At 37.5% G+C, this 124,162-nt stretch overlaps 8 protein-coding genes and 1 long non-coding RNA gene across 11 annotated transcripts; 3 read left to right on the top strand and 6 right to left on the bottom strand.

The window, feature by feature from the left end:
- Positions 1-7,398: 7,398 nt before the first annotated feature.
- On the bottom strand, positions 7,399-32,116 carry LOC134755783 (pancreatic lipase-related protein 2-like). Its single transcript, XM_063692382.1, has 7 exons — positions 31,757-32,116; positions 29,999-30,164; positions 28,503-28,651; positions 26,309-26,554; positions 12,041-12,229; positions 8,155-8,320; positions 7,399-7,552 (listed from the first exon to the last, which is right to left on the bottom strand). Exons 1-7 carry the CDS (start codon positions 31,782-31,784, stop codon positions 7,486-7,488), a joined length of 1,011 nt encoding a protein of 336 aa, XP_063548452.1. The 5' UTR covers positions 31,785-32,116; the 3' UTR covers positions 7,399-7,485.
- A 9,323-nt stretch (positions 32,117-41,439) lies between these two features.
- On the top strand, positions 41,440-45,029 carry LOC134755727 (5'-deoxynucleotidase HDDC2). Its single transcript, XM_063692271.1, has 4 exons — positions 41,440-41,593; positions 41,677-41,824; positions 43,404-43,558; positions 44,789-45,029. Exons 1-4 carry the CDS (start codon positions 41,531-41,533, stop codon positions 45,023-45,025), a joined length of 603 nt encoding a protein of 200 aa, XP_063548341.1. The 5' UTR covers positions 41,440-41,530; the 3' UTR covers positions 45,026-45,029.
- Positions 45,030-46,636: 1,607 nt separating this feature from the next.
- LOC134755728 (uncharacterized) lies at positions 46,637-52,510 on the bottom strand. Its single transcript, XM_063692273.1, has 4 exons — positions 52,352-52,510; positions 50,749-50,938; positions 49,293-49,397; positions 46,637-48,764 (listed from the first exon to the last, which is right to left on the bottom strand). The coding sequence occupies exons 1-4, from the start codon at positions 52,425-52,427 to the stop codon at positions 48,653-48,655; spliced, it is 483 nt and encodes a 160-aa protein (XP_063548343.1). The 5' UTR covers positions 52,428-52,510; the 3' UTR covers positions 46,637-48,652.
- A 5,604-nt stretch (positions 52,511-58,114) lies between these two features.
- LOC134755726 (putative SERF-like protein) lies at positions 58,115-60,426 on the bottom strand. Its single transcript, XM_063692270.1, has 3 exons — positions 60,160-60,426; positions 59,616-59,730; positions 58,115-58,537 (listed from the first exon to the last, which is right to left on the bottom strand). The coding sequence occupies exons 1-3, from the start codon at positions 60,164-60,166 to the stop codon at positions 58,459-58,461; spliced, it is 201 nt and encodes a 66-aa protein (XP_063548340.1). The 5' UTR covers positions 60,167-60,426; the 3' UTR covers positions 58,115-58,458.
- Positions 60,427-60,888: 462 nt separating this feature from the next.
- LOC134755794 (protein N-terminal glutamine amidohydrolase) lies at positions 60,889-66,155 on the top strand. Its single transcript, XM_063692400.1, has 5 exons — positions 60,889-61,082; positions 61,166-61,319; positions 61,468-61,616; positions 61,862-61,986; positions 62,622-66,155. Exons 1-5 carry the CDS (start codon positions 60,967-60,969, stop codon positions 62,729-62,731), a joined length of 654 nt encoding a protein of 217 aa, XP_063548470.1. The 5' UTR covers positions 60,889-60,966; the 3' UTR covers positions 62,732-66,155.
- Positions 66,154-78,355, bottom strand: LOC134755787 (methionine aminopeptidase 1D, mitochondrial). 2 transcript variants are annotated; one of them, XM_063692390.1, is made up of 6 exons: positions 78,151-78,355; positions 77,314-77,530; positions 76,315-76,506; positions 75,707-75,814; positions 68,252-68,405; positions 66,154-67,124 (listed from the first exon to the last, which is right to left on the bottom strand). In XM_063692390.1, exons 1-6 carry the CDS (start codon positions 78,204-78,206, stop codon positions 66,934-66,936), a joined length of 918 nt encoding a protein of 305 aa, XP_063548460.1. In that variant the 5' UTR covers positions 78,207-78,355; the 3' UTR covers positions 66,154-66,933. The 2 variants fall into 2 exon arrangements, with proteins under 2 accessions (XP_063548460.1, XP_063548461.1); XM_063692391.1 differs by having other exon boundaries at positions 77,918-78,342.
- Positions 78,356-80,353: 1,998 nt separating this feature from the next.
- Positions 80,354-91,920, bottom strand: LOC134755811 (uncharacterized). The gene is made up of 7 exons (XR_010129081.1): positions 91,312-91,920; positions 90,980-91,186; positions 89,555-89,689; positions 87,949-88,038; positions 85,660-85,740; positions 82,542-82,670; positions 80,354-81,748 (listed from the first exon to the last, which is right to left on the bottom strand). It is a non-coding gene; the product is annotated as an uncharacterized LOC134755811 (long non-coding RNA).
- A 285-nt stretch (positions 91,921-92,205) lies between these two features.
- LOC134755776 (cyclin-dependent kinase 10) lies at positions 92,206-97,952 on the top strand. 2 transcript variants are annotated; one of them, XM_063692373.1, is made up of 8 exons: positions 92,206-92,349; positions 92,455-92,543; positions 92,640-92,712; positions 93,015-93,189; positions 94,035-94,237; positions 94,467-94,694; positions 96,206-96,424; positions 97,669-97,952. In XM_063692373.1, exons 1-8 carry the CDS (start codon positions 92,340-92,342, stop codon positions 97,854-97,856), a joined length of 1,185 nt encoding a protein of 394 aa, XP_063548443.1. In that variant the 5' UTR covers positions 92,206-92,339; the 3' UTR covers positions 97,857-97,952. The 2 variants fall into 2 exon arrangements, with proteins under 2 accessions (XP_063548443.1, XP_063548442.1); XM_063692372.1 differs by having other exon boundaries at positions 92,428-92,543.
- On the bottom strand, positions 97,913-102,780 carry LOC134755771 (zinc finger protein weckle-like). Its single transcript, XM_063692362.1, has 5 exons — positions 102,520-102,780; positions 101,076-101,818; positions 99,083-99,274; positions 98,352-98,460; positions 97,913-98,131 (listed from the first exon to the last, which is right to left on the bottom strand). The coding sequence occupies exons 1-5, from the start codon at positions 102,655-102,657 to the stop codon at positions 98,024-98,026; spliced, it is 1,290 nt and encodes a 429-aa protein (XP_063548432.1). The 5' UTR covers positions 102,658-102,780; the 3' UTR covers positions 97,913-98,023.
- Positions 102,781-124,162: the final 21,382 nt, after the last annotated feature.

Here is a 124,162-nt window from a genome sequence, read left to right as displayed (position 1 = left end):
TGAGAAACTTTTAAAATTAAATGAGATTGCAGACTAAAAGCAAAGTATAAGTTACATGAGCGCTTCTATTAAACTAAGTAAAAATACAGAACGTACTTATAAGACTAAAACCGCGCGTAATTATCCCCAGAGAAAGGGTAATATAAAGTTAGTGGCTTTTAACATGTTCAAGCATTAAGCAAACTGCGGCTCGCTGGAACTTCAAATGTAAACTCCGCGTTAGAGTTATCGCACGCGAAACGAAGATAATTTGAATAATTTTCAACAGAAATTTAATTTATCTTAATAATTTATCTTATAAAACTTAAATTCACGAATCAAGCACAAACCAAACAAAAATATTTACTTATACTACAATTTTACAAGAAGAACGGATTCTGAATTGAATAATTTATTAGAGCGTAGGAGGTTTTGTTTAGATACGCTGGTAGGTAGCTAGAAATTCGAAATCTTTCTGCGAAAGGCTTATCCGATGAACACTGTTTATTTCCGTCAATATTAAACATTGTATTTTAGTAAAGCTTTCTAATATAGTGAAACCTATCTATGGACCATTCCATTTATCGAATCAAATTTTAACTACACATTTATTTTATAGGTGTAGGTGTTTCAGCTACAATGTCTGGGATCCACTAAGATTCGAGAAAGTGATTTTTAACGTGACTAACATTATAATCATTATTTGTAGGTAGGTAGTAAGTAGAAAATATCGCGACTTGGACAGTGAAAAAAGTAAACTAATTAGCCTGTTAGCATTTGACATGTATCTAAATATGTATTTGGAAAAGTTAATTTATACCAGTGTAAAAAAAAAACAAAGAATATACCTACATACATAGCAGAAATAGTGTATTAATTATTGATTGGGCCATGATCGTTGTTAACCCTTATCTTGGCATCGTAACACCCGTGATACATGGTACATTAAAAAATCTAGCAGGTTCACTTTATTACCTTACAAAAAAATTATGCTATAAATATTTCGATCAACCCTCCTTTATCATAGCAATAAATAATGCACACAACACACAAGTGTCATTGTAAATTAATTAGTAATTATCAAATTGGTGCCACGGAAACACCAGTTTTCATTTCGTACTGTAAGTTTTGCACTTATTTCTTAGATTAGTATATATTTTTGCATAATTTGCATTTTAATGCACTTACTATCTGTTAGTGTATCAGGATTTGCATAGTGGTCGTATTAAAAAACATTAACACACAGAATATTAACATGAAACTGTTATGTATCATATTTGATACATTGCCAAAGACTCATAAAAGTACATGTATTACATTTAACACATTGCCAATTGGCCACCTGTCTCCATCATCAGATCAGGTCGATGGTACCATAATATTGCATTGTCACCCGACTTACATATGTAAGCAAATTTTCAGCTTCATTGGAAGTCGGGAAGTGGGTCAAATATAACTTACAAGATTGGAACCGTACATACATAGGTGCATTGCAATTGCAAGTTAAATAAAAGCTTGTAAAAATATTTATAGAAGCACTCAGTAAATTATAACGAATAGAAATTCCGCATGTTCATAACTTTACGTCTAGCAAGACATTCTGCCACATGCTCTTTGTAGGAACTCTCAAAAGCAGCGCAATTTATTTAATGGACCGGATAGTTTGTTTCTCCACAATTTTCACGACCACGACAACATACGAGGTGTTGCGGTATTCTATACTTAGCGGCTGTAGCTGTTTTTTAACAAAATATTGTATTGCCCACGTAGTAAGTTGAATGGTATATAGGTACTTTGAAAGTTGCTCTAGTGATTTATGGCGTTATTCATAACCACGCTACTAGCCTGAATTAGCTATGAATCGTAGTAGTAGTAGTAGTAGTAGTAGTAGTAGTAGTAGTAGTAGTAGTAGTAGTAGTAGTAGTCGTAGTAGTAGTAGTAGTAGTAGTAGTAGTAGTAGTAGTAGTAGTAGTCGTAGTAGTAGTAGTAGTAGTAGTAGTAGTAGTAGTAGTAGTAGTAGTAGTAGTAGTAGTAGTAGTAGTAGTAGTAGTAGTAGTAGTAGTAGTAGTAGTAGTAGTAGTGGCAGTAGTAGTAGTAGTAGTAGTAGTGGTAGTAGTAGTAGTAGTAAAACTCTTTATTGTACTCGTTTGTTTTGTTTGTAATCGTTTGTTCGTTATCTGTCATTTTTACTTGTTTATTTGTAAGAAAGGGATAAAACATTATTTAACTAAATCAGGCCCGTTAAAATTTATGAATAATAAAGGGGGATAATAGTTAATTGTGCAACAAGAGAGTACAATTCGTTTTTACTGTGAGTGCTGATTTAAAGCCCCGAGGTAGCGAAAGATTCTATAAGAATATAATCTTGAGCATAGCGAGTGACTCTAATGCACGAGGTGCAATAAAACTGCTCTTGTGTGGCACATACAACTTTTCACCTCAGCAGTGAAAACATATTAGAGAGTAAATACATTTATAAATTATGCATATAATAATCAGTCCCATTCCCATTCATATCCGTTCTTGTTTTCATCCCCGTTATTGTTTCTTATTTTGGTTCCCAGTTCCCACGGCGACTGGACTGCAACTGCGGTTGGACTGCATCTGGAATGTGTGATAGTGATTGCAGTGATTACCGAAGTGATTGCGACAGGTCTGCGACTGCAACTGGATTGCGACTGCGACTAGTGGTCGCTACGACTGGACTGTGACCGCTCCTGGGCTGCGAGTGCAACTGAAGTGTAAAGGGGTCATCTATTTATTACATCACACGTTTAGGGGGAGGGAGGGGAAGCCACAAACTTTGTGACGTCACTTTATAACTTGTTTCCAAACATTGTTTGGATTTTTTTGTTTTCGCTGTACAGTTAAATAATAGGGTTTTACAATTACTAATATTGCTTTTATTAAAAATATACCGGTCGGTCCGTACTTATGAGTCCCCGGCAAGCTCGGCCGAATTTCACCTTTCCATAGTTACAAACGAGTTTCGTTCTCATTTTAAAACTACGTGTTGGATTGTAATGAAACTTTCCACATACAATGACATGAGGTATATCTAGGTTATTAGTTTATATAGCTCCAGTTTATAAAACAAACGAAATAGAGCATAAACAAACTTTGTATGAAAAACTTATATTCGCTGTATTTTTTAACTATGGTATCTGAAGCTACATAAACTAATTAGATATACCTTATCCTATTGTAAGTACAAAGTGTCAGAGCAAACTAGCTACTCGTTTTAAAATGAGAGCCTAACAACGTTTGTATGGAGAACCGAGCTTGCCGGGAACCCTTTTGCTATGGGGGTTTTAAATAAATTAAAATATACATACGTGGTAAATCGAAATCCAGCGACTAGGTTTACTTGAGTTGAGTGTTGCATTTATTGCGAATATAGATCGTCAATACATTTATGTTTGCAAAAGCTACCCTAGAAATGAAGAAAACCCTTATAAGGGGAATATCGCTGGTGTCTGAAAGATGTAGCTATACATCAAGCGCATCATGTCAACCGTGCATCTTGCATGCACGTTCTGCCGCGGGCGGTTTATTCGACATTATTTCTCCCGGTGCGCGGTTAATATTCCGGACCAGTCTCCAGAACATCCCAACGGGGAATACAAATTCATACAATTCCACACTAAGAGTATGAAATGGTTTGGCAAACGTCGCGAATGCAGTACACGAAAGGTGCAGTTGAGCAAGAGTTGAGCTAAAGACTTAAGTTATGTGTTCGGTTCTATTCAGAAGTTTATCCGTACTCGTACTTATATTTAGTTTAACAGAGTTCTGAACTGTTCGTAAAACAGAGGGAGCGTCTTTCTTTCAAGCTGTGAGTAGGCAAAAGGATGGAGTCTGTCTTTCGAATTAATCAACTAGGAATTATGAAGTACACATAGTCATAAATAGTTATTATCATTAGTATACAATAAAAAGCACAACACGCAGGCAAAGTTATTTTTAACCGTACGTGCTAATATTGATACCCGAGCAAGCGAAAGATTACAAAATTGACGAAAATTATACGAAAAGTGGAATCTTGAGCGTTGCGAGGATTTCAAGGCACGAATTAAACAAATATTGGCACCGAGTGAAACACAAAATTTTTCACCATACCGACGCGAGGAAAATACTAACTGTAAAACTTCAAACAAAATCAAACCAAATCAAATGCAAATTAATGTTACAAAAATTATTTATCATTCAAAATTATCATCTGGCAACGTTTTCGTAGCGCTACGCTCGTTGCCGGTCTGCGGGTTCCCGGCACTCAATGTGTTAACTTCACAATTTCTTTTGTTCCAATAAATATCGCATTGGTATCAAAAAATATGTAGACTAAAACTAATTCAGTTTGCAACCCCAAGGCTGATGGCACCTTTAAACGCTCTACATACCCCATATTCACGTCCCGCGTTGCTTGCTCGAACCCTGCGGCCGCGGTGTCAACGAGCAAACGTGATGTTTGATGTAAAAAATGTAAATAAGGACGAAATTCAATCACGCACAAATACGCCCTGAGATTTAACGTTTCTTCAAAATTAGGCGAGGTTAATTCTGGCATAAAGAGAGCGAAAGCGGGAAAAAATAAAAGTCACAATCCATGCTGTTTAATTATTTTTAATTTACATTTTTACAAATAAATATGTATAATTCTAACATGTTTAGAATGAGCAAGTATCAGTATAGTAAAATGTGAGTTTTAGACGCTATCGATGTTTTTGTGGATCATACAATTTTTCAAATTCTCATTCCTGTAGGCAAAATGTGTGGCCTGTAATAGGAGCAAAAAATTTAACTGTTGGCTGTACTCCTCATACCCACCAACATTTGTTCAGCGACTTTTAAAAAAAACTTGTGTTTTGATTTTTAATACACTTTAAAGTTTTTTCCAAGACGCAATGTATTGCGATTTTTGTTATGTTTAAGGTGTGACAGGCAACGTCAATCACAATGATAATGGCGTACATTGAAGATAATATTTATTTTGTATGAAAAATACGAAGTCTAAAGTCTTCATTATTTTTAAAAGTCGCTGAACAAATGTTGGTCTGTTTGAGAAGTATAGCCTACAGTTAAATTTTTTGCTCCTATTACAGGCCACACATTGTATAGGATAGAGGAGTACTGTCATATTTAGTAAATTTTGTTGCCACAGTAAATTCACTGCCATCTATCGACATTGTATTATCGACGATTAAAATTAAAAATGAAGATGTATAAAAATACCATAAAACGTATTTAATTATGGATAAATGATTTTTTTTATTTGCATATATTAGTTTTATATGGTTTTGACCCATGTTCTTTCACTGATATGCGTTAAAATGGTTAAATAGCAAACGAAACCGTCAACGTCATCTAGTCGAGAATAGGTCAAAGGTGGTAAAAATTGGTGGCGCCATCTACTCGAGAATAAAATTTTCGTGATTTCCGAGTCACGTATCCATCTTATACGAAGATACATAGTATTTGCTGTAGGCATTTGTTAACAGTGTGCATATATGTGATCATTTTATCACATATAATTATTGCAAATAAGGATCCAAGCAGAGAAATAAATTTTACAGCCCTTAACTTTGACTATGTCCACAAACGTAACTAAATGCTGTGTATAAGGCATGTAGGTACAGTCAAGGGCATAAATATACATATATACATTCCCAAAGTTTCAAAAATATGTGTAAGCTCTTACACCTTAGACAATAAAGTCGTGTTCACATGTTTTTGAGCCATTTGTCTGGATCGATATTTTTGCCTTCGACTGTACCTATGTATAAAGTAAATAAGCTTGTTGTCTTGTTTTACCTACATAACAGCACACAAGTCAAATTTACTTTGGAAAGAGATAAAGTACATATTTGTAATTGTCACCTGATATTTATAGTAGGTATATTATTTAACCAATCAGCTAAGACTTTACTAACTAACTCCGCTGGCTCAGCGACCCGAAGTGAGTCTTGGCCTCCGACTTTACTAGATAACTAGATAATAAAAAAACAATAACAAAGGAACTGCTATCTTATTTTATTCTAGCTTGGTACGAATGATATCATCTAAATATGATAATTTGTTACAATCATAGATCCCAAATTCTAGCAAGGTCTAAAACGCTTCACAGACCTTAACTTAGAAGAGAGTTGCAAATATCTGTACCGTGTCTAGCATATAGGTGCCTCCCTGTCGTCAGTCACTGAACTAACAGGCCAATTCGAGTTTTAGTTCTAAGATCAGGTTTCCAATATGATACTGATATGATACTGATTTCTCAGTGTCAAAAGTGACGCTTTTGGTTGAAGAAATGTCACTTTTGACACTGACAGATCAGTATCATATTTGTAACAGATCTAATAACTAAAACTCGAATTGGCCTTCAAGTAAGGTGTGTGAAACGCATAAGATCCAAAATTCAGGTGTCACACTTGTCACAGGCACCAGTGCTCACTCCATACATTAATAAAACCACATTTATAACAAGTCTTAAGCAAGCTTTTCGAAACTTAAGTAATAATAAGATTTAAGTGTGATAATGATAACTATTTTATTTTATTTAACAAGTTTTTACATACCTTATTATTAATAAGTTGGGATAGCCATCTATGGACTGAGCACTCTAAGCTTACTTGTTTTTCTACCAAGCAAATAAAATCATAATGGATGAGGAGATATATGCACACACAAAACATTGTGTAGAACTCAGAGCACCACACAACATCATTGTTTGAGCTGCTACAGAGAATAACTTATTTGTCGATACTATCTAGTTTCAGGATACAGCGTGGCTTATCCTTCCTCTATTGCTTATCCCCAAATGAATATACATTTACTTGCAGACAGCCTTAGTGTTCTCGTATGGATAGGGCGTAAAAATACTCTATTTCGCTAAGTTTAAAAAAAAAAACAAAACAATAAATATTATGCTAGGTAGTTAGGTAGGTACTTTTTTTTTTAATATATTTGTTTTTACAGGCGTTATTTATAACTTCAAACTAAATGTAGTTTATAAATATTTCCTAATTCTAGTAGTCACATTGGCTGAGGGTGGGAGTTGAGTGAATAAGTTAGTTAGATCGGATCTAACTTGTAATAACATAACATATTAAACAAAAATGCATTTCTAAGTAGGATTTTCACTCTCATGTTACCTTGAGATAAAAACAAGATAACTGAAAATTACGTTTGTGTAAAAATATCAGTACACGTATATCTGATTTTGCATTACGAGTATATGTAAATCCATCCCAGTCTTGATAACTTTGATAAGGGAGTGTCATCGTCGTCTTTGAGCAACTGCAAGCCGCTGCATACGAACTTAAAGTTTCCTGGTCCTCTCCTGGTAGAAATCACATAACATGTACCTTTTTGTTCGGGCACACTGGGCACCTTGACATCCCGGCTCCTGTCGCTAACAAATTATGTTAAGCGGCACCTCGCAATAATTCTCAAGAAAATTTAATTTATAGGCGAAGTTGGCAATGCAAAGAATTCATATTTTATCGCATTTCACGTCGGTTCCCCGAGAGCGTAGGGTTTTTCTGCGTTGGTCTTGAGGTAGTAAATTCCATCCTTCCTGGAACGAAACAATGGACCTTGATCTCCAAGATTTAAACTGATACTGTTACTGTTTTACAAACGAGTGTTCTTTGTTAATTTAAACGAAAGTTACCACCGTTCATGAATACTTATAATTACTTCTTTTGTTGTCAACGGCTTTTAAGTAAAAACGGATGATATTTATGGAGGGACGCGTGGTGTTGTTCCTGATTAAACCATAAATTATGCAAGTTTGGAAAGCTTTTATAGGATAATTGTTTCAGGTTACCATACTCATTATTAGGGTTGTGATGGTATGAGAAGTAGGAACGTTCACATAAAGTTAAAGATTTTCTCTCTTCATTCATATGGAACAATTACCACTGTAGTATAATGCATATTAATGAATTAAGGTACATTGGCAATTATTTGTCTCGGCAAACAAAATAGGTCAAGTTATCGTTAAATCAAAGTAATAATTTGGTTAAGTAGTTCCTGGTGACCTAGCACAAACCGTTGTAGTACATCTCGTCGTAGTCGCGGCACCGGACCGCCGTGAATGGCACGTTGGATATGATGGACTCGAATTAGTCACTTGATAAATCGAAGTTATCCGGCATGTAGTGGATCCTAACTCACCCGTAGTGTATATCGAAGCCTCCCATGATGAGAGTCTCGCCGGTGCCCTCGCACGAGGCGTTGTAGTACAGCTCGTCGTATTCGCGGCACCGGACCGCCGTGAATGGTACTTCCGATATGATGGACTCCGCGAAAAACATGTGCGCCCGGTTGTGGGCACATAGACCTTACAAAAAGATAATATTTATAAACAGTCCGTGGTGTACACTTAATACTTAATACGGCAAATGATGAGGATGGAATTTCCTTTTGCAGTTGGTCCTTTGGACTCACAGATTGTTTCAGGAATAAAAATAATGACGCAAGGCGGCGTGCCTCCCAAAAATTTTCAAAATAAGTTTTGCTAAGGAGTGCTGTAACTGCATTAAATTTCTGCAAAAGGAATCATTTGCCGTATATCGCACTTTTTTTTTCGTGTATATACATAGATAATGTACACGACGATAGTAAATGTAGATAAATATACACGTGTATATTGATTAAATGTAAGATGTAACATAACAGTAGAAAAACCAAAACGTATGTAACGTTCAGGACTAACTAAACTAACTAACTTAAATACTTAGCTGTATTTGACTTGGCAAAGTTAGCCTGGCTTGTAATAAGGATGGCTCCGTATAAACCTGCATAGCGTCAGTCATGTCCGATATGCTGGCCTCCGCAAAGTACCTAATCTAGGTACCTACATGTTGCACCCGGCATTTCAAACTAAGTACACTCAGCGTCCAGCGTCAAATACTTTGTAGCAACCAAAGTAGTCAAATAGTTCAGTACACCATATATTTAGTATGGTGTACGGAACTATTTGGCCACTTTGACTGCTACCGAGTATTTGACGCTGAGTGTACATTTGCAATAAAAAAAATCCCTTTTTCAAAATTTTCTACGAAATAAAAGGTAATGGACCGATTGAAAACATGAAGGTTTCTTAGATATTATTGATCTGACTATACTTAATGACATAGGGGTTCTATTAAGTAAGGATATAATTATTGTACCTATTAGGTAAGGATAATATTGATTAATATTTAACGTATTCGTATACTACTTTCAAATGATCAGCCGCAAATGCTTAAAGTATCTGCCTACCCAATCTACCCATAGATATAGTATATATGTTGAAGTTTTGAAAGTAAATATGTTCTTAGACATAATTTCTGACAGTGGGGTCAAACGTACAGTGCATCTTTGTAGTCAGCGTAACACTGCCAAAAGGGTTAACGACAAGAACGGGTTATGCCCGCTTTGTAGAACAATCTTAATAGGACAAACCTCTAAATCTCTGTAACGGTCCTGAAATTTGGTATGTATCTTAATTAAAGGCCCTTTTTTCGTGTCCATGCCATTTGACATTAGGGGACCTTGAGGAACTGCCGCCAATCGCCTTGGAGAAATTCACGTTTTACTCAGAATTAACGTTCGCTATGAAAATATGGATGTATGGTTATTAAATTCCACACGAAACAGTCATATATACTTTTGCGGAAAAATACATCTTATTATAGAAAACACTTGCTGAATCCAGATTTAGCGTTTATACCACCCTTCCAGGGGACATTCTCTTCATATGTAACTTTGAAGAACAGGAAATACACTTTTGTCTATACATTTTTTACATGGTCTACCCCAATATCAACATTTAACTCGACCTGACTTAACCAGAAAGAAGGGTAATGGGGCTTAAGTTCTGATGATTCCATACACCCTGTAGCCTTGGATTCTGGATGGATTTCTTCAAGTGACATATCGATAGATTCCTCTTGACTTTCGCAGCCTGTTTACTCTTGTTTTATTAAAGAAAAAACAATACGGCCGCATTACCCTTCATTCTGATGAAGTCGCCGTCGAGTAAAATGTTGATATTGGGGTAGATCAAGTACAAATGTATAGACAAAAGTGTATTTCCTATTTTTCCAAGTTTCTAAGTAATATAAACGCTAAATCTGGATTCAGCAAGTGTTTTCTATAACAAGATGTATTTTTTCCGCAAAGATATATAGGACGTTTTGTGTGGAATTTAAATAGTGGAATTTCCTCCCGCGGACGTTCCGGCTGTGGAATGAGCTCCCTTCCGAGGTTTTCCCGAGGGTCTACAGTATGGGGTTCTTCAATATAGGAGTGTACGGGTTTTTAATAGGTCGGCAACGCGCATGTAATACCTCTGGTGTTGCAGGCGTCCATAGGCTACGGTGACTGTTTACCATCCGACAGGCCGTATGCTTGTTTGCCACCGATGTGGTATAAAAATATAAAGATATGGGGCGATTCTTCGAGGTCCCCAAATGTCAAATGGTGTGGACATGAAAAAGGGGCCTATAATTAACATACATTTCAAATTTCAGGACTGTTCCAGAGATTTCGAGGTTTGTCCTATTACGATTGTGCTATTGTGTCTCCACACAATTGACCGTCATTTACGTAGAATTATTATGCACTATGCACGTACATGAATTAGAGTTAAATGCCAAAAAAAATTTACATTATACCTGTGACGACATCGGCAACTTTCGGCAAGTACCTATACGCTAAGAGTTAATAATTATTGACGTTTAAAAGTAAAATTTAACATTTAAGTGTCATATCGGCACATTCATATGTCAAAATGAAAGACTGAATATGTTACGTGATTATCTTGACATGTTGACCTATGTAGGATTTTATTATTTCAGATCCAGCATTAAACATGAGTAGTTAAGTATCTGTGACAATGACAACGGTCGGACAGGATATGAATTGTTTACTTTCTGAACCTCGTATCCTTACATTACATACTTGCAGAAGCAAACATGTCTATTACAGGACAGAGTCCATTTTCTGAAAAAGATGATTCAGTGATAAGATTGTTAATATACCTACTTGTTCGATATTACGAGGGTTCACTCGTACATTCTACATGAACTCAGGTCTAATTTAACGAGTACTTCGGTTTTCTTGACTTGTAAAATACTCATCTCGATATAAATAGAAGCAAAGCAGTATGCGAACCGGAACGTTGATGAAATATCTATTTTTTGTGATAGTGGAACATGTCTACATCAAAACATCAGTGCATCAAAGGTTTTTTCACTGGCTTGTCCTTGCATTTTGCACGGATGGAATTAGTTGGGATATGAAGTGAAATTACAACTTCCTAATTTTTTCCGATATTTTGTACCTACTTTTGTATTTAAAATTACAACCTTTAAAATTAGTATTTGATATGCGATGTACAAAATTTATTTGCACACGCAATGATCCCACCTATCTTGTAGAATACAAATACGAAAGTATCCTATGCATAGCGTTAGCGTGATCATAAATGGACAGGTTAAAATCTAAGGTTCCAGTAGCCGCAGTAATAGACAAGGCGGTTTCTTTTAACCCTTAAATGCATGTTTTTTTTTTATTATTGCCTGAAATTAATATATTAAGTATGTCTTACATAATTGTTTACTGATTCTGGGAAAAAAAATAAAACATCGATTTTCACTGCTAAACCTATTTACAATTTACATAGTAAATCCTAATTTATGTAATTTTATACAATTATTGGTAAAAGATATAAAAACCCTTACTACCATTAGAAATTTATACTATTTGTAATATACCTACCTATAATAAAGATTTTAAATATAAAAAATTTAAAACAAAAAACTGCCTAAATTACATACTAAAAATCATCATATTTTAAAGTTTTCCCAATTTTCCGCCATTTCGTCTTAAAAGACATATGATTTTTTTAAACTTAAATACTGCGCAAGTTTAAATAAAACAACGGAAAGTATTAATTTACGATCAAAACATAATTATTTTATAATTACAGGACCAAATAGATTTTATCTAATTATGCATAAAATTATATGTTTTTTGTTGTGTACATACATACATAACTATGCATTTAACATACCTCTATAATCATATCCGCAGCCCGGCTGGCGCGTGCCGCCGTTCGGGTAAAAGTCGATGTGCCCCAAGGGGTCGGAAAATCCCAAATAATCGCCGCAAGTGTGGATGACCTCAACGTGTCGCGCGTCGTGCTTGTCCAGGCGCGCATCCTTGTTGCTCAACGAGAACAGCGGCTTTGCAGGATCCAGACCTGAAGCAGTAAAGGATAAGGGGAAAACGGGACACAATTACTAAGACTCCACTGTCCGTCTGTTTGTCACCAGGCTGTATCTCATGAACCGTGATAGCTAGACAGTTGACATTTTCACAGATGATGTATTTCTGTTGCCGCTATAACAAAAAATACTAAAAAATAAATTTGTATGGTAGGCGAGTCCGACTCGCACTTGTCCGGTTTTTTTTAAGTACAGCATTTAGGGTCGGCAGTGAAATACCTATTTTAATGTCAGACAAATGTCCACGTAGCCGCATGGCAGATGTACCTAAACCCTTTTCATTGCGTATTTAGGTAATTACATTTTTACACATTCCCTACGTTATCTCAGTGACTGTGTCTCTGATATTTTTGTTTGGTTCATGGGCCTGTTAGCATAGACACGTCCGTTTAGATAGTCCCTTTAGCAGTGAAATCCGGGGATCTTGAATAAAGACGTTCCTTTCAATGTTTTGATTGCGACTCGTGCCGCGTGACACGTAAAAAATTTATTTAAAATACATTTCACATCACCTATTCGAAAAAGGGCATTTTCTTCCCCGCTAGGAGGAATCAAAGTAGCACTTTTCTTCCCTGCTAGGAGGGATCAAAGTGGCCCTTTCTGTTTAAGGACACGATTTTATTTCTTTTTTACATACTATTTTTTAGGTTAAATAATATTTTGGAACCATTTTGGAACATAATAATTTCCTCATAGGAATGTGAAAAGCAGTATGTGTCACATGGTAGCAAACTTATTTCCGCTCAGGATTCTATTTTAGAATCCCTCGCTACGCTCAGGACTCAATTATAGAATCTTTCGCTTCGTTCAATGTATGCCCTCGCTGTAAATATGTCATTTTGCTCCCTTGTGACACAATCTACTATTTCCCCTCACTAGCTCGGAAAGTTGTCGTTTATCCTTCAATACAAGCGGGGAAAAACGCGTTTTATCCACTAGTGGGGAAAGTAATTTGACCTTGGATGGAGCGTGTTTAAGTAGCTTGACAGATAACAAAACGTAAAACGCTCATGATAATGGTTCGTTCGATATTAATTATCATTAAATAAATGGTTTGAGAATCTAATAAAAATACCAAATTTAGCTTTATTTAATGATTTTAAGTCATAAACCTTAAAATTCCATAAGAAACGTTTGTTTTTTTATAATGATGTTAAATATAATTCTGAACACACAAGTTGAGTCGATGCAATTTCAAAACGCATCGTTGACATTTCATACATCAGAAATATGAACATTGTCAACAATTTTTTATTTAAAACCTTTTCTCACCGACTCGCGTAAAAATACACAACTTCCAGAGTTTTCTGTTAGAATATCGTAAAGAAATGGGTGATTACAGTGATGAAGATGATCTAACGCCTGTGGATGTTGCACTTTCCTCGCTATAGTGAGGTGAAAAGTTTTGTGTTACACACGGGCGCAAATGTATTTTACTTCTCGTGTGTTGAAACACTCGCGGGTAAAATACAACTTTGCACCCTTGTATAACAAATAACTATTTTCCCCTCACAAGCTCCGAAAGCCGTCTTTTATCCTTTAAAAAATACATCATCTGTGAAAATTTCAACTGTCTAGCTATCACGGTTCATGAAATACAGCCTGGTGACAGACGGACGGACAGTTAGACAGACAGACAGACCGACAGACAGACAGCGGAATCTTAGTAATAGTGTCCCGTTTTTACCCTTAAACTTAAATTCGCTGTATTTTATTTAACTATGGTATCTAAACTCTGAAGCTACATAAACTAATTACAGACATGGATAATATACCATACCCTATTGTAAGTACAAAGTTTCAGAGCAAACTAGTTACTCGATTTAAAATGAGAGCGTAACTACGTTTATATGGGTACGTACTGTTAAATTTGTATTGTTGTTTGAGTGTGGCGTATCTGTTTGTAGTAAAATGTGCTTTAATCAGTACTTTACCCTACAAAGTGTTCGTAGAGTTTCGTTTTAAACTACTATGGATAAAGTAAGTTTAGGTATATCACACAGTTTTCTCTTTTCACATGAGGTGTCTTAGGTTGTCGTGTAAACTTCCAAACTTTATCACGCGATTTTTCCAGTACAATATTTCAGTCTATTTTTATCTTAAGCTTCCTTATTCTTCGTCCTTACTAAAAAAATCCCAAAAAAATCGCAAACTGAAAGTTTTAAAGACTTAAGTTCCGATACCTCTTACAAGTACTGTTTATAAAACAATATCACAAAATAAAGTAGAAGTGCTGCCTTCTAGTTAGTTTTAAAGGTACAGTACCTATACTTACCAACTATTGGAAATTTGTTACATAATACATAAAATATGTTCAGAATTTCACGAGTCATTTAAACCGTTTACAGCTGCTGCTTTAGTTATGTTCTAAAATAGTTTCTGAATGTTGTTTCTAAATCTTTAGTAGATACTTAGATACCATGTTTATGTTTTCCAAACTGTTAAAATAACAATCAATGCAACAATAATGCATGCATATAAGTAGTGCACTGATTTTTCATCACCTCAAACTGCTAAACCTATTGCACGCTGCCGATAATGGTTTTATACAAAAGCAGTAGGAACCGGGAACTGCCGTCTCTCTCCAATCTCGCAGTGCGAATTCTAGTCTTTTACGAGTACTAGAGAAGTCATCTCGGTAATTGTCATCCAAAACTTTTTAAGTACCTACCTAACGAATACCTGTACAAAACTAAGATCGCTAACATTTATCTCAGTCCAGGTTTAATATAGATAATTTTAAGGTTTAAAGAGTAATATTAACTTTATTTCTAAGTTATGGCTGTCAACTAATACCTACTATTGTCGTACTGTGTACTGTGTGTGTGTACTGTGTGTCGTATTGGCCATTTAAATGAGTTGGCAAGTCACCACCTGTCGTTCACAATTCTGAGACTGATTGTCACGGCAGGTGTCCGCTAGTCTCCTCCCATAGCCCATTATCCATCCCATCCAACATTCAAATCAATAACCCATGACCTTAGTTCCCATCGCAGCACAAAAGTGCTGCACTGCAATAGTCTTTGTATCTCCGGATGTACCACATTGTGCTTTCGGGAATGGTATCCGTCACGTGTATCCCTTGCTTTTAGATTAAATTGTCTTAAAGGGCCTCTGCGCTGTTGGCTTCGGCCCCACGACGCCTCCCAAAGGTCCGGAACCCCATGGTCCCGCGATGTGGAAAAGACATACTAATAATAATAATAATTCAGCCTATATACGTCCTACTGCTGGGCACAGGCCTCCTCTCATGCGCGAGAGGGCTTGGGCTATAGTCCCCACGCTAGCCCAATGCGGATTGGGGACTTCACATACACCTTTGAATTTCTTCGCAGATGTATGCAGGTGTCCTCACGATGTTTTCCTTCACCGAAAAGCTAGTGGTAAATATCATTTAATATTTACCACTAGATCCCAGGATTTGAACTCGCGACCTCCGGATTGCAATTCGGACGTCATATGCACTCGGCCACCACCGCTTCACTTCCGCTTTCGCTTCGTTCGTTTCGCTTCCGCTGTGGATTCTATAATAATTTCATAAAAATTTTATACGTTTTAAGAACAGATCTAGTAATAGGTAATAGTATCAACATAATTCCATTATGGCTCGTTTAAGAACAGGTAGGATGGCATATTATAATATAAATAAAGGTAGGTATTAATTACTGCAAAAAAAAGGAACTGCTGATTTAACGCCTTACTATTATTGAAGTTATTGTGTTATGTGAATCACACTAATTTTAATTGGATTCAGTTAAGCGTGAAACAGCATACTCGGAATTCTATTAAAATTTTGTCAAATACCCGAGTGCTCGTGGTTGCAGAAAATAAGTTCAGTGTTGAATAAATAAATACTATGGAGTAATTATTTATTTAGTTTGAATCACATTTTGCTAGCCATTCTGTTTGCAAGAAAGCTGAACTACACCTCCGCGGATGCTGGCAGCTCATATATACATAAAGAAGTTGATGTATCTCTTTTAGTTTTTATTGCTATGTCACTTCAATTTTCAATAAGAAAGATTAAAACACATATTTTTACACATGGAGTTATTTCTAATATAAACCCATCAGACCCGTAAACATGGTCCTTCGAACCGGATGTAAATAAAGGAACCAGTATATTTATTGAAGAACCAGAAGGGAAATACCTATAAAATACCAGTTGAACACTGCGAGGATATTACGACTGCCGAGGCTGTGATGAAGAAATTCACCAGGACATCGGAATCCGCCAGTGTTGAGTGTGTTAGGATTTATAATTAGGACCAGCACTCGTAAGGAAGTAAATAGGTAGGGTTTATAGTGAACTCCAGGTTGGTGAACATTTTATTGTAAAGTGTACCTATTTAGTAGTTACATGGGGTCAGATTCATTTGTAATTTAGTTCGTTGAAATTATTTAGAATTTGATTTTGTCAACGCAACCTCTGACCCATAATTTGCGATAATTTTGTGTATTGTGGATTAATTATACCTGTATTCATTTTAAACAGGATTTATATATATTTCTAGGGATTTTAAAATAATAATTGGATTATAAATTGTTTACATTCAAGGTTTACGTACACCAGCTTCCCAAAAATGGTTGAGGAAAAGGATTTAGTTCGCAAGAGAGGCAGTTACAAAGGTCAACTCACCTTATTTACCACATACCTAGGCAAAGTTAATGAAACGTCACTAACTCAAGCGGAAGCCAGTCAATTGCAGTTGCGTACAGGTAAGATTGAAGCATTGTATGCACTTTATGACGATGTACAGACACAGTTGGAGTGCAGCAGTGATAATTTAGATGCACACATTACGGACCGAGATGAGTTTCAGAATAACTACTTCTCTGTACTCTCGCGGGCACAGGATATACTCAACAATTTTAATAAAAAACGTGACGAATTTGAGTCATGCAGTAATCGTGGGTCGCGAAGTGGTGCAAACCATCGTAAGCTGGTTAAGCTGCCAACTATTCAGCTACCGAAATTTCAAGGCTCATACGAAAATTGGCTAGGTTTCCGACACACTTTCACAAGTCTTATTCATTCTAATGATGACATCGATAACATAAATAAATTTCATTATTTAAGAGCATCGTTGGAAGGATCTGCGGCCTTAGTTATTAATTCTATTGAGTTTTCTGACAGCAATTACGAGGTAGCATGGACACTCCTGTGTGAGCGGTATGATAACAAAAGGTTACTACTGCAAAATCATGTATCAGCGCTGTTTAACGTTGAGCCGATCACGAAGGAGTCGTCCGTTCATTTAAAACGGCTTATGGATCAAGTAAACAAAAATCTTAGATGCCTAGAATCCCTAGGCGAGCCTGTCAAGCAGTGGGACACGCTCCTTATTCACATAATTAGCAAAAAATTAGACGCTACGACATTTCGTGAGTGGGAGGAACACAAAGGAAGCTTAGATAAAAGTGTACCTATTTCTTTTGATAATTTTATCACCTTCATGCGTAATCGTGCAGACTTAATTGAAACTTTGGAGTTATCGAGCGCCTCAGGCGCCGGTCAATCGAGTCAGCCGGCTAAAATCGCGTCGAAACATAGGACTTTGCTTTCTACACAACCCACCGAACACTGTGTCACCTCGTCGTCTTCTAAACCTTGTCCGAAGTGTAATGGTGAACACAATTTAAATAACTGCGCACAGTTTCTTGCCTTAAGTAATGCCGAGCGGCTCAACTTATTGCCGACTTATAAAATATGTTACAACTGTTTCCGGGGCGGTCACTATGCAAACCAGTGCAAGAAGGCAGGGTGTAAGTTATGTAAGCGCAAACATAACTCGCTTGTTCATGCCGCAGAGCGTAACCTAAAAACAGGATCAAGTTCGTGCGAGCGGCCCAGAGCGCAGGCAAGTACTACACCGGCACAAGTGGCGCCGCCGGTGGCGGGGAGCGCAACCGTTCCTACGCTATCAGCTAGCATGAGCACGGCAACATCTCAATCGTGCGCAGCTGAGCAAGAGGTCGTGCTACTAGCAACTGCACTAATTAAGGTCTATGGGCATGATAATCGTGAATTTATAGTAAAAGCAGTGTTAGATAATTGCAGCGCGACATCTATTATGACTGAGAAGATGTGTCGTCAATTAAATTTACACACTGATCAAGTAGATAAATCGATTGTAGGGGTAAATAAGTTGAAGACGCCCGTAGGTAAAATATGTCAAGTGCCAATAAAGTCGTTGGATGATACATATTCCACTCGTCTAATATGCTCTGTGCTACCATCTATAACTGAGCCCACACCTTATCATCAGATTAACTCTCACGATATATCGCGGTTAAATATCCCGTCTGATTTGTGCTTAGCTGATCCTAACTTTCACACCCCATCTGAAATTGATATTTTGATTGGAGGTGATCTATTTTGGGAGTTGTTGGGGTCACACAAAATTGAGTTAGGAGATAGGCGAACGGTGCTATGTGAGACTAAATTGGGGTACATAGTTGCAGGGCCGTTAATCAGCGGTCACGCATTGACTTCGTCGCACGCCATTCAATGTAATTTTGCGAATGTCATTTCTAACTCGAGTGCCGACTTGATTAATGATGAGGTTCAAGCTCAACTTACACGATTTTGGCAGCTTGAAGAGGTCTGTCCTAAAAATTCTCATTATTCTCCTGAGGAGAAGTCGTGTGAAAAACACTTCACTGAAACTGTCACTAGGCTCGGAAATGGGCAACTCTGCGTAAGGTTGCCGTTGAAGGAGGATCCTAGTGTTCTAGGGAATTCGTTTAATCGAGCTAAGCAGTGTTTTTTATCACTAGAGCGTAGAATCGATTTACGTCCAAATTTCAGAGACATGTATAAGGAATTTATGGCAGAATACGAGTCACTGAATCACATGACTGAGTGCAAAGAGTCTAAATTAGAGCAGAAGGCATACTACATACCTCATCATGGAATTTTAAGGGAGAGTACGACTACACGATTGAGAGTAGTTTTCAATGCTAGCGCTCCCACTAGCTCTGGGGTATCCCTGAATAATATTCAGATGGTAGGGCCTACTGTACAGGACGACCTTTTGTCTATACTGCTTCGATTCAGGCAACACAAGTACATTATTTCAGGGGATGTAGAGAAAATGTATAGGCAAATAGTAGTTCATCCTGATGACAGGTATTTGCAGCGGATTCTGTGGCGGGATGATCCATCTAGACCTTTGAAGATCTTTGAGTTGAACACGGTTACATACGGGACTGCCAGTGCACCCTTTTTGGCAACACGGTGTTTGAAACAGCTAGGTCTTGAGTGTGAGGATGAGGTCGTTCGCGAGATCATCATTCACGACTTTTACGTCGATGATCTGCTCACTGGCGGGGATGATTTGCAACAAGTGCTTTCCATTAAAACTAAGGTTACTTCTACTCTAGCATCAGCGGGTATGAATTTGAGAAAGTGGAAATCAAATGAACCCCAACTTATAGTTGACTCCGATTCGTCTCAATTAAATTTAAATATTGGCACCGAACCCAGTAAAACCTTGGGACTCAGCTGGCAGCCAGGGTCTGATGAATTGTGCTTCCCAGTTGGTAAATGCTCGCTTGTCGGCGACACTAAACGGGATTTGCTATCAGCAGTGGCGCAAATATTCGACCCCACTGGTATGCTGGCTCCTTGTGTCATTCTCATGAAGATGTTGTTGCAAAATTTATGGCTACAGAAACTTTCATGGGATCAAAAGTTAACTCCTGAGATCAGCAAGCTTTGGGAGGATATTGCCCACGACTTACCTTGTCTCAATGATATTCGCGTTCCACGGTTAGTGTTATGTGAGTCATACGAGGAAGTCGAATGTCATATTTTCACAGATGCATCCGAGCGGGCGTATGGCGCTTGCTTATATTTGCGGAGCATCAATGAGAAAGGGGACGTATTGGTTAGGCTATTATTAGCCAAGAGCCGCGTGGCTCCCATTAAACCCACGACAATCCCGAGGCTTGAACTTTCCGGTGCGCTAGCTGGAGTTAGATTATATGAAAAGGTAGTAGACTCGCTAAGAATTAGTTTCAAGAGTATTACGTTTTGGACAGATTCCACAATTGTGCTAGGATGGTTGCGGATGTTACCTAGTAAGTTACAACCTTTTGTCCGCAACCGTGTAGCGGAGATATTAGAAAAGACGGGGAACTGTACATGGCGACATGTGCCGACACATAAAAAACCCTGCTGACCACATTTCTCGTGGGGTTCCTGCCAGTCTTCTTAGGTCTCTAGATATGTGGTGGTCTGGTCCTACCTTTTTGAAACAGGACAAGGCGCAATGGCCGGTAAGTCCAGTAGTAGTGGAAGTATTACCTGAAACTCGGTCTGAAGTTGTACTTCACGCGAATGTTACGAACAATCGGGGAGCAGAAAACGGTGACGCTTTCATTGATTTTTCCCGGTTCTCTAATCTATCACGGCTTATTCGAACAGTCGCTTATATTGTGCGCTTTGCGAGTCTGTGTAGAAAGCAAATTGTTTCAACAATTTATCTAACTGATAACGAGCTGAGAACCGCATTAAATATAGTCATTAGGGTCTCTCAAGCGGAATCATTCTCAGAATATAATTTGTTGTTGAGCAGTCACTGCATTCCAAAAAAAAGCCCTTTGCTTAAACTTAACGTATTCTTGGATGAGAATAAAATGATGCGCGTAGGAGGTCGAATTGATAACTCTAATTTTCCATTTGAGAAAAAGCATCCGATTGTGATTCATGCTAAACACCGATTCACAAAATTATTGTTTGAATCTGAGCACAAGCGGTTAATGCACGCCGGTCCGCAATTATTATTATCCTCTGTTAAAGATGAATACTGGCCCATCGGTGGGACTAACTTAGCTAAAGCATGTTTCCAAAAATGCCTTAAATGTGTTCGTATGAAAGGCCAGATTGTAGCGCCATTGATGGGAAACTTACCAGCGTCACGTCTTGTCCCAGATATGCCTTTTAAGAGTGTTGGTGTCGATTATGCGGGCCCTCTGACTTCTGCCAGTCGTCAGGGTCGTGGGTGTAGACTTGTAAAGGTGTACATAGCCATTTTCGTATGTTTCACCACCAAAGCAATTCATCTAGAGTTAGTTGGTGACTTAACGAGTAACAGTTACTTGTCAGCATTGCGTCGTTTTGTGTCACGTAGGGGTTTGCCAACCGACATTTATTCTGATAACGGCACATCATTTGTAGGTGCATACAATGAGCTATCAAAATTCTTAAAAAGCAATTGCAATTCACTGGCTGAGGCCGCAGCTAACGAAAAAATCAACTTTCATTTCATTCCGGCATATTCTCCACATTCAGGAGGGCTTTGGGAAGCTGGAGTAAAGTCGACCAAATTTCATTTAAAAAGAGTGCTGGGAGAATGTAATTTAACGTATGAGTTACTTAACACTGTGCTGGTCCAGATTGAAGGGATTTTGAACTCTCGGCCGATTACTCCCATGTCGTCGGACCCGCAAGACCTGCTACCGCTCACTCCGGGGCATTTCCTTATTGGGCGTCCTCTAACCTCATTGCCGGTCAAGGACATCAGAGAGCGTGAATTCAATCACCTCAGCCGTTACCAACGCATTGAGCAGTTGCGCCAGCATTTCTGGAGCAGATGGAGCAAAGAATACGTCTCGGAGCTCCAAGTCAGGACAAAATGGCGCACGAACAGTGAGGTGCTACGGTTGGACACCTTGGTACTCATCAAGGAGGACAATTTACCACCCTTGAAGTGGAAATTGGGCCGCGTCGTCGCTGTTCATCCTGGAAGCGACAGAATTACCAGAGTGGCAGATATAAGGACTGCGGGAGGACTAGTTCGCAGGTCCTTCAGTAAAATTTGTCCACTCCCGGTGACAACAAGCAAGTCTGGTTGAAAGGCTAGCTTCCAACGCCCGGGGGCATGTTTGCAAGAAAGCTGAACTACACCTCCGCGGATGCTGGCAGCTCATATATACATAAAGAAGTTGATGTATCTCTTTTAGTTTTTATTGCTATGTCACTTCAATTTTCAATAAGAAAGATTAAAACACATATTTTTACACATGGAGTTATTTCTAATATAAACCCATCAGACCCGTAAACACATTCAGTTGGAAAACTGTGATTCAAAATACACCTCGGTATTTTTAAAACGAGTCATCAGATCAACCCACTTTGTCTGATAAAATTGGGAGTATTTTTCTGAACGGTTTTTATTAACCAACGAAAACGGGACCGGAAAGTGGAGCTGAGAGTGCATGTGTTTGTACTAATGTCAGAATGGACCCTCGGATTCCGTTACGATTTTTGCCTAATCTTTGTTAAAGCACAGAATAAGTAATAGTACCACCGTACAGAAAGGACAGTTCCTACAAACCCGAAGTTTGACAGCGATTCAGGGTCGAATCATGCTGTTCCTTTCTAATGTATGGCACTATCCCTTTCAGCTATTTAGGGTTGTCAAGATTCAAGTCATTATCTTATATGTGGTCGTGCACGCAAAGGGACGTTAAATTGTGCCAACCCTAATAATAGCTCGGAGCAATGCTGAGCCGAATGGAGCCGTTTGCAAGGAGGAGTGTCCCCCCACTGGTTAAAGTGATATTAAAATGGTACCTGCGGCAGCGTTAAGTAGTTGTAGTAACATTACTGCTGTACTTGCCGCAGCCAATAACATCAAACATATTAGCTGCGCAGTGCGCACCCTTGTATTTACAAATTTCTACGCTGAGTTATGCAGCAAAGAGTTACACACATTTCTTTTGAGTTCCTGAGGGTCTAATACAACCGCCTGCGTGACTTCCTGTCCCGTAGAGAAAAGATCTTATTTCTTTCTAATTATCATCGGAGGTAAGTACAGTCGCCATCAGATATATAGGAGCGGCCGAGGCTCTCATAAATATCTGAGCACGCCTCTATTGTCAAGGCGTTAGAGTGCGTGTTCAGATATTTTTGAGCACCTTGGCCGCTCCGATATATCGAATGGCGACTGTACGTCAGCCAAACATCTATTCGCAGACATGAAGATACTCACCTCAAAATTTATATTCAACATAGCTAAATACGTACACACTACACACACTTAAAACACACTTTTGTTACCAACAAACTCACACGCACCCGTTTAGGAAGCAAGGAACATCTACTATCAGCACCCTACAGACTAAGCAAGTTTTCAAAGACCATGCATGGCATATCTTGGGTCCTAAGATTTATAATGCGCTGCCTAGACTGCCTAGAGAGTAGATACTGCGACAGTACTCGCAACATCGATGTGAGTCGTCAGATATGTAAGCCCGACAGGTTATTTGCTTGAGCACAGCTTGTTCCAAGACCTTTACTATTTCTCACGCCTTCCGAATTGAGGTGTACATGTTATATAGATAGACAGCAACTTTACGTATAGGATTTCACTAGGTTACTTTATATGTACAAAGCCGACGTTAATTAAAAGCTAACAAATTACTGAAACCGGCACTGGTTCACACACTAACAAACTAACTAAGTAATTAATACCTACAAACCGAATTGTTTGTTTTTGGAACTAAAAATGATTCCCAAAATTCCTGCGCGCAGTAATGCTAGATAACTTTTTGAATGTTTGGGAATTTAGATTCACGGTGCGGTGACGAAATTCACATGTTGATTTTAGGAACGCTTATTATGTAGGTTAGATAGATAAGTAGTACCTTTTGACAATAGAAATTAATACTCGTATAATTAAAACATTTTAACATTTTACAAACTCATTTTTTAAACATCTAAGAAAATCAAATTAAATTATAATATTACAAAATTAAAGTTAAACCTAGAGAATAGTGTAATGAGAGTGAATTTCGTAAATATTTATGCGTTGATGGTTTCGGACCGCGGATGCGTAAATACCCATCCTGTTATAGTTAGTGGATTCTTCCTCGCGCACAGTTCCGTTATCTCGTTCAGATTTGGTGGTGGCTAATTAACAATAATAATAAAGTTTCATCTTATTTAGCCTGCCTGAACGTTCGACTCGCGCACTCAGTAAGACCTTTGATCTGCTATTATATGGTGCTTGAACCATTAAAACCATTATTATTATTATTATTTGGAGCCTTACGTGTCCCACTGCTGGGCAAAGGCCTCCCCCAAATTCTCCACAGATCTCTGTCCAGTGATGTGTCTGGCCACTCCTTCAAAAAGGAGTCTAGTTCATCCCGCCATCGCCGGCGGGGTCCGCCATGTCCCCGATTTAAGTTTTCGGGCTCCCACTCTGTGGCGATTTTGCCCCACAACTCATTTGGCATTCGGCAGACGTGACCAGCCCAGTCCCATTTTAGCTTGGCCGCCTTCCGAGCTACATCGACGATTTGGGTTTTGGAGCGCAGCGTGGTGTTCCGGACTCGATCCACCAATTTGACACCTAATATGCTACGCTCCATTTGGTTGGCAAACCCCGAGTTTGGACTTCTGAATCTGCGGTTCGCAGACGACATCGTGGTTTTGTCCTTAACTGCTTCCGAGCTACAACAAATGCTTTAAGAACTAAGCACCGCAAGCCTCGAGATTGGACTGAAGATGAATATGTCAAAGACCAAGCTTATGAGCAACAGCACATGCACCACGTAGGATAGAAATAAATGGAGAACATGTTGCATATGTCCATGAGTACATTTATTTGAGCCAATTAGTCTCCTTCCAGGCGCGTCAGGAAAAAAAGGTCGAAAGACGGATTAAAAACGCCTGGAGGAGCTATTGGTCCATGAAACACCTGATGAAAGGTAATCTTCCGATTAAAACCATATTGTAAATAAATATTGCTGACTTCTAATACAATGTGTAGAAGATATTGGAACAATATCCAACACACGCTCGTCGCGACAGCGACGCGACATATCCTGAAAACTTACCTTTTTAAATTCATCCGGGTCCTCTTTCTGTTCACTGCCTCAGTTATAAAACCTAGCCTTTTACTGCCCTATAAAACTAGGTGCAATAAAAATGTTATCTAGAACATTCCGTTCATGATAGGTAGTCGTTATGGATAATCGTATAACTAAGTGGTCGTATTAAATTGCATACTCGTAGTACCTATATTCCACAAGTACACTTGCATGGGTACGATATAGGGAATAAGTATTACGCGAAACTCTATTACGTAGGGGGCGCAATTACCACAATCTGACGAGGGTCTATCGCGAAACAAGAAAATCGAAATTTCGTTATCTAACATCTCTGTCACTCTTGCATATTCGAGCGGTAAAGAAATGCATCAATGTCATATTTTATTATCTCTGAAAACATGTCAAAAACCTTACTCTATGGTTTACTAAAAAGGCTAGTGTTGCACTCTGGTGGCAGAACATTGCAGTAATATCCCCTATTAGTCTAATACATATTAAGCTTAGAAATAAATTAAAAGTGGAAAAATTCACTGTCTTGGGTGGGACGTGAACCCACGACCAATCACTAGTACAGTGCTCTACCATCTGAGCCACCAAGACCGTACCCAATGCAGCGAATTTTGGTAGCTCAGATGGTAGAGCACTGTACTAGTGATCCAGTGGTCAGTCCAGGTCCAGGGGGTTCAAGTCCCACCCGAGACAGTAAATTTTTCCACTTTTAATTTATTTCTAAGCTTAATAGTGTCGTTCGCAGACGTTCCTGCTTGATATAAAATTAATTTAGTCTAATATTATTGGTGTATTGTCATGGCAACCCATACGATTTGACAGTTCGTGGGCTAATAATATTAGTCAAATGCCGTTTAAGAAATGGGCCCATGGTTTAACTTTATACACCACACACACACTCTTTAGAACACCACAGAATGTGTTACAAAGGAGGTTTCTTCTAATAAGAATAAACCTAGTTAGAGAAATTATGAGGTTTTGATGATAATTATTTCTTATTAGGGGAAATAACATTTTACATGTGGTGGAGGTTTCAAGACGAGAATTAAATGATAATATTAGTACTACTGTTTGAACACGAATTTAACATTCGCGACATTATACCCCGCATCCTTTACATTCCATTATACTTCCTCAGGCCCCGAACCTGTAGTTTTTGTATTCGAACTATATGTACATACTTTATTTTATGTAAATACCTGTAATTGTATCTACAGGTCCATATTTGACGTGATCGCCCGCAATGCCAACAATATGAGCACCGAGGCTGTGCCCGATGAGATGCACGTTGTCCATGGACACCCCCTCCACGATGAGGAAGTTCAGGAAGTCGGTCAGCAGGCGTCCCACCATGGCGACGTTGTAGCTGGCCAGGACGTAATTCACGTTGGCCGCGTTGCCCCAATCTACCACTATAATGTTCAAGTCGCTTATGTTGAGGTATGCTGAAAAAATGTAAAGTTGATAGGTATTTATTGACTAATTAATTCATTTAAACTTTCACGATTTTTACTCATTATTATTTACAACGACGGGACTTAATCGCGTAAAATAAGTTAAGCGAAAACAAATATCGAAAGTTGAAAACTCGAATATTGTGAGTGTTGTATGTCGACCCGGTGACATCCCTAGTGCGCAAAACGTTCAAGTTAATAAACAAGACCAAGTGCGGGTAGTTCGAAAAACTCGCGCGCCTAGAAGATGTTGATGTCAACTTTAGCCACTCCGAGACCACGGGGACAACGCCGTCCTCGAAACGTCGGAGGTAAATTTAAAACTTATTTTACGCGATTAAGTCCCGTCGTTGTAAATATTATTACGAGCCTATTGTGTCCCACTGCTGGGCAAAGGCCTCCCCCCTCTTCTTCCACTCCTCCCGGTTTTGAGCTACATCTGGCCAGTCGCTCAAAAAGGAGTCAAGTTATCCCGCCATTGCCGACGAGGTCTGCCGGATCCCCGGTTTGACTCATGGGGCACCCACTCTGTGGTTATTTTGGCCCACAAGTCATTCATGACATAAAAATGTACATCTGGTCTCCCGCGATACAGGCCTAGCCTAGTGCGGGGACTCCTGGAACCTCCGAATGTCAATTCAGTTATGCACCAACTCTTTTCTGTAATTTGTGATATGTACTTACTATGTACTACAATTGTATTCGTTCTGTGCAATAAAAACATTTTTTATCTTTTTTTTTTTTCTTTATCTATTCGGCATTTCGTCGTTGTAAATAATAATAATTAATTAATTTTTAGGGTTCCGTACCCGAAGTAAAAACGGGATCCTATTACTAAATGAAATGAAATATATAACCCAAGACTCCGCTGTCCGTCCGTCTGTCTGTCCGTCTGTCACCAGGCTGTATCTCATGAACCGTGATGGCTAAACAGTTGAAATTTTCACAGATGATGTATTTCTGTTGCCGCTATAAGTAACAACAAATACTAAAAACAGAATAAAATAAATATTTCGTACAAACGTGATTTTTTTGCCGTTTTTTGCGTAATGGTAGGGAACCCTTCGTGCGCGAGTCCGACTCGCACTTGGCCGGTTTTTTCTGTTCATGACAATTAAAAAATATTGGTGAAACAAATATCTACTTTCAATGTTGATACAAGCCAAAACTACGTCAGGAGCAATCTTGCTCGAAATAAGTCACAACCAATAAAGGCTCCAGCATTGCATTGTTAAATTTAGGGACCTAAGATATTTCCAAACCAGAGGTCTTAAATTCTAATATTGGGTTTTAATTGTGAGAATAATTAAACAAAATTTGTTTCATAATTAAAGGTGAGTTAGTCATGATTAGACCTTTGTATTTGTACTCGCTGTCGCTTGATGCTAATTTGTATTTTGCTTTCGCGCTTATGTTCTTTGTTATTTGTGCTTGCTAAAAAACTGTGCTTTTGTATAACTGTGCCTATGTATACCTGCTACCTTCTTAGACTTCGTTTCATTTGTTCTTTCATGTGGGCTTGCTGTGTTGTATTTGTGAATTATATATATACTCAGGACTGAGACAAGTGGCGTACTAGAAGAGAGCCTATGCTCAGCAGTAGGCGATAAAGGGCTGATATGATGATGATGATGATTTGTGAATTATAAAAACTGTCAAAGCAAAAAAAAGTGCACATACTGTGCACACACCTTTTTTTTTTTTTTGATGACCCAGGGGGAATCCTTTATGGATCCCACTGGCCCGGGAGAAGCCTAGTGGGTATGTCCGACTCCCACGGACTAAACCCCCTGGGGTGTTCCGCCGCGCGCTTTGTAGACGGGGTTTCGGGAACTCGGTTGTAGACCACACACCAGTTTAACTAAAATACTACAGTTTACTAACAATATACTTATTAAACTTAAGAAACTAAAGTCAACATTAAGATAGACTTCCTTACCTTCTTTAATCGATTCTGGCATAGGACCATCGGCGTTGTTAAGCCATCCGTGGGCGAGAACTTTAACTTTGTTATTAAAGTCGAAATTAGAGTCCCGTAAAGATAATGAATCGTTAGTCTTCAGAACTTGGAACTCGTACGGGTTGCGTCTGAAAACGAGTTAGGATATTAATGCCTACGGAATCATTACGTTCGTGTACTTACCTACAGTGGGAACCATCTGCAAGAATCTACAGTGTGGGAATCCTAAACGCATAGAAACTTATACTAGAGCGGTACTGTCATAGTAAATTTTGTAACCCCAGTAAATTCACTGCCATCTGTCGACACAATTTAAAACTAAAAATAAATATTTATAAAAATACGATAAAATGTATTTAAATATGGATAAATGATTTTTTTTATTTGCATTAATTATTTTTATGATTTTGATCCATGTTCTTTCACTGATATGCGTTAAAATTGTTAAATAACAAACGAAACCGTCAACGCCATCTATACGACAGTAAGCCAAAGCTAGTAGCGCCCTCTGAACGAGAATAAAATTTTCTTGATTTTCGAGGCACGTTTTTTCCTTAGACTGTATACATCTATTACGGAGTTATATCCATCTTTGCTAAACGTTTTTGAAGGTCTCTATTGTTTGAAATAATTATTGAAAGTCATAATGTAACGATTGCCATATTATCATTAGTCATAATTCCGAATTATGAGTAATGATAATATGGCAATCGTTACATTATGACTTTCAATAATTATGTCAAACAAAGGGACCCCCGTTTTTGACCCAAGCCGAGTTTAGGTTCATTTATTATCTTTTCTGCCCCTGAAATTTAAAAAGCATTGGTCAGATTAATGCCCATTATTTTAATAGGGGCTACGTTGAGACCAGTTTAGTGCGATATAAATCACCTGTCTGGCCTAGTGGGTAGTGAAGACACCCTGCATATGAATCGAGGTTCCCGGGTTCAAATCCCGGTAAGGGTATTTATTTTTGTGATGAGCAGTTGAGCACGGATATTTGTTCCTGAGTTGTGGGTATTTTCTATGTTTATGTATGTATTTATCTATTTTAAGTATATATATCGTCACCTAATACCCATACACAAGCTTTGCTTAGTTTGGGGCTAAGTCAATCTATGTAAGATTGTCCCCAAATATTTATAAAGATACTTTATTTGTCAAACATGAGTAAAGTAATATGGAGATGTTATTTATACAGTAGTCCTTCATGCTTTGCCTCTCAGCGTACAAAATATAGTTTACCTAATAAATACCTATCTATAAACAGTCTAACCTGTGGACATGCCTTAAAATTAAAATACAAATATAACAATAATTAATTAATTAATTATTGTAATATATTTATTACATTAGTTAATTATTGTTATATTTGTATTTTAATTGAAAAAGTGAAAAAAACTATCCGTCGATCACAAACTAGATCAACTAGATGTGACCGAAATGTAGATAGGTAGCTATTATAGATACCTCACCTAGTAAAGAGCTTGAACTGCACATCTTCTTCCTTAAACCAGCTCCAACTCCATCCCCAAAACCAGAACCTGGTCTCATTTAGGGAGGGTACGGGGCCAAATTGTTCCACGCTGGCCAGCCACACAGGGTCGTAGGGCCACGGCGCGTCCCAATGAATCGCCGACACTAGAAAAAAATGCGTGCAGTATTGATAGCATTCACATTCAACTATCACCTATTCTAACTTGCTGATGGCTCGCCGTGAGGCCGTGACCCGCAAATCATGAGCCTATAGAGTCAGACCAAGCTAAGTTGGCAGCGATTTTGATAGCACAGACTGTGCAAGGGTTAAGTAAACGTCATAATTTCATAGAAGATTGACGTTTAAAATAGTCTGTGCTATCAAAATTGCTGCCAACTTAGCTTGGTCTGACTCTACATATACCTAACGTGACGGTACACAGCACAAAAATGCGTACTATCTTCCGTCTGTATGTCAATTTAAGTGGAATGGTTTTCTTCATAAGTACGAGTAGGTACTCTTCGTTGTGTATTATGTGCTTTAAGTGCATAGTAAAGCATTTTTGTCATTACCAGGCCACTTCTAGACATTTTAACACATTATCCGTCCTTTGTTTTGTTTGTACGATTTTTTATTTTGTTTTGTAATGCTATAGATGGTTTCCCTTTACTTAACTAATTAACATTGTCTCTAACCCTACTACTTCCTTTCTTGACTATACACACAAAGATGTTGAGTCAAATTGCTTGCAACTGTTTCGTGGCCTTCCAGTGATTACCGGACATGTTCCATAAACTTTTAAAGTTAATTTCAACGAAAGCTTATACTCCAGAACTCGCCTGGACGTGCACTAACACGGTAAAGAAGTTAGAACTAGAAATTCCAGACAACACAGCTCCTGACCGGCTTGCTCATCAGCGGTTGCGGACTCGAGGTGAATTAGTTGCCGTTATTTAAACTAAGGCAACTTTTATCAGCGAAATTGTAAAACTAGTTGAAGCTTATTCAGTTACTTGCAAACCTACGTCAATACTCGGCTAGAGAAAGTACTACAGCGTACATTCAGCGAATCACGCTTACATATTTAAATAAGTAATTGCGCGCTGCGGACCTTATTTTGGAGTTACTTTACACTCGAGATACTTATCTTATGTAAGTCCGACTTGATTTATAGCAAGAGATGTTCTTTTCAGATACAAGACTAGAAATTTTTACAAAGCTCTAGGTATATTCTTTTAGCATTTCTACACTATTTGTAGGTACATTTACTTTGTTCCTTTTAAAATAGTTTTCCACGGCACTCGCGAAGCTCAAATAGTACCTTAAGAAATATCAAGTGAAAGTAATCGCAGATATTCGTAACTTTTAAAATAAAGATTTCGTCCTAATACAAATGTAAGCCTTTAAGTCACTAACACAAAAAAATTCCTGGTGAAATTACATGTAAAACAAAAGCTGACGAGAACCACAAAAGTTTCTACCCTACTGAGTAGTTATAAGTATAATTTGAATCTTCTCAAATGATTTTTACGCCAAAGACCCTAATCTGTTAAACAAAAGCCATTGGTTATTTTATGTGAGCGCGTGGCCATTGTGTCTCAGCGCGTGGCACGCGCCGGCACAATGGCCACATTGGCCACGCGCTCGCAGAAAAGAAAGAATAACTTTTGTTTAACAGATTAGGGTCTTTGGCGTAAAAATAATTTGAGAAGATTCAAACTATAAAATTATTCAAATTATAATTGGTATCACAAACCTGCACAAAAGAGCAACAACAGAATCATTCCCGCAACGCTCACACGCCTGAATTTACCGGGCAAACTATTTTCCACATGCCGAGCAAAACTTCACTAAACTCCAGAGTTAGAGCGCTCATTTTCCGGTTAGGCTAGTACTAATCGGTGAACCGTCAACGAGTACTCACACATTTTCACTGACCGCTGGCGGTCGAGATTGAATTTAAATTTGTATAGCGGTACTACACATTGCAATTCACGGGGCGCCGTGGCTCGCCCATCGATCATATTAATTAAACACGAGTAAAAACTATTCGTTTGATGCCTGCGTGTATGACGCGTATTTGTGCTAGAAAGACTGAATGTATCCTGTTGAATAAATGCGGATCTTTGATTACAGATATGCTGGTTAGGCAGGCGGCAAGCTGTTTGTGTTGCGTCGTTCCTTTTAAACTATGGTTCTGTATTCCCCTAAGAGCTCAGCCAAGCATGCGACTGAACCATTCTAACTGATGTCGATAACCTTAACGAATACATACTCAATCGGAGATCTGAATTATACTGGTTTTTCCCATCGCCTATTTGCGTAAATAAATCCTATGATTTTATGGTTCCTTTCACTGTGCTGATAATATTCATGATGTTGTGCTATACTTATCCCCGGCACTGGCCTTCGTAAGTTGCAAATAATTTAATGACTTAATGACTGAAAGTACCTACCTTGATTAATATTTCTGTCGTTTTCAAGCAAAAGGTACCACATTGTCGCTTGCCATAAGGACGCTGTGACAGGTTATTCGTATAAGGATACAAGCATATTTCGTCCTTATAGTAAGTGAAATGTAGTAGTGGCACCTTTTGCTTGAAAACGTCACATTTAGTATCTTAGTTAGCATGAATCTAAAATGACTTCATACAATTTGCATCAAAAAGGAAAGTATGTGCGCACTAGGCTGGTACTAGGCAAATACTGTTTCTATACACACGTTTAGTCAAATGCTTATAAAATAATAAACCGGCCAAGCGAGTCGGACTCGCGCACGAAGGGTTTCGTACCATTACGAAAAAAAAAACAGCAAAAAAATCACGTTTGTTGTATGGGAGCCCCATTTAAATATTTATATTATTATGTTTTTAGTATTTGTTGTTATAGCGGCAACAGAAATACATCATCTGTGAAAATTTCAACTGTCTAGCTATCACGGTTCATGAGATACAGCCTGGTGACAGACAGGCAGACTGACAGACAGACAGACAGACGGACAGACGGACAGACGGACAGACGGACGGACAGACGGACAGCGGAGTCTTAGTAATAGGGTCCCGTTTTTACCCTTTGGGTACGCAACCCTAAAAATGAGCTAAAAAATCATTCTTGCTGGGCGCAGCCGCAGCAGCTGGGCCTCCTCCCGAGCACGCAAAGGATTGGGTTGTACTCGTTGTAGTAGACACGCTGCCACAAAGCGGGTTGGAGACTTCACATACATCTTCTGAGTCATGGGTGTATTCTATGCAAATATATAATAAAATCCCTGCTACCATTAAAAGTAGCAAGACACGCTTAGGTTTAAACTAAAATCACTCCTGCTACAAAAGGCCACTATTCCGTTTCTGAAATTCTATCAGAATTAAGTTAAAAATAACATTAATATGTGTAATTGTGTTGTGTCCCTTAGTGCAGAATTTATTAGTTTTTAAATACTAATCTTGAGTTTTTAATTGTAAATACCTTTATTGACCTAAATTATTTTTATATGAGTTTTTATGGTTTTTTTGTATGATTTATATGACTATGTACATATTAGCATATTACTACCTACTGTTTTTTTTAAATTGACAATGTATAATTAATACTGAATAAAAGAATATGAATATATAAGTATGTAATTATCTATATCTATACATATAATAAAGCGGAAGAGGGTCGAAAGTCTGTACATGGAAGATATTCGAAAAAAAATTGGCTGGGGATACTTAGAATCGATAACAGAACACGTTCCAACAGTTTTTAGAATTTTTGTCTGTTTATCTGTTTGTCTGTTTATTTGACCGCGCATTAAATGAAAACGGCCAAACGGATTTTGATGCAATCTTTACTAATCTGTCAAAAAAATCCACGGCAAGGTTATGAGGCTATAAAAATTTGAGAAATTTCACCCCTAAGGGGGTTAAAAAGGGGATGAAAGTTTGTATGGGGTTCAAGATTTATTTTAAGGTAGCAATTTGAAACTTCGTAAAAAGATATACTATTGAAATACAAGAAAACTTATTTCAGCGTTTTTGAAAATTCATCCCCTAAGGAGGTGAAAAAGAGGTTGAAAGTTTTATGGATATCAAATTTTTTTTCGAGTGCGTTACTTGAAACTTTGTATATGGGCATATTATTATAATACAGGAAAAGTGATTTCAGCGTTTTCAAGAATTCGTCCCCTAACGGGGTTAAAAGGGGGTTGAAAGTTTGAATCCATTACGAATGTTTTGAAACTTCTTAGAAAGGCATAATAGACGATTACAAAAAAAGTAACTTCGACGTTTTTTGAAATTTAACCCCTCAGGGGGTTGAAAAGGGGATGAAAGTTTGTCTTGGGTGCAAATTTTATTTTAAGCTAGGAACTTGAAACTGCAAAAAGGTATTATATTAAAAAGCAACAAAATTACTTTCACCGTTTTAAAAAAAAATCATCCCCCAACGTGGTGAAAAAGGGGTAAAAAACTTTATCTTGATAGCTACTTATCATTTAAGCTACTAGGCCAAGTTAGGTATCGTTTTTGTATAAATCGGGTATGCCGAATTCATTAATGATATCAAAATGACACCATTCCGGAAAACAAAAAATATGAAGAAAAAAAAACATAATGATAGAGGAAAATGGATGGAGACTGCGTTTGTATGGAGAAGCGGCCGTGCCCTTTCCTCTTAATAATGGCCACGAAGGTGGGTACTTTAAAAAACAAAAAAACATTTTTCTATGTCGTTTGCGGAGTAAATGTCAAACGACTTGGGACTTATACGCGTCCCCACGGGGAACACCCAAATATTCCGAAATACGTTTTTCCGATTTTTATAACCACGATTTTCAAAATCCCGATTTTTTTGAAGTCTGAAATATCAAAATTACGATTTTTAAAAACACGATGGAATAAAATCACGATTGTGCTATTTCCGAAAACTCAAAATCCGATTGTCACTTGACCGAAAGCTTTAAGTTCCGATTTTACACTTCCGAAAATATTTTTTTCCGAATTCCTAAATTCCGAAAAGTCATTGTCCGATCAGAAATTAAATAATTCGGTATTCAAAAATTCGGTCTTTTGGAAGGTCGGAAAAATGAAATTCGTGATATTCAAATAAAGACTCAAGTTTTACTTTAGTAATTCGGTATTCAGAAATTCCGTTTTTTGTAAGGTCGGAAAAATGAAATCCGTGATATTCAAATGAAGACTCACGTTTTAGTAATTATTACGGGTGCCTGTCGTGCCGTATCATGTTAAATTTGGCATAAAATATTTTTGGCATAAAAATTCGGCATAAATAAATTAGGCAGAACTGCGAACTTGCGAACCCGAACTGTTGCTAGAAGTGGGTTAGGTTAGGTTACAACTGCGACCCCCAAGAAAACGAACTATTGCCAAAAGTGGGTTAGGTTAGGCTAGAACTGCGGTCCCCAAGAACACGAACTTTAACAATATATTCGGAATATCGTTATTCGGAAATTTAAAACTTGGGATATTTAAAATAGGAATCACATCAATTCGGAATAAGGGCAATTCAGAATTCGTGATTTTGAAAATCGTAAGTGTTAAATTCGGCGTTTGTCACTGTCGGAATTGTTTATAATCGGAATTATGTGGTTCGAAATTTAAAATTTCGGAATAATGGCAATTCGGAATTCGTGATTTCAAAAATCGTAATTGTTAAATTCGGTTTTTGCCACCATCGGAATTGTTATAATCGGAATTATGTAGTTCGGAATTTTCAAAATTCAGCTTTTTGGGTTTTCGGAAATATAAATCTTCGTGATTTTTATCATTCGTAATTACGACAGTCGGAATTTTGATGGATCGAGCATTTAAAAATCGAATTGATAAAATTCGACTTTCTAAAATTCGGAATAAACATTATCGGAATTATGTAGTGTACCCGTTACCATGCCTTCCCGAAAAAAATAGAATCTTACGCGAAAGTCTCGCAACGCATTGAGGCTACAAGGGGCACGGTCTTAGGAGTCTGAGAAAGACCACGGTGAGACTCAGTGGCGCTCTAGCCAGGCAGGTCGCTTCGCTTTCGACTGAAACGGCATGCCAGCGCGAGTCTCGATTGTGATCCCAAAGAAATCGTACGCAATACATATGTAGGCGCAGATCCTGACGGAGTGTGGCGCCGGATACGCCGTGTTCATCCCGGGCATCCCCCTCATCCCGAGCAACTTCCCGTTCCGCTTCAAGCGCCTACAGGTCCCCGTGAGCGTCTGCTTCGCCATGACCATCAACAAGTCGTAGGGGCAGACGCTGCGCGCCGCCGGCGTCATGCTTAGACTGATTTGACTGGAGGACCGATTTGGATGATATTTGCCATGGGCATGATTTGGATAGGTACAGTCAAGGACGTAAAACTACAAAAATGGTACTGTATATATCGTTCGATAATATACAGCTACTTCTCTATGTCGTTTAAATCACGACAAAAATTTGAATAAGGGCAAAAAAAATATTGATTTTGGAGTGTAGTTTTATTTAGTGGTACTTAATTGTAAAATATTTTAACCGTACTACAGTACTCTAGCGTATCCATCTGTCAAATTTACTTCAAGTTCCGCCTCCAGGGGAGAAGGAGATAAATTAGGGGTCCATTAGCCGCTTACTGACACAGACCGAATTCCACGCAGGCGAAGCCGCGGGCACAGCTAGTAACTTATAAGTATGTATACCTAACGTCGCCTAGCACCCATAGTATAAGTTTGGGGCTAGGTTAATCTATGTAAGATGTCCCCAAATATTGATTTATTTATGATGCACCTTTGAATTTCCTCGCAAACACGATGTTTTTCTTCACCGGAAAGCAACTGTTAAACATCAAATGATATTTCGTACATAAGTTCCGAGAAATTAATTGGGACGAGGACGCGAAGTTCGAATTCGAACCCGTGGCGAATTTCAATTCAATTTTCGTGCTACCTGCATAACACTCGCTTCAAATTCTTACACAAATAAATCCTGAAACTTAAACCCTTCCCGATTTCCGAAATATTTTAAAATGCTCCAAGTCTCCCAAGCAGGTCTCGCGGACTCCTCCTACTGTGCACCTTGTAAATAAGTACCTACACTCCATCCATCCACTACACAAAATGTTATCTCTCAACTCTGTCTATCTGTCCCTCTTCTCTCTTAAACCACTGAACCGATTTTTTTTAATTAGCCTATGTGTGTGTCCCACTGCTGGGCAATGGCCTCCCCTCTCCCTTTCCAATCCTCCCTGTGCTGAGCAAGATTCCGCCAATCCCGCCCGCCAATCCCGCTGGAATCCTGGAATCCCGTCTGCCACGACTACACTGGGGATGCCAGCTAGTGGCTATTTTGGCCCAACTGTCATCATGCATCCGGCAGACATGTCCAGCCCAGTCCCACTTTAGCCTGGCGGTCTTCACCCCAACATCGACGACTCGGGTTTTGGAGCTAATCTTTGTGTTCCTCACCCTGTCAGATCTTCGGACACCCAGGATACTTCGCTCCATTGCCCTCTGGCAAACCTTGAGCCGGGATTTCTGCGCCTCAGTTAGTGGCCAGGTTTGGGCACCTTAGGTGAGGATGGGCAAGATGCACAGGTCGACGAGCTTGCGCTTCAATGCAATTGGGAGTTTACCCTTCATGAGTTCCTTCATGGACCAGAAGCACTTCCAGGCGTTTTCGATCCTTCTATCGATCTCCTTGTCCTGGCGATCTGTGAAGGAGACTATCTGGCCCAAATAGGTATACTCGTCGACATGTTGCAAAATGTTACCATCCACCGTCACCTCGTGCTTCTTGCTGTTGGTCATTAACTGGGTTTTGGATCTATTCATCGTCAGATCAACCTCAAGGCTTGCGTCGCTAAGTTCCTGTAGCATACATTGCAGTATTTGCAGTTCAATCGCCGATGTTGAGAAGAGTACGATGTCGTCCGCGAATCGAAGGTTTGTCAACCTCCTATCGCCGACCTCGATAAAGGATTGTGGACGAAAATCACTGAATTGCGGCTTAGTAACATTATCATTTATTTAAAATGAAAACAGTATTAAAAAGTAACCGTTTCATGAAAACAGTAAGAAAACAGTATTAAAAAATTTATATGTTGGCAATCAAGATGAGGATTGAGGTAGAATATTTTAACTACCTAGAACTATAAATACAAAGAATCAATTCAGGCAGAACTAAGAAGTACTGACCAAATAAAGTCCGCAGTGGGAAACCGCGTATCTAAGTGTGCTAGACAGTCTGCCAACAGGGAGAGATGGCGGGAGATCGTGCGAAGAGCTGTGTCCGCCTCTACTACCGATGCGGACGCCTCAACGTGACCACGACCGCTCTGTCAAGAGCGATACGACAGAGAAGAAGAAGAAGAAGTTACCCAAGAGAAGCACTTTTTTATTTTTTCGAATCTGCTCAGATTATAATTACTGTAATATTTAAATTTATTTAAAAAAAATCATCATATCCCTATGATAATTAAGAGGATTATTTTATGATCCTTTACTCCAGTACTCCTATTTAGTTACTCGTATACAATTATTTCTTATAGAAACCCTTATTAACACTTATTGATTGTTGTAATCAATCAATAGGTTTGATTTTAATGTGCGGGTAACAAGAGTAAGTTATGTTGGCTGATTAACATATCTAACATATCTATTCTCTTAGAAACGTGAAATTTGGTGGTTTTCTCGAGCTAAGTAACAGAAAATACTCAAATATTGTATGTACAGTCGAAGGCAAAAATATCTAACCAGACAAATGGCTCAAAAATATGTGAACACGGCTTTATTGTAAGGTGTACACATATTTTTGAAACTTTGGGAATGTATATATATTTATACCCTTTACTGTACCTATCGGAAATGTTAGTCCCGAAAATCCCGAAAGTATTCTTTGCTTGGCACTAAATCCCGGGAGTTCCCGGTACTTTCGGTATGTCTCTGGAGCAAACCAAAGAGTATAATATAGTATATGTATTGGAGCAAACCCTCCCGAGTGTGGCTGCATGGAAAACAGCCGTTGCTAGGCGATGCGCAAGATAAAGTGGAGTCCAGACGGGACAATTTTTCGTCAATCTGATTAAATTGTCCGACCAAATTCTGGCCGTGCAGACGCAAACGCCAAAATAGGGTCGCTGATTTCGATATATGACCAATGCTTATTAAATGCTCTAAGGACCAATGTTACCGATAAAATGGGGATTCGGACGCAAGAATACCAATTTGTGATTCTAGAATTCGCGTTTGGGGGCACTTTTTTAATTTAAAGGCTCAAACATCACAATATAGTTTGTCAAAGGACTGTCTCATTTCAAACATAGACAGAGATAATCATACTACCTTTGTCTTACACAAGTACTAGCACCCAAATAAAAAGGATGAGTATAGTTTTTTTGGTTCTTATTTACTGCCAATTTGGTTTGACCAACTATATAACTAAAATTGGTGATTATAATCTGTCAAACAACTTTGTCAGTAGAAAAAGGCGCGAAATTCAAATTTTCTATGGGACGATAACCCTTCTTTTAAAATTGCCGCTTTTTTCTACTGACTGAAGTGCCTTGACTGTCGCGACAGTCGATCCGATCGAGTCAAGTCGAATCGGTTCGACAGTGTCGCGAAGTTTAAATAAGCTATTGTCTATGGTCTAACATTTCGATGAGACAAAGGTTTGAATAATATTTGCTGAACGGCCATTCAGCCGGTACAATTTGAGGAAGATAGATCTAATACAATGTGATCTGATATAATGAGTGCTATCAAGTGTTATTATCAAGAAGCCAAGAAAGGCGACGCGCAGAGTCGGTGACCACATGGGCTGGTTTACCTGAAAGCTAAGTGTTTACTGCTTTGTACCTATTGTCTTATACTATTGTACAATTATCTTGATTTATAATTTAAAGGCCATCTTACTGGTTCCCACGCGGCAATCCGTGGATCCAGTAAGTTTGTACCTATGAGTTATTGAGCTTGCCACGATAAAGGTCGTGGAAGCTCTTTGGAGGCCATCTTAGGTAAGGCGGACTAGGTACTTGGTTGGCGTGCAGGAAGACAGCGGCTCCGTCTACTGGATTTCCTTTATCAACGCGTAGCATCTCCTTTATCTATAGGTATGGGCGGCTTCATTGGTGGTCGGCTCTAGGAGTTCTGTGGCTCTGGCCGCTAGGTTCTCCTTTATCCTGTGCAGGAGTGCAGAGGTGACTACGGTCGCTATGTATTCCTTTATCAGCACGAAAGGGTGGCGGCTTCGGCCGCCAGGCGCCCCCCTTATGATTGTAAATGTGCAGCTACAGGTGGTTGGCACTTGGTAGCCTTCATCCGGTCTAGTGAGATGGTACTCATACATGTTATAGTAGCTAATAGATATTATGTAACTCTTATTTATTATTGATGGAAGATGCCATCATCCTTAGAAATATATAGACATAAAAGATAGAGGTTTAAACTCTCATACTTAGTGGTAGACACTTAGTGATGCGTCATTTCATATAAACCCTTTTAACCACAGATGGTGCATAAGGCAGATGAGCGAAGCAGATTATCAAGACTACAACTGGACTGTGAGGTAGGACTAACCACTCCTATCAACCCTCACATACAACCATTTATTCCTATTGTCGCGGCGTTCTGGACTATTATGGTAGTCTTGTATATTTGCTTGTCTATAGTGTTCATTATGAGAGCGTCGCGACATTGACAGACTATAAATTGAAGATTGACGCCAATTTCTTTTCTGATCAAATCGGTCGAATAGGAAATAGTTGCGCATGAAACAACTTAACGTAACGTCGTTTGATTTCTAAAGTCATAACACACCATCGCACCGCACCAAGGTCATTGTGCGACGCACCCATAAGTAAGAGCGAGAAAGAGATCGCACGTCGTCGATCGTCGCACAATGGCAATGACCTTGGTGCTCCCTTGGTCCGGTGCGCTGGTGTGTTACGGTACGGCTTTTAGAGTTAGACCAAGCTAAAGGCCTGTCCATGGTTGTTCTTAACGTGTTTACAGACAGCTGCACCGGATCGCGACCTTGGTGTGGTTAAGGACGCAGCTATAAGTGAGAGCGAAAAGCGTGATATTTTAACCGCACCAAGGTCGCGGTCCTGTACGTCCGTCTGTTGTCCTCTAAGTCAATCATACGAAGTTCGTATTCGTCATGGAGACTATATAAAGGAGCCAAATCTCTATGTATGAAAAGTGTCCATCAAAAAACAGTAATTAGGCGGCGCCACCATACACCGAAATACTACCAAAAACAACCTACGTAATTTGGTCGGGTTATTTATTGCCTTATGTCCCAGAGCCTAACTAGCGCCATCGGAGAGATTAGGAACTATTATTTAAAGCTAAAAGCGATCACTTTTGCAACAATTCTGCCTTAAGAGATTGGCATCCTTTCTATACCATCCATAGCCCAGACAGCCATTTCTATTGTCAAAGTCACGGACGTCACAAAGCTACTTTCATTAGTTTCATTCAAAATTTCGTTTCGCCTTGGAACGGCGCTTTAGTGACATCACCATCTTTATTATAAATAAAATATTCCACAAGTAAATAATAATAATGGCTCCAGCTGTAGAGAACAAAAATATCCTTGAGTTTCTAGAGCTCGTCGGTCGTTTGAAGGTACCATTCTTGCAATAAAATGTTGGGAGCAAGAAAAGAAGTTCTGTCTTATTTAAGAATAATATGAAATTTGTATTTTCCAGCATGTCAAAAGAACTGGCTGGGTGCTGTGTGACATCGACGATTGCGAGTCCATCGCTGGTCACATGTATCGTATGGGCATGATGACTTTCCTGCTTACTGAAGAGAACAACCCAACTAAATTGGATCGCTTTAGATGCCTACAAATAGGTGAGTTTTCCAATTAGATTTAGTATTAGATTCTAAGAAGATGTAGGTAAAAATGAAGACAAGGACTTGTAATTTCGATAACTCCTAAACATACTGTGGCAAGTGCAAAATTAGGATTTTGCAGGTTGCGGTTCAAATGTAGAACGGAGTTGTTAAAGTCATTCCAATTTTGGATTTGTTCTGGCGAAATCTCTTAGATTATGTCTGCATTAATTATTTATTTAATTTATTTAATACAATTATGGTTAAACGGCATTACAGCAAATACCAATGCGCCGAGAAACTTAACCTAACAGAATATTTCATTTCAAGAAAAATATAATACAAAAGTAGGTACAAGATACAAAATACATAGGAAGAAACAGAAATAACACATCACATAACATAGTATTATACGCCGACTGTGGAAGGCCTATCATCAATCGTCTCACAATACTTCAGACACTCACGGTACACAGTCGTCCATCTCCTTAATGGAATTCTAATTTGTATCGCAGTTTATGATATAAGTGTATATACTCCAGTATAAGCGTATTTTCGCCGAACCAACAAGCACTTACCAGTTACAGTTACAAGTACTTCTAGCTGATATGTGCATATCAATGTCCTGCACTTGTGTATATGTCAAAATTTGGCAATTTTTAGGATAAAATTTGCTTCAAAGTAGAATTGTATATTACCTAATTATGAAAACATTTAAAATTTATCAAATAATTGTAATTTCAAGTGTTATTATCAGTTTTTTTACCACATCCACCCAGTGAGTTGTATCAGTAATAGTAATAGCCTTTATTTCATGCTTCTTTTTTTTTTCAATTACATAAATTTCAATTATTATTGGTTTATTATTTGCATGTCGCTTGAGCGGAAAAGGCCTCCCCCAGTTTTTCCCATTCTTCCCATCATCAGTATGCCACTCTTTTGTTACCCTTAGAGTTGTGCTATTCCCGGGAACGGCACAACTCTAATTACACTCCTAAGCGTTATCTGTTAAGTGTTAGCTTTAAACATTTTTTTGAAATTACAAGCTTTTGTTTAAACTCATCTGTTCCAGCATTAGACCTATTCATAGTGTTGTGTTCCTGCCGGTGACTCCGGTAAGTAATGTTGCCAGAGCTCAATGAGGGTGCGGATTGTTAGTGTTTCTTAAACTAACTTAGTTATTCAAAACTTATGCTATGTCCAATGTAAGGTGATTGGACAGACCATTATAGGGCAAGAACAATCAGCTACCTTCTGTAAGTAGTTCTTATTGCAATAGGTCTTATTATAATTATAATAAGACCTCTATTGTTAACCACATTTAATGCAAATAAATGATTTACTTTACTTTAAGTGTAGTACGAGTACAAACGCAAGAATTAGAAATGATGAGAGCCTGCAGACGGTCTTATCTCATAGATGTGCCTCGACTATCAAGCCGGTCTAATCTGATGATGGCGACTTGGAGACTGAAGATAGCCATAGGAACGTAAAACATTATTATTGCCTTAAATGATTGTACATTGTATTGTAAAAGTACAGGCTGAAATAAACACATGTATCAACGATTTAAATCTGTTTATTTGTCCCATTCCAGCTCTTGTCCATGACTTGGCAGAGTGCATAGTCGGAGATATTACACCCCATTGCGGAGTCTCTCCTGAGGAGAAGCACCGGCAGGAGGATGAGGCTATGAAGAAAATTGCAGAGCTCACTGGGTTTGCTGGCGACAGGATGTATGAGCTTTACAAGGTGATTTTAATTTTGTTAATATAGTAGCATGTAGCAAAGCCTTTCTGGCCAAAATTAGGGTTTTTATTTAGGTGCCATTATTTTATTGAATTTCGAATATAGATACTAAATAAGTATGGACCGTATCACAATTTTTCAGGTACCGAGTTAAGTTAACGCACGCAAAACAAGTTGTTCAAATTCTATAAAGCCGGTCTTAATGGTATCAGTCGATCCGGTTTGTTTTAAGGATCAACTGTCGGTTGGGGCCCATTGTCTTAAAGCAATACAAAAGTCACAAATGATGGTCAAAGTCTGGCACCCACACTTTACCAACGAAACGTTTCTAACAAAATGACAATACATCGTGATACGGGTAGGGTGGGGTTAAAAGGTCCCTTTTTATAGTTTTTCGTAAATAACTCATAAACGGTGGGCCGTAGCAAAAAATGTTCTGTTACATACATACTCTACATAAAACTGTCTATAACATAGATTATGTACACTTTCTGCTAGGACCCATATTTAAAAAGATTTTTAGCAACGGTAGCCCATAGCAAAAAATAGTTTTTTACGTAAATAGTCTGTATTAAATCTCCTACAAAGTAGATATACAGGTGTCTCAAAAATACCACGAAAAACTGACACTGAAGGTAGGACATCCTAAGAGATTCCAAAAAAGGAATTCAAAATAGAGTTGCGGCGGTTATAATATTATATTAGCTGAAAATTGTTGAGCATTAGTCTTTCCGTTCGTTGCGACATCTATTGTCGAGTAGCAGTACTGATAATTCCGCTACTTGAGGCTAGATGTCGACTACGAAAATAATAGTCGTTTTGGTAACAAAACTGATGTATGGAATGAGCACTCTATGCTTACTTATTTTTCTATGATAAAAGAGAACCAAACCGCTGGCTGTTCGCATCGCCGGCGAGCACGTTTTTAACTTTTGAACGCCAATGACCGATATATCGGCAGCGCAGGTCCAACGCCAAAGACCGATTAATCCGTCACAGACCACAGCGCAACATAGACCTACGTGCATGTGCTATAAAGTTCAATTTCAGTTTTGACATTTCGGTGACGTGGCGTCCGAGTGACAGCTTTTGTGTTTGACACGGCGTCGAAAAGGTTAAAGAGTGCTCTCTTGACACTGACACCGGTATGAAAAAAAGTCGCCGATCGCCGCCGATCGTAACACCGTGGTACCTGCCTCGTTATTGTTAAAAGAAACTCTTCTTCTTTTTCAGGAATATGAAAATCAATCCTCACCCGAAGCAAATTTCGCAAAAGATTTAGACAGGTACGATATGATTTTACAAGCTTTCGAATATGAGAAACGTGAAAACGCTCCCAGAAAGCTGCAAGAATTCTTCACAGCGACTGAGGGAAAGTTCAAACATCCGTTTATCAGGGACTTGGTGGCGGAATTGTACAAGCAAAGAGAGGAATTCGAAAATAAATTAGTGGTAAATGGTACCACATAACTCACAGCACATCAATTCTAGCATTTTTAAGTTTTAAGCTATAATTATAATCGGCTTATGAAGCGCAACAAGTGTCGTTAAGATTATTTTTGTTTTCAATGTCCAACTAGACTGGTTCTAGGTGATGATATATCTAAGATATTTCAGTGTATAATCGTTTTGAACACTGCTGTGTCAGTGCCAACAACCGTTTTTCACTTACGAATCCATTTCCTTTTTAAAACGGGATTTATAATACGAAATTAGTGTCATGCATGTTGAAATCAGTTTCACGAAAGTAGTTTCGTTATATGCGAAAGTAATTACGTGAAATAATTACTTAGTGTAGTGTATTCATAGTATCGCAGTGGCCATGGCCCTATCTGCATAAAGTTACATTTGCTTTCATAAAATTAATGCACGCATTACGAAAATATTGAATTACATGTGAAACTGTTGGTAATACTAATGTCACGCAATAAATTTCACGCCACCAATTTCGTAATGTAATTCCGGCTTAAATGTGTCCTGCATACTAAAACTAAGCGGCGTTAGAGTACCTATCCAAAACAATGAAGTGGATTTAAAGTTTTTTTCTTTTTGCTTTTGTATAGGGGACAGAGGATACGTAATTTAAGTAGCATTAAAAAAGTGTACAACATCACAAATAATGTAATCAGATAATTTAATTTGTGTTTTATAATTTTTTATGTTTTATTAGTTGAGACAAATTATTATTACTTACCTACAAACAATATTTTGTTATTGTGTGGTTCACGATTTTAATTCTTTGAGTGATTCGTTGATTTTTATGATTTTACCATTATTTCTTATTAAATTGGTTAGTTGTTAGTAGTGGCGTACAGATTTATATACTTAAGACAAAGGCAACACCGAAGAAACGGGCTCGCAGAGGGTTTCGTTCCTTGTGAAGAGGTTACCAATAGAAAAAAGTTATTGAAGCCTGTGCGTTTATACCGCTGGTTTTCCTTAGGTAGGTTACTCGTGACATTTAACAACTACTTCAATTTATTCCTGTTTATGCTATGTGACTTTACAACTTTTCCAAGTTTCCATATCGTAAGATCCCTTGCATATTATTATGCCTACTACAGGTAGGTACAGACTACAGTCACGTCTACAAATGTCGATACGGACAAAGTGTCATATACACAGTATAGGTACTCGTTATAATTGTTCATGAGTATATTGATACGAAAATAGTTCTTAAAAAAATCCAAATAGTCCAATATTATAATTATAACCAGCATTACCTAAAGTTCAATATTTCTGTTGTACATTCCTATGCACCGCCGGTAAGTTGTCCCTGTTGAAAAGGACTATACTTATTACTTAATCGGATTTCTTAGCTTTAATCAAATAATGAAAAGCCAAAAATATATCACTGTTTTCATTATATTTGTTTTGTTCCTTTTGTTGATTTGATTAATAATTTATATTGTTTTCTTTAACAAACTGAGTTTGTTTCAACTTTGCTATAATTAAGGCAATTCTATATCTAAGATTTTATATTCATGTTGTCTACTAACCAGTATTCATTTTGATTTATGATAAGCTTGTTTGGTAGTATTACTCGTAGAACGTAAAGTGCTACCTCTCTTATTAAAAATAAAATAACGATTTGTGTATATCGATGAATTTTTATTTCAAGGTACACCCCAGGCCAAAAGTATGGAAACAACGTTGTTTTCTATAATATCTCATGTTTCTATCTTTGTTGTATATATTTGTGAACTAAGACTTACATTAGGCAAACCCAAAGGATTAAAAATACACGCTTAATATCAAAACATCCTAAAATATTGTCAAAAAGCTAAAAAAAACAAGTAGGAAAAAGTTATATAATTATACCTACCCTTTAATTACATGACAAAATGTTGAATTGGCAACTATCACAGCCAGAGTAATTTACTTTTTAAATGTTCTATTATTATTTTTACCAAATTGTCAATGAGTAGTATAAAATCCATCGCTTAAAAGATCACACTTTTCTATTGAAATGCAAGCTTGTTTCCATACTTTTGGCCTGGGTACATAGGGACAACATAGAGAACTATTACATTACAATTAAAAATACAGCTACAAAGATAATACATACATATCTACCTATATAATATCTGACCACCATACCCTTTGCCCGACAAAACCCTTTCATTTTGCTTTTAAAGCCCTCATCTAAGCGCTAACCCATATGATTAAGCATATTGCTTATAATGGTTAGCCTTATATAAGGGTAATAATTTAAACCATTTACCTTGTTCATAAAGCACACATTACTTCGCATCCGATAGCGTACGATCGTCTACTATATACACGGTGACCACGGTGTTTCCTGTAACGGGAGCAATAAATTAAACTGGAGGCTGTACGCCTCAAACTGACCAAGTTGACCAACATTTGTTCGGCAACTATTTAAAATTATGAAATTTTTAGATTATATCTTTTTCCTACTAATTAAATATTGTTTTCAATGTTCGCTGCCATCCGTGTGTTTGACGTTGGTTGTATCCCTTTAAACATAACAAATTTTGCAATACATGCGCCTTATAATAAACTTTAGTGTAATGAAAATCAAAACACTAGTAATTTTTTAAACTTGCTGAATAAACGTTGGTCAGTTTGAGATGTACAGCAACAGCCTACAGCTTAATTTAATGCTTCTGTTACAGGAAACACCCGGTATATAATGACGACAATGACGTACTCGGAATAGTCAGTGTCATATGTATAAACGTCAATCAATACTGGCCACTTAGGGAAAGTTTTATAAAAAGCGCTAAATGAGCTATCGTTTTTTTGCTCACCAGTTGGCGCCTCTGTTCTTCTTCTTCTTTTAAAATTATGGCTTCAGCCCAGTAGGACTATTTCGCCAGTGTCAAGGTATTAAGAGGTTTACAAACGACAAAAATTTGTACGGTTGTACAAGACAGTGTACGGTGATTTGTTAGCTCTTGTAAATCGATAGCTAGACTTTACAAGAAGCACGTGGACTACCGGCCGTTGACTCCAAGATGGTGGTTAAACGCGCTTCAAAATTAATTCTCCATTCACTGCACACTACCACATTAGTTTATTGTATAATAAGCTATCGATATTACACTTTAAACAATATTAATGAGCAAAAAACAAAGTAATTAATCACGATGCTAACTATCAAGATGGCGCTCGAACCGGAAGTCCGGCGCCTCTGTTGATGGTGGTCCAAAAGACTAAAGAACAGCTGTCAGTCATTGAAGTGACATTTGACATTTCGAACTATGGAAAAGACCACCATCTACACTAGCGCCCCTAGCGGCGAATTCATACGCGTTAGCCCTCATTGTTACGGTAGCTAGCCCTTAAGGCTAGCTTTATTGTTTGGTAGGTAAGGTTTTTGGTCAGGAATAGTCAAATGAATGGGCTAGCAGTTCGAACTGGGTCTTTTGCTGGGTTAGCCGTCTTAAAGGGATCGCCCATGGAAAGGCTGTTATCGAGGAAAGGGTTGTCCGACGTCCGGCCCCTGGGGCGAAGCGGCCCCTCACACTTAAGGGGGCCCCGCGGGACCCAACCTTATTTATTATATACCTTTGGAATACACATTAAAGGGCCTCGCAGATGCGACTTCGCCCACGGCTAGAATAGTTCACACTACACTACTGGCACTTTCGCCCGTGTCTTGGCTTTGTTTTTGCCAGCTGGACTACGTTTGTGGTCGGATTTCCTCAGCATGATATCTGCAGGTATAGGTTTCTGACCGTACCTGAAAAAACAGCTGAATAGTTTAAATAGGTAGAGCTGTACGACTGAAATCGTAATACAGATAAGATTGGGCGTATACCTATCACCTATGGGGTAGATATAGTGAGCTGCGAAATAGCATGGGGAAATGAATTCATTGATAAAGTCGCCATGCACTTTTGCGGCTGATGATACACATCCCCGCTCCCGATGCAAGCGTGGCCCACACCCCACACCTTCCCGTTTCCTCATCTCAGTCGATAATTCCTCAGAATTCGTGCACGAACCGTGGAGCGCAAGGAAAAAATACCTACTTACGTTTAGCCGGTAATTTTCTTACAGACTTAATAAGGGCGATGTTGCCCATAACCCCATACCCATAGCCAACGTCAAGTAAAGGGGTAGAATTTTAAACAGAAGAACGAATTAAAAAAACGAAATTTGGAATAAAGTGGTCAAGAGGGTCAAGCCAGATATTAAGTAACTGCTGTCAGACCAAGAGTGAGAACCGAAACGACTAGAATATGGAAAGAGTGTGTTAAGAACGTACTTGTCAACGCCGGGCCCTGGCACTAGGTGACGACGGAACGTCGGGAAGTTGGCTGGCGACTGCGACGCCAGTAGCTTGGTACAGCAGTTGTAGAAGTGATAGTCGCTGTAGATGAAAGTTCACATCAGTTGATATCTCTCGTTCAAACAACGGCCATCATATTCAGTTTTGTTAAAATTTCTCAGTAAATTGTATTTACCCGGTTCCCGAGATACAGGCTGCGCCTAGTTTGGGGCCGATGGATATTAGATAATTTAGATATTAGCTTAATTGTAAACTTATTTTTTTGTAAAAAAAAAAAAAAACATTTATAGTTGGTCAAGCAGATCTTGTCAGTAGAAAAAGGCGGCAAATTTAAAAATGTAGGCGCTAAGAGATATTGTCCCATAGAAAATTTGAATTTCGCGCCTTTTTCTACTGACAAGATTTGCTGGATCAACTATAAAAAATAGAGTTACCTAATCTTACGCGCGTTTACACGTTAACCCTTAAATGCATGATTTTTTGTATAACTTTTTAATAAATTGAAATAGATGTGTCATGCTGTATAAAAGTAATAAATGTGATTTTGGATAGCTGCATATTGAGCCACGGACCATCAAATATACGATGCATATATACATCATTATGCATTTAAGGGTTAATCTATGAACGATTGGCTGGATTTGTCTATGGTCTAGTAGAGCAAGATTACATATTTTGATCAGCCATTGGGTGGCCAGACAGTCGGCACTCGGCAACAAAACTTCTGGCCAAGATGACTTAGGTATTTGCTGGTTTTCCCCGACCGAAGTTAGATGTGACGGCTGCTAACAAAACCTTTTTTGGTGACTTTGCTGGCTACTAACGAGTGTGGAGTCGATTTCGCAGATGCGCAAAATCGACTCCACACTTACGTCCGAGGCTTCGCGCCGTGATTCGCGCATGAGTGTGGAGGGCCCATTAAACTCCCCGCCAAAGCTATGGCACTTGACGTACACCTACTTTCCTTCAATAAAAATAGGGTGTCCATGGACCCAGTGGTTATTAATTTTAACGATATCATTAACTGAAATTAATTAGACGGTGAAGTAAATAGCATAAGATCTCGCGTATTGAATTCCATTTAGGTAATTTGGTAATTAAGTGATATTTTGCAACTCCTGAGCACCGATTAAATTTCATCGTGTAGGTATAAAAATTTAAACGTAGGTATGTAAAATTGTATTGGATGCTTTGTTTCATATCATAGTTCATCGCTGACTGCCGTTGATCGTGGTTGATCCATATGAAGCTTTCTACATCGTGGGCTGATCTAACTTTTACAGTTTGGCAAGCCATTTCCGTCAGTAGAAAAAGGCGGCAAATTTGAAAAATGTGGACACGAAAGGCAGGTACCCATCTTCTTCCATACAACATTTGAATTTCGCGCCTTTTTGTAATGACTAAATTGGTTTGCTAGATCATAAGTACGTACCTGATGACATTAGGCAACGTCCTCATTCCCCTCTCCGATATACCAAGCAGCCGGTCATGCCACCGATTACGCAGCTTCTCATTGGTCCTCATCGAGTACTGTCGCGTACGCACGAAGGCATTGTACTGACGTTCAAACAACGGCAGCACTTCGTAGCTCATCATTGACAGGGTTTTATTGAACTCTGCAACTGTGTTGGCGATACATTCATAAACTTATTTTCCATTAGGCCTCATAAGCACGAGCGCTTTTACAACGCGCGTTAAAAAAGCCGCGAACGCGATTTCGCTGATTAGCGAACTAGACTCCACACTCGCGTTCGCGGCTTCGCGCCGAGATTCGCGCATGAGTGTGGAGTCTGTGGAGGGCCCTTTGAAGTCGCGCTTGACATATGGTGTCACGTCACGCGCGACAACGGAATATGTACATAGTAAACGGTCTGATGTTTCCCATGTCGAGCCCACGGTGTATAATGCAAGATGAAGTACCTACCAGTTAAATGCGTTAAAAATGTTACAATAAAAGCTTGTCCCAGAAAAAGATGACGTTTGTATTCGCACAGGTTGCGCATCAGACTTCTGACCAAAAGGCTTAAGGAGACTGTAAAGAGCTTATTACACTATCCTAATTTAGTGACTAACCAGAGGGACGCCGCTATACGTGAGAAACGATAGGATGTATCTCTTTTCGCGTCTCACGCATAGCGGCGTCCCTCCTGTTAGTCACTAAATTTAGCAGTGTAATAAGCCTTTTAGGCCTCATAACCACGAGCGCTTTTTCAACGCGCGTTAAAAAAGCGCTTGAATCTGCCCGCACGCTAAATTCGATTTAAAGACCAAGGCTTAAAGTTGAAAATCCAAAAGCGCTTGATAAAAAGCGCTACCGCCATCGTGTGAATAAATACACATGTTTCCATTTGTCATTCAAACGCTTTTTTAACGCGCGTTGAAAAAGCGCTCGTGAGAATGAGGCCTTATAATGTAAAAAGAGTACCTGTTTTCTTATTCTTTATAAAAATAAATCCCTTTCGTTTAAATTTTCAAAGATATCGCCATCACAGAAAAGACTACATCAAAAAATGTTGTACAAACACTTATAAAATCGAGACATTCCCACGAAAAACTAGCAGTGAAGTAAATCTATGTAGTTAGTAAGACCTGTTCAAAGCTATCACGGTTCATAAGATACAGCCTGAGGGTCTGCCGCGAACTACGTTCGACGTGTTGCCTCTCTGTCGCACTCGTAAATTCGTACGTAAGTGTGATAGGGAGGTAACATGTCGAACGTGGTTTGCGGTAGGCCCTCAGGTGACAGACAGACAGACGTACGGACAGCCGAGTCTTAGTAATAGGGATCCGTTTTTACTCTTTGGGTACGGAACCCTAAAAACTAGCCCTTATAAGGGCGGCCGAACAAACGAATTAAGTGGTTTGTGGTCGGCAACGCGCGTGTAATATCTCCGGTGTTGCAGGCGTCCATAGGCTACGGTAACTGCTTACCATCAGGCGGGCCGTATGCTTGATTGCCACCGACGTGGTATAAAAAAAAGGGCCTGAGTTGGGTAATGGGTCGGGTAAAGCGGATATCATTCTTTACAACTTACGTTCGTCGCCTGTTTCAGATTGTTGCTCGATTCCACACACATTTGAATCATTTAATTTTGTTACTTGATTAGACATATCATACAGATTACAGTTATTGTGATATTATATTGCTTATAAAAAATAAATATGTAATGATTAATGACCAAATAAACGTTTTTACAAATGTTACAAACTGACAATCAACTGTCAGTAAACTGTCACTACTGTCATAGTGATTAATTCATTTTCTTTTTACCTCAGAATAATGACTAAAGCATAGAAGTCGGGCAAAAATGCTTCGCAAATATGTATACCCGTACTTTACTTCCTTACGAATTAGATAATATGCCGAAAAGAGATGCATATATGCTTGTTATTTCTCATTTACGTACGGTGTCATAAGTTTGATAATTTGCTAGGGATGTAACTGTGTCGACTTTTTATATCGATAAATTATGCATAAGTTTATGTGCCGTGTAAAAGAATAATCACGAAATTGGCAAATTGATAATAGTCTGGCTAATGAAAGTTGAACCTAAAAAACGCGGCAATTTCAAGAAATCTGTAGCAGGCGGCTCGTTGAAATGATATGAAATGCTTTGAATACAAGGATTGCATAACTTTTATACTTTTTATAATTTTCATATTCTAAAAATCATTAAAAAGTATAAAAATTATGCAATCCTTGGAATCAAAGAGCCGCCTGATATGAGGATTAATGCATGTACCTAATATAGCTTTTATCTCATTTGCAGTCTACCACTCAGAACCGTCTAACTATACCTCTTGTTTTTTTATCATTAGAAAGAAGGCGAGCGATCTTAACGTGTCGTTTTATCGAAAAACACTTTGAAAATAAGTCACAACAAATATAATATACGATCATTTACATACTTTTGCTTTCATAAGTAAAATATTGCTATATTTATAAAAAAACTTGTCAATAAAAAGACACGTGGAAATGGTTTACCGTTTTTTCTAATGCTAAAAGACTAAGTATAGTTTCTAGTCATGTACAGTCAGCTGCAGAGAAAAGGCACCCCCCCGGCATACAAAGTTCTGTAAATTAGTATGGACGTGGGGTACCTTTTCTCTGCAGCTGACTGTACCAAATAGGAAATGAATTTAATAATAGGGAATATTACGCGAAACTCGGCGTAGGTGGCGCCACTATCACAATCTGAGGGTCTATCGCGAAACAAGAAAATCGAACTTTCGTTATCTAACATCTCTGTCACTCTTGCGTATTCGAGCGATAAAGAGGCAGCTAGATAACGAAATTTCGGATTCGAGTTTTCCGGTAGGTCCCCTGAAAACTTGTCGAAACCTGTTAAAGGTACAGTATGAATAAGTTACTCTACGGTGCACTAAAAAAGCTAGTGCTGCACTCTGGTGGCAGAACATTGCAGTAATATCCCCTATTCCTCGTCCTTTGGAAATCTGAAATAAAAAGTTGAGTTTTGTGACCAACAATATTAATACAAGGAACATTCATCAATGATCATTAATGTCTTTTTTATTAGGGTTCCGTACCCAAAGGGTAAAAACGGGACCCTATTACTAATACTTCGCTGTCCGTCTGTCTGTCACAAGGCTGTGTCTCATGAACCGTGATAGCTAGACAGTTGAAATTTTCACAGATGATGTATTTCTGTTGCCGCTATAACAACAAATACTAAAAAGTACGGTCCCCTTGGTGCGCGCGTCCGACCCGCACTTGACCGGTTTTTAGTATTAAACTATAGTCTGGCAAACACAATCTGTCAGTAAGTAAGAACAAAGAAAACTATAGAGGTACAGTCGAAGGCAAAAATATCGATCCAGACAAATGGCTTAAAAATATGTGAACACGATTTTATTGTCTGAGCGTACACTAATTTTTGAGACTGGGAATGTATATATATTTATGCCCTTGACTGTACTCATCAATTAAAATGAGACAGTCCTGGGCCAAACTATAAGAAAGCTGTAAATGTCGATAGGTTATTGATCTGAGGTCGATACATCGCTATGCCAAAAATATAACCTTTCATACTTAGCAGAAAAGTTCGAAAATATATGCAAAAATCTATATAGACTTGAATGCAAGTAATAATTACATAAACAACATATCGATTTCTATGTTTAGGGTCAGGTCCTATAAATTAATTTCTTCAAAATTGAACAAAACACCGATTAAAGGTTATCGGTTCGTGCGTATTTTCTTTTCTTCCTGTATGCGATTTGCAGCCCTCGATCACACAAGACATTATCACAAAGGGAACTTCAAACCATTACAAATAAAAACTCAGCACCTTTTTCAACAATCTTTCAGGAATAGCAACAATATAATTAAAATAATCCAAGATGACCGCTGAAACATCCCGAAATATTTCAACTAAAATAATACGACTATGTCAAGTTGTTACAGTTGACACCTACCTGTGAAATAACGAACATATATTTTATTTGGCTGGATTATATTATAAAACCACATAGGACCATTTGACATTTCCCTCAGTTCATCTTATGACAATACTGAAAAAAACGAAAGAACTTGCGGATTGTTGTCTCACTCACTCATAGACAAAAAGTAATAACGTGTTGTGAATACGATATCTTTTACCAAGCTTTTATTTTTGCCCGGCTTCTTTGCTTTAGTCATTATTCTGAGCTTTTTACAACTAGATGCCTGCCTACAGATACCAAAAAAAAATATTGTCGTCAAAACTGGGTGCCATTCTACTATAGACATAGTATATAATATACAAGTAGTTATAGACGCGCCACCGAGAGACCGGGGGTAAGAGAAAGAATATTCAAACAAAATTTGGGCAGCATAGGATTTTTTCTCTTTCACTCTTATAAATTTCGATATTTCGCCATCGCCTCCTACCTATGATGCCACCCGGTCGGTGATAAGGACAAAGCATGGCACTATTTTCTCTTTCCTCTTATAGGAATCGCAATAAGACTATCTTTCTCTATCAAAGAGTGTCAGGCCCTCAGAATAATGACTAAAGCAAAGAAGCCGGGCAAAAATAAAAGCTTGGTAAAAGATATCGTATTCACAACACGTTATTACTTTTTTTCTATGAGTGAGTGAGACAACAATCCGCAAGTTCTTTCGTTTTTTTCAGTATTGTCATAAGATGTACTGAGGGAAATGTCAAATGGTCCTATGTGGTTCTATAATATAATCCAGCCAAATAAAATATAAGTTCGTTATTTCACAGGTAAGTGTCAACTGTAACAACTTGACATAGTCGTATTATTTTAGTTGAAATATTTCGGGATGTTTCAGCGGTCATCTTGGATTATTTTAATTATATTTTTGCTATTCCTGAAAGATTGTTGGAAAACGTGTTGAGTTTTTATTTGTAATGGTTTGAAGTTCCCTTTGTGATAATGTCTTGTGTGATCGAGGGCTGTAAATCGCATACAGGAAGAAAAGAAAATACGCACGAACCGATAACCTTTAATCGGTGAGTTTTGTTCAATTTTGAAGAAATTAATTTATAGGACCTGACCCTAAACATAGAAATCGATATATTGTTTATGTAATTATTACTTGCATTCAAGTCTATATAGATTTTTGCATAAATTTTCGAACTTTTCTGCTAAGTATGAAAGGTTATATTTTTGGCATAGTGATGTATCGACCTCAGATCAATAACCTATCGACATTTACAGCTTTCTTATAGTTTGGCCCAGGACTGTCTCATTTTAATTGATGAGTACAGTCAAGGGCATAAATATATATACATTCCCAAAGTCTCAAAAATATGTGTACGCTCAGACAATAAAATCGTGTTCACATATTTTTAAGCCATTTGTCTGGATCGATATTTTTGCCTTCGACTGTACCTATAGTTTTCTTTGTTCTTACTTACTGACAGATTGTGTTTGCCAGACTATAGTTTAATACTAAAAACCGGTCAAGTGCGGGTCGGACGCGCGCACCAAGGGGACCGTACTTTTTAGTATTTGTTGTTATAGCGGCAACAGAAATACATCATCTGTGAAAATTTCAACTGTCTAGCTATCACGGTTCATGAGATACAGCCTGGTGACAGACAGACGGACAGCGAAGTATTAGTAATAGGGTCCCGTTTTTACCCCTTGGGTACGGAACCCTAATAAAAAAGACATTAATGATCATTGATGAATGTTCCTTTTATTAATATTGTTGGTCACAAAACTCAACTTTTTATTTCAGATTTCCAAAGGACGAGGAATAGGGGATATTACTGCAATGTTCTGCCACCAGAGTGCAGCACTAGCTTTTTTAGTGCACCGTAGAGTAACTTATTCATACTGTACCTTTAACAGGTTTTTGACAAGTATTCAGGGGACCTACCGGAAAACTCGAATCCGAAATTTCGTTATCTAGCTGCCTCTTTATCGCTCGAATACGCAAGAGTGACAGAGATGTTAGATAACGAAAGTTCCATTTTCTTGTTTCGCGATAGACCCTCAGATTGTGATAATGGCGCCACCTACGCCGAGTTTCGCGTAATATTCCCTATTATTAAATAATAAAAAAATATTACACGAACGTTTTTTTTTATTATTTCCTATTTGGTACAGTCAGCTGCAGAGAAAAGGTACCCCACGTCCATACTAATTTACAGAACTTTGTATGCAGGGGGGTGCCTTTTCTCTGCAGCTGACTGTACATGACTAGAAACTATTCTTAGTCTTTTAGCATTAGAAAAAACGGTAAACCATTTCCACGTGTCTTTTTATTGACAAGTTTTTTTTATAAATATAACAATATTTTACTTATGAAAGCAAAAGTATGTAAATGATCGTATATTATAGGTATATTTGTTGTGACTTATTTTCCAAGTGTTTTTCGATAAAACGACACGTTAAGATCGCTCGCCTTCTTTCTAATGATAAAAAAACGAGAGGTATAGTTAGACGGTTCTGAGTGGTAGACTGCAAATGAGATAAAAGCTATATTAGGTACATGCATTAATCCTCATATCAGGCGGCTCTTTGATTCCAAGGATTGCATAATTTTTATACTTTTTAACGATTTTTAGAATATGAAAATTATAAAAAGTGTAAAAGTTATGCAATCCTTGTATTCCACGCATTTCATTTCATTTCAACGAGCCGCCTGCTACAGATTTCTTGAAATTGCCGCGTTTTTTCAGGTTCAACTTTCATTAGCCAGACTATTATCAATTTGCCAATTTCGTGATTATTATTTTACACGGCACATAAACTTATGCATAATTTATCGATATAAAAAGTCGACACAGTTACATCCCTAGCAAATTATCAAACTTATGACACCGTACGTAAATGAGAAATAACAAGCATATATGCATCTCTTTTCGGCACATTATCTAATTCGTAAGGAAGTAAAGTACGGGTATACATATTTGCGAAGCATTTTTGCCCGACTTCTATGCTTTAGTCATTATTCTGAGGTCAGGCCCTTGCATTCCACCAAGTATTATTTATTAACTTTAGTATAATATAGACGGCAACTACCCCGACGTGCGGACACTACCACGCACAAATAAAGAAAGAATGAACAGCACACTCAGCACAGCGGGAGGCGGGAGCGGAGTGCCGGTAAGCGGAAGTTGCATTGGTAGTTATTGTTGTTGTGTGTGCGATACTACCTGTACAATAGGGAAACAACATGGTTAATATAAATTTATATCTTCAAGTGAAGTGACTCCTATGTATAATATTGATCGAACTTCACTTCAACAATTTCATTCATCATCAAATAATATAAGAATTTGAGAGTAAAGGATTTGATAGAAATAAATATACACAGGTACTTTATACTTATTCTAATACTTTATTGTACAAAACAGGGGTATTTTGAGTGGTAGTATACAAACATATTCAGTCAAATTAACTTGAATTGTTGCATAAATGCTAAGATACAGAGGATGCTGTTTAGCACACTATTCAGATCATAATAGTATTGTGAAAAGCTTGTGAACCGTTGCTTACTTACAATACAAAGAAAAATCTTAAAGGTGGTATTATTTAGTTTTATGTTGGAACTCAGAATTTAAAACATTTCTCATTTAAATTGCTTGTTATGTTATCACTTGAACCATTTCACCTCTTCAAAAAACTTTATTTCCTTGTGATTGTTCATAAGAATGAAATATTAATTTACGGCTTGTTTCTGATGGATGCCTTCTTGTTCCTCTTTTTTCCGTTGTTTCTCTCTCATAAGTTCCGCATCCCTATGAACAACAGAAAAACACAATTTCAAATGACATTATATCCCACTCAAGTAATTAATAATAACTACATAATTGGCGCGAGAGTATCTCGCCGCGACATAGACTACCCGTCCCTCTTTAATTCATACAGTTAGTAAAAGACGGGTAGTCTATCTCGCGGCGAGATACTGTCGCGCCAGTGTGCTTGGCCTACAGTGTAGAAGTTTGTATAAATAAAAGAAATAATCATAAATATACATTAACAATTCTAAAAATTGTATGTATTGGAAAGCAGAAGGCTGTTTAGAAAGTAAAAAGTAATTTGCTATTGTCTATTTGAATTGATGGTTGATCAATATTATTTTTAGCTGTTATTTTATTCCAAGCCAGGAGACAAACATGCCAACTTTGAGAAAATGCAATAACTGCTTAGTATATAGTTGCATGATGTGTTGATGTGCTCACAAAAGAACAAATGGACAAAAGATGTCACAGAATAGTACCCAATAGGAAAGAAAAGACCCCAATGTAAACCATACAAAAGATGGGAAGGTGACTTTCCTGAAGACTGGAGAAGACTCAAAAATCCGCGAGGAGTGGCGCCGCCTGGAGGAGGCCTATGTCAAAGACAGCCTGACAAAAGTGACAAAGAAGAAGAAACAGAAAAAGAGTACAAACATAAATTGTAAAAATGTATGTGTCAGGAATAAAGGCTATTTCAATTCAATTCATATAATTATGTAGCTGATAATAGAATGGGCTTATAAGTACTGCAATAAAGAATGATTAGTGAACCTTTTGAAAGCCAAAACCCACCTAAAGTCATTGTCACTGGTCGTGCCCACCGCACCATGGACAACTATAGGTGTTATGATGGACAGGTCAAAGTAACCTTCACACTTTCAAGTAAGGTTTACATTAGCTCACTTGTGCCCGGGACATTTGCGTGTCAGTAGCCGGGACTACACAGAGCGAACATACGCGCGAGGCAATTTGCTCGCGCGTATGCTCGCTCTGTGTGGACCCGGCTTGTGACGTTTTTGTTTATAACGTAAAGCGTTAAAATCAAAGATTCAATTAGTAAAAAAAAAACAAGCACCTATGTTTCCTTTCCGATAAAGACATCCCTGTCTTATCATTAGCAGCTTTCTTCTTGGCTAACTCCTGCTGCTTCTTCTGGTTCTTGGCGCGAGCCAAATCTCGCTGATTTCCCCCTGCAAACAAGTAAAACACTACATCCATCACCCTGCTCCTTTTTGCTGTATTAATGTTTCTGCTTATTGTAGCATAACTTTATGATTAGTCACAGAAAATTACTATGAAAATTGTTTAAGTTAGGTGGTCTAATGAATAATGTAGGTATTCAGTTATTTGTTTAATAATTATACGGTCCATTGTCCATAAGGTATATAACGGAGTTCAATGTAAACAAACGCAGCACAACAACAAATTATTAATTGTAATAACTTTCAAGTGACGAAACCTTTTGTGTACGTTATTCAGACTAGATTATTCCCTAAAATTAGATCATAAGGAGAAAGATGATAATATCAACAGATATTATCTGTTGGAAGGCTTTCTGAAAATTTTTCAACAAACTGATTTATTTTCGTATACTTAAACAAATCCGGGGAATTACTTACGGGTCATCGTGGCTTGATTATATTATTACCACAAGGTCGAAATCACGAAATTTGGTCTTCTCAGAAGTGGCACAAAGTCCGGACGATACGCTGGTCCGGCCGAAACCTAAGACAACGCACCGCCCACCCCTTATGCACAATGAAAGGAACTTTGAACACAACTAAAAGATAACAGCTGGCTTAGAAATAAAAACCACCAACTAGCCACAAACAATAAAATGGGCGACAATGTGAAGAGGAAAATGGTGGTCAATCCAATGAAGGCAACGTAACGAGAACAGAACGAGTATATATTGTTGCCATTACACAACTATAAAGCGCCCTCGACACTTGTGCGCGAATCGCGGCGCGAAGCCGCGAACGCGAGTGTGGAGTATAGTTCGCTAATAAACTAAAAATCGACTCCACACTCACGCCGCGTAGTCTGGAGTGAGCTTAAAACAAAACGCCTATGTATTAACAGACGATTAAACGTACATGTCGCATCTGAAAGGTATAGGTTGGATGGGGTACAAGATGTCTGTGGTGTGGTGTGCTGGTGTGGTTAAATCAGAACGTATGAAAAGTTTTAATGCCCGTGTATAGTGATGTTTATGTTACGCGTAAAAAATTTGAAATTGAAATGGCGTTATTTCATTTTTAATTTCCCAATAAGTAATATTTATCGTTGCAATATTCAATTTTTAGTCCATAATCATAAATCAACATTTTATATCTCTGATTCTTTAGTAGATTGGATAATTTGGACATGCGCCGGATCGATTTCAAAGGTAGTGAATCAAAACAAAGAACTTGCAATCTGTCAAAATGTCGGTCAACGCTCAGGTACATTTGACCAATAATGAAAACATTAAAATAAACGATAAAACTCTTAAACCCCTATTTTCCAAGCAAGCGGAGTGTTCATATGTGTCTTGTTATTGGTATGAAATATACTTTTCTGGAGTATTTTTATTTATTTGTTATATTTGGGTTGTTTGTCTAATGGTATATTTTGTTATTGCAGCGAAGAAAATGTATGGAAATTGTGTCAGGATGTATCACTAAGAATACCGGAGGAGTTGGATCGGTGCTTCGTGGTATTTATATCTAACCCTTGCCGCACGGTGCCTCTCTGGAAACAAAGGGCTGGGCGCGAGGAAGATCGTCTCGTCATATGGGTGTGTACAATTATACAATTATTTGTGTCACGCTTACGCTAAGTTGCGCATCGTCTGGAGGCGCGCCAAATAACTAAATGCCAAAGCTTCACATATTTGGTGATTTTTGTAATTGTGGGGTCTTCAACTGGTTTTGGTTGTTTTACAGGACTATCATGTGATATTCTTGTACTCTTGGGACTGCAAGACTTGCCTTGTCTACGATCTGGACTCTGAGTTGCCTTTTCCAACATTCTTCCATAAATATGTCACTGAGACATTTCGTACAGATCAGGTGTTAAAATCTGATTTTCACAGGTAAGCAATAAACACAACTGGGGCCCTAGCCACGATGACAATCATTTGCAGAGAAATGGATAGTAATATGGAAGAGTGAGAAAGACAATATGTGTCATCTCATCTTGGCTAGAGACCTGCATATGTTGTTGACTAAAATTGCAAACCTATCACCTAAATCAGCTTCAAAGAGGATTGCGACTTTAGCCTACAATGTTATTATTTTTACAGCAGGATGGGTGTTTTTTCATTTGTTTTTCTTTTAGATTCTTTCGTGTTGTGCCTGCAAAACAATTCCTGCAACATTTTGCATCTGATCGTCGTCACATGAAGAGACCTGATGGATCATGGATTAAGCCCCCACCTCCATATCCAGCCATCTGCACCTCAGGTAAAACATTATTCAGATTGAATATTATTTATGATTTAACTAGACAAAGGTATGATTCGTTATACTTTAAAAACCACACAAGTTAGATTGATCGGTCTAACTAACAGTAACTAACTATAAATATTGTGTGGTTTGTTACTTCATTCAGTTGTTTTAAATGGCTGTACTTTCATGGCAAATTTTTTGTAAACCAAATGTCTGTTCTTATATCACTAAAATGGTTAATAAGTGGATATAGTGGCTAAACAAGTGCATTCCTGTTCCCAGGGAGGTTTTGGGATTATACTGAGCAACTTTTACTAGGTATGGGACCAACCCCAAAATCCCAAAAAAAAATTTGGTTGTTTCATACATTTTGTCTGGTCCATTTTCTATGGGAACGGGAATGCACTTATTTTTTAGCCACCATGTAGAATGTCTTGTAAGAGAACTCTACAGTATTTGAGACAATTCTATTTTTCTAATAATAAGTGCAATAGCAATAGTTAGTTTTTGTATGAATTTTTATATACTGTTTTATATGCTTATTTTGATTTATATATTACGGTTATTTACTTTTACATGACTTTGTGTGGTTCAATAGTTATTAATTTCCTTTTATTTGTTAATCTTAGTAAACATCTTTACTCTTCCAGTGGCAACAAACAACCTAGATGAGTACATCAACATGGATATTGGATCAGGATTGGGGCAGGTTTTGAGTCTGACAGAATTAGTGCAACGGTTTTATAAGATAGAGAAGTAGTATAAACGAGAACCAGTTGTGGTGCATGCCTGCCTGAGAAAATCAGTAGTTAAATGAAAATTTTTATCATATACATTTTGAATGTAACTGAAGGTTGTAAGAAAAATACAACTCAGGCAGACAACACCATTAGATAGTCAAATGGCGCATTTGTTAATTTAAAATTTTCCATGGCAGAGATCATGGTTTTAGTTGATTATGTTATAGTAATCTTTGTTAATTATTTTGTTGTTCCTGTGATTATTTAATTATTTATTACCATTACTTAAAAATCTATTATAACCTAAAGTCAGCCTATAGCTTATAAATATACAGAGCACAGTGAATTTCAATTTTGCCCACCTATTACACAAACAAGTGTCTTGCACAAGAAAACTATGAATAACCACTCATTTTAAAGCATAGAGGTACAATAATATAAAGAGGAAATGGCGCCTCCCCCGTTTGACTGAATGAGATGCTCTTATGGAACTTTCAGTAGGAGTAGCAGAGAAAGCGTTATTATTGTTTGTCCTTATAGTCTCACATTTTTTTAATTCCCTACCGTAAATTTGTATGGTTTATGGTGGGCTGCAAATCTACTCGATTGCGTATGTTCTGTCCCTCACGGGAGCACGCATATAGCTCATCTATGTAAAGGTCTGTTTTAAAGCCACTTAACTTATTGGTCAAATTTCTATGTACTATGTTAATTTATCTTTGTTTAAACCTTTTATTTACATCTGTTCATTATAATTTTTAATTCTATCAATATAAAATGCCTGGAGGCGCACAGTGGAAAAGCCGTCTGGACCGCGAATAATGAAAATTCCTTCTGAGAGCCCTATGTCCCTGATGAGGGAATTGAGGGATAACAAGATACCATCATCAATATAAAATTAGTGTGTAACATACGTAGGATTGTTGACCAATGAATTATTACATATAAATGTTATCAAATATTTCTATTCCTTCAAAGATAAACTGATGCCTGTATTTAGATAGAACAATTCTAAAAAAACTTAGTAGTTTTACAGAGATGCTCGTGCTTTACATTTACAGCATCTCAATTTTATAAAAGCATGTTAGTTAGGTAAAGGGAACCTGTGCTAACATTGGTCGGCCCTCCAAATTTCAACCACCTATATACTCCACAGTAATTTTGGCGGCTGATATTAGAAAGGTGGCTGATGTTAGGGCATGTTAGCCCACAACATATTATATCATATAATTATGTATATGTCTGTAAAGTTAATTGTTCTTCTGTTTCCTTGAATTATGAAGAGTATATTTTATCTCTACCTCTTGTTCTCGGTTTGACTGAAGAAGTAATCCTTATTTACGGATTGTATGTTACCTTGAGTGATAAATTAAAGTTTAAGTAATTTATTATATGTAGTAGCGTTAACGGTCACGAAGTAGCTTTTGTATGTTGTTAAATCTATTGAATAATTTTTGTATTAACTTTTATACACTCTTTTTATCCTGCCCTAGCACCTTTAGCAGTTAGTAAGAGAAAAATCTCAAATATTACATAGTGTAAGTTAAAAGTGAAACTCCTTATTGTTGAAAATATTTGCATAAGTGCATCAGGATAAGTGTTATGTTACATAAATTTGTCTATTTTATGAACACATATATGTTAAAGCTTCGTGCGTCATGTCATTGAAATCAGACATTGTAATTTGTCGCTCTTGTACGTCGCATGTGATTGTATTCCCTTGCTCATAAACTTTCGTCCTTTTACCCAAATAAAATAAAAAACTTCGACCTGCCTGCCATTGATCAATTCTGAACTTTTTGAGTCCATAGGGCAGGAGATATACGTATAAAATACTTTATTACAATTAATCTAATTCTATCATATCTAATTAACCCTTTTTAAATTGGGCATAGGAAAAGCCCCTTTATACTTGCTATTACGCTTAAACCTTAAGATATAAGCCTGTTAAATAGTCATCCTTGTTCTGATGTGAAAGTGCTTGAGGATGATACAAAGGGCCATATTACATAACAACTTGTAACATTTAGGGCACTTTTACCCTGGGCTAATTAAACTAAGCTTTATTAAGTATAGGGTCATATGGTGTAAGATAAATAGTTCAGTTTGAGGATTCTATACAAGTGTTTCTTTTGCCCCATCTAACGTTATAGCGGATACACCTAAAACCACGTTTAAATTTTACGGATACCTAGTTGTTTTAATCAGAAACGATTTCAAAAACTATGCATGTTTTAAACCAGATTCAGAATTGAAAAACAGCCATTATGAGAACCACTTCTTATAAAATAAGTTGATGAAATTTCAAGTGTTAACAAGTGTTTATGCAATGGACCTTAGATTTGAGAGAAGTGAATATTTTCGCAAAAGCCCCTCTCTAACTTCCAGTGTAATAGTAATACCTATACTTAAAGATAGTTAAGTGTAAGACAAAAGTCTCATTGTTGGTTTTTTAATATTATTAGATTTTGCATTTATTTAAAATATTTCTGTAGGGTTGTATTCAAATTTTACTAGTTTAAGTATATCTTCGTATCAGATGTGTTTCAATTGTTGCATTCTACAATATTTTTGACGCTGGATATGCTTTTGTGGCTTATTTGTATAAAAATGTACTCAATTTTATTACAATCTAAAAATCTATTAATCTAGTCATAATTCCTGTTCTCTACTTTTAAGGATGTATTGTTAACACTTAAATAAGCACCTATATTATGAAGGCGTAGCTGGTTTAATAGTTGGGACCAATCTGAAGACTGTGGTGGAACCCGTTGTGTAGAGAATCCAGTACCGGGGGGTGTAATGTCCCACTGGTTACGCCTTTGACCTATAAACAAACTAGAAACCAGTACATTGTAAAGACTGTTTACCTTCGTACAACGTTGCGTTTCTTTGTAAAGAGTTAGTTGTAGATGTCGTGTCGCCACTGTTCCTTATGGCAAGGCTACACAGTTTTTGAGCACTTTGACCGTTAGCCGCCTAAAGCGCAAATATATTCATGGTGTTATTTAAACGATCTCTTATTTTTCAATGTCATCATATAAACACGAGGAAGATTCTCATCCATTTAAACCTGCATTAAATTTAAAGTGATTTCTAAGCGAGTATAAACGTATTTGTTGCAAAATATTTTTCTTTTATTACTTTTTTTAAATGTCAATATTATTATTTATTTATTATCTATTGATTTTCGCTAATAACGCAATCAAACCCTTTTTTTTAATTCGAAGGAACACACAATTGTATGAAAGTTGACAGTCTTTAATATTAACTTGTTTACATTAATCCGCAATTATTATTGTTATGAATTCAATCCTTACCTTCCTTCTACGTCTTTAAAATTTTATCTATTGACTGACTGAGTGATAAATTGTGCTTGTGCTTTTAATGTACCAAGTTACATGGTTTTATTTTAAGATTGCAAAAAATAAAACACCACACGCTAATCTTTGTGGTTTTATTTACATAAAATTGGCTATGAATGCTACGTAGGCATACAACAAGTATATATAGGTAACAAAGTACAACTACATTCTTACAATTGCACTAAAATAATTGGTATGATTTATTGCCAGTTTTGGTATCATATATTAACCTAATTTCAACATACATTTCAGACCTCTCGTCTTTGTGCAAATCTCACTGTCAAATTTAACAGTTCAGGTACTATGAGTACAGAGGGCCTACGGCGAAAATTAAATTTTCGTTATCTCTATCACCCTTGCATAGGTACCTATTTGAGAGACAAATAGACGAACGAACGATTACGAAAGAAATGGTTCGCGGTAGGTCATCGTTCATTACCGCGCGAGAACTCCCGAGAATCAAACTTCTCGCATCGAAAGATGGTAACTATGACAGTTAATTTTTATATGGAGTAGCTGTCACGTAAAATGTTTGTAGACATTTTTTTGGAAGTTTTGGATATTCGTTTGTTTAGAAATATTATTAACATTTAATTAAAGTACAGTAATATGTATATATATATATATATATATATATATATATATATACATATTAAAATAAGGTCCCAATTAAAGGAGACGAAGGAACTGTCAAAGGTTCATAGGGACCATCTGACGCGAGAGCCGACCCGACCGGCGGGCCTTCATTTCGATTCCTCGGAGCTCGCGTGTGGACTGTACTATTTCTTTGCCTATCTATAGGCAAGAGTGGTGAGCTGGTGAGTACATAACATTAATAAATCAACAAAAATATTGCACTACTTGGTAAGGATCTCGGCACCATCCTCAGTGACTAGAACTGTATGTTCCGCTTGAGCGCTCCTAGCCCCGTCTTCTGTGACCACCGTCCACCCATCGGGCAGTATCAGCGTGTGCTTGCTACCGTGCGACAACACGGGCTCGATGGTGAAGGTCATACCTGGCCTCATCCGGCCGGGGTAACGGTTTACTGGAATTAGGGAAAAATAATATTTACCAAAAAACTATAAAAAGGGACATTTAAACCCGATTTAACTGATCAGTTCATCAGCATCACAGAACATAAACTTTATTGACCTCCGCAGTGGATAGACAGCAAGATTAAATGTTCCAGTATTCACAGAAACTTTATTGCTAATTAATTGGGAATCCAACCGAACGAAGCGAGGTCATGGGGCAGAATGCCCAATTTCACACTACTATTGTATTCATCGTAGTTAATGTCATAAGCGCCATTGACAATAAGTTCCCTTTCAATAGAAAATACCACAATATCGTCAGCAAAACTGCCGTTTAGGTGGTAGATAATGTCAAAGTAGGGGTGGTCCCTGGAAGCACTTGAAGTGGCCCTCGAAACTATAAAAAGAACAACACTTTGTAGACTAATTGTCATAGGTATTTATTTTCTAACACTTGGTGGTCCTGGGCCAAATTTTTTTTTTCGAGTGGTCCCTTATTACTGACCGGACATACGAAACGCAAAAAAGATTATTTGCCTGAGTGACGAATATTAAGGCGATACAAATGTATCAATGTTTTAGATTTAGTAAGCACATTTATGATAGTTGCGTACGTGAAAAAACAAAGATAAAGCACGTCCACCTCTCCCTATTGTTGCCAGAAACAGACGGATGAGTTATCTTATCGTGATCGTGCGATACACGTGACATTATACGAACCAAGTGAGGGATATAAACATGTTCTGTAGGTATAGGTGGTGTGGGTGGCGGTAAGCAGAACGGATGGTTATGAGAGTAGTAGGCGGATGCAATAAATAACTATTATTATTAAAAAAAACATCATTTTGGAAAAGAGCTGATACTCTTCAAACTGCTGGATCGATTTCTATACATAGCTTAGAGAAAGCGCAAGGAAATTTCATCAAAAAAACCGCATCGATATCGGTCTATCCGTTGGACAGCTACGATTGAGTCAAACATATAACACCCCTTTTTTTGCGTCGGGGGTTAAAAAAGGATCTAACCCACAAAAATAGTCATACAGAGGAGTGAAATCTAAAATCGTTCCCCCGAGTTTGACAGCGCAACTAGATGGCGTTATATGGTATCTGAAAAAACAGTCCAAATACATACTTACGTGTGTGGTAAATGTCTGGGGGGCCATGGAAATATCGGCCAATACCGTGGCCTATGAAAGCAGGCAGCACTGTCAGCCCATTTCTTTTTGAATGTCTAAATATCGATGCTCCTATTTCGCTAAATGGCACCTCTGGACCACAAGTTTTGATTGCCTGTAAAGTAAAATAAAATCGTGTTTATAAATTATTTTCTTTCATATTTTCTTGTTCTAGAAATAGTTAGCCCTTATAAGTAATTATATTCGTATTTAGTCCTGGATAATTTTAACAGTGTAGTAGTCTCGATCGCTGGCCAATCTGACGCGAATTTAGAGTCGCCGAGATGAAAGAAAAAATTACTAACTGTCACGATGACATTCATATCTTTTTCGCGCGCCATATAACGCACATGTCGCTTTATGAACAATTTATGTTTTATTGAGTAATTCTTAGTTTTTCCCGTAATAATCAATGCAGTTATACCTAAAAAGACGATATGCGGTGCAAAGTGCACATGGAAAGTGAAAGTTATAAAATATCGGAACGTAAGTACATTATCATCAGGAGATAATTGAAGCAGTCTTCATTTTCCAAATTCTTGCTACTATAAGGTGCTAAGTGTTCCCGTGGGGAAACTTGGAGGTGTGATACAATAGTTTATGTACTTATCCTCACTTTATTATAAAATACCTATACAATTTTGTATCTAGTTCTTATACATTCTCGTGTGACGAGTTTGTCTATGTCCTTGTGGGACATTGTTTAAGGGTTGACTTGAAAATACCCATATGTCGCGTGGCGACATGGTGTTATGTTATCTTTGTCCGTGGGACATTCTGGGAGATGTTGGCTTAAAAATATCCACATGTCGCGTGGCGACATTGTGCCTCGTTCGTGGAACGAGGGTCAGATCTTTTTAAAATGACTTCAATTACTATGCTCATTGCATAGCAAGAAGCCCTTCGTCCGTGGGACAAGTAAGAGAACCGACTATTCAATAATAAGATGGAATTAAATATATGACCAGAAACACGTCATCCGTGGGATGATAATACACGAAATGTCTTTTAATAGCTAATTAATTTCTTATAATGACATTAGCAGCTGAGATTGACCTAACAAGAAACCCAAATATCTGGATCAAATTTAGCGCATCTTGTCACAGTCATGGACGGGGTCCTGTGTCACGTACATAAATATCAACTAGCTTATTCTAGTATTGTATGCTAATTAAGTGCTGACTTATTGTTTACAAATAATAACATTATTCTGGAAGCTGCTGGAATAAAATATTTGGATTAAGGTCTGTACCAAACACTTATAATATATGCTGAACCCTTTTGAGGCATGTCATTTTTATTATTCCTTTGCTAATCAAAAATTCTGTAGCCTTATCCAGAAGAGAGGCAGTGAGTCTGCTAGCTGCATTAATACAATAAAATAAATAAGTGACTCAGTAGTGCACTTCATAGTCTTCATACCTACTCATATTATACTAATATGCAAAAGAATGCTATCAGCCTTTATAAGGACAAGATCCAGACAGCTGCCTTATTATGAAGATCAAATCTGAGGGTTCATGGCATATACTATTTTCATTAACACTTCTTACAAGCTTCCTATAGCTTAAGCTTGTTTCATAAATTTCATAATATCATATTGTTAGAACGAAATTTTTTTTCTTTTGCAGGCAGTTTGGTAAATTGCCATACATGTTGACTAATACATTCCTTCTAATATCATAAGGAAAAATAACCCTTCAAGGGTTACTCAATTCAATTCAATTATAAATATAAATACTAATTTATTTTAGCCACTCTCACAAGAAATATAAATATCACAACAAATTATGATAATATTTCTTATTCTTATTCTTGATATGTTCCCGGATAGCCCAGTCAGTTGTGCATTAAAATTTTTAAGTTCTCAAAGCCCAATTGCCTTTGGTGAAAATAATCAAACATGACATATTTTCCATTTCCTTCAGAAATATGAATTATATATTGAATTAAATCAAGAGTTTATTCCTCCTTCAAATTACAGATAATGAACAGTAAGTTGTATAAAATACAAAACTGTAGGTGAACAAGGGTACTTACAATACCAAAGACTATACATAGAAAATTTTAATCAGTCAGCCATTGGATGGATGTCTAATATCAATAAATTATAAATTCTGAGCAAGTCCAAAGCTCCAAACTCTTATTTATTTAAATTTTTTACCAAACTTTTGGGCCTTTTATAAAGGCAAGGCAAATTGTGGCAACATTTTTCCTACAATTGCTTGGAACCCTTTCACAAAATGGTAGGGTTCAATTTAGCACGAGCTCAGATTTCGATACATTTGTGATAAGGAAATAGAAATTTAATGGATATGTAAGTAATATTAAATAGGTAGGTAGGTTATATAAGTAGGTAGGTAGGTAGATAATAATGTAGGTTTATAGGTATTATGCAATAGTCATATCACATTTCCCAACATTTAAACATTAGTGTCCCCGTTACCTGGTATTGTTTGGTTTTGAAGGGTCTACTAACTTTAAGCCTAAGACATTAAATAAAACAACATTATTAGTTAGGTATGTACTAGAAAGATTCTTATCCAAAGTGTTCGAATGTTTGATACCTCTTGGTACTGTAAAATTACTTTAAACGGTTGGGGGATGATGATGATGATGGACCTGATGAAGACAATTATCGATAATAGAGCTGAAATGGAAAAAAGAATTGGATTCCAAAAAGAAAAATATGCTTTATGCCATAATGAGCAATTCCTATATATTTTTATTAATCAATTATATTTATATAATCAGTAGTGAATTGAAATAATTTCACAAATACAATAAAATTCACAACAGATCATATTGTTGCATTTCATTTATATCGTTTTTTATATACTTTCTGTATGAATATGTTCAGTATAGATCAAACAGAAGTTGGAAAGACCTTTTAGCAGTAAGACTGTCCAAACTGATCTATGAAGTTATTTGTGGCATTTAACAGAGCATTTGAGACAAACTTTCTGTTCATAATAACTCATAATTATGATATGTAATGAGAATAGTCATTTTCTGTTTTTCATTGTATTTCGGATTCTCAAGGCTAATGCTTATGTTGTAATTGATTCATGGTTTTTATTATGGAATTATGCAGGACACGCCACAGACCGATTCACATACATATGTGGTGGTAATTTCTCACATTTTCAATATAATAAGAATTTATATTATCTGAACCAAATTATAGGTTGTTTCGTTTCAAATTGCTTACTTACTAACTCATTTAGAATCTTTTGTCAGATTCAGTAGGTAGTGGTTGAGAAATACTAGAACAAATAATTGAAAGATATGATTCTTTATCTCTAACAGCATCACCTTTTTATATTCCTGGATGTATATAGACATTAAATAAAATATATTAAAAGACAACGTGAAACTTGTTTTAGATAGGGAAGCAATTTAGAATATTTTAAGTGTAGGATGTATTATTTATATTACCCCTTATAGCATAGTAAGTGACTATTACTTACTTAGCTTAGTTAAGTGGTTACTTAACAACTTTTTAAATAAGGATGCTTAAATCCCTTCCAACATAAACTATCTAATGTTTAATCACCATGTACATTTATTAGTACTATTGTCGAAAGTTGTTTAAACAACTCCGAGCATGTCCTAATCTCCCAAGATACACCAGGTCTGGGAAAAGAAGAGTGGTATTCAGACTTTAAAATATGGACATGATACAATCTATTACGCTTAATTGCGTGAATGTGAAGCAATGAGTGTCTTCTTAAGGGTGTATGTTACAAATAATAAATCAACTTGAGATTTTGAAAGTAAAATTACAGTCTTAGATATTTCATGTTTCAACAAATAATACGGTTCCTTTTATTATTATGTTTATTTAAAACAGCAATACTCTTTAAAATCTTTAGAGAAGAAAAATTAATAATAAAGACTGCCACGCCACGTTTTTCCTTTACTGGGTGATGCCCCGAAAATATGACTGTCTAGACTCAATTTATTATTGTTTATGAATAAATAAATGAAATGAAATATATATTTATTGGAATAAACAAATATAATATAAGAGAAGACTATAGCATCATAATGTCTTAAAACCTTGTCTGATGTGTCTTAGACAAGCAATAAGAAAATAAAGGGTAGATAAATAGTAACGAATAAATATCTTTTATCTTTATCTTTGACAGTTCTCATGTATTCTTTCTTTTATGGAGGCTTTATATTTATATACCGCAATATAGGTACATTATTACATATTTTCTTTACATTTTCTAATTATGATGTATCACATTGGTCAAGATAAAGATCATAGTATATGGGTAGGTCTCACCAGTGAACATAATGTTTTAAGCATAAAGGGATGCTCCAGATAACTACTCTGTTACTGTCTGCTGCTCTTGTTAGATATGAATTATCTTTACATCAAAACTCAAAACTCTTATCTTTACATGTTCAAAACTTTGAACGCAGTAAGTAAATCTCTGATTCTCAGAGTATTTACCCATTAAAGTAGTATAAGTTCAAAACCTAATTTTATTATTGGTAATTCTCATGTAATTGGTCGGAGAATTTTTTAAAATTTCTGTTTTTTTTTTTTTTTTTTTTTTTTTTTTTTTTTTTTTTTTTTTTTTTTTTTGCCAGGAAACTCAAAAGCCGATTTTGATATTTTGAGATTTCTCATAGCGACTTGTTTATTTTGCCTTAATTTTAATTTTTTTATGGAATATAGAGATAGGTATAGGTTTCCATGATAGATAATATATAGATATACATATTCTTGCCAAAAATACAAGTGCTTGTTTTTGGGTAGATTTTTGGGACATTTATTTTTACAAATTATTTAATTATCTTCTCTAAACATCTACACTGTTAAAATTATCCAGGACTAAATACGAATATAATGATAGGATTAAACGAACTTACCTGAAGTGAAGTTCAATCCTGATTATATGAAGTATTTAGTCCTGGATAAGGGGTATCCCCACCCTCCTCGAGTAACCATGAATCCATGGTTACTTCCCATTTAGTGCATGAATACTCTAAACTATATGAATGTCATCGTGACAGTTAGTAATTTTTTCTTTCATCTCGGCGACTCTAAATTCGCGTCAGATTGGCCAGCGATCGAGACTACTACACTGTTAAAATTATCCAGGACTAAATACTTCATATAATCAGGATTGAACTTCACTTCAGGTAAGTTCGTTTAATCCTATCATTAACGTTAAAGGGCGTCTTTAATCACTTCTGGCTATCACGCTATAGAAGTCAAATTAATACTATTAGTGATTTTGTATGTAATAGGTAGTTATTTGTTTTACAAGAGGGTAAAGCTGTGGTTTAACCTAAGCTCTCGTGGAAATAAATATTGTGGCAAGCGAAAGATTCCAAAATTTACTCGCTACCCTCGTGGTTCGAAAAATGGAATCTTGAAGGTGTGGCGAGGGTTTCAAGGCACGAGGGTTAAACAAATTTTGCCACCGTGTGAAACACAAAATTATTCACCACACCAACACAAGGAAAATACTAACTGTAAAATATCAAACAAAATCAAAGCAAATCGATTCATAATGAATGTTATTAAATATTTATCATTTAAAATTCAATTCTATCAGCCAACATAAGAAAACAACTCAAAATTTGCATTTGATTACTTTGCCTCACATGTAAATAAAATTCAACTTTCTTATCAGTTTTTGAACAATCAAGAGAGCCTTTACCAGCTGGTGTGGTGAAAAATCACTAGTAGTATTTAGCTTTTATTTTATTATGCAATGCGCCCCTGGTTGTCAATCCAGTGACAGCAGTTGATATTTGCCACCTTGGAGCATGGAATGAGGGCTACCGTTATTGTGCTCACCAGTTGGCGCCGCTGTTGATGTAGGTCTAGAGAAACAGATCTCAAAATTCTTTTATGCTTATTTTTATAAAATCAATACGTTCTAATATACACAAAGGTATTTTAACGTCTAAATGTGCCATCTTTTCAACCTTTTAAATTTTGCATATATTTAAGTTGGCACTTTTTAGGGTTCCGTAGGGCTCTAAAAAGCCATATAGTCACATCCAAACTTATTCACGAATGCCACGAACGACTAATGGAGGTATGTCATAACAATAAGATCACCCTACAATGGATCAAAGGACACAGCGGATCCCGGGGTAACGATGCTGCGGACGAGCTTGCCAGGCAAGGATCGAGTGCGGGAGCGATTGGCCCAGAACCGATCCTCCCGATACCGATTAGCAAGGTACGCTCAATGCTGCTGGCACGTACAGGGAAACTACACACTTGGCCCAGAACCGATCCTCCCGATACCGATTAGCAAGGTACGCTCAATGCTGCTGGCACGTACAGGGAAACTACACACATAATATTGGCTAAACCAGACTGGATGCAGACAGGCCAAACAAGCCATGCCTGGCATCAACGGAAAGCTCACAAGGGTGCTCCTTCAATTAGGAAAGACCCGACTGAGCATGGTAACCAGTGTCATAACAGGTCATGGACTATTTAACAAACATCTTTTTATAACAGGTGTCACAGACAGTCCCCTATGCAGAGGATGCATGGAGACAGAAGAAACAGCGTCTCACGTGGTGCTGGAGTGCAGCGGAGTGGCCCCATACAGGGCAAAACATCTCGGATCCCCGAGAGACCTCCCCGAGGTCCTACTCAACATCAAAGGTTTGATAGGTTTCCTCGAGGAGCTGGGCTGGCAGGACTAGCCCACCCTCATGTCACGCAAAATAGGCGCCAGTCGTCGAGTTGCGGAAAATCGCCCGAACTACAATACAATACAATAGGGTTCCGTACCCAAAGGGTAAAAACGGGACCCTATTACTAATACTCCGCTGTCCGTCTGTCCGTCCGTCTGTCTGTCTGTCACCAGGCTGTATCTCATGAACCGTGATAGCTAGACAGTTGAAATTTTCACAGATGATGTATTTCGGTTGCCGCTGTAACAACAAATACTAAAAACAGAATAAAATAGAGATTTAAGTGGGGCTCCCATACAACAAACGTGATTTTTGACCGAAGTTAAGCAACGTCGGGCGGGGTCAGTACTTGGATGGGTGACCGTTTTTATAGTTAATGGTACGGAACCCTTCGTGTGTGAGTCCGACTCGCACTTGGCCGGTTTTTATTTTAAACCACTAACATTTATATTTATTGAGCTACATATGTCTATTTTTTACCATGATTAATCAAAGATGGACAAAGATTTACCACAATTATATAAGGAGTGAAATATCCCAATAAAAAAGCTTGAAACCCCCAAAACTTCTATGCATTTGACATTTTGAAAGACCTCCATCTACACTAGCGCCCCTAGCGGCGAAATTAAACGCGGTAGCCCTCATTGGCATATAAATGACAGTTTTGTATGTAATGAAAAAACTAAGGCACTACCTATATATGTATACCCTTTGAGATTATAAGTAACTTACAATATTGAGGCACTCTTCCGTAACGCTGATAAGCTCTAATCCTCGGTCATCAACTTTTCCAACAGGAAAGGTCTTAGAACAGTCTCCGTGGAACCCTTTAAAGAAAACCTAGGAAAAAAAAATAGTTCAAGCGGAGAGAGTTTGGTGCGATTTCGTGCTGTCGTGCGACACGCCATCTCCCGTCTCGCTTATACAAATAATAAACAGAAAGGGATGGATGTCGCATGGCAAATTTAGTGAGCTCCATAAAATTTATAATGTCCAATCACGCTATTATGAATATAATGATATCCAGATGAATGTGAATTTTAAGTAAATGCACATAAGACTGTTTTTCGATAGCTGCTCTAAGCAAAATAAAAAAAAAAAAACATATTGTACATTCCACTTGAAATATAAGTTAATATAAGTTACTAGATTGAATGGTGTACTATATTGAGTGAAATACACAAACACCTCGGCAGGGAGTTCACTATTATCTTGATTGAACTGCACAAACTAAAACGAAACTCATTTGATTGTATACCTAATTCTATTGCAATGCACTTATGCTAGCCTAGGTTGAGCACCCAATGTAATTTCATTGAGATCAATAAGATCATACATACCGTTATATCAACATTAATAATGTCACCATCCTGTAGCGGCCTCAGGTCGGGTATGCCATGTACTGCTACATTGTTCACAGAGGTGCACACGCTTTTTGGAAAGCCTTTATAATGCAATGGGGATGGATATGCTCCGGCTTCCACTGTTAACTTGTGTACCAGTCCATCTATTTCGTCTGTAGTTATTCCTGGCTGAAAGTTTAATGTCAATTTAGTTAACGCATTCACACATTCACAAAGAGCCCTTGAGGCCTACTTGCAGAATAATTTTTTGAATTTTGTAATTCTGCCAGCGCGAGCTGCACTTTGTAGCGAAAAACGCCTAAGAACAGACCCTGCCTAGCAGGTCGCTGGCAGTTAATATGTTAATGCTTAAAAAATAGAACTTATACTACAAGTATGGGGATGTAAATACTGCAGTGCCCCCTACTCTGGTTTGCTTTATCTTTAGCTGTAGCATAGACAATTGTTTTATTGTAGGTAAGTTTGTGGGACTCTATGAATGTGTTTTCAACTGCTGAAAACAAAGCGGGACTAATGGGCATGGTCCCACAGAAATACAGAACGGAATAGTCCCTTTTTAGGGTTCCGTACTCAAAGGGTAAAAACGGGACACATACAACAAATACTAAAAACATAATAAAATAAATATTTAAGTGGGGCTCCAATACAATAAACGTGATTTTTTGCCGTTTTTTGCGTAATGGTACAGAACCCTTCGTATGCGAGTACAACTCGCATTTTGCTAGTTTTTACTAAACTATAGGTAAAAATGTTAAGGAAAACTCTTGCATGTAGTAGTGTTTGGAGAGACATATTTCATAATTGATTTGATTTGATAATATAACATTAGGTTTGTAGACAGTCATCTCAGTTTTCCATTCTACTTATAATTTTAATTTTCCATGTCAAATAATTTAAACCACATGCAATAGGCTTTCCTTAAGTTTTTTCCTTATACCATTTTATAACAGTAAGTGATTATTATTTTACACTGACATAGATATTCTTCTGAACATGAGCTAATATATTAGCAGCCAGCTTGCAACTTCTTCTCATTCCACGCAACTGATTGACATCTTTAACTTCCGCTTTGTCTGGCAACACCATTGGCTGTTTCTGTAATACATACTCCGGCTTCTCAATGTGGTCTGGGACTGTTCTGCTCGGAGTTGTCTCAACGGGATATACCTTTTCGTATACTCCAAATCTTAATCTGAAATTATTTATGTTCATTTTATTTTAACAATCATAACATTGTATTGGACATGCTTTGAGACAAGAGAATAGGTAACTGTAAATGGGTCTAAATCCTGCAGCATGGAGAACCTTGTTGGTGCACAAAATAATGACCTCAGGTGGTCTCAACCCACAGTCATGAGGAAATGAGGAAGAAGAAGAAATGGATGTTTGTTATTATACAATTATTTTATATATTATTTATTTACACAATTATTTTACCCAGAATTAGGAGTACTTTTGATGTAAATGTACAAAGGTTATGAAACATCATGGTAATAAATGAAACAACAAAACACAAAACAACATAAACATGCAAACAAAACAGTGCTATGTCAAATTAATTGTTAGTCAATATACTTACAAAAGCTGCTTTTGGAGTCTTGGATTAAGTGCTTTGGGTACTCGCATTGTTGTGTTGTGGTGGCTTTGGACTCACGTCTATGTCTTCCTTTTTCTAAACTAATACTAACAAAAACAAGCTTTTCTACAGAATAAACAGCTGTTTAAGGTCTAAACTAAATCAAACAAAATGTGCAATAAAATTATTTCCCTAACTTAGCGAGGGATAAATTAGGCCACTCTAAAATCGCTTACACATTGATCTTCCAGAATTGGCTCAAAGAACCAATTATTTTTCGGGGTAGTTCCATGCTTTTAGTTTCAAATATATGGAAAATAAGAGTGACTTTTATTCATAAAGATATCATTAAAATATTATTAATAAAGATAAATACAAAATTCAATTATGCAATTCAAATCTAGTTCCCCTTTGGTGACACTTCTGTGATGTGACAACTTGACAAGCACCGCCGATCGATCAGCTGTTATACTTTTTTTTTTTTTTTTTTAACATTTATGGCCTGGATGCGAGCATTTGAGACATTTTTAAAAACTTCAGAATGCTGAAGACATTTATTAGTTCAATGTCAGAAAATGTACATACAGCTTTATAGGGGCAGACGGGCATACCGGACCGCGATCTTGGTACGGTTCGAGGCCTGTCCGATTCCGATCGTATAGGGCCTCGCGCCGTGATTCGCGTATGTGTGGAGGGACAAGTATGGAAGGTGGTTCGCCGTACGTCCGTTATAGTCAATACACTACCGTACCGCACCGCCACCTTGGTGCGCCGCAAAATTAGTGAGAGCGAGAAAGAGATATCTCTCTTATGGGTGCCGTGCACCGTGACCTTAGTGCGGTGCGGTAGTGTGTTATGGCTATCAAGGATGCAACTATAAGTGAAAGCGAAAGAGATATGATGACCCAAAGAGTAGTATAATATATAGGAGAAAGAGAGCCCTCTCGTGGAACTTTTTTGTATCCATTTTAAAGCGCCATCTGTAAATCTGAACAACAAGCATTAACGTCAATATTCATACCTACAGGGCCTGTTTACATATTGATTAATGTTTAGTACGACTTCATACATTTGTTAAAAATGTATAAACTCACACTAAACACTAATCAATATGTAAACAGGGTCATATATCTATAATTTGTTATATCGAGTTTGCTTTTCTAGTACCCATTAATCAACAACTTTATTATAATATTTGCTTGATGTAAGATATATTGGCAAGCACATATTGTAAAGACATACAGGAAAAGTAAGTACAATACAATGTTATACAAAGCATGATTTTAACAAGAAAATTATAATAAAGTAGCTCGTTAAATACTGGATAAAATAAAATAATAAGGTGAGTATAAATTGGAAAGAAAAGATAGTTGATATTTCATAATTTAAAATTCAAAAGTTTATTACACAAGTCGATATAACATTTACATGAAGAAAACATCGTCACATTTACAAATACATGAGCCAAAAGTTTACTACACATGTCGATATAACATTTACATGAGGAAAACATCGCAACATATACAAATACAGGAGGCAATATCTACCTCATGCATGGGTAAACATAACTTTACTTAACCTGCCTAGTTTCCCACTCATCTACTCAAAGGTTATTTGGAAGAGATCCCTTATAGGGATAAATTCGCCTTTGTACTTCCATTACTATATGTTTATGTTTATCAAAAAATGTTCCTAGTTAAACTTCTTATACCTACACAGTTTACACAATAAATATTTCTGATTTCTGATAAAGTATTTTTGTAAACCTGTGTTGTGTACAATAAATTGATTGCTACTATGTTTGTGGTGGACTTGGTCACTTTTTCTTCAGTGTATGATATCTATTTCAGTTTATAAAAACATATACTTTATACCACAATAAACGTATCACACGATAGCAATTGGAAGAGACCGGAGAATTAGCGTCATGGCTCTTAGAGGGAAAGATATTATGTAATAAGAAAAAACCGATTAAATAAAGACTTTTTTATATGTACATACACAACAATCCATGGAGCCTAGGCTTTCGTTAAAATTTACAATATAAAGCTAATAAGAACAGGTGAAGGCCTACCAATTAGCGTTGGGAGCTTACTATCACACCATGGCAATTAGAAGAGATCTGGCAATTAGCGTCGTGGCTCTTAGAGATAATGATATTATTTAATAAATAAATAAAAACGATTAAATAAAGATATTTTTATGTACATTTTCAAGCTTAGCAAGCTTTCAGTAGGTAAATAATTTATTACAAGTACACCATTTGTCTATAACAGATTTTCTCTTTTTTCCTGAAAGTCCATGCATTTTAGTATGAAACAATTTATAAGAAAATCAAATAACCTAAGCCAAAGCAGACATTAAAAATGTACAGATGGACATAAATTTATATTAAACATATTAGTTTTTTTTATCAAAATAAATGTCTGCCAACTTGTATTTATACTAAACGTTACAATACAGTCTGTACAATATAAAAATGAAGCAAGGAAATTAAATTCGATTCGTCAATAATATATTCAATTTGGAGATATTAAAGGTCCCTAATGTCAAAAAAACAATATTTATTTTGATGAAAATAAAAGACACGAATTCCATATAACTTTGGATATGAACATCCGACCAAAATGACATTTTAACATAACGGTAATAAATAGTGAATTATCTATCTAACAAAATGTAAACACATTGTGAGGTGTATGAGGAATGTTATGAAATTGAAGGAAGCGAAAGAGGTATGTCAGGATCGTAGCAAGTGGAAATCCGTGGTCTCTGCCTACTCCTCCAGGAAATAGGCGTGATTATATGTATGTATGTATGTATATCAGTAGATACAACTTTTTGCCTATAATTTTAGTAACAACACGTTTTGGTTCTGATATGTTAAGTGTGCATCACGAAATGGACCCAACTCAGCGTAATGCTAGATATAAAGCCAGCGCTGGTCTTCCGTGCGGTACTTGAAGTGAGAAAGGCTTAGGCACATGTTAAAATGAAATTATTAGCAAAGTGCAGTCGGTGGAGGGAGAACACACATAATATTATGGAATGTCCCACATGAATTCTAGCAGCATCAGTTTGATAATTTCACTCCCGTAGAGAAGCCCACAAAATAAGGACAGCAGCACCCGTCGTGCACCTAGCCTAGCGAATATGAAATATGTAAGTAATTGTTTTGCGTCAGGAGACTAAGCTAACAGTCTTATAAACGAATGCTACGGAATACACAACTAATACGTGTCCAATAAGTCAAAATTGTACCATATTACAAAGACGCATAGTCTTTACGGTTAATGCATGAAGTTTGGAGAAGTGAAAGGTCCTTCCTCATCATCTTCCGTGCGTTATCCCGGCATTTTGCCACGACTCATGGGAGCCTGGGATCCGCTTGACAAGTAATCCTAAGAATCGGCGTAGGCACTAGTTTTTACGAAAGCGACTGCCATCTGATTGGTTATTTTGTGTTTAATTCCTTCGAATATAATTGTGTTTATGCCACTGTGGTAAGTTTAATTTCGCCTAATAATCTTTTCATCGTTTTGCCAGGTGGAAGTGAAAAATATTCACACAACAGCCTGTATTAGCACTTCGGACTCTATTTGTAAAGCGAGAATGCCATATTTTTTTTCTTTTAGTGAATAGCGTCGTCCTTTAGGGTGCTTCGTTGATTGTTATTGCATTTTCACTAAAAGCTGAGCTGGTTTCGTCATGTGCTGCACAATGTCATACTGTCTGGAACGCGGCAGTGCTTGTATGAAAGTCCCCTTTTGGGCAAACGGTTATCTTCCATTTGAAGTTGTTTTGCCTTAAGCTGCACCTCACGTTTGTTCGAACCTGAAAGAAAACAAAATTATAATATTATACGTATAATTTTTAATAAATTTTGGTTTTAGTCTGTCACTATAAATTTAAGTTTATTATGTCACCAAATTTATTGTTGATACAACTTTTTATCATCAACTGTATTTTTATTTCTACAATAGGCTAAGATGTCAAATTTTTATTTATGGTATCAATCGATCAGGTTTGTTTTTAGGATGGGATGAGATCCATTGCAAAAGACAAAAGTCAGAAATGATAGTCAAAGTCCGACGTCAACTACTGATGTGGAACACATACGGGCAGAAACAATGCCACTAACGGGAGCACACGCTCACACGCAACTAGCATACAGGGTTAAGCATTCCCTAAGTAAGGCTACAGACGAAAATCGCTAGTAAGCTATATAAACGCCCCATTGTAAAACTGTATCCTCGTCTATCATTCCAAAACTTAATCTTCTTGAGCGGTTGTTCAATATTCTTGCGGTATGCGGCCGGAGCGATAATATAAGTATATCAACTTTAGCGGGCTACAATTGCTATTCAATATTGTCCTGTCTCGTTGGCCAGTAGTCCTAGTAGTAGTACCTTCGAGTTTTTATGTAAAAGAGGTTATGCCGAAAAGGAATCTGGCGCAGCAGCGCATAATGCAGAGGTGGTGGCATTATAATCACACACCAGGAATACTAATCCACACCTTTTTGTAAAACAAAATATAACTAAATATCAAAACTAAATGTAACTAAATATAACTAAATGTTATTATATATCTTGTTATAATAATTGGTGACGTTATAAATATTTACCTTCATCTAATGTCTTTCTTTTCGAACGACTCATCACACTATAATTATGTTCTGCAAATACAGAAGAATCTGCAGTACATACGTTGTTGATGATGGTAGGCACCTCAGACTGTTGTATAGCGGGCGTAACTAGAAGAAAACAATACAAATAAATCTACATAATCATTGTTTAGGTAAGTACTTCCGAAAATAGGAGACCTAACAATCTCACCACTATTTCATAACTATCGAGACCTTAGAAAAATATTTAGTATTCATGTTTCTCACATGTATTTCAATAAAAAAATAAATTAATGGTAATTGATTCCCTTTTTGATCCAGAATCAAAATACAGAAAAGAAAATACAGCTTTTTATCGCTAAGAGCCCTATATCACACTGGCGATTTACGAAAATCACCGAGACTCAATTAGGTTGTGTTGTTTTATCGCAGAGTTCTTATGGCCACTTCCTATGTCCATCATCAGATAAGCTCGATGGAACCATAATATGTACTGTATTGTCACCCGACTTACATAATAAGTAAGTGAACTTTTAGCTCAACCTAATAATGAGAAGTTGGTCTAGGCTTGTAAGATTTGACCCGAACATGCGTACAATATATACGTACATACAAATTGTTTCAATTTAAGCAAGAAATCTATTTGATGTATTTGCCATGCTAAACTTGCAGGCGCTTTTTTATTTTTTATTAAAAGACAAGGCCGTAGCTGACAGAACGGTTTTTGTCACCTCGACTTAATAGAGAATTTTAATTTTAATACTCCAAAACACAAATATTGCTAGAAAAATAAAAGCTTGTAATAAAAACCGGTCAAGAGCAGGTTGAGCCATGCTCAGTGTAGGGCTCCGTAGTTACCATTCTGTCCAAGAGAAGACCTATCCAATAAGTCCAATAACACGTTGGATGTTGTACAGGTTAACATAGGGTTGAAGCGAAAAAAATACGTGTGGGGGAGGTACGCTAAAATAGTTATTTACGATACAAGTGCGGAAAAGAGAAAATTCGAAACGAGTGGCGATAAATTAAAACACGACCGCAGGGAGTGTTTTAAATCGACACGAGTTGCGAATAACCTTTTCGCACGTGTATCGTACAACGTTTTACAGTACATATGGCCCTTTAAACTTTCGACATATGGACGAAAAGTGCTCTTTACGCACTAGTGCGAGAAAGTAGCACCATATGTACTGTAATAGTTATTTGTTATACAAGGGTGCAAAGTTGTATTTTACCCGCGAGTGTGGAATTGAAACATGAGCAAGCGAAAGGATTCTATAGTTGAACCACGAGCGAAGCGAGTGGTTCTAAAATAGAATCCTGAGCGTAGCGAGTGTTTCAACACACGAGAAGTAAAATACATTTGCACCCGTGTGTAACACAAAACTTTTCCCCTCACTATAGCGAGGAAAGTGCAACATCCACAGGCGTTAGATCATCTTCATCACTGGAATCACTAATTTTTTTACGATATTATAACAGAAAACACTAGAAATTCTGATTTTTACGTGAGTCGGTGAGAAGAACAGTAAAAATTTTGTTGACATTTCTGTTCTGACTCAACTTGTGCGTTCAGAATTATATTTAACATCATTACAAAAAATCTAACGTTTCTTATGGAATTTTAAGGTTTAAAATTATTAAATAAAGCTAAATTTGGTATTTTTTTATTAGATTCTCAAACCATTTGTTTAATGATAATTAATATCGAACGAACCATTATCATGAGCGTTTTACGTTTTGTTATCTGTCAAGCTACTTAAACACGCTCCATCCAAGGTCAAATTACTTTCCCCACTAGTGGATAAAATGCGTTTTTCCCCGCTTGTTTTAAAGGATAATAGACGGCTTTCCGAGCTAGTGAGGGGAAATAGTTATTTGTTATACAAGGGTGCAAAGTTGTATTTTAACCGCGAGTGTGGAATTGAAACACGAGCAAGCGAAAGGATTCTATAGTTGAACCATGAGCGAAGCGAGTGGTTCTAAAATAGAATCCTGAGCGTAGCGAATGTTTCAACACACGAGAAGTAAAATACATTTGCACCCGTGTGTAACACAAAACTTTTCCCCGCACTATAGCGAGGAAAGTGCAACATCCACAGGCGTTAGATCATCTTCATCACTGGAATCACTAATTTTTTTACGATATTATAACAGAAAACACTAGAAATTCTGATTTTTACGTGAGCCGGTGAGAAGAACAGTAAAATTTTTTGACAATGTTGACATTTCTGTTCTGACGTATGAAATGTCAACGATGCGTTTTGAAATTGCATCGACTCAACTTGTGCGTTCAGAATTATATTTAACATCATTATAAAAAATCTAACGTTTCTTATGGAATTTTAAGGTTTATGACATAAAATTATTAAATAAAGCTAAATTTGGTATTTTTTATTAGATTCTCAAACCATTTATTTAATGATATTTAATATCGAACGAACCATTATCATGAGCGTTTTACGTTTTGTTATCTGTCAAGCTACCTAAACACGCTCCATCCAAGGTCAAATTACTTTCCCCACTAGTGGATAAAATGCGTTTTTCCCCGCTTGTTTTAAAGGATAAAAGACGGCTTTCCGAGCTAGTGAGGGGAAAAATATTTTTTCACCTCAGCAGCTCGAACAAGCCTACTTTCGTCACTCCCTGGAGTGAGGAAAGTGCGACTTTCCTCACTCCAGGGAGTGAAACAATGTAGCTTTTTAATTTAGTGAAGGCCATGAACTTCATACTACGGTACGGTACGGTACGGTACAAATAACTATTTCTAGTCTTTATTCTACCATTTGTCGTCATCATTGTTTTTTATATATCCATATCAAATTGCAGCTTTCTAGTACTAAGGCACATGGCACACTGCATCCGATTCCGACGTGCAAGCGGAATGTCGCTATAATACGCGCATAGCGTTTTATCGCTAAAATACCGGAGCGATGTGCGAATCGGATGCCTTTCGATCATGTAACAAAGCTACGGACGGACAGACATACAGACAGGCATGTAGACGGACATAGCGAAACTACAAAATAAAAGCTTTCTCGGTATGTAGTTGACTACTACTACTCATGCTCTTCAATCCTATATCACTTCACTTGACATAATAGAAACCATCAAATACCTGGCATAGAAGCAGCAGAATGAAAGATGTGCTGATAGTCAATTCTAGGAGCAAATGTTGGGCGCTGGCAGTGCCTGGTGCCTGAAAGTATTATAAAGCTTATATTTATAAAAAAGAAAACTCCAACGTAATGCTACGACTTATGACATAAAGGGTCAAACTCTTCAGTAGACTTAGAGGTGTCATTCATAATTCTAAACTATATGTACCTACTTCGTATTTTTTACATTAGAAAATTTAGAAAGAAGGTAAGCGATTTTGAAGTGTCTTTTTATTAAAAAACACTCTTGAAAAATAAGTCACAGCAAATATACAACAATTATAAATCATAATCATGCAATGAACCTGCTTTCTGTAGGTACCTAGTAACTAACACAGTACGTCAGTATAAATCCAATGCGTTTATGTATTGCCTGCGTATATTATTTTTAACTGTCCATAGCACGCAAGCGTAGGATTGAGACTAAATTATATTGCCGTCCCTCTACCAGATAGTCAGACAGAAATATTTTCACGTTTATAAGCCACCTCTCAACTGCCTAGCCTCTCGGATCATGAATCGTCAAGCCCCAACCTCAAACCACCACCCTCTACCGTCTTCAGTCTTCACTTCTCACACCTACCCCTCACCTCTTAGTCTCTTTAGTCATTTCCAGTACTACCTACATTGTAAATCATAATACACTCAATCATAATATACCCAATAGTAGAAAAGTTCCACTATATAGTCCGTGGTCTACATCACCAGGTCCACCCCCTAACATTAGTAGTTTTCCGGATTAAATGCTTGAGTTACTTTATAAGACACCGAAATCACCATATACGTGCCTTAAAAAAACTGGACAAGTGCAAGACGGACTCGCCCACCGAGGGTTCCGTACTTTTTAGTATTGGTTGTTATAGCGAACATCAACTATCATCTGTGAAAATTTCAACTGTCTAGCTATCACGGTTGATGAGATACAGCCTGGTGACAGACAGACGGACAGCGGAGTCTTAGTAATAGGGTCCCGTTTTTACCCTTTTGGTACGGAACCCTAAAAATCAAGGAGTTCCCTCAATTCCTCATGGATAACATATATGTATTCCAAAATTACTATCATCAGATCCAAAAAATATATTATGCGACCATTATGGAGGTAACGTCTTTCAAATTAAAAAAAATAATTGTTCAAATCGAACCACAGTGCACAGGAAGGTGTCGGAGTAATCGCTGAACATACTGCATATTATAAAATAACATTATTATCAAAAAATCATCATCATCAGATTCACTTCATCAAATTGATGGTTTTCGAGAGAAAATGTTCGAGTTGCTTAAGAAAACACCCAACTCACTATACATGTAATGTACCTTTAAAAATCGGCCAAGTGCGAGTCGGGCTCGCGCACGAAGAGTTCCGTACCATTACGCAAAAAAATCACGTTTGTTGTATGGGAGCCCCACTTAAATATTTATTTTATTCTGTTTCGAGTGGGCCCTCCACACTCATGCGCGAATCACGGCGGAGTATTTGTTATTATAGCGGCAACAGAAATACATCATCTGTGAAAATTTCAACTGTCTAGCTATCACGGTTCGTGAGATACAGCCTGGTGACAGACGGACAGACAGACAGACAGATAGACAGACAGACAGACAGATAGACAGCAGACAGAGTCTTAGTAATAGGGTCCCGTTTTTACCCTTTGGGTACGTAATCCTAAAAATTGAGGACCTCCTTTCAAACTAAAAAATAATTACTCAAATCAGTCAAATCGGATCACGGGTGTCGGAGTTATCGGCGAACATACATAAAAAGGCCAAGTGCAAGTCGGGCTCGCGCACGAAGGGTTCCGTACCATTACGCAAAAAAACGGCAAAAAAATCGCGTTTGTTGAATAGGAGCCCCACTTAAATATTTATTTTATTCTGTTTTTAGTATTTGATGATAAAGCGGCAACAGAAATATATCATTTGTGAAAATTTCTAATGTCTAAGCACTCACGGTTCATGAGATATAGCCTAATGACAGACAGACGAACAGACGGACAGAGGAGTCTTAGTAAAGTCCTAAAAATAAGTTGGGCCAAGCCATGCTTTACCTATTTGTATCATTTCGTATTAATACATTATGTATTATTTATTATATCAATTTTGAGCGTATAGCGCGAGCTAGGTAGTGCTAGGTGTTGGACATCTGTCGATTAAATAATAAAAAAAACACACACACACACACACACACACACACACATGTACGTAATTACGTGACGCACAGTTAGTATGTGAGTGCAAGGATTGTTATTTACCTGGGGCCACCCTGGGGCAGAAGTAGCGAAATGAAAGGTAGGTTGATTGTGAATCCCAAGAGAAGTACTTATGTTGGGCGCATGATGTGCCTGAAAAAGCGTATTAAACATATGTTTACATACAAAATTTATGTTAAATATATTTATATCATTTATTTAGAGTTCAACGAGGGTGCGTAGTTTTAGGGTCGGCAACGTGCACGTATAACTATAACAGTAACACCTCTGGAGTTGCAGGCATCCATAGGCTACGGTGACTGCTTAATCAGGCGGGCCGCATGCTTGTTTGCCACCGACGTATTAAAAAAAAAATTAAAAGTATATTTATCGGGTGGAAAAATAGGTACGTAGGTAGGTTTGGGACGCAGGTACCAAATCCCGAGCTAACCGAAATTACGATTCGAAAGTACCGTTAACAGTATACCTATATTGCTATAATTAATAATTATAATAATAAGCCCAGACACTGGTGAAGTGATGACTGAGTGAGCGAAAGCAAGCGAAACATCTCCTTTTCAGCTTAGGTAGGTAAATATGCTTTCGTATGTACGCCGTTTGTCATTTCTCAATCGATTGTCATGACATTTTTGAGCAGCTTTGATAATTAGATACATTCGTTTTGCACTTTTTACAAGCTTTTATTTAACTTGACTGTTAGGAGGTAGGTATGAACTGAATGTTAGTTAGCGTGGGTCAAATCTTGGATGTTAAAGCAAATTTGACCCACTACTATTACATAAAAACACTACTACCAAACACTACTACTATTAAATAAAAACACTTTGAACTTTACTCGACTTCCGATTGAGCTGAAATTTTGCATACACATGTAAATCGGATGACAATCCAATATTATGATGACGTGGAGCTGATCTGATGACGGAGACAGTACTTGGTCCTTAGAACTCTGTGATAAACCAACGCAAACTAATTGTGTTTCGGATTGTTAGCATTGTCTCGAAGAGTATATTTGCACGGCACGTGGAAAGAAAAGTACCTACCTACAGTCAGCAATAAAAAGTTGTACATACCAAACTATTTTTTTCGCAAAAACTTATTTATATAGATAATCGCAATGACATAAACAGTCACTATCCACATATTTGAAGGCTAATTTGATAAATATCGACTCTGTACGTCCGCTGTCACGTCGCTAAAGATCCTTTATCTCGAGAAGTCGTGGAGGTATAGAGTAGAAATCAAAACTATATACCTAAGTATACATACTACAGTCCCTTGAAGCTGGGACAAAATCAAACTTCTAAGTTGACGTAAATAAAACCGGCCAAGTGCGAGTCGGACTCGCGCACGAAGGGTTCCATACCATTACGGAAAAAAACAGCAAAAAAATCACGTTTGTTGTATGGGAGCCCCATTTAAATATTTATATTATTCTGTTTTTAGTATTTGTTGTTATAGCGGCAACAGAAATACATCATCTGTGAAAATTTCAACTGTCTAGCTATCACGGTTCATGAAATACAGCCTGGTGACAGACAGACAGACGGACAGACGGACGGACAGACGGACAGCGGAGTCTTAGTAATACCCTTTGGGTACGGAACCCTAAAAAAAGGATACCTATGGCGGAAGGATCGTGAATTACCTGGCGCAGAAGCAGCAGAATGAAAGGTGGGCTGAATGTCAGTTACAGGAGCAACATCTTGAAAGGTGGATGTTGTGGTGGATTCTCATGTTGTCGGCTATGCTCGTAGCGCGTAGCTCGCGCTGGTAGAGTCATCTGCAGAAAAAAGTGACCCCCCCCCCTGCAATGGCATTGCTGACTTTACACAAGGCATATAATATGCAAAATTGTTGCATAAGTTCAGTTCCAAATTTTAATGTCATTCGCATTCACTTTTGACGACCTGTCTGGCCTAGTAGGTAGTGACCCTGCCTATGAAGCCGATGGTCCCGTCCCGGGTTCTAAACCGGTAGGTAACGGCATTCTTTCGTGTGATGAGCTCGGACATTTGTTGCTGAGTCATGGGTGTTTTATATGTATTTAAGTATTTATATAAAAGTTTATATGTTATATATATCGTGGTCCGCCTAAAGCAAAGGGGGCGCAATATAAGGACTTAGAAATTTTTTGACCAAAAGTGAAAATTATACAGGAATCATAAAACACTTAGAAAAATTTCATTCGAAACGCTAAAATAAGCATGTTTTGTAGAAAAAACTTTTTCTCTAAAATCAAAAATGGCCGAGATATTGGACCTGAAAGTTGAGCCGATTTTTAGGACAGAAAAAGTTCGATGGGTGTTGTTGTCATTATGACCCCTATTTTTTATGATGCTATCGTATAGAAGACGCTAAAATAAGCATGTTTTATAGAAAAAACTTTTTCTCTAAAATCAAAAATGACCGAGATAATAGACTTCAAAATTGGCAAAGGGGGTGCAAAAAAAGACTTAGAATTTTTTTAGTAGGTACAATAACATCGCGATCATCGCGGTCAACCTAACACACTCCTCGCTTCGCTCGTCGTCGCACCTATCTTGTCTCTGTTACTTAAATTTACTGTTCCAAACATGCTTATTTTAGCGTCTTCTATACGATAGCATCATAAAAAATAGGGGTCATAATGACAACAACACCCATCGAACTTTTTCTATGTCCTAAAAATCGGCTCAACTTTCAGGTCCAATATCTCGGCCATTTTTGATTTTAGAGAAAAAGTTTTTTCTACAAAACTTGCTTATTTTAGCGTCTTCTATACGATAGCATCATAAAAAATAGGTGTCATAATAACACCAACCCCATCAAAAATTTTCTAAGTCCTGCGCCCCCTTTGCTTTAGTCCAACCCGTAAATTGCATGCAAGTTCTTGCTAGTCTAAACCTCGCTTAATAATGTCCTATATTATTTATTTATTATTATTAGATTTATTAAATTTAACTGCTATTTTTTGGTACAACTTTAGCACAATCAGTATAGTGATTTAGGCTTGAAAACAGTCAATCAGGCATACTGTGGCGGTATAAAATGTTATTATTGTGTTTTTACGTTATACATAATAGAAACTTACCAAGTAGACATAGGGTCGGTACTGCTATAGCATTTAATCGCTTAAAGCGATTCCTATGTTCTTCGGTAAAATGAAGATCGCAAATCCTCTTTTTTTTATAAAATTCATAATCTGATGGGGTGCCCAACTTGCCCCCAATAAGCTGAACCCAAACTTTAAATCGATCAGGGTGTTTGTTTGGATTTGGAAAAACGTGCAGCACCGCACCTGAAATAAGTTATTTTTTTAAATAAATTCAAATGGTGTAACATCTGCGTGACCATTTTAACATCTCGAATCGCAGTAACAACAGAAAATGTCTAGTAGTAGTAATTCTAGACAAAATAATTTACCTTTCTTCGAACATCCAAATGCACAACAATGCGGCATTGTAAACTTAGTCAAGCATAAGGACGCTGATAAGCAATTGTGTTATCCCACATTCAATTTGCAAAAAATGCCCACTCAAAAATTGACACCAATTGACGCTTAAAGTTGACACTATGTTGACACCTTTATTACATTGACATATTATTGCTTATCAAGTTATCAGCATCCATTATCAGTGGCCATTTCCCAAATGTAATAGAAATAAAATATTTTAAATGGCTGAAATATAAAAAGAGGAGCACGAAACAAAATTGTTTTCTTCTTTTCTTGATGGACTTGAGGGCGGTGTTGCCCGTAGCCAATGTCACGTAAAAGGGTAGGAACAAAATAAATGCTGTTCGGTGGTTGTTGTAGTTGTCTCGTAAAACCGATAGCTGGATTTTACGAGAAGCACGTGGACTACCGGCCGTTGACTCCAAAATGGTGGTTAAACAAGCTTTGAGATTAATTCTCCATTCACTGCACACTACCACATTAGATTATTGTATAATAAAGCTATCGATATTACACTTTAAACAATATTAATGAGCAAAAAACAAAGGAATTAATCACGAGGCTACTATCAAGATGGCGTTCGAACCGGAAGTCACAAAATTGTTTTACTTTTAAGTCAATAACAGATACAGTGTTGCCAACATGGGTGCGGGGATGCCACATAAAAAAAACCAGTTCCGAGTTAAGTAATAAAGATGACGCTATTTTTTCGAATAAATGGCTCTCTAAGGGACTGTCCCCCCCCTGTGATGACCGCTTCAAGACCTAGTTCGGTACGTCCGTGTCAAACCAAGGGCCGTCTGTTACGACCGTACGGCTAAAAGTGACAGTGACATGACATATACTTAATTCTTAATTATCTTATCTGTGCCGGCATCGCCAGGAAAATACATCATTGATTCAATAATCAATTTAATTACTGTTTGTAATAATTTTAACGTATGTACGTGTTGTTGTTAGCTTCTCATACATCAATTGTGCAGTAGAAATCTTTACTATGTCTCAAAGTACGTATAACATTTGATTTCTTCCCTTGGGTCGTAGAATTTATCAAGTAAAAGAATTCAGGTTTCTTCTTATTTTAGACTCTGAAAAACCATCCAACAATCAAGATGTGGATCCAACCGGTCCTGCGGTGCGTAAAGGAGTTCTTATATCCTTTAGAACGGGTAAAACAATGGAAATACCAGAAAAAGACATAGTGAGTAAACCTTGTAAACATAACCTTTCGTCCAAAAAAATAATATTATTACTTCACTTTTAAAGTAGTACTTAATTTAGGCTTATTTTTCTTTAGCTTGGAAGATGCAGATTTGTTGGTGAATTTGAGAAAATAAACCGCATTGGAGAGGGTACCTATGGTATTGTATGTAAGTATGAAATCGGATTTATGCTTCTTCATAGTATTACAAAGACGTGCTATACGCGTGCGCCCGTGAGGGACAGAACATACGCAATGCGACTTATGCGACCATATGATTGCTCAAGTAGATTTGTAGCCCACCATAAACCATACAAACAATTTATTTCTTTCATCCTACTTAAAGTTCCATAAGAGCATCTCAATCAGTCAAATAGGGAAGAGGCCATTTCCTCTCTATATTATTGTACCTCTATGTTCTTCTTAGTGTAAATGCCTTCCCGGATCATACCATTTTTTTTTAAATTTCAGACAGAGCGAAAGAGAAAGCAAATGGTAATATTGTGGCTCTCAAGAAAGTGAGGATGGAAGTGGAGAAAGATGGACTGCCACTCAGTGGTCTCCGTGAGATTCAAGTGCTTATGGCCTGCAGACATGAGAACATAGTGCAGCTCAAGGAAGTTCTGGTGGGGCGGTCCTTGGAAAGGTTAAAGAAAATACTATACCACCAAACATAATTAAAAAGACGGAGTGCTCACTCCTTACATCAGTTTTGTTACAAAAAAGACTATCATTTTTGTAGTCTACATCTAGTGTCAAGTAGCAGAACTATCAGTACTGTCACATGTGTCACGACTGATGAAAAGTGTATTGCTCAACAATTTATAACTAATATTGTAAGCAGGAGTGGAAAATAGTTCAAAATTATTTTCAATTAATATTACTCTGGTTATGTGTCTGGTATGATTAGAGTTTGCTGACTTGAAACATATGCACAAATCAACTTTTAGAACACTTAATTTCATGTCCCTAGACTCCCTAGCAAAGAATAGTTATTTACGATACAAGTGCGGAAAAGAGGAAATTCGAAACGAGTGGCGATAAATTAAAACATGACCGCAGGGAGTGTTTTAAATCGACACGGAGTTGCGAATTACCTATTCGCACGTGTATCGTACAACGTTTTACAGTACATATGGCCCTTTAAACTTTCGACATATGCACGAAAAGTGCTCTTTACGCACTAGTGCGAGAAAGTAGCACCATATGTACTGTAAAATAGGTTTTTAAAAAAAACCATGTTGATTTTTTAACTTTTTTGTTTATAAGATCCATAAGTGTTAATTTAACACATTAAAAAATTAACAACTTGATCAATGTGTTAATTAAATACTTATGTATCTAATAATGCCCGTGTAAACAAAGAAGTAAAAAAATCAACATGGTTTTTGAAAAATCGATTTTTCTTAGCTAGGGAGTCTAAAACACGAAATCAGTGTTCTAAAAGTTGATTCACCCATATTATCTTATCATCATAATTTGTATTTTTAGCATATTTCTCTCCATGGAGTACTGTGAACAAGACCTGGCGTCCTTGCTAGACAACATGTCTTCACCATTCACCGAGTCACAAGTAAAGTGCCTTATGCTGCAAGTGCTCAAGGGGCTTAAGTATTTGCATGCCAATTTTATAGTGCATAGAGATTTGAAGGTGTCCAATTTACTTTTGACGGATAAGGGATGTGTTAAAATAGGTAAGCCTTATTTTATTAACTTATTATGTAAAATTCACAAAAACCTCACACTTGTCACATTTTTCACATTTGTCCTTTTTATGTAGAGTGGATTGTGTATTTTTAAAAGATGAAACATAAAAGACAACCCATCACGCAAAATAGGCGGAATAATATGACGTCGAGTTGCGGAAACCAAGCCCGCGAAAACCTTTAACCTATATATATTATAAAAGTTAACTCTTTCCAGCCGATTTTGGACTGGCGCGTTGGCTCGGCGCCCCCGCTCGCTGTGCCACCCCCCGCGTGGTTACACTATGGTATCGAGCCCCCGAGCTGCTCCTACAGTCGCCCAAGCAGACCCCAGCGCTGGACATGTGGGCTGCGGGCTGTATCTTGGGTGAACTGCTCGCCAACAAGCCGCTGCTGCCAGGCAGGAGTGAAATAGAACAGCTGGAACTTATTGTTGATTTGCTTGGTAAGTCTTCTTGTGTAAATGCAGTAAAATAAATTGTTGTTTCTTTCTCTTTGATGAATATAACAAGTTCCTGGTGAGGTTAATAACCCACAGATAATACTTTTTTTTTTCTTCTTGATGGACTTGAGGGTGGTGTTGCCCGTAGCCAACGTCAGTTCTAACTGGAACCAGAAATGACTGAAGTCTAGTCTATGGTTTATGTTTCTTTAGATGGTTTATGGTTTATGCGTCTAAAGTTCATATAGCCCTCATGATAGCCGACCTCCAGTAGGAGATGGCACTGGAAGAAGAAGATAAGGACACTTGAAATCAGAATCATCAGTTATATTGATGGGGCCATAACATACAAAGATTTATTGATTGATGGATTGCAGCGCCATCTCTGCCATTTCATTTAGGCTCCATACGCACGAGAGCTTAAAAAGCGTTGCGTGTTTGACGCACCCATAAGTAAGAACGAGAAAGAGATATCGCTTTCTCGTTCTTACTTATGGGTGCGTCGCACACGCAACGCTTTTTAAGCTCTCGTGCGAATGGGGCCTGAAAGTTGTATAACTTGTACACACTACACTTTTTTTTATTGTTTTTTTAATGTTATTTCTACTAAACTAAACCAATAATAAGCGAAAAAGTGTCCTTCGTTACCGTCATACTAAAGTCTATGGTATGGTAAAAAATTAAAAAAAGTGTAATAAAAATCTTGAGACACTTTTTTTCTCCTATTGGAATCGATAGAGCTCGTGATTCTGAGTGGAAATAACATAAAATATGACAAAAAAAGTTTTAAGGGTTTGTGCTCTTGCTGTGCTCATTTTAAAATGTTGTGCAATTTTGTTCTGCCACAGTTACTACGGAACGCATCTAAACATAACACAAATTACGTGCTTACGTGCTACAAGTAAAGGAGATACAAAAAAATCCTTTTGGGTCGTGATATCCGTTTCCTGAAAGATTCGCTTTTAAAACGGTTCCCGTCATTACGGTTTCTTAAATGAGCAATTTCCTATAATATGCACGCATATTATCTCTTCAAATCCCTTCCCGTCGACTAGCTGATTTCTGAATTGATTTTACAATGGATAATATACCTATCTCACATTGTACCGGTATTTATATTATGGCGGTGCGTATGGGAGTGTTGTGATCCTAACTAGTAAGTAACTAGGATAGTTATTTTATTTATTTATTTAAAAAAAGATGTTTTGGGAACAAATGTTTTCGAAAATAGATGTAACGAAAAATGGGCCTACCAGCTATATAAATATAATAAATAAATATTAAAAATATTTATAAATATTTTGTCATCTACGATGATTTGAAAAAGAAATTACATAAAACACTAAGGTAACTGTTAATTACTGTTTGAAAACCCGGAAGTATTGAACAACATACTGAGAACTCGTAACTGAAATGGATCTTTCTGGAAACATAAAAATGGAATAACAAAGGAAAAGCAAATACATGAAATTGAACCCTTATCTCCAGTCTAAAATATGCTGTCGTTTTCCCAGGTACCCCATCGGACGCTATCTGGCCCGAGTTCAGCGCATTGCCCGCCCTCCAGAACTTCACGCTGAAGCAACAGCCGTACAACAACCTGAAGCAGCGCTTCCCGTGGCTGTCGGCCGCCGGCCTGCGGCTGCTCAACTTCCTGTTCATGTACGACCCCAACAAGCGCGCCACGGCCGAGGAGTGCCTGCAGAGCTCCTACTTCAAGGAACAGCCTTTACGTGAGTCTACTGTAGTAACTTCACACTCGAGCAGCCCTACATCAACCTGAAGCGGCGCTTCTCGTTCATGTACGATCCCATTGTTAAGTTTTATCAAAGATAGATATAACTCTGTAATAGATGGATACAGTCTAAGAAAAAACGTGCCTCCAAAACCACGAAAATTTGATTCTCGATCAGATGGCGCCACTACCTTTGGCCTACTCTCGTATAGAGGGCGTTGACGGTTTTGTTTGTTATTTAACAATTTTAACGCATATCAGTGAAAGAACATGGGTCAAAATCATAAAAATAATTAATACAAATAAAAAAAAACATTTACAGTACATATGGTGCTATTTTCTCGCACTAGTGCGTAAAGTGCATTTTTTGTGCATATGTCGAAAGTTTAAACGGCCATATGTACTGTAAAACGTTGTTCGATACACGCGCGAATAGGTAATTCGCAACTCGTGTCGATTTAAAACACTCCCTGCGGTCGTGTTTTAATTTATCGCCACTCGTTTCGAATTTCTTCTTTTCCGTATCGAAAATAACTATTATCCATATTTAAATACATTTTATCGTATTTTTATAAATCTTCATTTTTAGTTTTAAAGTGTGTCTATAGATGGCAGTGAATTTACTGTGGTTACAAAATTTACTATGACAGTACCGCTCTATCCTATTATATCCTCTTTGGTTTTATGAATAAGGGAGTAAGAGAACATCGATGAATACCTAGTTGCCAGACGCCTATACGGAGCGATAATATATCGGCAGATACCGTAAGATACGGCATCTTACGATATCTTTTACGTACCTACTATTTGTTTGACAGAGTCCACACACGAAACTGTAATATATATTTTGGTATCTTACGATAACTTATCGCAAGGCATCTTAGGATACCTTAAGATGTTATAGCGCTGTATATTACGATATATTTTTGTATATTTCGTGTCACTCACAATGTACGTGCTAGACAGACATCGATATATATTTTGGCACCGTTGGCGTGTGTGGTGCTTAGCGTAAGATATCTGTCGGTATCTTACGGTATCTACCGTAGGTAGTTATTATCGCTCCGTCGGCTTTAGAATATTAGAATAGTATATCAAAGTAACTTCACTGGTTTCGTTGCTCCAGAAATTGTTGACCATTTCCCGAGGCGCATCGCATGCCCCACATCATAGACCGTACATAAAGTTATGGTCTCTACAGCTGCCAAGTGATTGATTATAATTACACTATTTTTGTTGCAGCGTGTGATCCCAAGCTTATGCCAAGCTTCCCACAACACAGGAACATGAAAGGGCAGCCGAAGAGTACGTCCAATCAGTTGAACATACCACTGTCCAGTCTAAACACGGGCGCTAATGATCAAACCAACAATTTGCCAGCAATTTCGGACCTTCTAGGGTCTCTTGTCAAGAAACGGAGACTAGATTAAACGTTTCAACAACCCCACAATTAAGTTTAAGGTTTTCTTAATAAATTAGCCATAAGTATGACACAAGTTTTATTACAAAATAGTTGTTACACTTGAGTTTCGTGTTTAAATTTGCATGTTTACGATTTTTTGTCTATTTATGGTTCTTTTTATGGGTTTTTGTCTTTTTAATCAGTAGACGCGTCTTCGTCACCAGAGAGGCCAAGGGCTTGATTGAATTTTTGATATTTTTGAATTTGAACTTTGTCTGGTGTTACGGGCTTCTTTTTGTCTTTCTGAAAGAAAACAGATGAAATAAAAATGCAGTTCAATTTGACATAACTTTATGCATTCATGACAGTTTCATTTAAAACATAATACGAACATTTTATTACCACGCTGAAGTAGAATATACTATCACTGGTTGATTGGTACAGGCACTTACGTTTGAAACATTACTTACAATCCCTCAATAATCAACATACTAAGTTGACCCTATTTGCAAAACCTACTCACGATTTCTTTTTCTTGTTTCTCAATATTTCTCAACGAACGGATACATGTTGAGCAAAGTATGACATCTTCCATGTGATTTACGGTCTTCTTTCGGTGATGGTGTTTTAATCTGACACAAAAAGATGTTGTTATTAATTTGGGAATAATTAATTATCCTACACAATTTGGTCTAGTCTTAAAGTTGTACTGTAATCGTTACTAGCCGAAGATATAGGAATATGCGTAATTGTGTACCCAAAGGTTGGCCGGAAGAGATCGTTTTTCAGCGATAAGTTCGCCTGTTGCCTCCTCCTGTTGAGGTGTTATTCTATCAAATTTGGGTATCAGTGGCGGAGCATCAAACGTAAGTATCTTTTGACAAACCCGGAGATATGATCTCTTATATTTAGAGGGTCGGGTTTTTGCCTAGAAGTCTTCTAGAAAACGATATATAGGATGGGGACCGTTATTATTTCAAAACAAGCTAGCTGGTAGAAATTAAGATATATTACTGGTAGCCATTTCGCTAGCCTTTGCAATTTATTGCAAAGGCTGACAAAGTCGTCAAGTGAGGTCTACCGTGAGGCGATTGGTAAGAAGTTATGGTCAGCTACGGTTTGCATTATGTAAAGTGAAAATCTACTATTAAAACTAGTCTTGGCCCCAAACCCCAGCTGGTTTCTAAGATAAAATCACCGCGCAACTTGTTTATGTACTGTTTGATATAAGTAGATGCTGCATTACCAACTTACAGTTTCCCACAATAATCACACTGCAGCTTATTGGCGTCCCGATGCGTGATGACGTGACAGCCGAGCTCGTGGTAAGTGGGGTAGCGCTCCTGGCAGCGTGGACACAGGATCTTGCCCTCCGACCGCCCGCCATTGTTCTGGTGTTCGATCAACTCTTGCGATGATTGGAAGTTATGGTGACAGCTGCTGCACCTGTGACAAAAACAAAGTTAAACTCGAAGTCCTTTTTCCATTAACTTGGAACGCGCCGTATGTTTTTCTCTTCTATGCCTATCTGCCAATCTGGGAATAAGTATCTACTTGTTTTCATTCATTGTTTTTGGTTGTCGCACTTGCAATGTGCGCTGACTTTGCAATAAAATTTAAAAATACTTTTTTCAAATAGTCGATTTTAAAGGTATGAACTAAAGACTTCGTATACCAAACTGAAATCGCATACTTTTCACTATTATGGGCTCCGGACTTCTTACGAAACGCTTTAGTCAACTGTAATGAATTTGACCGATCAGGTGTCGCCGCGGTCAAGAGGAAAATACATCAACGCGCTATTAGAATTAATAGTTGCGTTGATGTCTTTTGTACTATCTTTTTATCTAGTGAGATTTACCCAATTTTGTTTAATTATTTAGGTTTTATAGTAGAAAAGGTATTATTTTTCTTGACCCCTAGAAAAAATATTGTATACAATATACACGATTGTATAAAATAGGTATACTATCTTCTGATTCTTTAGTTTTTTGGAATTCTGATTCTAACGTATAAGTAGGTATAGAACGCTATCTAGGTACCTAGATTTTAGCAGGGTACAGTTAGTGTAGGTACCTACCGTAGGTAAAGAGACACCAATTTAAAAGTTTAGGACAACTCAATGAAAGGAGTGTAGTGCGAGCTACGCATTACCCTCACACGTGCACGTGTATACCGATACTATATATTATATAGTATCGGTATAGTAGCTTATATAGTATATAAGCTACTATACCCGATACTTTATAGGATATTTTGTGATATACAAATACATATGAACGAAATGTATGGTTCTGCGGGCCCCGACCCGAAGCTTTGATCACTATTTTCACGGGTGTTAAAAACACAGACAGACAATCGAGGTGACCACATACGCGACAAATTCATTATGGGAGCGAAACCGCTTATATCAGTTGCACTCACAGTTACGACCAGTAGGTAAGCGGCGATTAGACTAGACTACATGTAGTGCACTACATCATGTAGTTTCCTAAGTTTGGAGAAGTGTAATCACAGTTAGGCAGGTAGGACACTACATATCGGAGATTGGCGGGTCCTGACCGTCCTACGTCCTAGGTAGAATCCAACTAGGACTAGTGTAATCACATGTAGTCATGTAGTGCGCTCAGTCGCCGACCGGCTTTCGATGCACGCGGCCCACGCGGGTGTGCGTGTGCACTGTTTTGCGGTGACAAAATGTCGTCACAAAAAGAAAAAGACGTTTTGACAAACATTCTCGATATGTACAAGGATATGCCGTTTTTATGGAGCAAAAGCCATCCGGACTATAAAAACAAGACGGCGAGACACGAAGGATTTAGTCCTTTTATTCCCTTAATTATCCCTGCTACTGTCGCAAGAGCAACACCCAAGTTTTTGATATTTGGATAACGATGGTTCCATGACGCCGAGGAAACCTCTCGTTACGGATACCACTTTCCAACTGAAATCGGCTTCCTATAAAGGCCAGTGTAAACAGAAACGTCCTTACTCCAATTTGTAGGACGCCGATTTATTAGTGCACTACATGTAGTCTAGTCTAATCACAGCTGTATAAAATTAAAAATATTTACAAAACTGCTGATGTACCTACCTGGGCTGTTATGCTGGGGCCACACTAACGGGGAACGGTGGGAAACGCCGTTGATTATCGCGATAATCCCAGTGTGGCCGTATAAAAACGTTGAATTAACGCTTTTCCCGGCGTTTCCCGTTAGTGTGGCCCCAGCATTATACATCAACTTACATGAATATGTTTTGTTGAAGATGATACGCCATATGCTCGATAATCTTCTTTGGGCAGAAATAGTGAAACTTTTTGTCACAACACTCTACGTAGCCCGGCACTCCGTGTCTTTCTTTGTAATGTTTCATTAGCGATCTATAATGGAAATCATTTTGGTGGCAGATGCAGCATTCCATCTTGTAGAATAGGGTTATTTGCCTGTCTAAGGCCGCTCCTTGCTTGGCAGGCCGACCATCGATGATAACTATAGGGTCTAATACGTCTGTGTTACTGTCATCTATATCTTTACTAGCGGCCTTTTTACTCGCTTTGATTTTTTCCGCCGGTTTGTTTGCAGTTATTGTACTACTGAGCAATGATTCATCCACGTTTTCAGTTCGCACAAACTCCTCTAATGGCATTGATTCCATAAATTTCATTTCGAGAGGTGATTTATTTTTGAGGGTTTTGACTTTATTTGAGTCACCTTGGTGTTGAGCTGATTCCGATGGGGGGTCTCCTTTTGATTTTTGGTGAGACTTTTTTTCGCCTTCTAATAATAAGTTTTGGGTTAAAAGACTGGCCGGTACTATAGGTGCTACTGCTTCCGTGTTTTGTTTGTTAGCCTTTTCAGCCAGCTTATTTTTGCGAAATTCCAAAAACTTTTGAGTTTTTTCGACTTTGACAGCAAATAAGTGTTGAATGCCAACTAGTTGTAGGCAGTCGTGGCAAATTGCTTTCGGGAGAGTGTCGTCCGATCGTATCTGTAATTAAATATGAATTGTGGTTAATATCATGAATAAAGCAAAATGGAAATGAGTCTTAAATATTAGATTTATATTTATTTATTACTCAACATACGATTGCAGTACCTACAAATTACATTCATGTCAATGTATAGGAATCTATAATTGTGATCGTCAAAAAAAATCCCAATAATAACATGATAGGTGAAGGGGGCGAAGTGCGCCTGCCGTGTAAGTGCGCCTACCTTTAATTTAGTCTATGTATATAGATATATAGGGGTAGGCGCACATACACGGCAGGCGCACTTCTCCGAAGGGGGCGAAGTGCGCCTGCCGTGTAAGTGCGCCTACCCCTATATAATCTATATAGATTTATAGGGGCAGGTGCACTTTGCACCGTTCACCTTAATCTAGATAAATTTATTGCAATAATCATAAAATGGAAATCTACTACATTAAGCAAATATGTGACAGATCCAGAAGAAGTGGTCTTCCGCATAATAGGAAATTTAATTGGTGGCTATACCTACAGATAAAGTACCTAGGTAGGTACTTATTATTGTGTGTGGTTTAATACCTACTTACCTATACATAACAACCAGTTTAATTTCTTAGCTGTTTATAACTTTTACGCTTATGAACTTGTTCAAAAGCAGTTGGTAGTAGGCATTTATGACTTTGACTATAAGGTGAGTAAGAAAACAGTTCATATTACGTACTACAATGCCGTAGAGCCGCTTGATCTTCCGCTTGAGTTCTACACTGAGCGGTTTAAGCTTCACCACGTCCGTACAGAGACACAACCGACATGACAACTCCCGCACTATCGTCTTCTCTAGTTGGGTAAAGTCGTTCATACTGCTGATTTGTAGTTTACCTACTGCTTATATTTAAATGGACAGGTACATTTTAGTACCCGCGATAATATACACTTTATACATCAAAATGGTTACTGAGACATGACAAATACTGATTTTAATAAAAAAATTCTTGTGATAATTTTGATCAAATGTGACAACTTTGTTTATTTTTTGCTGAAGGATGCATGAAGCTGCCAGCGAGTCAAACTAATATCTCGATAAACAAAGTGATTATATGCTCTTTGTCTAATAGCAGAAATCAAACTTCAATGTTCAAGAGGGATTGACCATCGTGATTTGTGCTCCATCGACAATTCCAGTTATCGATGTTATCGAATCTTTTCGCATATTACTTGTCGCGCCAAGCGCGATGTATGTTGGTAAGTGGTATCAACCAGGTACCAACCAACACTGACAGATAGAATGACAGTTCTCATGGCGGGGAAAAGCACGATGGCGCCAAAATTAGAGAAAAAATGAAGGTACGTGCATGAGGTTTTGGACGGCGCTGGGTGTACTGAGTCGGTACACGGTGCGCCTTCACGCTGTAACGAGAGCCTGCCCAGGTGAGTGTTTATACACTTATTTATGCGTATATAATCGACATCCTAGCTACATGGAAGTGAAACAAGGGGTTAACCTGTCACGTTACTCCCTCCTCCACGTATATTGGAGGAGTGAGTAACGGAGCTGGGAGTGAGGAGGTAGAAAGGAAAGGATAGATATAACAGGGGTAGGTTCTTTATTTATCGGCTATAGTCTAAATATGACACGCTAACAGATGGTTTAAATTACAAAAAGAATAAAAATACGTTTATAGTTGCGCTAGTAGCACGCGCAAGGCAGGAGCACGCACACGGATAGGCGCGCTGATAGCACGCGCAAGGTGAGGCGCGCTGGTAGCACGCGCACAGTAAGGCGCGCAGATAGCACGCGCAAAGGTAAGGCGCGCAGATAGCACGCGCAAAGGTAAGGCGCGCAGATAGCACGCGCAAGGTGAGGCGCGCTGGTAGCACGCACACAGTAAGGCGCGCAGATAGCACGCGCAAGGGTAAGGTACGCAGATAGCACGCGCAAAGGTAAGGCGCGCAGATAGCACGCGCAAAGGTAAGGCGCGCAGATAGCACGCGCAAAGGTGAGGCGTGCTGGCAGCACGCGCACAGTAAGGCGCGCTGGTAGCACGCGCACGGTAAGGCTCGCTGGGTAAGGCGCGCTGATAGCGCGCGCACGGTAAGGCGCGCTGGGTAAGGCGCGCTGATAAGCACGCTCTTCGAAGAGGCGAGGCGCGGTGACAACACGCGCCTGTTGAGGCGAGTCGCGCCGATAGCGGGCGAGGCGCGGTGACAGCACGCGCCTGTTGAGGCGAGGCGCGCCGATAGCGCGCGCCTAGGAGACGAGGCGCTCCGCTAGAGCAACCGCAAAGCACCACCGGACTTGGGCGCGTGCAGAGAGCGCCAGACTTCGCCAGAAACACAGGTAACTTTTTAAGGAGCGCGAGCGAGGGTTTCTTGATGGTGCGGGGCCTGGCTTGGCCCCGCACGGACCCTTACAACTGACGTTCCTTTATTGGGAACTAGAAGCAAACTGAATTCAGATGTCCGCTGGGCCGCTTATATAGCTAGCGATAACATTTTCTAGAATTATTCTTTACTTTGTTATTATTTTTGAAAATATTTGAAAATATTTGTTCACCAGTAACAATTTTTAGATAAAATTTAGAACAAACTACTTGAAAACTATACGACCTAAACTTCATGCTAAAGAATTTTGAGTAAATTATTAGTTTGACGGATAATGTCAAAACAAAGAAACAAATATGTCAAGGAAAATTTATAGTGAATTTTAGGTCGATTAGCTTCGAAATTATAATAAAAACATGAAATGATTAGAAAAACAGCAAGGTAAGTAACCGGACGGGTCAGGGCCGTATTAGGGTAGAAGGAGTTTAGGAAGAATTTAGAAATGGTAGCCAGAAAGTAAACATTTTAAATCAAAAGTTTCAGGGAGTAATTTGGAAGACGAGAATCAGACAGGAAGAGAAGGCAAAAGCGTTAAGGAATTATAGCCGATTGGAGAATCCGGAGGATCAGCCCGTGGGAGTAAAGACTGGGAGTAAGGACCCAGGTATGAGATGCTACATTACCCCAAAAACCACGGAAAAAAAAACTTTGTCGTAATCTTAAACGGAAAAGTTTTTTTTTTTTTTGTGAAGAGTTGTTTAGGGGAAAGTAAAGTAAGTAAGTAGGTAGGTAAGTAAGTAAGTAGGTAGGTAAGTCAGTCAGTCAGAAGAAAGAAAGAGCAAGCTCGTTAATGGGGATGAATAAATGGAATGAGAGGATGAGTGATATAATGGAGAAGAAGATGAATAGATCGAGGAACTTCCCTGCACTCATACATCGCCTGTCATAATCACGCATTCATAAGTCTCTGGCAAAGGAAGGGGATGTGGTTCACGCTCTATGACGCACACTCCTAGGAAGTCCTCGCTATGACCTGAGGCTTCTTTATAGAAGGGAGTAGTCAGCCGCTCCACTGGAAAAGATAATAAGATAATAATGAAGGACCTAAGGCTTATTTTAAGGGAGTAGTCACCCGCTCCGCGAAGATAAGTTTATGTACAAGTTCTAGTCGGTTTAGAGCCGACGAGAATAGAGAGTAGGGGTAGAGCCTACTTAGGTTGTGGTAGGGGTAGACCTACCACAGTAGAGTAAAAAAAAGTAGTGTTTGACCATAAGGCTTATTTTTTTCTTCAGAGTTGGACTACCGCTCTGCAGGGTGAAGAAAAGAAAAAGAAGGGCACCTGGCTTATTAAGCCACCCGAGAATATGAAGAAATATCTACAGATGACACACTCACACAAAATGAAAGAAATGTAAAATGGAAGTTAATGAAGAATGAAAACGAGCTTGAAGAAGAAAAAAGGGGAGGACGAGGACGGGCTGAGCTGAAGAGTAAAAGAAGTACAATTATTATAAAGTTAAAGACCTATGAAAAATACATCTTTAGCAATAAAAGTGATTTAAAAAAAGTAGCTACTAGTCTAATTTAGCTGATAACCTAAAAGACGTGCCATATTGACTAAGGAAATAGAAAATTAAACAGAAAGAGGCCGAAAAGTTATTTAAGATTTAAAGACACGGATTCTGTCTATAATTTAGAATTTAGAGGGTTAAGAAAGCCGGTAAATTTAAAAGTTGGGCGCCAAACTGTCACGTTACTCCCTCCTCCACGTATATTGGAGGAGTGAGTAACGGAGCTGGGAGTGAGGAGGTAGAAAGGAAAGGATAGATATAACAGGGGTAGGTTCTTTATTTATCGGCTATAGTCTAAATATGACACGCTAACAGATGGTTTAAATTACAAAAAGAATAAAAATACGTTTATAGTTGCGCTAGTAGCACGCGCAAGGCAGGAGCACGCACACGGATAGGCGCGCTGATAGCACGCGCAAGGTGAGGCGCGCTGGTAGCACGCGCACAGTAAGGCGCGCAGATAGCACGCGCAAAGGTAAGGCGCGCAGATAGCACGCGCAAAGGTAAGGCGCGCAGATAGCACGCGCAAGGTGAGGCGCGCTGGTAGCACGCACACAGTAAGGCGCGCAGATAGCACGCGCAAGGGTAAGGTACGCAGATAGCACGCGCAAAGGTAAGGCGCGCAGATAGCACACGCAAAGGTAAGGCGCGCAGATAGCACGCGCAAAGGTGAGGCGTGCTGGCAGCACGCGCACAGTAAGGCGCGCTGGTAGCACGCGCACGGTAAGGCTCGCTGGGTAAGGCACGGTAAGGCGCGCTGGGTAAGGCGCGCTGATAAGCACGCTCTTCGAAGAGGCGAGGCGCGGTGACAACACGCGCCTGTTGAGGCGAGTCGCGCCGATAGCGGGCGAGGCGCGGTGACAGCACGCGCCTGTTGAGGCGAGGCGCGCCGATAGCGCGCGCCTAGGAGACGAGGCGCTCCGCTAGAGCAACCGCAAAGCACCACCGGACTTGGGCGCGTGCAGAGAGCGCCAGACTTCGCCAGAAACACAGGTAACTTTTTAAGGAGCGCGAGCGAGGGTTTCTTGATGGTGCGGGGCCTGGCTTGGCCCCGCACGGACCCTTACAACTGACGTTCCTTTATTGGGAACTAGAAGCAAACTGAATTCAGATGTCCGCTGGGCCGCTTATATAGCTAGCGATAACATTTTCTAGAATTATTCTTTACTTTGTTATTATTTTTGAAAATATTTGAAAATATTTGTTCACCAGTAACAATTTTTAGATAAAATTTAGAACAAACTACTTGAAAACTATACGACCTAAACTTCATGCTAAAGAATTTTGAGTAAATTATTAGTTTGACGGATAATGTCAAAACAAAGAAACAAATATGTCAAGGAAAATTTATAGTGAATTTTAGGTCGATTAGCTTCGAAATTATAATAAAAACATGAAATGATTAGAAAAACAGCAAGGTAAGTAACCGGACGGGTCAGGGCCGTATTAGGGTAGAAGGAGTTTAGGAAGAATTTAGAAATGGTAGCCAGAAAGTAAACATTTTAAATCAAAAGTTTCAGGGAGTAATTTGGAAGACGAGAATCAGACAGGAAGAGAAGGCAAAAGCGTTAAGGAATTATAGCCGATTGGAGAATCCGGAGGATCAGCCCGTGGGAGTAAAGACTGGGAGTAAGGACCCAGGTATGAGATGCTACAAACCAACAGTCCTTGGTTAACGTAGTTTCACTAAGGTGTAGTCCAATTGGACTGGGAAGCCCGGGGCTTCCCGGGGTGTGCACCGGATGCACACAGGCAGGCATGTAGTACGGTCGGTTATGAGTTGGAGTATAAGGGCCGGATCTAGGGGGCAGGCATATGGAGGATCCCGACGTCCAGGTGGTGTGCAGGACACCAGGGTACTAGACGGTAATACCTAGTCTGGAGGCGAACCTTATCGTACGGGAGAGTCACTTTGGATAGGCCAGTAGACTGCACTCTCATATTGATACAGACGTGCGCTGCCAACTAGGAAGTAAATGTACTTGTACATGTAACAGTGTGGTCGTAGGTGACCCCCTTCTCCTACTCTCATGTAGCATGGTGTTATGTGTATTTATGATGATGTATTTTGTTGCCCAGAGCAATCTATGTATACCCAATTGGATTCAGGAACGTGTATTATGCATAGCTGGGTAGATGGCGCGACATTACTGATCACCTTTTTACATTATTCTGTAACTTTTGACCTCTTTGCATCTCCATATTAGAATAAATCACGTCAACGTTACATATGTCATTTAATATGTCGCTTCAGCTTCAGTTTTCATAAGTCACTCTCGTGCTGTGTTACTAAAATGGATAATCCTAAAAGAAAAACGATAAACAAATCGACAAAATAAATATTCTTGTCTAAGTTACAAATGTTACAATGCAGATTCTTTTACTACCTATATATTAAATTGTTCTAATTGTAGAGTTCATTTAAAACAACTAAAGATGAATAAAATAAATGTATTTTACCCCAGAAATTTTAACAGGGAAGATGGTTTTAACTTATCGGCAACTTGGGGACCAGTGATCCAGAAGTTAAAGCCAAGGGATCTATCTTCGGATGTGTGCGCGGATGTTGTGAGTGTTGCGTGTCGGACTATTGACAATAATTAACATTTATGTGTAGTGGGTGGTGTGAAAATGTGATGTCTACCCCAAACTTTAAATGCACTTTTCGTGGGGTAGTCACACTAATCTCTGTTTTGACATTTTGCTGGGACGTCAGTTAGCCGCGACCACGACCAGTGAAGCCTGTGTCGAAACGTCGGTAAATAAATGTAACAAAATAAATTCGCGATAGACCCGATTGTAAATGTGATGTATTTTTCCCCTCACTAGCTCGGAAAGTTGTCTTTTATCCTTCAAAACAAGCGGGGAAAAACGCGTTTTATTCACTAGTGGGGAAAGTAATTTGACCTTGGATGGAGCGTGTTTAAGTAGCTTTTGACAGATAACAAAACGTAAAACGCTCATAATAATGGTTCGTTCGATATTAATTATCATTAAATAAATGATTTGAGAATTTAATAAGAAAATACTAAATCTGGCTTTATTCAATGATTTTAAGTCATAAACCTTAAATTCCATAAGAAACATTTGTTTTTTTAAATGATGTTGAATGTAATTCTGAACGCACAAGTTGAGTCGATGCAATTTCAAAACGCATCGTCAGAAATGTCAACATTGTCAACAAAAAATTTCTCACCGACTCCGACACGTAAAAATACACAACTTCCAGAGTTTTCTGTTATAATATCGTATTATCGTAAAAAAATGAGTGATTCCAGTGATGAAGATGATCTAACGCCTGTGGATGTTGCACTTTCCTCGCTATAGTGAGGGAAAAGTTTTGTGTTACACACGGGTGCAAATGTATTCTACTTCTCCTGTGTTGAAACACTCGCTACGCTCAGGATTCTATTTTAGAACCACTCGTTTAGCTCGTGGTTCAACTATAGAATCCTTTCGCTTACTCGTGTATCAATTCCACACTCGCGGGTAAAATACAACTTTGCACCCTTGTATAACAAATAACTATTTTCTAAGTAGGTTTATATCCCGAACACAAAATTCTTAAAACTTAAGTCACCCGAACCTAGCCGCCGCTATACAATTGAAGTTACCGTCTCATTTTAAAAAAGACGTTATGAAATAAGTACTTAATTGAATGAATTTGACGTTTTGACTGACATAATATACTTACCTATTAGTATTACACCTATGACATGTAAAATTTGTAATTTTATCAATAAAGGAATATGAATATGAAATAACATGAAAATTCAAGTATATAGTATGTCTGGTAGAAATTGTAATACCTACTTACAAAGAAACCAGAGCGAGTAGAAGTTTTGTGTGTACTAAAACTTCTACGCTCTAATATATAATTATGTACCAACGAAAACTAGTACCTACCAGACATTGTATATAGGTATGTTACGTACGTAAATGTTCATGCCAAGTTTCATGTAATTAAACTATTCAAACTAAACTATAATCATCACTACATAGTATAAACAAAGTCGCTTCCTGCTGTCTGTCTGTCCCTATGTATGCTTAGATCTTTAAAACTACGCAACGGATTTTGATGTTTTTTTTTTAATAGATTGATTCAAGAGGAAGGTTTATATGTATAATACATCAGCATTGCACCCGTTAGAAGCCGGGGCGGGTCGCTAGTAACTTATAAATAAAAAATACCCATTGCAGGTAAAAGTTATCATATATTATGTATGTTGTTTATTTTAAGCATGTTTTAAAATGAGAGCGTAGTAACTTGAAAGCACCTTGAAAGGTATAGGAGCCGCTTTTTGGCAACAGCTTCGTGTGTACTACCAGAGCTCAAAGCAAGCTCAAATGCATATTGTGTGGGATGATCAAATCAACCATCAGTTATTACGGAAGTAGCAGCCACAAGTAGGTAGTCCAGAGTGCGTAGCAAACACGCCAATCACTTACGTTTTTTTTGTCAGAGGTATCCAATGAGGTAAGGTCTCATTAGATACTGCCGACTCGGAATCCGGTATCATGCCCGACGCGCTGGAGATTTTTCTCCCAGCCGCCTACGGACTAAAACTAAACCAGCCCTCCACCCTGTAAAGTGTTGTTGTTGCCAGAAACTCCGCACTATCGGTATACGCGTTGTTTATGGGTGTGTAGTTGTGTGATCCAGGAAATATTTAAATGCAGTGAATTTGTGAAGTGTTATGTGTGTGTTGTTGTACCTACGTGTTTACAGTGCAAGAAGCGGTCGTAGTCGTGTGACCAACTCTATACACTGCGAAGAAGAATTTAGAAAAGTAAGGAAGAATAAAGGAGTGGAATAAGGTAAGGTAGATCAAGGTTTGCAGTATTATCTATTTGGTGATTAGGTACCATCGCCCACACTTTTAACTGTACCTACATCGGTGGGTCTTATGCCTTTTGTAATTAGTTCCACCGATGGACAGTTTAGTGTGTTGCTGTTTGTAACGTTGATTTTTTTCAGATTTATATTATGTAATCAAGTAATTACTCAATTATTATTATTATTTTATGTACTCAATGAACTCGTGAAAGCTTTCTGTTGTAGATTCTTTACTGAGGGTACTGAGGATTTCTTGCATAATGCGCGTCTATGTATAAGTTTTGACATGTTATAACGTGTTTAATTCGTTTAGCTGCAAACCTTGGACATTCATTTATTAAGTGTTCCTTTTTGTTTGATTTGTTCTGGAGGGTCGCAGGGATAGTGGCCGTATCGAACGAAACGCAACTGTCACTGTCGCACTAATATGGAAGAGTAACAGAGAGACGCAAAGCGTTTCGTTGTCGTAGTAGCGCAAGCGATTGTCTGATCGCTCTGGCTAAGCTCTAGTTTTTGTCTACAGCAGGTGTACAATAGTTAGTTAGAAATTTTAAAGTGTCCGAATGTAACTTAAAAATTGTTCATGACATTCGTATTTAAAATTTTGTAATATAACATTAAGGCCCAGTAAGTTCGAGTTGTTCTCTCACTCTTACTGAGCGTAAGCCTCAGCGAGATGTGCGTGCCCGGGAGCGAGGATTTCATGTTTTTTAATTTTAATTTATTGGAACATGATATCACCGAAAAATGCGCTACGCCTTTTTAACAACCGTTTTCTGAACCCTTTTTCGTTAAATTGTTATAGTAAGGGCCTGTTTCACAATGTCTAAGTAAAGTTCTGAATAAGCTACTTGCCACTTATCTGACGAATAAAGTCATCGTTGGCGTTTCACAATCTCCAAATAAGCTTTATCTGCTGGATAAAGTGCTTTTTTTGTAGGAAATTTTATCTGGCAGTTAATTTATTTGTTAATTAGCTATCCAATACTTTACTTGGACATTGTAAAACAGGCCCTAAGTCATAGACATAGTATATACAAGTAGTTATAGTAAGTATGTTATGTACTTACTTATTTGAAATAATTTATATATGGAATGGACCTCTCCTACTTTATTTTGATGTGATTATCCAAAATACCTACTCAATCATTTTTTTAACTTTTAGATGTGATTGAAATCGTTTTCAATTATCTTGTGTTTTCATTTAATACTATATTGGTACCTATAACATGCGGCACGTCGCCATATACCTTGAGGAAAACTCTGAATTAGACGGATTTCTGAGTTTATTTATTTAGGCACTACTTAATAAAATTGGTTCAACGTAGTAATATTTGATCTTCGCAAAAAACTAAAATTACCTACTCTATAAATACGGGTTCCGCTCTCGTCTATTCTTAGAAAGCGATGGGAACGCAAACCCAGCGATTACAAGATTTACAAGTGAAAATGATTGCGTCTGCCCTCTGCGTTTGATTTAACGCTTACAAAGGTAAAGGTTTTTGATGTTTCTCGCTGGGTAAATAGGTAATTGATGCTTTCAAATTTGCTTATTACAAGCTTTTTATTAACTTGCAATGTACAGTCAAGGTATTAAATATCGACACGGACAACGTGTCAAAAATATGTACACACCACCTTAATATATGGGAATAAGGTCATGTTTACATATTTTTGGCACTGTGCTGCTCTGATAATGGAAACAGGAGGTGCCATAGGAACTCTATGATAAAACAACGAAACCTAATTGTGTTTGGGGTTATTAGAATTGTCTCGAGTATTAGTTGCCTGTGGAAAAAAACGTACAGTCAGCGATGAAAGCTTGTACCAAAAATGTCATTTTTTGCCAAAAACTTATTTTACAAAAGGAACTTGGAATCGATCCCCCATTTCTTTGCTTACATAATCTTGTCATCGAGTCCGTGAGCGATGAATGGATAGACTATTAAATTTTTTAAATATCAATAAATTATTCATAAAATGTATTTATATTCAATTAAATGAAGTTTAATAAATAATGCAATGATATCCCAATAAATCATGCAAACAATGGTTGTTTTTTAATTATTACATTCTCAGATACAATGAATTGAAATTGATTACACCTAAAATTGGAGCGTGTACTTTTTTACCGGACCGATCATCGTTAGATTCCAAATATACATTTCCAAAATCACCTACTCATGGTTCAGAAAATTTAACAGGAAACTCATTATCATATTTCAGTGAAGCCATTTGCATATATTTTGTTAGTAAAAACGACAAGTTGTATTTAAGAGTAGTTAGAGTACGCGCGAGCGAGCGCTCAACTGAGCGCACCGCAGCAGACGTCCTGTTTCAGTTAAATTTCATTTCGTATGTGCTCGTAATGTGAAATATTTTACCTAGCGTCTTTTGATTGAATCAAAAAGGTACAGGCCTGGTACAGTCTGGAAGTCTGATTAAAAATAATTTGATGTAAAAAATTGCTGTGTTTCCTAGATATTTGGATTTTTAAAGTGAAACTTTTATTCAATCACCTCAAATTGTTGGTCCGTCTTTAGCATGTCGCATTACAGAATTACAGCATTATTTGGGCGAACTTTTGTAAGATAATTTTAAAGAAGATACTGATTGATTGATTTATTTATAAAAAAATATATTTATTGATAAAATTAAGACTAAAAACGCGATCTTAATACCATAAATCGAATAATTTTCCGAAAATTTTCAGTTAAATGCCTACAATCCGAAACGAATTTTCACTTGCATCGTGGTTTCATAAAACCACAGTTACTTTTTTTCAACTGTGCCATGTCAAGTACCTAAAAAATATAAGAAGCTGTAGGGATTTTTTCCCTCAGCTAGTGAACGCACGAGCGAACTGACGACTTGACGAGCTAACTGAGCGCACCACAAACCACAATAAACATAGTAGATGACCTGTACGGCTACCATCAGTTCGACGCCGACATAAACGCTAACGTGAACGTAACTTACTTTCTATGCATCTCGCTCTGACTGACACATTAGTGCGAGCGAGATGTATAGAAAGTAAATTACGTACACGTTAGAGTAAATGTCAGTTTTGACACTGTCAGTGACTCATGGTACGGGTACTGTTTAAGTTTAATTTAATTTTGTACCTCACTCAAAATGTGAAACGTTTCTACCTTAAGTACTGTGCCTGTGCTCCTATTAAGATGGAAATAAATCTTTTGATCCATTAAACGAGCACAGCCTTTTGTGGCAGCAAACTCGATTAAATTCAGAAAAGTTGAGCTTTAAAATCGTGTTTCGTATGCTTTTATATATTCCTCAATTAATATAGGTACATAAATAGAAGATATAACGTAGAACCTATGGGTACCTACTTATGCATATTTAGAGATTTTTTAAAAGCTTACACACTATGTTCGTATTTATCTACTGCTTCGCTATTTGTTTAATGGTATTTTTAAAAGCCTAATAGTATTATATTCTATTTAGATCTTATAATAATATAATATTAAATAATATGCTACAATTGTAAACAACTTGGTCCACCAACTTCGTTGGTTGGTTGGTTGGTGGCTTGGAGACTGGACAGTCTCGCAAGCGCGGCAATTAGGGTCTACAAACTCCGATTCATAAAACACCATTTTCATCTCAGAATACATAAGGTAGTAAGTCCCTTGTATTTTGACTACTTCATCCGATCTTACAGGCTCTGAAGTACTGTATCCATTATTCATTTTACGTATTAAAATGAACGCATACTAATGAAGCATTAAATTCGCAACAGGATATTTTTATATTTAACTTGTGGGACACGCCACGGCCGGTCATTAGTATGTCTGAGAGTTGCTAGGATGAGATGTTTTGAAACCTTTGCGTTCGTAAGATCTTAACTTAAACAGGTTCATGTTAAATTATGCCGTTATGCTTTAAACCCTGGTTATGAAGAATTGCGAAGATTTCACGCCACTCGCTACGCCTTGGAAATAAGATTTAGAGAATTATGTTTCAGTATAGGATTTATGTGGTGATGTTAAACTTACTTGCTGAATGCTGAAGAACCACTTTTATGTATCGTAAACTCTGGTAAATAAAATTCAATACGATTTACAATTTTTTTAAATTTGAGAAGGCTATTAGAATTAAACCCGTTATATTTAATTTCAATTTTAGATAAACTAATGCTGTTTCCAAATCATCTACACCTATAATATATTCCGTATATTCGTTGGGCAAAAATTGATGGTGTGTATAAGTAGCTACCACACCTACTTATACATTAGGAACTTATACACACACATCATCACATACACAAAGGTAAAATACAGTAGGTTATAGGTATAGATATGTATGACTACATATAGGTACTTATACACACATGTACTAAATTTGTGCCATATTGTATAGGTGGGTGATGTAGAGATACCCTAGTTATGGTACAGCAATGAATTAAGTCACAGTCCATTCAAGTTAAATAAGATATACCTAATTATTTTAGGCATGTAAATTTTTTTATGCCATGTAGGGACATGGCATAAAACGAGGGCGTTTCGATGGTCCTGGGTTCAAATCCCGGAAAGGGCATTTATTTGTGTGATGAGCACAGATATTTGTTCCTGAGTTATGGGTGTTTTCTATGTATTTAAGTATTTATATATTATATATATCGTACATTTAAGTATTTATATATTATTTATATATTATATATATCGTTGTCTGAGTACCCATAACTTACCCCTTACCCTGGATAGATACTCCTTGGGCTTACCGTGGGACTTCAATCAATCTGTGTCTTATAATATTTATTTATTTGTAAAATACCCAAGAGGTACAGTTAATACGCTCTTCCATCCCGGCGTATCATATAGGCGCGTTGTAATGCTAAAACCGGAGGCTTATTCTGCTTGTAATGACAGATTTTGTATTTGGCATTGCTTTAACCAATAATGCGACTTGATACCTATACATACATATATTATATACTTATCAAAATCCAGATAAAATTCATAACCTGTTATAACAATCAGAATAAGCCTCCGTTATTTAAACTACTCACAATCGAATCTCAAAATATGTAAAACACCTGAGACAACATTTTAAACTTTGCCAATTGTTCGTCTGCGATCGTAATAAATCATACAGCACCTAAATGTTTTAATCAATTTACTTAAGAGTCCCCAGCAAGCTCGGCCGAATTTCTCCTTCCCATACAAACGGAGATTCGTTCTCATTTTAAAACTACGTGTTGGATTGTAATTAAACTTTGCACATACAATGACATGAGGTATATCTAGGTCTGTAATTAGTTTATATAGTTCTAGTATATAAAACAAACGAAATAGAGTTTCGGTGTGGGGCCGGGACAATTTAGTGCGATTCAACCCCACCAAGACACGAAAGGGTATTTTTTCACATTTTTCTCCAAAAATGTGATGTGATGTGTAATGTTCAACTTGCGCTTTTTCAACAAATGGTACCCCACTTGACCTAATAACTAGAGTGCGAAATTCTGCCCCCTTCATAGTTAATAAAAGGACATTTCCCATAGTTAATAAAAATTAAATAATATTATAATACTTTCAATGTGTTTGGGTTAACGTTGTTCATAACTATTCCAAAATTCGAATGTGACATGTGTGACATGTGACAGACAGACGGACGTCGCGTCGGCCTGACGGACAGAGTCGCACCATGAGGGTTCCATTTGTACCTTTTTGGTACGGAACCCTAAAAACGCATATAACAAACAGGGTTTAGAGAATAATTATATCCTGAGATAAGGAGTAAGGGGTATGTCTTTTTCCAGGTTAGGAATAATGTCATAATGTGTGTACCAAAAACATTAAAAAAATATCCAAATACTACACAGTTTTACATTTATTAAAATACTGAGGAAATTCAGCTTTATTCCCCGCAAAATACTAAATTCGTTTAGCTTTTTCACATGAGTGACTTGTTTGGTGCGGACAGTGCGGATAACCGTATAGCGACATACATGCTTATAAGAATGGTCCGGCTTGGAGCTATCCTTTTACTTTTTGAGATTGTTGGATAGGATTTCATGAAACCGATTCGTCCCAAAGGCCACTTATCTAGAGGTCTAACCCCGAGGCACGTCTGATGCTCTATTACACATAATTGAATAGACCTCCCTTAAAGTGTTATTGTCTACCGCTATATTTAATTTATTTGTACGTTATTAAAGACAACGTCGGAATCGTCTAGTAGAAAATGTGTTTTGGCTTGGAGTTTTCGTTCGTCTTTTTAATAAACTTACCTACCTTTATTTCATTTATTTATTTATTTAAACTTTATTGCACAAAATATATACGACAATGTACAAAATGGCGGACTTAATGCCAAATGGCATTCTCTACCAGTCAACCATAGGGCCAAACGGAGATATCTACAAAATTGGTGCAGAGAGAGAAATATATTATAAACTACATAAATAAATAAAATATATATAAACTACCACATATTTATAAAATACTAATAAATATAATGATGTATATTATTCGAACTCTTGTTTTAGCAAATGCTTCCGTAACATCCGCTTGAAGGGAAACTTACTTGGTATTTAATGTCGGTTCCACATTTAAGATATTGTAATCTTAGCTTAACTATCAACTAGTTGATCTTTATTCTTTTCTTAGTTTCCACTGTAATAATTACCAAACTTTGTTAAGGATGGGATGTTAAATACATTTAAGTGCGTTTGTTACTACTTGGGTTCGCGTCTAAAAGCTAGCAGTCTATAATTGGATCAGAGAACTCATTGTGATTACTTGACCTAAGGGCAGTCCGGTAAGGGTATCTTCAGACGGACCAGCTACAGCGGTGCAAAATGTTGTTTGCGATTTGACTGATTGAGTTTAATGCAAACGTTGGTCAAATATAGGCATTTTCCTTACGTTTTCGCAAATTAAATTGAGTAGTTAAGAAAATTGCTAAATAATAAAAAAAGGCCGTACCAATGTGATTCGCTGAGTAGGTCGAATCGAAATGCTTTAAGTACGTACCTACCTACGAAGGTACTAGGTTCCGTACGGTTGTCTGGAAGAGATCGCTTTTTAGCCATAACCCCGCCTGTTGTTACCTAGTCTTAAGCTTTTATTTCGCTTTCTGTGTATTTTTTTAAATAAATAAAATAAATATTTAAGTATCTCATACAACAAACGTGATTTTTTTGCCGTTTTTTGCGTAATTGTCGGAACGGAAATTTTCACAGATGATGTATTTCTGTTGCCGCTATATAACGACAAATACTAAAAACAGAATAACATAAATATTTAAGTGGGGCTCCCATACAAAAAACGTGATTTTTTTGCTGTTTTTTGCGTAATTGTACGGAACCCTTCGTGCGCGAGTCCGACTCGCACTTGGCTGGTTTTTAAGGGTTCCGTACCCAAAGGCTAAAAACGGGACCCTATTACTGAGACTCCGCTGTCCGTCTGTCCGTCTGTCTGTCATCAGGCTGTATCTCATGAAACGTGATAGCTAGACAGTTGAAAATTTCACAGATGATGTATAAATTTCTGTTGCCGCTACAACAACAAATACTAAAAAAGTACGCCGGTACCCTCAGTGGGCGAGTACGACTCGCACTTGTCCGGTTTTTTTTATTTTAACTAAATAATTATTTGTAAAAGACCTAATCGAAGAAAAAATAAAAATAAAAAGAATAATTGTCACACGGTGCCTTGAATTACCTTTACTTATGTTTTTGATCACTACATATATTATAGTATAAACCAAAGTCGCTTCCTGCTGTCTATCTGTCCCTATATATGCTTAGATCTTTAAAATTACGCAACGGATTTTGATGCGGTTTTTTTTAAATAAAGTGATTCAAGAGGTAGGTTTATATGTGTAATACATCAGCATTGCACCCGTGCGAAGCCGGGGCGGGTCGCTAGTTTATAATAAAAACAAAATTTCTCAGTAAAAATGTACGTCTGAAGACCTCGAATCCGTTATAAGTAGGTATAAGTAGTTGTGGGGTCGGTGGAAGGTGATTCGCCGCCGGATTACAAGTTCGGTTTGTCCGGCGACTTGCAACTTGCAGAAACTTAGCGGGCGGACCCACGGGCGTGGGAGGATTAAAGGAGCCGCTTGAATAAATTACCACTTGGACAAATCAATGTACTCGAGGTGTATTGGGCATTATGTATGTTTACTTTGGATCTTGCCATTATACCGTGGAACGTGGTTTTAAAGTTCCTATTAATTTGTAGGTTTACTGCTGCTTTCCCGTTAAGTCCGAGGTGCTCTCGTAATTTATAGTTAGTTTGCATCGATAACACCGCAAATTTGCAAATTTTCCGCAAACATACTCGAGAATTTGGGACGGGTAACGCCGTAGGTCTAAGGTCATGACTAGATTGACATGACTAGATCGGTGGGCCTTATTACAAAAGGCATAAGATCCACCGATGTACAATTAACAATGTGGGCGATGGTACTAAAAAAGTGACGTACTCAGAAAGCGATGTACTCAGAAAGAGACGTACTCAGAAAGAGACGTACTCAGAAGAAAGTGACGTACTCAGAAAGTGACATACTCAGAAAGTGACGTACTCCGCCCGAACCTTTTTTTTTACTGCCCTCAAAGGCAGCTATCCTGACATACAAGTTTCATTCCATTTTTCGATGAGGTTTTTTTTTTGATGAATTTCTGTAGATACCATTTTTTTGCCATTTGCACAAAATTTGCCAGGATAAGCCGCGGCCAACCAAGAGCAGTTGAAGCTACTACAAGTCAGCTACCCCCACACAGTAGGCATTTTCTATTTTTTTTATCAGGTAGGGTTTCATGCAGCCAGCCACCGGACTATAAGGAAAAAACGTGCCTCGGAAAATCAAGAAGAATTTTGCTCGAATAGATGGCGCCATACCTTTGGCCTATACTCGTGTAAATGGCGTTGGCCACACCGTTTGATATTTAACAATTTTAACACATATCAGTGAAGGAACATGGGTCAAAGTCATATGGCGTTCTAAAATAAATAAATAAAAACCATTTATCTATATATATATGTTTGTGACATTTTTATTAATTTTAATTTTTACTTTTAATCCTGTGTCGAAAGATGGCAGTAAATTTACCGTGACTACAAAATTTACTATGACAATAACCATCTATACACTCTATTCTCTTTGAAACCCATGAAACGTCGAGTTGCGGAAACTAGCCCGCGTAAACCAATAACCTAGAAGCTTATTTTATTTATTACCGCCTTAGGGCTTCGTTTACGGTTAACCATTATTTCAAATAGATTTTCCTTCGTTTCTTTTTGTTGACATTGTCAATCACTATTGCCTATGTTGAATAACGAGAAACCCAAAATATTTATACATTATTCATATCCAGACTTTTAAAACCGAATATGGTTATTTCTGTGGGCAATATTAAAAGCTTACAATGTAAGCTTGTATTGCATGTGCATTTTAACGGTCTACTTGCCTAGTCGGTAGTGACCCTGCCTACCTAGCAGGAGGTCCCGGGTTCGAATCCTGGCAAGGACGTGTATCTGTGTTGTTCACAAATATGTATATATGTCTTGTTTGTTTGTGCTTACGAATAAAATCTCATTCTATTCTATTCTATATTAGCGGATATATCTTCGGACCAGTGTGCGGATATTTTGAGTGTTGCGTGTCGTGCCGTGGAAAATACATTAAACTTTTCACTTCTCATGCTCGTAAGGTTCGACTTTAATTCGTGCGTAGACGACATAAAGTTGATTATTATGTTCTAGAGCATAAAGTAAAATCATCTATTACGACCCTAGTTCACTTAGCAATAACAATTTAATATTAGTTTTACTGCAATAAAAACTCATGTTCTACGAATGTAAAGTAGTACCTATATATGGTAAAGTCGAATTGCCGAGACATGAAATCAGGGGCCCGTTTCTCAAAAGTTTGTAACTTGTAATACAATCGGATGTCACTTTTTGACAGCTTTTGTTAGAAAGGGACTTCCACTTGTATTACAAGTTACCAGCTTTTGAGAAACGGGCCCCTGGTCAAGCAATTCCTTCCATATTTATGAAGCCCCGGTAAGATAAAGGTATTCACATTAATAGGGACCGTGCACGTTGGAGGGTCTGCCATCTTGTGGTCTCAGTCAGAAACATAAACTGTACATTGACACTTCACACCAAAGCAAGTGCTGCCCTCCTGTTCACGTACGTTTTCTTCTGCATTGTAGGTTCCGCCAACTTTTGGGCTAAACCGGAAGCCCACAAGATGGCGGATAAACTTGACATTTTACACTTCGCGCCAATAAACAGGGGGCTCCTGTGCTGCCCCCTACAATTCATGCACGTTCTCTATACGTATTAATACGGTGTACATAACTGGGTAAGTAATAAATTAATCTAACGAGCGCTTACAACAGATTATTGAGTTTAAATTAATTACACTGAATACGTTATGTAATTTGTTTCAGGTTCGGTGAACATAAATCAAAATGTGTTAATTATTATGATAAATATTTATGTGCTGTAAACCAAAATTTTAATAATTTGCTGTTGTTAGGTATACACTTACAAAATTAATGTTAAGTACTATATTCAGGCATGCCTCACGCTCTTAAATAGGTTAAGGAAGGCAAACCAACTATTATATTTACATAAAGACATTGTAGTATGCCTAAATTGAAAATTAATTATTTTAATTTTCATACAAATCATTATTCTTTTATTAAAAAAACCTATAATTTATAGAAGACAACAAATCCCTTAGATATATTACTTAGTCCGTCATCATCAATGGAACCATTTGGTACTTCAACTAATACGTATGTAGATGTACCTATGTGATGAAAGCCAGATCTATATCTGGCTACAGCCAGCCAGCCAGTATTCAACAACTAGAATAATACTAGCAATTATTTACGCTAATAGCACTTATGTAATACAAACAACACGCAATCAAACACTTTATTACGTTCCTTCAGTATTAACAAACGGCTTATTATTAATATGAATTGAGATAATCAAATGTCTATTCTGAACCGAAACCAGATAACAATGAGGGAGCTGTATTAGGGAGCAAGAACACAAAATAGGCTAAAGCTGGCACGAAGTTGTAAACCGGCGACCTCTTAAACCCTTTCATTTCTTAATGGATTTGTCCGAGGGACTCAATCAATGTGATCTAATTTGAGTCTTGATATTAATTGTTATAAAATCTGTCTTGTGACTCGCGCGATGAGCTTGTGCGAAGTTAATAACTTGTAATAGCAAATTCTGGGGAAAAACTGATAACCTCACCGATAAAGCTCACAATTTAAAAATATATGGTCCTTCTTGATGATAATGGGCCAATTGTAAAATTTTATAATTAAATGAGATCTGAGCCATCAATATTTTAGAAATGTATAGGAATTATATTTTACTAGCTGTTGCCCGCGACTTCGTACGCGTGGATTTGTATGTTGGTGGTTATATATTCTACATGAGCATAATATAGAATCATACAACATTATGCAGCAAAAGATATCAGCAGGGACGGTTCATCATTTGTTAATAATTATACAACGCATGAAATTTGTCTTTCACAAACTACGAAGTTTCAAGACCCTAACTGAAAAAAATTGTCCCCGATATAATCCCTCTCGTCCCTCTTAGAAGATTTACAAGTCCACAATTTAAAAAAAAATTCGCTCCCGAAACTATTAATACAAACTTTTCAAAAACGGTGTAAGTAATCAATTTTCGTATATTTTAATATAATGCCCTTTTTACCAAGTTTCAAGTTCCTAGCTTAAAAGAAAATTTGTACCACATATAAACTTACATCCCCTTTTTAACCCCTTTAGGGGTTGAATTTTTAAGAACGTTGAAATAACTTTTTTGGAATCTTATACAATGCCTTTCTAAGAAGTTTCAAAGCATTTGTGATAGATTCACTTTGAACCCCTTTTTAACCCTTTTAGGGGATGAATATTTAAAAACGCTTAAATTACTTTTCTTGTATTCTAATAATATATGCCTTTATACTAAGATTCAATTCCCGCACTCAATAAAATATTTGTACTCCATACAAACTTTCAATCCCATTTTTACCACCTTGGGGGATGAATTTTCAATAATGCTGAAATAAGTTTTTTTCTCTTTTAATTATATATATTTCTATGAAGTTTCAAGTACCTAGCTTAAAATAAAATTAGGACCACGACAAAATTTCAACCCCTTTTTAACCACTTTAGGGGATGAATTTTTAAACACGCTGAAATCACTTTTCTTGTATTCTAATAACATGCCCTTATGCAAAGATTCAAGTCGCGCACTTAAAAATATGTTTGACCTCCATACAAACTTTCTACCCCTTTTTCACCACCTTAAGGGATGAATTTTCAAAAACGCTGAAATTACTTTTCTAGTATTTTAATAATATGCCTTTATACAAAGTGTTAAGTTTCGCACTCAAAAAAATTTATGATCTCCATACAAACATTCAACCCCTTTTTCAAGTCCAAATTCAGCTCTCTAGGTCCAACGGTTTGGGCTGGGCGTTGATTTAAGTGAGTCAGTCAGTCAGTCAGTCAGTTAGTTAGGACTTTTACGTTTATATATAGAGATGTATGTTATTTGTTACCATTTACACTAGGTGTGTAATTTATTGACCGAGTACGTCAAATCAAAAAGGAAATATGACCTTCAAACCTTCAAGAAAAGAGCGTATTTCCATGTTAAAGGCCGGCAACGCACTTACAACCCCTCTGGTGTAGCGGGTGTCCATGGGCGGCGGTAATCGCTTACCATCAGGTGATCCGTCTGCTCGTTTGCCTCCTATTTCATAAAAAAAAAATGGTACGAGTAGGTAATATGTTAGTAGGTACCATAATTGGCACAATTTACTGATCATCCGTATTACAAATATTAAAATGCGGTAAAACAGGCTTATAGAACCTACATGTGATGTTGTAGGTATTCTCATTACGCCGCTGAGGCGACTTCTACCTAATTGAAATATTATGTACTTAATTATGAATTAGTATGTATTATGTATTTATTGTAAAGTTTTGTACTAGAAATAAAGGCTTCTTTTTATTATTTTCATTACAAATTATGAGTGAGTAACTCGGTAGTGCTAAATAAATACATAAGTTAACGATAAGCAAAAGTAAATACTGGAAAATTTGGCGTAATAGGTACTTTAAAGCATGTGTAGTATACATTGCGCATTATTAATATGGCGAACAATTCCGATTTTAAAATTGCGACTTCAAAACTCATATTGTATATTTGAGTTAACCTTTCATATGCGCTTGTCAAAAATTTGCTATTCAAATAGCAATCATGACAACTTCATTTTTAGGTTGAATATATATGGAGCAGATCTGCTGCTAAGCATACGACAGGTTAAGAGTAACGTAAAAAGTAGTAGAGTAGCATCGCAAGTCTTGCAATGGGCTATACAATTTTTAGGGTTCACGTTATTATCTACTGCGACGTTGTTATCGCCAGGAAAGTCAGTTAAGGTTTTATGGCCATTAAACCAAAAGTCAATGTCGGGAAAGTCCAAATACCGCAAGTAAAAATGATATTTGTATAGGTTTCCATTCTACTATAGGTGGCTCTTTTGTAACATGTGGTAATAAATTAATCGATTACCTATCAAGAGAAAATAAGATAATATTGCA

The sequence above is a fragment of the Cydia strobilella genome, chromosome 3, assembly GCF_947568885.1.
Source record: "Cydia strobilella chromosome 3, ilCydStro3.1, whole genome shotgun sequence".
Lineage (NCBI taxonomy): Eukaryota > Metazoa > Arthropoda > Insecta > Lepidoptera > Tortricidae > Cydia > Cydia strobilella.
The sequence above is the reverse complement of the archived record's forward strand: the minus strand, read 5'-3'. Positions and strand labels throughout refer to the sequence as shown.

Excerpts from the sequence above, each read along its gene's own strand:
- LOC134755771 (XM_063692362.1), bottom strand. The coding sequence starts at position 102,657 with ATGAACGACTTTACCCAACTAGAGAAGACGATAGTGCGGGAGTTGTCA. Across the intron at positions 99,275-101,075 it reads CTTCAACAAAACATATTCAT|GTGCAGCAGCTGTCACCATA; the intron begins GTAAGTTGATGT and ends TTTTTGTCACAG. Across the intron at positions 98,461-99,082 it reads TGTGATTATTGTGGGAAACT|ATTAAAACACCATCACCGAA; the intron begins GTAAGTTGGTAA and ends TTTTTGTGTCAG.
- LOC134755727 (XM_063692271.1), top strand. The coding sequence starts at position 41,531 with ATGGCTCCAGCTGTAGAGAACAAAAATATCCTTGAGTTTCTAGAGCTC. Across the intron at positions 41,594-41,676 it reads AGCTCGTCGGTCGTTTGAAG|CATGTCAAAAGAACTGGCTG; the intron begins GTACCATTCTTG and ends TGTATTTTCCAG. Across the intron at positions 41,825-43,403 it reads CTTTAGATGCCTACAAATAG|CTCTTGTCCATGACTTGGCA; the intron begins GTGAGTTTTCCA and ends GTCCCATTCCAG.
- LOC134755776 (XM_063692372.1), top strand. Across the intron at positions 93,190-94,034 it reads GTGGGGCGGTCCTTGGAAAG|CATATTTCTCTCCATGGAGT; the intron begins GTTAAAGAAAAT and ends TTGTATTTTTAG. Across the intron at positions 94,695-96,205 it reads ACTTATTGTTGATTTGCTTG|GTACCCCATCGGACGCTATC; the intron begins GTAAGTCTTCTT and ends TCGTTTTCCCAG.
- LOC134755794 (XM_063692400.1), top strand. The coding sequence starts at position 60,967 with ATGTCGGTCAACGCTCAGGTACATTTGACCAATAATGAAAACATTAAA. Across the intron at positions 61,083-61,165 it reads TCATATGTGTCTTGTTATTG|CGAAGAAAATGTATGGAAAT; the intron begins GTATGAAATATA and ends TTGTTATTGCAG. Across the intron at positions 61,987-62,621 it reads TCCAGCCATCTGCACCTCAG|TGGCAACAAACAACCTAGAT; the intron begins GTAAAACATTAT and ends TTACTCTTCCAG.
- LOC134755726 (XM_063692270.1), bottom strand. Across the intron at positions 58,538-59,615 it reads TTATCGGAAAGGAAACATAG|GGATGCGGAACTTATGAGAG; the intron begins GTGCTTGTTTTT and ends TGTTGTTCATAG.
- LOC134755787 (XM_063692390.1), bottom strand. The coding sequence starts at position 78,206 with ATGGAACTACCCCGAAAAATAATTGGTTCTTTGAGCCAATTCTGGAAG. Across the intron at positions 77,531-78,150 it reads CAATTCTGGAAGATCAATGT|ATTAAGATTTGGAGTATACG; the intron begins GTAAGCGATTTT and ends AAATAATTTCAG. Across the intron at positions 76,507-77,313 it reads ATGTTCAGAAGAATATCTAT|CCAGGAATAACTACAGACGA; the intron begins GTCAGTGTAAAA and ends TTAAACTTTCAG.
- LOC134755783 (XM_063692382.1), bottom strand. The coding sequence starts at position 31,784 with ATGATTCTGTTGTTGCTCTTTTGTGCAG. Across the intron at positions 28,652-29,998 it reads CAGTTCAAGCTCTTTACTAG|ACGCAACCCGTACGAGTTCC; the intron begins GTGAGGTATCTA and ends ACTCGTTTTCAG. Across the intron at positions 12,230-26,308 it reads ACCTGTAGATACAATTACAG|GTCTGGATCCTGCAAAGCCG; the intron begins GTATTTACATAA and ends TTACTGCTTCAG.
- LOC134755728 (XM_063692273.1), bottom strand. The coding sequence starts at position 52,427 with ATGTCTAATCAAGTAACAAAATTAAATGATTCAAATGTGTGTGGAATC. Across the intron at positions 50,939-52,351 it reads ATCTGAAACAGGCGACGAAC|TTGCAGAGTTCAATAAAACC; the intron begins GTAAGTTGTAAA and ends TCGCCAACACAG. Across the intron at positions 48,765-49,292 it reads CCAGGGCCCGGCGTTGACAA|GTACGGTCAGAAACCTATAC; the intron begins GTACGTTCTTAA and ends CTGTTTTTTCAG.